At 47.1% G+C, this 121,896-nt stretch overlaps 1 protein-coding gene across 1 annotated transcript; it reads right to left on the bottom strand.

Annotated features, from left to right (window-relative positions):
* Nucleotides 1–3,173: 3,173 nt before the first annotated feature.
* Nucleotides 3,174–92,994, bottom strand: Pdia5 (protein disulfide isomerase family A member 5). Its single transcript, XM_027412770.2, has 17 exons — nt 92,822–92,994; nt 70,263–70,389; nt 67,865–67,952; nt 59,762–59,845; nt 59,402–59,447; nt 55,726–55,818; nt 51,741–51,801; nt 47,054–47,121; nt 39,623–39,714; nt 39,420–39,491; nt 31,521–31,657; nt 18,757–18,827; nt 18,087–18,247; nt 13,772–13,902; nt 9,565–9,635; nt 3,651–3,785; nt 3,174–3,399 (listed from the first exon to the last, which is right to left on the bottom strand). The coding sequence occupies exons 1-17, from the start codon at nt 92,984–92,986 to the stop codon at nt 3,319–3,321; spliced, it is 1,683 nt and encodes a 560-aa protein (XP_027268571.2). The 5' UTR covers nt 92,987–92,994; the 3' UTR covers nt 3,174–3,318.
* Between the last annotated feature and the right edge of the window lie 28,902 nt (nt 92,995–121,896).

Genomic DNA, 121,896 nt, shown 5'->3' with positions numbered 1-121,896 from the left:
AGAAGAATAGGAAACCTCACATACTAAGGATACAAATGGATAAATTTCTAAACAAAAATTTATAAGGTGATTAATTACAGACCTTACAAATAAGGTTTAATCCAGAAAGTTGCCTCTGAAAATGTGTGAAGTAATACAACCAGGAATGTCCTTCCCAGTATTATATATGACTAAAAAAAACAATGTAACACAGGGCCAGTGACATGAATTTACAAGTAAATATTTACACAGAGAGAGGCTGTTAGCATCCAGGAATGCCACTAAACATCTTATAATGGATAGAAAATGCTTAAAAGAAAATAGTCATCTGACTTACAATAAAACTATATTCAATAGCTATTGATGAGTACTGGGTCTATGCATGATTTAAAATGTTTTTATGCTTTTCTGTACTTTTCAAGGTTTCTTATGACACGTGTATTACCTTGAAAAATCAGTTAAAGAAATACATCCCATGAACATGAACTATCAGGGACTGATCTGTTCTGTAAACAGTGCCAAAAGATTTTGATGGATTTTGTTGACAGGGAGCCTATAGTCTTGTATGAGATTAATGGAGATATAACATCTGGAATGAATGACTCTGTGGGCTAGGTCCCACGTGGGCTCTCATGTCCAGGGCTCTGTGTTTAACAAGGAGGAGGAATAACATAAAGCTAAGCACGGGGTATTTACGGTAACATCTCCTGTTACTACCAGATACAGAACCATATGTGTATACACACACACACACACACACACATATCAAGTATTCAGGATATATATGTGTATGTGTGTCCTGAATATCTGACATAGAATCTTTCATATGCATTGTGAATAACTGATATAGAATCTTATATATTTGTTTTCTACACACATACCTTAGTGTATTAGTCAGGGTTCTCTGGAGTAACAAAACTTATAGAATGAATATCTATCTATGTATCTATCTATCTATCTATCTATCTATCTATCTAGTCTATCTATCCACATATACATATATATATGAGAGGAATTTATAGTAATGACTTACTGGCTGTGGTCCAGCTAATGCAACAATGGTTGTCTACGAATAGAAGGTCCAAGAATTCAGGAGTTGTTCAGTCCACGCGGCTGAATGACCCGGCTGGTCTTCAGTATATGTCAGAACCCTGAAGAAGTAGGCTCTGATGCCAGAGAAAGAATGAACTTAATAGTGAGCGCTAGAGATGCAGGCAAAGAGCAAGCCTCCTTCTTCCATGTCCTTTATGGAGGCTGCCAGCAGAAGGCGTGGTCCAGATTAAAGGTTTATCTTTCCACCTCAAAGATCTGGATTAAAGGTTTATCTTTCCACCTCAAAGATCCAGATTAAAAGTGGGTCTTTCCACTTCAAAAGACTGAATTAGGGAAAAAATCCCTCACAGGTGTGTCCAGTAATTTGGGTTTTAGTTAATGCCAGATGTAGACAAGTTGACAACCAAGAATAGCCATCACAGTTAGGAAAGTTTAATTTACAAATTAGGTATAATATGGGACTAGTAATAACATACTCATAATATACTATAATAAAAGTCATGTGAATGCCTCCATCTTTCTCACTCAATATGCCTTATTCTTACACTGTACTTACCCTTCTTGTGATAAGAGATGATAACAATGCCTGTAAGAGATGCTTGATGTAGGTAAGCATTGTAATGGACTCATAGTGTTTATGGATTTCTTGATCACAGCATGCAAAACCCAATGGCTAATCTGATAATGCTCAAGATAGTCTCTTAATTGCTGATGTTCCATCATGGAAGGAGGTAGTGGGAGGGTCACCTGAGACTCTGCTCTCTTCTGCACCTTTCTACTGGGTATATAAAATTTTACCCAATTCCAACGGCCTCATGGTCCAGAGAGGTGCTGGAGTATATATATAGTGTAGACAAAGTTAATGGAATTTGGGGGAGGAGGACTACATCTGTGCTGCTATGGGGAAGTCATCATCCAGCTGGAGGCTTTCCTGTGACATGGGTGCTTTGGAGTCACTCTTCACCTAGCAGTAAGTAACCCAACAAACTCATTGGCTCTGGAGGTTGGATTTTGGTAGAAGAGTATTTGGGTTTGTCATTGGTAGCCTTTAAGGATGGGGCAGACATCTGTTTACATCTCTCTGAGGAAAGAGTTCCCACACAATCCCTTAATAGGAAGATTGGTCAACAAACTGGCATTCCATACCAAGGAATGTTGTTTGGCAATTAAAAAAAAAAAAAAAGACCAAGCTATTTATGCATCAGCTTTGGTGGATCTCAAGGATACTATGCAGAATGATAAACCACAATCTTGATTATTACATACTATATCATTTCATTTATGTAATATTCCCCCAAGTAATAACATCACAAGGATGAAAAACATGCTAGTGGCTGCCACAGTTTTGAGGGGGAGGGGAGGTAGCAGAGAGAGACGTTTGGCAAAGGACAATTCAGTTTGTACTTTGGTAGTAGTGGGCTATGCAAATCCACACCGGTGATAAACGGCAAAAGACACAGAGTTCCAAGGCAGCCCCAATAACCACAACCATCTAAGGAAGAATAAAGTTGAAGGCCTTGTGATGTCAACATTTACAAAACGACAGTGAGACAGGGTGGTGCTGGCATAAGGAAAGCACATGGAGAGAGGGAATAGAAAAGCCAGCATACGTATACAACCAAGTGGTTGTCAACTGGGGTGTCCATACACCTGAAAAGCTCCGTATCTTCAACAACGGTCCTGGGAAAACCGCATGTCCACATGCAAAAAATAACAAAGCGGGACACTCTCAGCACATGCAAACACTAACTAAAAATGGACAAAACCCTCTCAAGATTAAAATTATAGGACTCTTAGATGAATGCTTATGGGAAAAGACACCAAAGCTGACAATGTATTTTTTATATATGACAAAGGCTCTATCAGCAAAAGAGCAAAACAAAACAAAAATAGCAAAGTAGTATATTTGTCCTCATTATGGACTATGCCACCAACAGTGCTTTGCGGTCTCTGTTTGCTCTCTAATGGCTGATGGGACTGTCATCCCGTGTCCTTTCCACCCTCCAGGACCTTTTGGTTTACAGGTGGTGCTTGGATGGACCCCACCTCTCAGAGACAATATGAAGGGTAGAGAACGTGGGTCTCCACCTCACGTGATCCTGTAAGTACAGGCCCCGTGGAAAATAAGCTCTACCACCGAATAAACAGTTTAATTTTATTTCAAAATTGTACAAAAGGCCATAAGTGGCTATAAAAAACTTTGTCTTGAGAACACATGGAAATTCAGAAAGAACATGTAGGCATCATTCACAGTGTAAAGGAAGGGCTCTCTTGGAGGAGGCGGGGTTACAGCTCCTCCCTCCTCTTCTCTAGTCTTTTGAGGTCTCCCTCCCGGAGGGTTCGAATGAAACTGGTAAATCCCAATTCCTGCAGGTTAGGGAAGGAGAAAGAAAAGACAGGACTTAAACCCCGAGTGATACACACCCTGCTGCCCTGTATATCCACCCCCACCAGCTCCTGAGCAGACCCACAGGGAGGCACTGTTCTTCCAGGTTCCCAGCACAGTGAATGTGTATCTCATGTTGTCAGCATGGAACGTCTGGCTGACTGCTGGGGCTCTGGTCCGCCTCCCTTTCCCGCCCTCCACAGTGGCTGCTTCCGGGGCTCCCTCTGCTCACCGTGCGGTCACTTTCGTACTTCTCTGCAAGTTTCCCGTAGTGGTAGTAGTGGAAAGTTGGGTAGGCCTTCACGGCCTCCTGCTGACACAGGTCCTGGTTCTTGTCCTTGACACAGTCCACGGCAGCACAGGCAATCTAAGGGGTGAGGTGAGAGGATCAGAACAGATGTCGCCAGTTGACACATCTGCTAGGGGCAGTGCTGGACTGAGAAGGGTGGCACCGTTGCAGCCCAGCTTCCTAAGGGCAAATCTTCTTGCTGGCTCATTAAGACTCATGGAGAATAACTAGCCACTTGGTGCCTCAGTTTCCTTGGAGAATGACCAAACCAAAGTTATGAGGATGTTACAAAGACTAGGAGGGTTCAAACGAGGCCCGTCAGCACATGGCCCGTGGTGAAAGCGTCAGCTGCTTCCACACTCACTCCTGACCCCATACCCATACAATGCCCCTGCCAGGAGCTGAGTGCCTGGGCAGGACATTGGACAAAGAACATTCTCGACCTTGTGTGACCTGAGCTATCATGGGCGTGGCCTGGGGTGCCAGTGACCAAAGGCACTCTGCACCATTCACCGTCTAAGTCAGGTCCTAAAGGATGGAGAATGCCAGGGGCGTACATCCCAGAAATTGTTACGGAGTTCGGCCTCACTACAGGAATTGGGTTTTGGTAAGAAAGTTCTTCAAGTGGACTCTGGCCTCTTCTTGTCACCTAACAAGCTGCGTGTGCCAGGCAGCGCTTCCTTGTTTGTTTTTCTTTCAAAGTAAGAGGGTATAGAGCAGAAGTTGTATGTGTATGGAGGTGGGGCAGGTTATTTTCCTGAAGGCCACCACACACTGGAGGAGGAGGAGACAAAGTCAGTTAGAGGCAACATAATACAAAGCAACATCTCCAGAAAGTAGGAGTGGCAGGCTCGGATGGGAGGTCAGTCTCCCTCTTATATGTCAGGCTTGCTCCAGATGCTGGGGGTGACCAGAGGCACACAGGTGACCTCAACAAAGCCCAGCCACCAGGCACCTGCTATGTAACAAATAAGATCATTTTAGAGCCTGCTGACTGCTCTGAGACAATTCAAAGACTGCTGAAGAACCAGGGTTCAGTTCTGTCTGCTGGCTCATCATACCAGGCAGGGGTCTCTTTCCAGGGAAAAGAGCTCTGTAGGCCACAGCGGTCATGGCTACTGGTCACTTACTATGTGCCTAGACAAGTGGTTACTGTCTTCAGCTAAAGTAAGCAAGGGGGCACAATCTCCCCCTCCTGACACTAGAGCACCACCCCTGTGCTCCCCCATCTCAGGCTTCCCTTTGCATCTTCAGCCTGATTGTTTTATACAACAAGACTTTTGCGGTGAAGTTTGCAAACTCGCTGAACATAATCCATAGCTGGCTCTCAGGCCTGTTCTATTTGGCCCACATAGAACTTAAAAAGAAAATAAATTTGAATTAGCTGCCAGTGTGGAAGGAGCCAGAAGATTTAATATAAAAATTTGGCTTCAAGCTTCTCTATAAACATCAGAAGATTGGATGGTACTTGCCCTGTGTTCCCACAGGCAGCGACTGGCTGAGCAGGCGAGCATCTGTCTCCTTACGGGAGGTTAACCCTACCCTTCACCAGTACCTACAATGAGCTCAATTTGCTTAGGCCAGCAGCTGGCCACAGTGGGTTCCTGAGAACCCGGGCTCATCTTCTAAATTGTGTTCTGAATTATTTAGAAACATGAGGCAGATGCTCCTGTGGTCACCGAAGTGTAGGGTTTTCTTCTTCAGGACAAACACGTCCAACTCCACACGGTCAGCAGCACAGGGGCCCTCTGCAGCCAGCCCTGGGCTAGGGGCCACCGCTCACTGCTCAGGGTTTGATGAACACTGCTCCAGGCCACTGCTCTCCCTGCATCCACTTTAAATTATGAATTCAATTTGTATACATGCCCTGGAGCTGTTGGAAATGTAGTGTATGGTTTTATAAATCTACTAAATTAAAAATGGATACTTATGAATCCTTCACACTAGCTGTCAACCATGTACACGGAATGAGGCTTCTAGATGCAAAGGGGAATCCACGCTCCGTTTCTACAGGAGACAACGGTGGCCAGCATTCTTCAAAAAGAGTCTGCTCTCAGAGCTCTCATCTCACCTGCCTCAACTCCTGTCCCATCAGGACTACTTGTGATCTTCACTGGTCATCTGCATTCCACATACCTGCAGCCTCTAGGCTTGTTCTCCTGTAGTTGGCATGGGACACATGTGTCTGTGTCCTAAAGGGTCCTCAGCCAAGGACTTGCCCTGGAACCTAAAGTTTGACCGGAAAGCTCTGCCAAGCCCTCAAGCTGCAGAACTAAGGGCAATGATGGGTAAGGGGGTCAAGGACAGCATCCTGGATTCTAGGATCTTTGAGTGAGACACCTCTATGGCTCCTGTCCTGGGAGGTCTCCTAAGGGTCAGAGCCTCAGCTACTCTCAGCCACCTGCCGTGTCATCCCTCCTGTGGCTTCTTCCCCCATTATCTCACTTTTCAACCATCTGTGGCACTTCCTGAGATCTCCTCCCAAATACATGCCCCTCACAGGATTCCTAGCCAGCACAGGACCTGCTTTCAGGAAACACCAACTGGCAATGTTTATGTTCAGATTCTGACGTGGCAAAGCAACTTGTTCAGGGACTCTCATTTAACCCACCTGGACTCTAGACTCCACCTGGTAAAATGGAGAATGTAGTAATACCTAATCCACCAAGCCTCTGCGAGGATCCCATGACTCGCTGCTCATCTGAATAAAAGCCTCCAGCACTCTCATTATCATTCTGCCATCTAGTCAACATCCATGGGGGTCTAAAGCAGCAAGACTTTTGGGCTCCTGTGCTAAGGAGTTTCTACTCCTGATGGACAGGAGTGCTAAACTTGACCTATACCACCTGTCCAGGTTATAGTGCTGATATGGGTCAGTCAGAGTGGGGCACCTGGAGCCTTGCGACCTCCCTTGGAATGACCTTCACACTTTCACTAGCCCTACCCCCACCCCCAAGTACAATGGGAGGCGAGCCCCTCCTAGTCAGTTCAGCAGTCCCTAGCTTCTGCTCTGGTCCACCTGCCTTCCACCATGGGCCCCATCCGCCAGGCCGTTCAAAAACACCATCTATTCCAACACTCACAGTCTGTATGTAGCCCTTCTTCACCAGTGTGTCAACTGATAAGGTCCCCAACTAAGCTCCTGGGAGGGGATTTAGGCTCCCTGGCTAAAACATGAGCTGCCTCACACAGCTTTATTGATTCAGTAAAATAAATCTCTGCAGGAGCTAATATTGACTTTGGCTATGAAAATGGAAGTGAAAAACCAACTGCATATTGATTGGGGAAGGAACAGAGACTGGCTGCTGGGTGGGAGACAAAATACAATTCCAATTGAGAGGAGGCAGCAAGGGTGTGAGAGGAACAGGGAGTCAGGAGACCAAGTTCTGGCTACCAGTGACCCATGGGGAATCCTTGTGCAAAGGACAAAGCTCCTTTCTGGGCCATAGTCCCTCCAAAGTAAAAGCAAATGGGATAAGCCAGTGGTCCCCAAACACCAGTGTATGGCCAGTATAAGGACCAGCTCATATAAGTCACCAACTTCTGGAAGCATCCTTCAGAGCTTCCCATATGACGGTTAAAGTTTGGTACCCTGCTTAGGGCACAGAATGGGCGTCAGGCACCTTAGTTCCCAGGCCACATGCCGGCTCTGGGAGCTGTCATTACTGCTGCTGAGCAGTCTAGGAGCCTCAGGTGGGGCAGCTTCCCAGATAGACAGATTGAGAGATGGAATAAAGGAGGTTGGAGGGAGGGGCAGAGGGAGGAGGGGAGGGTGTGAACCCAGAAGAGTTAGCATATGTCAGACAATGAAGCAGAGATGATCAGTGCTTAGGAGAGCATGAAGGAAATGAGGCCCTGTACACTAGAGTGAATGGGGAGGAGAGAGGCTGGCTATAGGTTGCCTACTGTGGATTGGGCAAGCCTGGCTTCAGAAGGCCTAGCAGTGGTCTAATAGAAAAACAGATGCCATGGTAATGTGGGCTATACCCCAAGATTTTTCTGGCCACTTTGGTCCTTTAGCAGAATACCACCCCTCTCACCTGATCCCCCCACCACACACACCATATGTACCATAATAGCCAGTTTAATCTCTGGGCATCAGTGAGGCCTCAGAATCCCTTCAAGCATCTCTTAGAGCGCTCACCTGAGCAGTCTTAGGGCAGGGAGGCCACCAACTTTATTCTCCAATCTGCCTGGAGCCCTTAGCACTCCAGCTCAGAGGTGATGGACTTGGAGTAACAATGATAACGACTGGAGTGATGTCTATTCCAGTGTTGAGGTAGGCAGTCAGGCTATAGTGGACATCACTGGAGCTCCCAGTGCAGAAGCAACCACCAGGTATGTGGTACAGAAAAAAAAAAAAAAAGTGTGTGGTCCTTATACTCCCTCCTGGAAGATCGAGGGGAAACTCAAGGGCATAGCCAGGGCTTATGGGAAACAGCGACTCTGAATACAGGGAAGGGTCCCAGGGTCTAAGTAGGAATCCTGTCCTATGGGCCCTCACTCCCCATATATGTACCTGCTCTCAGCCTGGCTTCCTGATCAGCTAAGTGCTCACCACCCTGTCTCTGCTGCTTCCTCAAAGTGAATCGAGGCATCCTAGCACCTGTATCTCTGTCTCCATCATCCTGGAGGGACCTGCAAGCCTACCTCCTATTTACATTCAGTCAAGCCCTAGGACATGGAGCTGCCTCTTCTCACATGTGCTGCCTCACCTACTATTCTGGGTCAGTTTATTTACTGTGGTAACTCTGCTTAGCTTGTGCCTGGACCAGCTGAAGGAGTTCACATGGGAAATCAGCAGCACATGTGATTCTGGGTCGTGTGTGTGTGTGTGTGTGTGTGTGTGTGTGTGTGTGTGTGTGTGTGTGTGTGTGTGTGTGTGTCTCAGCAGCACATGTGATTCTGGGTCGTGTGTGTGTGTATGTGTGTGTGTGTGTGTGTCTCCCTGGTATGTGACAGATTCCTATTACTAAGTCTGGGTCGTGTGTGTGTGTGTGTGTGTGTGTGTGTGTGTGTGTGTGTGTGTGTGTCTCCCTGGTTATGTGACAGATTCCTATTACTAAGTCCAAGGGCTGGGAACAATCTTTGCAAACATGTCTACCAACCAGTCTCCAGATCGGTAAGACTAGAAGGGAATTCAAGGACTGGGGAAGGAGCCCAGGGCTAGATTGCTTGCCTAGCAGGACTCTGGCCCCCCAATAAACAACAAACAACAACAAAAACCTTCTAGGAGAAAGGAACTTGAGAACTGGAGGTTGAGAGGATTTCCTGAGTTCTGGGGTCCAGCCCTGCTTCAAGGGCCACATACCCACTCTCACCAGTGGTGGCTCTGTCCCCCTGCTGCAGAAACAGGCCTGGCATCCACTCCCTAATCCAATCTGCAGCTCCAGCTTGTTAATTTTATGCTTCATCAGCTGGCAGTTGCAGGAGCCTTTAGCTTAGGCAGGACGAGGATCCGCTGGCATGGTCTGGTTCTCCCCCACTGCAGCCTCCTCCGTTTGACTTTGGTGGGGTTCTTATTTGTATTTTTAATTATGTAAGTAACGCATGACTACGATCCTACTGTAAAAATGTTTGAGCGCTAAAGAAAAATGAACACATGGCTCCTTTTACCGCCCCCTCCCTGGAAGCTGCTGGAATGCTTCAGTTTGTACCTCCAGTTGATTTTGCAGCAGAAATCCATTCTGTCTGCCTGGCGAAGAGAAAGAACGCCCTGCTTCTGAGAATGACCCTGCTCACAGATCTGGGCAGCACTACACATAGGGTCAGGGAATGAATGTAACCGGCAGGGAAGAGGGTATAGGGATCAGTGCAAGGCAAACTGGGGGTGGGATGAGAGAGGGAGTGTCCTTACCTTCCGGTCATCTTTGAAGGCATCAGCTGTGGCAGTGAAGTGTGGGATGGCCTTCTTACAGTGTGGGCACCCTGGGTGAGAAGGGACAGAGTGTCACACATGCCTGAAGATGGCAGAGATGGGACTACTCCCCGGAACAGAGCCCCACATCCTGCTCATCCTACCAGCGTTCATTTGTTAACCTTGCCGTCCACACATCTCCCACATCTTGTCTGTGGGCACAGGGCTTTGCAGGAGCCAATGCCATTGGGTCTGGGGACACTCCTACCCTAGAACTTCTCATCTGCCATCTGGCCTAAAGGGAGGCTTGTGATGGAGTTCCACAGAGACTGTCCTGGAGACCAGAGGCGCTGGAGCCACAGTGCAGAGGGACTTAGGAAAGGACCACATGTGTTCAGGACTCCCCAAGTCTATCACAATGCCCTAGGGATAATGGCAGGTCACCTCTCCACTTCATGGCTGAGAAAGTGGTGCTGGGAAGATGGGGTCAGAGGCAGCAGCTCTGCCCATGTTCCCAAGGCTCCTGCTTTGCTGATAGCGTCCTCCCCTTCAATACCCTCTACCCCTTCCTATAATCTTCATCTTGAAGGCAATGATGGATGCACTTGAGTGAGGCAGGGAGGAAGATGAGCTACAGCGCCATCAGCAGCCCCCAGTCCCTACCCCAGGGAAAAGGCCCATAGAGTGGAGGAAGGGCTGTGGCATTCCACTTATGTATGGTTCTTGCTTCTTGGTCTGTGCGTCACTTTGAACTTCTCCTGCTGGAAAGTAGTGAGGAACCCATTTGTGAGCCATTTTCTCCTCTGGTCACAGAAGCTGGGGAAGTCACAGGCCACACCGGCCCTTCCCTCAGGGTGAAACAATCAGAGCCCAAACCTGACCATTTTCTCATTCATTCTCCAGATATGAGTGAACAGAACTGCCATGGAGAGACAGCTCTGACCCTGACTGTGGAAATCACTTCTGATGAAAACAGGTGGGAGGGGTCACATGCCTGCTGGGAGACCTGGGTCCAGCAGCAGCTTCCTGACAAAGGCCTGTACATCCCACTCGAGAGGCAGACAGAGCTGACTCTACAGGCAATGGAAATGGCTTTGCTCTTCTGCTTTCTCCTCTTTAGAATGAGATAATAATGACTGGCATTTCAAAGGGTTTTGTGAAGCTAAATTAAGGCTAAGCTACAAATTTAATCTGAATTTAGCATTTGAGTTGGTTCCTGAGATGGGTGGGACCACCCATATGGCCAGACTTGGGGAGCAGCCAGCTGGCCCCAGAATAGAGGGGAGATGACTGGGAGGGAATCAGGGATTTCCCAACATCTGATGCAGGAACAGAAGAGGCCTGGAATGGTTATGGGTTAATTCTGAATAAATGAGCCCATGTGGCAGCTAACGGACAGATGACTTTTCAACTACCTGAAATGGCAATTATAAGTAACACCATTAATTTGCCTAACAGAGACACAGAGCTCAAATTCATGAAAATGTCATAGTGGAGAGGAGTGATGTTACATAATCTCAAAACATTTAAAGAGCACAATCTATTGGTAGACTCATCCCGTGGGCAGCTACAGGCCTTGTGAAGGGCACGGGCCTACTAATAGCACGCTTACAGGGTGGGCTGGAAATAATCTACCTCAGGCCTCACAATCCAGTTTCACTATTAATTTCCCCCTTTTAACCTCCACTTATTGGAAGCATAAAAGCCAACTGTCAGCCGAGTGCAAGCTCCTACTCTGTCATATCATATCGAGCATATCGAGGCTGCGGATGCAGGGCTTCTCACATCTCATTTTCTCATTATCTAAAGAGAGGGCGTGGCAGATGAAGAACTGGTGGGGTACCTGTGTCAGAAAGTGCATGGGATGTTTCGGGGGTGTATCAGGTAGGCCAGAGTATGCCATGGTTTCTTAAAATTTGAGGGGTGAAAAAATAAAGCATTACCTCTACGAAGTAGGAAACCCAGCAGGCCTCCCGAAATGGGAGGAGAGGTAAAGGCGGAGGACGGCTGGAAAACCTCAACCTTAGAGAATCAACGGAGATAGTTTAGGAAGGGCAGTTCCCATGAGCAGATCTTGCAGGAAGGTTTGGGTATAAAGAGAAGCGGGGAATAAAGAGATGTGTGGGGAGGCAGAGCTGGGGAGAAGAAAAGTATCACGGAGGCCGGATGTGATAGGCCAGCTTTTTCTTTTTACTTGAGAATTTTATCTGGTACTTGACATTTCCCGAGTATTTAGAATCTTTATGTATAAATAAGGTGTGCGTGTGCGTGTGTGTGTGTGCGTGTGCGTGTGTGTAGCTCACAAGTAAGTATATTACCATCAGAAAGCACAGAAAGACAGACTTCTTTGTCCTTAGATTCGGCAACCCCCTCCCCTGAAAAAAGATGTAGCTCCCAGGAGCACTGGGGCAAGCTCTGAAGACAGGAAACTAGTAAGAGATGGGGAACTCTAGGACTAGGGTCTTCACCAGTAGCTCCATCATTCCAAGGCACTCCTGTGGTCATGACCCGGCGTGGAAGAGTTCTCTCAGAGAAGACTGGGAGACCCTGAGGCTGGCAGGCTGAGGCTCCTTCCCCTATATTCTCCGTGCAGTTTGGAGAAGGCAGGCAGATTAGTCTCAACTGCCAGTTTGGGAGGATCCCTGTGGACATAGAAACCTGTCTGCTCTAGTAGCCAATAAGGACTTTGTGTCTCCCAGAGAGTCCCTTATTGATAATAAGGAGTGGCTGGGGCCAGAGGGAGGGAGCATTTCTAGGAAAGCATTTAGTCTAGTCTGTGAAGTTTACTTGGTGGCTGGTCACTGAACTGATTGTAGCCTACTGGTTGCTCACAGAGATCACACTTGATGAATTGTGCCTGTGACAGAGACAGAGTTGCCTGGGTTGCAGGAAGGGTCTGCCACTAACTTGCCCCAAGGCCTGGAGCAAGTCACAAAAATCCTGGGTCTCAGCCCTGCACCCTCTTTTGCTCTGAAAAGGCAGGCAAGGTCTTTGAGAAACTCAGTAAGGACCGTTGAAAGCAAACCCTGGAGAAGAGGCCAGGATTGAAGGGAAGGGAGGCTTCCTGGGTGTGCTGGCTGCCTGAGGAATGGGGTCTGAAGCCATGACCTACTAGGGCCTCTCAGACAGTGATAGTGACAATAAGAGACATTGCAGGCTGCTGACACTGAACAGTGGGGACAGGAGCGGTGCAAACAGGAGGGCCAGCCACAACTGAGTGGGTTTACGACTAGACTGAGTGCCTGACTTCTTTGTAGACAGGGGCTTTTATTATCCTCACTCCATTAAGCTGAGCTGTAACCTGGGGGAGAGAGGGAAGGGCAAGAGAAGAGTGGGACAAGCTAAGATGCTTTCCCTCCAAGTGTCAATTAACAACTTCAAAACAGGAATGCACAAGAACCTGAGGTCACAAACGCCACTATTAGCAGACGTGTCACTTTCTCAACTTGTACTCTGATTAAAAAGAGAATCATGGGGCTTGCAGGTGAATGTGCCTTTCCTACACCATGGTGTCAGACTCAAATAGATCAAAGCCTTTACAAAAGGTCAGTGGAGGGAGTTATGAGGCCTTGGGTAAAGGCAGTACCAGGAGGAAGAGGAGGAGGAGAGTTGAAGGAATTGTGTCTGTGTGTGGGAGGGGAAGGGGGGGAAAGGGGGAAGTACAGGCAGCATGGAAGAACCCAGAGACCTTGGGAGACCACATCAGTGCCATGGGATGACTGAGCTGCTGGTGAAGGCCCTAGTTTTCTGTCTTCAGATCTTGCTCCAGTGCTCCTGGGAGCTACATCTATTTTTTGGGGGGGTGGGGAGGGCATGAATCTAAGAACAAAGAAGACTGTCTTTCTATGCTTTCTAATGGTAATATACTTACTTGGGAGCCACACGCGCGCGTGCGCGCGCACGCGCGCGCGCACACACACACACACACACACACACACACACACACACACACACACACACAAAGAGCCTGTAGGCCTGAGAAGAGAAAGACATCCCCAGTGAGGGCAAGACCCTGATGGGGACTGACAAGAGGAAGTAATGAATTTTTAAGGCTCTCTCAGCCTCTGGTGAAATTGGGAGTCCTGCTTCAGGTATACATGGTTCCGGAGTTGACCAGGAGCTGTCCTGGTACCCGGAGTAGGGGCTCTTTTTGATGTGGTGGGGTCAAGCCCTCTCACCTCCCTCCTCATGAACACAGGCTACTTACACGGGGCATAGAACATGACCAAGGTGTGCTTCTTCTTCTTCAGGGTATCCCGGAAGTTATCCCCCATCAGATGTAATACACTTGTCTGTTGTTCTTCCCATGTGGGCTCTGGAGGTGGGGGAGCCTCAGGGCTGCAGAGATCGGGAGGAGGGGCAATCATGAGGAACTGCTGACAGACAGGTGCAAACTCCACCCCACATCCAGCCACCGTGGAACACAAATGCACACAAACACATTTCTTCTGGGATTTCATTTTAAAACCTTGGCTTAAACACCCACAGATCTGTCCCGTCCAAAAGAGGCGGGAGACCTGGCACCATCTGAACCAGGCACACCCCTGGTGTGGGTCACCATCCCTTCAGAAGGCACAGAACCTCTTCCACCTCGCTCCCTGGCCCTTCTTGCCTGCCTTCTAGGGGCCACTGAGTGACCTTCCACCATCTTCTTTGAATTGTTTGTTCTGACAGAGAGAGCACCAGCCAAGAAGTAAGGGAGGCTGGGCTCCAGTCCAGACTACTTGCAAGACCTGTGACTTTACAGAAAGTGACCAAACCCCTCTGAGTCTCCATTTGCTTTTCTGTTACATGAGACAGTGGTACCTGGGGTGGTAGCAAAGGACACAGGGAGGGTATGTGAATGAAGCTCTTGCTCGGCCCAGCCTGGAGAAGCTGAGCTTGCTAAGAAACAGCAGGCACCGGACAAGTGTTAACCATTTCCTAGTTTCTGCTTGTCTACTGGTCTCACATGCCATTCTGCCTCATACCAGGATAAAGCTTGCTGTAGTTCAGATCTGAATGTCCCCCCAAAAGCCTGTGTGTTTTCAGAGTGGCACTGCTGGGAGGTAGCAGAAACCAAGGTGGGGTATAGTGGGAAGTCTGTTTTAGGCCACTGCCAAGTAACCATAAAATGATTCTTCCCAAAGCGAAGCAAAACAAACTTTCTCTTTGTGAGTTGATTATCTCAGGTATTCATTACAGTAAAGGAAAGCTGGCTAACTCTGAGTCTTATTTATTTTTGAAACAATGTCTTGTCATGTAGCCCTGGCTGGCCTAGAACTTACAATTTTCTGGATTTAGCCTTGCCACTGCTGGGATCACAGGGCAAATGTCAACACACCCCACTCTCGGGTCTTCGAGAAGCCTGTGCCACTTTTGCATCCCCTTCTTTGCAACCCATGCCTCTTGGCAAGGAAGGTTGAACTGAGCTGCCACCTACTCCCCCCATTCCTGCTACATTTCCGCCATAACCCTGGATCGCCAACCCAGGACTCAGTTCAGAGTGGCATAGGGCCTCTCTGACCTGTCACTTTTCACAGGCACTCTAACAGCACACCCTAACTTCAGTGTCCCATTCTCCTACAGCCTTCTCTTCTTCCAGTTCTATTCTGAGCCTCTGCAGTTCTCATGAGATCTTATGTGACTCCTAGGATCTTCAGTGGCTTCCATGGCTGTGGATACCATCAACTTTTCCTCTCATCCAAGCCTGTTTCCAGCCAGATGCCCCGCTGTTACCTCAAACCCACCAAGACTTGGAACATGTTATTTTTCTCTCCAGGCACTCTTCCTCCCCCAAATTCTCCATGCTGGCCCCAACATCCCTGTGCTGGTGACCAAGACCAACCCTTCCCTTTTATTTATGCTCTAAGTCTCCCGGCTACATGGTTGACAACACCAACTTGTCCTTGCTGCTTGCCCAGTCCCTGAATGCTGTTTTGCTGGTTGTACACTGGCAGACACATCTCAGCAACCTGGGGCTTGGTGGTAAACACCATGTGACCAGTCTGGCAACGTCTGCTTGCCGTGCTTCTGGATGAGACCCCTCCACCTTCCATCCCAGAGTCATCTGCTGTCTGACAGCTGGCAGCCTTCTTCTAAATGCCTCAAAGAGCTACTGCTTGTCTCTGGGTGGTGATCCTAACCTCTCTGAACTTAAATGTCAGTGGATTTGTGGATGAAAAAAGGCACAGTCAAACAGGGTTTGTTTTGGGGTTTGGTCCAGGGGTAGAATCCTTACCTACCAGGTGTGGGCCCTGAGTCTACTGCCTTCCTGAGCGAGAAAGGGACAGCAGGTATGATTAAGCCACCTGCTTCAGAAACCAGAAGGGAACCAGACCACTCCTTCCAGCATGGAGACATGGCTTCTCAGGCTCCTCTCCTGGGAAGCAGAGGAAAAATGGGAGCAGCAGCTGAGGGTGGGACTTTGCCACTTCCTTTTCTCTTGCAAGAGGCATCTCCCAGGCCTCATGTTATCTGTGCTCCTATTCCGTACACGGGGTCTCTCCAAATGCCACGACTGGGAGACCCATTCACAGCCATGAGTCCAAGCTTGAGGAATGAGTTTCAGAATCTTATGTCTTTACATACAGTTTCCATACCTGATGTATCCTGGATGCACATCTAGGTTCAAGGAGCAATCCAGCTACTGCTATTCTGCCTGCTTTCCTTGTTGCTCTGTGACTTCCAAGCCTCACTTCACACATGAGCATCATTACCTCATGTATCAGGGACCTCTGTGAAGGCCAGAATGTAGTTTCTTTCACTTTCACTTCCCTCCTTTTGCTGAAATGAGGACACATCCTCAAATATTAAAGTTTGCATGGACACTGGAGTGCAGTAGCAATAGGCAGGGCCAGGCTGCAGCAACACTGTTCTGATAATAGCTTTTGCTTCTCTAGCATCGCTGGAGGCTTCTCCTCTTCTCAGGGCACCAATGCCACAGACCAACTTTCCCCACTCATGAAGGGGAACACTGATAACTAAGGATCAAATTCCTCTGGGTCTTGGGTCAGCAATGACAGAACCTCTCAGGCTCTCTATTTGCAGGTGGGATGGGCTAAGTTGTGTCCCCCAGATTCACAGGTGGAAGCCCTTATTCCTCAGTACCTCCAGTGACTGTATCTGGAGATATTAAGGTGAGGCCACTACAATGGGTACTTCATACAGTATGACTGGAATTCTTGTAAGTGGCAGTGAGGTCACAGTGCCATACGCAGAAGAAAGGGTATGTGAGGACAAAAGTCAAAGATGGCCACTGCAGTGGCTAGTTTTGTCAGCTTATCACAACTTAGAATCACCTGGGAAGAGTCTCAACAATCGACTGTCTATCAGGCTGGGCTGTGGGTGTGTCTGTGGGATTGTCCTGATCACCCTGGTTGATGTGGGAAGACCCAACCTGAAAATGGGCAGCACTTATTTGTTGGTGTTGGGCCCTAGACTGTACATAGTAGAGGAAGTGAGGCATGCCTGAATACTCTCTCTCTCTCTGTTCTTTACTGTGAATATGATGCATCCTGGTGATTCGGACCTTCCTGACCTTCCTACAGGGAGGGAGTGGAACCTGGGATGATAAGCTAAAGAGTAATCCAAGTTACTCTTGCTGAGATATTCTATCACAGCAACAGATACCTCTACAAGCCAAGGAAAGGCATCCAAATAACCAACCCCATCAACATCTTGAATTGCCACTTCTGGCTTCCAGGAAGCTAAAAAAATAATAAACCTCTGACATTATGCCAACTAGACTCTCGTGATTTGTTCGTGATTTGTTATGGTGGTCTAGAACACTAATGCACAGGTGAGGGGGCTCTGAGAAATCTTTGTCCCAAATCTTGGAAGATAGCACTGTGTACACTCCGAGACATGCAGCTGACTACCAATAAACCTGGGGCAAAATGCGTTCAGCTCTGTGATGACAAGCTGGTGTGCTCCTCCTGTACACACAGATGATAAAACCTGGGGCAGACAAGGCAAGCACTCACTGAAGCTGATGGAACCACCTAGAATGGTGGCTGTTGCCTTTAGACATGCACAGGAAAGTAACTTTAGATTGAGGGAGTCAAATCTCTTGGCTTCTTAGGCCCCCGATTCAAAGATAGGGGGCTCTTAAAGTTCATTTCTGTGGTGTTTTGAATGAAAATGGCCCCCACCGGCTCATAGAGAGTGGTATTACTTGAAAGGATTAGGACCTGTGGCCTTGTTGGAGGAACTATGCCATTGTGGGTGGGCTTTGGGATTTCAGAAGCTCAAGCCAGGCCCCAGTCTCTTGCTCTCTTCCTGCTGTCTGCTGATCCAGATATGTAACTCTCAGCTACCTCTCCAGCATCATGTCTGCCTGAGTGCCTCTATGCTTCCCCACTATGACAATAATGGACTAAACCCCAGAAACTGCAAACCAGCCCCTTTATAAGAGGTGCTGTGGTCATGGTGTTTCTTCACAGCAATAGAAGCCCTAAGACAACGTCTCTTCTTGAGGACCATCTCCAGGGGCTGGCGGCTAGTTAATTAGGACACATTATCAAAGCCAAAAAAAAACTTACTTGTGCATCCACTCAATAAACTTCTTCTTTGTTCTGAGTGCAGGCACTGCTTGCTGCTCGCCATTCTTAAAATACTTCAGGGTAGGAAACGCTGAGATGTGAAATCTTTCTGCCAGGCCCTCATTGATGGTGGCATCGACAGCTGCAAGGACACCAGAGCTCTGGGATGGGGGAAAGGCCAACCATGCATTACAGCCTCAGAAGTGGTGCTGCTGGAAAGAGGAGCCCCCGGTGCTGGCCCAACCCTCCCCCTGGCCTTGCCGGGATCTAACTGGAGCTCTGGGCTTACATACCACAGGGAACAATTAAACCCTGGTGCATCCCTCTCTTCTTAGTGACGGGCTAAGTTGGGGCTTCTGAACCTGCCTCAACAACCATGCTGGGCAGAATAGGGTCTTCTCCCAATAGTCAGGGTGCCAGGGAATGGAGGAAAAGAGGTAGGGATCCCCCAGTCAGCAACAGGAACACGGTCTCATAGGCTTTCTGCCCTATTCTGTCCCTGCAAGGGACACCACCTGTCTGACAGGGATGCATTTACTAGGGGACATGGAGGTACTACAGGCCTCCAGGGACAGGAAGAGCAACTTTGGGGCTTATAGAAAATCAACGGTGACTCTAGGAGCTGGTGACACTTCAGAGGGAATGGTGAGACTCAGGAAAGGGAGCTTACATCAGCATCTCCGTGGAGGACTTCAGCAGCACCCTCAAACTCTGGCTTCATTTTCTTACAGTGCCCACACCCTGTGGGGAGAGGACAAGGAAAGGTATTTCCATGGCATGGAGGCCCTGGTGTCCCCATGCTGCTTCCCAAAGACTCCAGGAATCTGGGTACCGAGAGGCAAGAAAAAGTGCCAGCTCAAATAAAAGAATGCTTCGGCTTAGTCCGCAGAGGTGGATTGAGGTCAGGGAGACCAAGGGACATGAACGCAACAACCACATAAACAACACATGCCTCACATATCCAGTCCTGGGGTGCTGGGCTCTGGAGTAGTGCTTTTGCATGTCCTTACAGGAGTCCTACAAGGGAGGAACCGACACGGCCACTATTTTACAGGTTGAGAAACTGAAGCACCAAGACGGTGGTGGATGGCTGCCCGAGACTGACCAGACAGACACGGAGGTGTGCTGCAACCCCTAGCAATCCAGTAGGAAGCCCTACTGTAGATGGCATGTATCTCCTGGTACTGTGTGACAATTGTGAATCTTCTTCTCCGGGCTACAGGGTGGGAATTAGAAACCATAGAAGCAAAAATATGGGAAAAGTTAAGTTCTGAATCCCCATGGGGCTGAAACTATAAGGCACAGGACCTAATTACGTCCAAACTAATGGCATTCCTTGGGGTAGAACCTGCTCTGCCCTTGCCTCACAAGCATACAAGTGCATCCAGATGTCACGAAGAACCAGAATTTGATACATTAAAAAGCAAACAGGGCTCAGTGGGTAAAGGTGCTTGCCGCCAAGCCTGATGACTTCAGTTGGACTCCTAGGCCTCCAATGGGAGCAGGAGAGAACCAACCTCTACAAGCTGTCCTTTGACCTCCACATAGCACACGTATGCATAGCACATACATATGCATGCATACATGCACACATATACATAAGTAATAAATGCAAAAATTAAAGACATTAAAAAAACAATAAATACCCCCCCACACACATACACACTTTGTGGATAACATTAGGGGATCAGAGAACTCTTCTATTTTCATTGAAAGAGGGTTTTCTGGCTTTGGATGCTAATGAGCCCAAGTGGTGAGGAGGCTCGGCAGCCGCAGTATGCTCTCAAAGAGAGCCCAGCTGCATGGGGACCTGACATAAATGAGGCTCAGAACCTGCTGAGATGTGATGGCGTTTTCTTGGGGGTGTGCCAATTGTGTGGGGTTCTAGTTGTTATGAAAAAAAAAAAGACAAAAAGAAAGAAAGACAGGAAGTCACTATCATCAGGAGACTTCCCACATCTTCCCTTCCCAGAAGCCACCTAAGCAACTCAACTGATTTTCCTCCTTCCATCGGAGCCTTGCCTAGGATGGGGTACGAGTCCTCCACAGCACTGCCAAGCCTAGCTCCCGGTGGTACAGTATCAGAAGACCTTTCCATCCCACTCCTGTCTTCTCCAGCCCATTGTCACCCTGTCCCTGGGGAGGGATGAGTGGCTCCAGGGTAGTCATTCTGCTTCCTGATAGAATCCTAACTCAACATTATGCTCCTAGGCAGAGCACTGGGGACAGGGCTCAGTCAAGGGAAGTGACTCTGAGGGACTCTGGCTCAGGCAGTAGCTCCCAGTTATGCCAACATGCTGGGTCTTCCCAAATGGCCTTTTGGCAGCGGTATCACAAGCCTCCACGTGGAGGCTCCAAAGTACCCCAACCAAAAGGCAAGAAGAGGACACAGGGATCTACAACTTACAACTTCTGTTTAGGGAGCTTCCCACTCCTATTGTGTTTAAAAAAAAAAAAAAAAAAAGGAAGAGAAGGTTTCAGGCATTGGTTCCCCCAGTCCGAAGATAGAGAGGAGTGGCATGGGACAATTTAGTGTTCACTGGATGCTTTGAGGAGGTGAACCAGAGGGAGAGCCTCCCTGTGGCTCCTGTTCAACACTGTATGCTGCATGTTCAACTGCACACTGCTGGACTCTAGTCTCAGAGCTTGGCTCCTCCAAGGCAGGACCTGGGAATTTTCTACCCTGTGCCTCCACATGAAGCAAAGGGACCATCATTTAATTGGCACAATGAGCCGTTATTGGACAGCAGCAAGAACAGGTCTAATCTGAAGAGAACAAGAGTGACCAGGGGCTTGGGAAGATCATTGGAGGATACAGATGAAAGGACACATATCAAATAAATAAGCAACAGGAACACAATGACCCAAACTTCAGAAGGAGGACAACCTCAGAACACAGATGTCCCCAAGTTCCACTCAGTAGTGCAGAGTTCTGCTGCAAGGCAAGAAAGGCCACTGGCCCAGACAGAGATTGTCCCCAGAGGTTCCTCTGAGACACTGAGCTCTGGTCCCCAGGGCTGCTTCTGGGTGGGGTAGGGGCCATCTGACTCTATGGGGCCTCATCTGATTAGAGCCCTATCAACTGCAGATGTGTCAAAGTCGTCATTATTTTCAATGATAAAATCATGCTTTCCAGAAATAAACACTTACAAACCATCTGTCTTTTTTCTTTTTGCTAAGAATTAGGTTTAAAAGGTGGGAGGCTGAAGGTTGGGTTGGTTGATTTTTATACATGAACATATATATGTACCTTCAGATTACAAGCAGATTCCCAGGAATGACCACAAATGTCCTTTTAACAGAGCGTACCTGAAGCACACAGGGTGGGCAGTGCTATTTCCCAGTCCCTGCACATCCCCCCAGTTAGAAATGAGCAGCCTACCATCGGCTGGGGACTCCAAGCTAACCTCTTTCCTCAGCAGTGGGAGGGAGGAGAGGCAGCCTTGGAGGCTTGGCTGCTAAAGACTCTAAGTTCTTACAGGGAGACCTCTCAGGGCTACCTCCATGCTTCTTATGCTCCTTTCAAAGTTCACCCTATTCTCCTGCCCGAGGCTGACCTCCTCTCAGCAGGCAGAGTGAGTTCACACTATACAAGAAGCCTTGGAGAGAACTAAGTCCAGAGACACTCTTGCTTGGGGGGGTGGGGTGGGGCAGGGTGGGTCTGGGTCTGTCATCCCAGAATCCAGCCCGGCCTAAAGAGAAGGCAGGGAGTGACCACTGCAGAGCCCTAACTTGTACTTCCAGAAACAAGCTGGCTCAGAAGAAGGTCCCCCAATACTCTGTCCCCTGAATGTGATGTGGGTGGTACTTCTGGACAGTGAACTGCCGCAGAGGTCAGTGGATGGAAAACAGGAAAGCCTACAAATGGAATATTACTGTTTCTTTCTAAATGTCCTAGTTGGCAGCATCCTTGAGGATGAGGGAATTTACTTGCACTACCTTCATGCCTTTATCAGGTTTCTGTCCTTTGATGCCACTGTCCTGCTGGGGTGGAAAATGGGCTCTAGACCACCTGCCAGCTTCTATCAACAGAGGGCCAGAGGCAGGTTCAGAGAGTGAGAATTGGCTCACTGGGCAGTGCGGCTGTGATCATCCACAGTGTCTGTGCTGGGCATGAAGATGGCTATCCCTCTAGAGATTCTTCTGCTCACATGGCTCTCTCCCTCTCGGGGCTGAGTAAGGAGGAGTTTGTTTTCTGTACACGACCATTTAAAACTATCCCAGCAGCCCCAGACAGAGATCAGCGGGTCCATTTTACAGTCGGAGCTTGTGGATCTAGGAGATGAAAGACGTCCCCACAGGTTTACCCTCTTCATCACAGCTCAGCCCTGGTGGATAAGACCCCATTGAGGACGGCGTCCCTCCAGACCACCCCTGTGGTCTCCCCAGGTTTGGGCCCCACTATGAGTCTTTCCAGCTCACTTCAGCTCCATTGATGGAGCTGTTTATCTTCTAGTCATAAAATACTTCTCACTCAGGTATTCCCACGGCATTTAATTTTAGGTTGCCTTGTGACGGATCAGTGCTATCTCCTGATATTTATGAGCAGCCAGGGTCTCTTTTTACAATATAAATCATATCACATCCCCTTGCTTAAAACTTTCCAAGGGCTTTCTGCCACAGGTGGCAGACTCACATCCAAGCTCGTTATTATCACCGAAAGCCCAGGACCATCTGGCTCCCACCTGCCCATCAGCCTCGGCTCAGCTCACTTCCTCCGTCCTTCATGCTGGTCTCTCTCCCATCCCATCAAGCTTACTTCTACCTCAGGCCCTTTGAAAGTGTTCCCACCCTACCTCAAATAATAATTCCCCTGCCCTCACCCCAGTTTATGTGTAACCCCTTCTTCTTATGCTTCTGCTCAAAACCCAATATTACCCTTTTTGACCCTGCAAACCAAAGACGTATCACCTTATTCTCTCTTCTAACAGCCAGCACTCTTCCTTAATTTTATTCGCTGTACCCTGAGCCATCTGTTTACCTGGGTCCTGTCTCCTCAGCTGAGCAGGAAGGGGTTCCGCTGTCCACCTGGGTGATAGGGCTGCACTGTTCAGGCTTATACCTGTGTACTGAAGTGCTATAATAGCTAGGGTAAGTGTCCCCCGAGGGCCTATGTGTTAAAGGCTTAGGCCCCAGTCCATGGCACTGTTACAAAGTGGTAAAACCTTGAAGATGTGGGGCCTAGCAGGAGGAAATTAGAAAGTAGATCTCTGGGGATATAACAATGGACTGCAGCCCATTCTTCTTCCTCTGTTTCCCAGGCAACCCTGAGGAAAGTAGCCTCCTCCACTATACACTCCAGCCACCATGCTTGGCCTCATTACAGCCTAAATGTAATCGGGCCAATGGATCATGGACAGAAACTTCTGAACTGTGAGCCAAAATACAACTCTCCTCAATTTTTAAGTGTTTTGGCCCAATGATAGAAAACTAACGCAAAGGCTTAACCAGATGAAATGTTCTATGGGCAGGGGCACAAACCATTGCTAAAGTGACTAAACACCCCTTCTTTGCAAAGTCGGTGGTCAAGGTACTCACTGTGCACACACATTCCCTCCCTGCTACCAGAGGGTACTTCCCTTGCCCCTTCCCAGTCTTGACAATTGTCTTCAGAGGTCTACAGCCTTCTAGATGCTGGTCTATCATTTCTTGTGCCGACGATAGAGCTCACTAGAAATCAAGATGTTCCATGTTAGCACCTATCCTTGTGCTTTTCGAATGAGATGCAAAGGCTAGGTGCTAAACTTCTTCAGAAAGAGTTTATAGTGAGAGGCCCATGTAGACCCAGACAGGGGAAAGGTCTGGCTGAGTAATGTCTTCTTCCTTAACAACATCTACTTGGGGCAGCTGTGGTGATCCATAGTGTCTGTGCTGACCCAAGTCCCAACCTCCTGGGCCCTGCCTTCTGGATGTCCCTGGCTATGTGAGCCGCAGGACAGTCAGGAGCCATACATGTGGGGAGTAGAGCTCTGGCCTGCTGTATCAGTGTTCACACTGTGATTTGACAGGCCATTAAGTTTTATGACCAAACTTCCTTGTTGGGGTTTTTTTTTTTTTTTTCATCACTGTTAAGTGTGCTAACTGCTAACTCTGTGATCCATGGAGGTCTGACACAAATACCTCTATCCCATTCTCCCCTGGTTCTAGGGATGTTGGCCTCCTGTCACCCCAAAACCTTCAAATGCCTCTGGATTATATTGAATTCACCTCTACTGACAATTGTATTATAGACTAGCATGGGCTTTCCTGGATGCTGAAGGCAGAATTTTCCAGGAGGTCAAATTCATCTGTAAAACTCCCTGCTAGCTCAGTTCAGTGGGTTTCCTATGAATGCCAGTAGAATCACTGACGTTTGGGTACCATCAAGGGCCAAAGCTGCCTGGCTGACCCCTTGGGACTGAGTCACACCCTGATGGACATTTCTATTTATCACAGTCCTTCATCCCACAGGAGTCTCCCCATCTTTTATGTTATTGTAAAATGTGGATAATAAGCTTTTAAAATTTTATTTGCAGGTTTCAATCCTGAGGAAATCATCTGACACTGTGGATAAATATTTATGCATGGAGGTGTTCTTGGCAGTGTGACTTATAGTGGGAAATTCAGTAAACAACTCAAAGTCTCAACATTATGTCACTGGTTAAGCAATTTGCAGTGCCACTATTTGATGTAACATCATGTGGTCACCAAAAGCATGCACAAAAGGTGTTTTTTAGTAACATAAAAAAAAATATCAAGAAGCCAATGTAAAGGAAAATGATGCATAGATTTTTTTTTCATTAAGGTACAGTTTCTTCACCTGACCAAAAATGAAATAAAAAGTATAGAAGAAGAGAGTGAAATGAAAAACCAGTGTTACAACAAAGACAGGACAGTGGTGCCATATTCTGGGGTGGATTTCCTCAGCAAAGTACAAACTGATGACAGGAAAGGCAAACTTGCAGAATGGTTTAGTGCTGAGGTGTGGCTTCCAGAACTGTTGAATTAATGTTAGTTCTGATTCTACTGGTTTGGCCCTGTGACCTTGGGCAAGTTCATTAGACTTCTGGTATCTCTTTGCTTTTTATAAAACTGAAATAATGAGCCAGGCAGTGGTGGCACATGTCTTTAATCCCAGCAGTCAGTAGGCAGAGGCAGGAGAATCTCTGTGAGATCTACAAGAGCTAGTTCCAGGATAGCCTCCAAAGCCACAGAGAAACCCTGCCTCAACACTCCCTCCCCCCCAAAAAAAAAACCCAAAAACAAAAGCAAAAAACAAAACAAAACAAAACAAACCTGGAATAATGATACAGGATTTGTGTTAAAGATGAAACCAAGTAATATATGTCTAGAATTAACATCTGATCTATAGCAATTACTCAGTAAATACTACAATGTGGCCACAGAAACATAAAGCTTTGTATAAGAAGAAGCACCCATAAGCAATGTTTAAAGCAAGCTAAGAGAGAGCATCAGAGATGTAGGGGGAAACACCCAACAGATAAAGACTAATACCCATAATGACAGAACTCTGGATAAAAAATGACAGCCCAGGGAGAAGGGGACAAAGAATATGATTCAGTGGCTTTCATGAAAGAAACTTGAAAAGCTGGAGTACTGGTTTGGCCAAAAGCTCATGTGTCCAGCCGATGGTGCTGGGAGGTGTAGAAACTTCTGGAGACTGGAGGTTTCCATTATTCCCTTTAAGGGTATAGTACCTTCCTTCCTCTGACTACCTTGGCTTCCTCCCCCATGCGCACCCTGCCATGATGTTATGCTTTGACAAAGGCCCAAAGGCAAAGGGCTAAGTGACCATGGACTAACACCACTGAAACCGTGAGTCAAAAGTAAGTCTCCCTTCATTTTAACCTGTGTTTTCTCAGGAACATTTTCAGTGATGGAAAGCTGGCTAACACAGCAGGTTACTGCACGAAAGTTAGTTCCGTTTCTTTGGTGGTAGGAATTCTGCAAGCAAAGGCTGACAGTATCTCTGTGGGTCCACTACTTTTGCAGCAATGACCTCAATTTGTGACAGAAAACAACCTAAGGGAGGGAAGATTTCTTTTGGTTCATGGTTTTCAAGAATTTTGGCCCAATGTGGCAGGGAAGGCATGGCAGAGCTGCTTCATGGAGTGCAGCAGGAATGTGGGCAGGAGGCCATTCACATCATGATGGACCAGGATGCAGAGGGTTAGGCCAGAATGAAGGGCCAGATGGTAACTTTCAAATTCTCACCCTCAGTGGCTTGTTTCTTCTGCCTGTCATACTCCAACCTCCTAAAGGTTACACAGCCTCTCCCTCCAGTCCCCACCAAAAAAAAAAACCATCAGTTGGGGAATAAGCATCAAAACATGAGGCTGTAAGGGACATCTCAGACTCAATCCATATCTTAGCTACTTCCTTCCCTATTGCTGTAATAAAACACCATGACCAAGGCAACTCACAAAAGGAAGGGTTTGGGCTTATGGTTCCAGATGGTCAGAGTCTGTCACTATCAAGGCAAGGAAGGGAGACAGAAGGCAGGTATGGCAGCTCACATAGCAGAGAGCTCAGCTTTCAGACCACAAGCAGGAAGCAAAGAGTAAACTGGGAACAGTGAGTTGCTTTTAAAATCTCAAAGCCCACCTCCAGTGACATATTTCCTCTAGCAAGGCCACACCTCCTAAACCTACCAACTGGGGACCATGCTGACCACTTCTGGACCTACAGAGAACATTCTCATTCAAGACACCATAAAACCATAACACCAAGGTTGCCAAGGTACTGACTCTGCCATACATGGAAAATTTCTGGCTGTTACTGAGAGAAGTTCCAAAACAATGAGTCCATTCATGGCAAGCAACTTCACTTTGGCAATTAATCCTAAATATTTAGACAAAGGGTCCCAATATATATCTAGAAATGTTTCCTGTATTGTTTGAATAGTGAAAAACTGAGCACAAATGTCTATCAATAGGGGATTTGTTTAAAATTTATGGCATATCCAAATCATAACACACTACGCAGTGGTTAGATTTAAATGTCAACACTTGTATCTACATGAGAACATCAGAACCTACTGGTAAGTGAAAAAAGTCAAATCATAGGAAAATGGATAAAGCATGACCCTACTTATATTAAAATAGGAGGACGACAAGGAGGAGTGAAGGATGACGAGGAAGTAGAGGAGGAGGAAGAGGAGGAAAAGGAGGAGGTGAAGCACTGCAGAAAGAAACAGAGGTGCTGACTTTGATAGTGTCCAACCCTGGGGTGGAAGAGTAGCCTAGGAACTGTTTACACTGTATTCTTACACAGCCCTTGAACTCTACACTGCCAACTACAGGCAATCTTATTATTATTAAATTATTTGTATAATTAGAAAAGAAGCAGCAGGCTTTTAGGGCATGATGATAGTTGCACAATCTATACAGATGCCGACAAAAAGTCCAGTTTTACTACATGCTAACTTAAAGACATTAAAAGCAAGGGACAGGGAAGGGGACTGGAGACAGGACTAGGTGGCAAAGAGCACTTGCTGTCTGTCCTTGTAGAGGACCTGGGTGTGGTCCCTGACATCCACATGGTGGTTCACAGTCATGTATAACTCCAGTATCAGGGGATCCAACATCCGCTTCTGGCCTCCCCAGGTTATCAGGCATGCATATCGTGCACATACATACATGCAGGCAAAACATACATACAAAATAATTCTAAAAAAATTTACTTTAAGAAGAGGGGAAAAAGCAAAGAATGAGAGAAAGAGAGAGAAAGAGAGGAAGAAAGAAAGAAAGAAAAAGAAAGGAAGGAAGGAAGGAAGGAAGGAAGGAAGGAAGGAAGGAAGGAAAGAAAGGGAAAATATTAGCAAACTGATGCCTCCAAATGGAGTGGTCCCCTCTAGAAATGGACTAGAGGTAGTTTTGCTTTTTCTTGGTCATTTATATTTCTCCATTCTGTGCAGGGACTCTCCACCAAACCAACAAAGGGGCCAGAAGATGGGGCTCTCCTGGGAGAGTGCTTGACTGGCACACATGAAGCCCTGGGTTTGGCCCCTAGAACTATAAAACTAGGCATGGTAGCATATGCCTGGAGCCTCAGCATTTAAGAGGTGGATATGGGAAGATCAGAAGTTCAAGGTCATCTTGTCTACATTGGAAGTTTGAGGCCAGTTTGGGCTAGAGACCCCATCTTAAAAAAAAAAAAAAAAAAAAAAAAAAAAAAGAGGAAAGGAAAGGAAAAAAGGGGAAGAAGGAAAGAAGAAGAAAACAAGAGAAGGGGAGTGACAGCCATCTGATTTCTCGCATAGAATGTGGCAGAAACAAAAGGCACCAGAGTGTGGCAACAGCCAATACCTGTAGACATGCTTTTTACAGACCCTGTTTTTGTCCCCTGAGGGACTGAAATGGGCCTAGAACTATAGTCTGCTGTGATGTAGCACTAATGCCAAGCCCCACATGGAGGGCCAGTGGGAGGTCAGACACAAGGCTTAGCTGATAGAAGAGCAGAGGTCATTCTAGGGCTGCAGAGAGAGTCTACATGGCTTACTGGAAGGAAGGGAAGGAAAACCACAAAAGCACCAGGCAAGCTGAGGCAAAAAGAAGGCAAAGAAGCTGGGGACCAACAGAGGTTTCAAAGTCAGTTTGACTATAGAGGATTGACAATATACAACAACCAGGGCCCATACGCCCCTCCCTCTGGGATCCCAGGACTATGCCCATAGGTACCCTGAGAAAGCTGCAGGCACCAATCATGTAAGGTGCCTCTGCAACCTACAGTTGCCAGGAGCTCCTGTCTAGGTTGGCATATGTCAGGAGGAACAGTGAAGGCCTTCTCTCCCTGGCCATTCAAAGGGAGACCAGGACAGAAGCAACAATTGTCTTAGCACTTAGCTCTTGTACAGAACAGAACATTGCAAGGAAAGACTGCAGGTCCTACGGGGAGTCAGCTGGGAATAAGCTTAACCTTCTTCCCCGTGCATTGCTATAACATTCATCTATAAAACTGCTAAAAGTCATTAAATACAAGTTTGTCTATTTTTCTAGATTAAGCCCCATTCCTTTGGCTTACTGTGCCATTTGAAACATCTTAGGGAGGAAGTCAGCTCTTTTCAGCTGGTGGTATTCTTTACTCAACTATAAACCTAGCAACTCTGATAGCCTGGATGCTTGTAACCTGCTTTTTAGTTGCTGACTACAACTAAGTATATACCTTCCAGACAGGTCCAGATAAGGTAGGATGAGGATGCTTCCCCCAGGTGGCTCCATCCTGTCCTGCTCTCCCTATCACAGGCAGAACAGCAATTCATGCTCACCCTCTGATTCGGTAACCCTGCCCAGGAGCCAAGCCGAGCATGGCCAGCAATCCTCAGCAGAGTCATGATTTGCTATGCCAACAGATTACAATTTCATTTTTCCTTAATCGTCTAGGGGGTCTGTTTTCCAGCCACTCTCTACATGGCCTAGGACTCACACATGCAATATCATGACTTTCAGGAGTCACCCTCTCTTGTTCTGCAGCCTCCAGCCTCTTGGCAGGGTTTAGGAAGCACTCTGGCTCGAAGTACAAATCCCAGCAACTAAGAGTGCTCCCTGTGGATCCTGCCCTGAGCTCTGGTTTGTTCCCCTTGACACCACGAGGCTTCAGCCCTTCTCAGGCTGAAAGGCACCTTCCCCACAAGGAAGAGGATGTAGAGAGCCACTGGCATCTAAGGAGACATCAGCAGGCAGCTCATCCAGAAGTGAACCCCATGCTGTTGCTTGAGCCCCTCACTCTGCAGGAAAGCGGAGGACAAACACATGTGCCAACCCATGGGCGGACAGGGCATGAGTGAGCACTCGTGAAGGAGAACATGCTGGGGCATCCGCCAGTATCTGCCTCTACAGCCAGATGGGATGTAGCAGGGTGACTTTGCTCTGAATCAGACATAGTAACTTCCTGCAAGACTTGCTTCCATCTACAACTCTGAGACAGGTCAGGAAAGCACATTTTAGCTTGGAGGTGGGTGGGGTGGGTATGGTGTTGCCTTGTTGTCCAGGTAGTGGGCCTCTCTAAGGTCTCACTAACCTTGGGGACACCCCTAACTAAGACACCCTGCCCCAGAATGGAGAACACCACATTCCACAGGCCCTGACGTTAATCTTCTTTGCTTTGTTTTTGAGACAGGTCTCACTCTGTAGCCTAGGCTCTCCCACCACCAGGGCTGGGATCACAGATGTCTGTCATCTTGCTTGGCTCCTCTGACACTGTCCTTAATCAAGAGGTCTTAATCAAAAGTCTAATGAGTCTTTGAAAAAAAAAAAGTATTTTTGAACTCTTTGTTTTCTAGAACTAGAAACAAAACCACAGGAAATGCTTTTCCTCTGGAGTCCCAAGAATTTGGCACTTAAAAATAAAAAAAAGTTAGGGAAATTCACGGTAGCAGCTAGCTCCCTAAGGGATCAAGCTACCCCCCCCCCCACCGCCATTCAGTGGCCACCAAAGACCAAAGCAGCATAGGACTCACAAGCAGTGGACAATCTGTGACAATCATATCTGCAATGTGGTGTTAATCACACTCACTCAGTGGCACTGAGGGTAAGATGGGAAGATGACGCTTCCAAAGCACTCTGTTATGCTGACAGAATAATCAACTGTGCATCCTCCTCCTCTTGGAGAGTGTCTCCAGGGCTCTATACCTTCTCCACAGGCTCTAACGCACTGTGACATGCAGTTCTGGTACTCATCTGGGAAGCATGGAATTCTTGCTTTTTTTTTTTTTCTTCTCATAATTACTGGGCCAAACTGGTGGCAGGAGGCTATGGGAGCAGGAGACCTCATGTGTGCATATCTTATCCCAGACCATTCAGCTCATCTCCGATTGGGAGTGGCCAGCCCTTCCCAGAAGCCCTTGCTTGGAAGCCCCACGCAGGGCTGCCACGTGACTGTACTCTTGCTCCCAGGACAGTCCTCTCCTCCTGAAGCCGCCTAATCAACCTTCTGTTCTCCACGGTGCAAAGAGGACACCAGCTCAGATTCTCAGCTATGTGCCTTTCAGCTTCTTGAGACCACCAGGGACTGTGATTCTCTGTGGTCATCTCAGGCTGAGACTGATCGGTGGTGAAGCAGCCGGGTGGTACTCTAGATGCTGGTTGGCCTCATTGCCTGCTCAGCTACCGACCAAGGGCAGGCCCTCTCCAGATGGTTCCCACCCTAGGTAAGGAGGACCAGTCCTGCTCTAACCAGAACCCAGTGTGACTCCTCAGGCCCTGCTGGCTTGGAGGACACTCGGGCCTACAGGGGATGGAGCTGCCCTGAGTTCTCCTGAGGAGCACGTGTGGCCTGATCAGGATTTTTATGCCAGTTCTGATGGAGACACAAGGCAGGCGCATGAGCTGGGGACAGGCACCATGCCAGCTCCCACTATGCCCCCTATCCAACAAGTCCCAAGGTGGCATCCTACTCTGAGGAAGGGGGAGATAGGGGCAGCAGAGTTCCACTCACATGGGGCGTGGAACATGACGAGGACAGAGGAGTGCTCCTTCACAAACTGGTCAAAGTCTTCATCGGTCAGGTGATAAACGGAGCCGCCCTCATCTGCCCAGGGAGTCTCGGGGACCTGGGGCTGTGGCGGCTGTGGACTGGAAGACCAAAAACAGGCAGAGCTCAGAGCAAGCCCTGGGGCCTGAACAGCCCTTATAGAATCCAGCCCCCTGGACACCTAGCTCCCACACCAAGGCCTTTTATACGCTGGAAACTGGACCTGGAGGAAGAGTCCTGTTTGAAAAGGATGGCCTGTTCACTGCCTCTCAAAGTAGCAGAGAAGTACTTATTAGCAGACACTAGTGCACACGATGGCTGTTCACTACTGCTTTCTAGACAGCCCAGGAAATCTTGCTTTCCTCAGCAACTGGGGGGCTTGCTAGCCTTTTCAAGGATTTATAAACTTCCAGCAAGCTGGCAAGAACAAAGAGCAATGGGGCTGAGTGCCCTCTGGGGAAGCTGAATGCCCTGCTCTGTGCCACCCACTGGCAGGACACAGGAGGATGAAGGAGTGAGGCCAGAAGGCTGGGAAAAACCAAACCTGGCTGAGCAGAGAGAAGCTGGGAAAGGTGTGTGGGGGGTGACCATTAAGCCTGAGGAAAACCAGGTTGGCGGTATACACCCTGCCAGAATCTTCAGTACTTCTAGAGCTTGAGAACAGACATGGCTGACGCCCCCAGAGCCTTCATCTACTCCATCACTCACTAGCTGCAAACCCCAGCGGCTCTGATCTTTTAGGAGCCTGTTTCCTTCATGGAGAACCACAGGCTGGTGTCTATACCTCCTGGTGCTATGTGAAGGGAAGGCTCCCAGGTACCCACTTCCTGCCCAGGACGAGATGGCTGGTGACATAAGATCCCTGCTGGTGACAGATGATCCCCGCTGCTTTACTGCCAAGCCCCTTTGCCAAAACACCTTAACTGCAGCTTTGAAAAAACCCTTTGGATGACAAATGTGAAAAGACAACCATTGTTCCCTGCCTGTAAGCGCCTACAGCAGGGAACATTTTAGTTTCCAGCAGTCTGGGCTGGAGAATTAATCAGTGAGCAAGGCGGCTCACACAGCAGGACTTGCCATCTCCCAACCCCACAGAAGCAGAAGCTGGGTTCAGAGCCAGTGAGCCCATGTTGGCTTTGTGGACTGAGATGCCCTGGTAGCCTCAGTCTCACTGGTCTTGAGAAACAAAGTGGCAAAGCCTTTGATCTCCGCTTACCCGGTGTCAGACTGGTCTGACAGGAGTGAAGATTTCTAAAGAGACACTTGAGTCTCTGCCTGACTATCAGACCTGAAACAATGGACCCTAAAGAAATAAGAACTCTGGAATCTCATCCTGAGAAAAGGAAAAGGCACCAGCTGGAGGGGGAACCAGTCTCCCTGGAAGAGATTTCACACAGTTCTACAATGGAGACTGAAGCTCAGATAACGACAGGTCAGTAGTGGGCAGGAACACACCTTGACAAATATCCATGGCTCTCTATTCAGACATCCATCTCACATCAGCACCCCAAAGATGGACTTGGGGGTTTGCTGGATCCCTTTGTCCCTCTTCCCAATGGGACCACACTGAAAGCAGGTTATCTCCCTTTTCTGCTTTCCACCTATTTATTTATTTTATTTTTTTCAAGACAGGGTCTTACTATGTAATTTTGGCTGTCCTGCAACTCACTACGTAGACCAGGCTGGCCTCAAACTCACAGGCCTGCCTCTGCCTCCTGCAGAGATCAAGGGGTGTGCAGTTGCTTTCTGCTTTTGATCTGGCTCTTCAGTTGGCTTATTGAGGATGGGAGCTTGGACCTGACTTGGGACATAGGATATGACCCCCACATTCTACAACAAGATGGTACTGGTGCCAAATTCAAGCTTTGGGAAATCACCAGCCACACATTAGTTCCATGAAATCTAGCTTCTTATATTTGGGCTCCAGCCACTAACCCTTGACACCACGAATTACATTAGAGAACTCATCTTCCCAGTATATATCTACCGCAGCTGGATGTGGTGGCACATTCCTTTAGTCCCAGCAGAGGCAGACAGATCTTTACGAATCCGAGGCCAGCCTGGTCTACATATTAAGTTCCAAGCCAGCCGAGCTTACATAGTGAGACTATTTCAAAATAATGATGATAATGAAGATGATAAGGTTAATTTTCCAAAGATACCTACAGCAGGTGATTTGCCATGCAGAGACTAGGGGTCAGCCAGGATGCACCAATAGGGGCAGGTTAGGTACACCATGCACCATCTCTATTAGTGGAGAGCTGAGCGCTGAAAACAATGGGTTTCCTTTATGCAGCAGCATGGACAGACTTCCAGGGCACACAGCAATCTATAATTCACCAGCTCTTGTATAAAAAGAGGAGACAAACGCTCTTATTTGTACCTGCTATGCAAAAGATTTTGAGACCATACAAGAAATGAGTTGAAGATGATACCTCTAGTGTGTGGCAGAGAGAACGAGAAGGGAGGAGAAAAGGCAGACATGAGGTTTTTCAATACATACTTAAGTATCTTAAATCTTTAAAAAATTATCTGAATGTAGTCTATTTAAAAATCAAAGTAAGTCAGGTGGTGGTGGCAAACACCTTTAATCCCAGCACTTGATATGGGGATGGGGGTGGGGTGGTAGAGAACAGAGGCAGGTGGATCTCTGTGAGTTTGAGGCCAGTCTGGGAACAAAGTGAGTTCCAGGACAGCCAGGGCTACACAAAGAAACCCTGTCTTGAAAAACAAAACAACAACAAAAATCAAAGTAATTTTAGAAACTCAACAGGAGCATTGACATGAGATGTAGAAGCTCAATCTTGGCAGAGTGTTAAGAAAAAGCCTGAGAAGCTTCCATTTAGAGACTACCCTAAAACCACAGGGAGGTTTCGTTCCTTTGTTCTGAATGTGTTATTCCACTGAAATGAAAACAACAGGAAAGGCAAAGAGGGGTCAAAGAAATCAGCACAATTTCAGGAGCTAGAAAAAAAAAAATCACCCTGGCTGCAGGAGCCACACACTTGAAGTGGAGCTGTGCTGGGCTGCAAATAAGGGTGTCACTGTAAACCCATGCCACCGACAACTAGGGGATTACGTTCAAGAGAGTGCTGCAGGAGGGACACATTGGTAGGAGAACGTGCTGAAAGGGAGCAAGCAGAAGGCTGTGCACAGAGCACTGGGCAGCCCTTTTCACTGTCTGCCTCCACAGGCAGCTAGCTCTCTGCAGACCGGGGCTCCCTCTTGCCTTCCTATGTCTTGCACCCAACACACACACAGCAGGCAACTAAAGCAAGCTCGCTGAGTAATTAGTAAAGAAACCTGGCTAAAGGAGACGGAGGCAAACAAGCCTGTGAGTTCCAGGCCAGCCCAGTCTACATAGTGAGTTCCAAGCTAGCCTGGTTGATTACATACCGAAACCCTGTCTCAAAAAATCAGAATAAACAAGTAAAAGTTTAAAATGGTATTTCGGACTGCTCGGGAAAGAGAAATCATAACTTATTTTCTGTGTCTCTGAGGAGAACTAATGCCAACCAGTAGAGGCTCCAGAGAAGAAACTTGAGGGCTGTGTAAGTCTATTCTGAGCAGACAACAGAACCAGGGGATGAAAGCTTCGGACCATGTCATGCCTTTGATTGCAGAAGCCCAGGTAAGCAACTTAGACTTAAAACACCTGCGGGACAACTGATGGGAGCAGATGCAGAGACCCATAGCCAAACATTAGGCGGAGCTCGGGGAACCCCATAGAAGAGAAGGAACCAGAGAGGTCAAGGACACCACAAGAAATCACACAAGAGGAGGCTGGAGAGATGGCTCAGTAGTTAAGAGCACTGACTTCTCTTCCAGAGGACCTGGGTTCAATTCCCAGCACCCACATGGCAGCTATCTGTAGTTACTATCTGTAACTACTGTTCCAGGGATCCGATACCCTCATACAGACATTCTACAAGCAAAACACCAATGTACATAAAATAAAAATAAATACATTTAAAAAAAAAAGAGAAGAAAATGCACAGAACCAACTAAACTGGACTCATAGGGCTCAGAGAGACCAAACCAACAATCAGGGGGCCTGCATGGGCCTGCCCTTGATCCTCTGCATATAAGGTTATGTAGCTTAGTGTTCTTGAGGGACTCCTAACTGTGGGAGCAGGGGGTTTCCAATTCCTTTGTCTGGTTTTAGGACCCTTTTCCTCCTACTGGGTTGCCTTGTCCAGCCTTAATACAAGGGGAGGTGCCTAGTTTTATTGCAAGCTGATATGCCATGCTTGGTTGGTATCCCTGGGAGACCTGCCCTTTCCTAAAGGGAAACAGAAGATGAAGTGAATCTGGAGGAGAGGGAAGGTGGAAGGGAAGGGCTGGGAGGAGATGAGGGAGGGAAACTGTGGCTGGGAATGATTCGAGAGAAGAATTTTAAAAAAGAATATAAATCTATATCTATCTTCTATATCTATCTTCTGGACAATGGACAACTCACTGGCCTTTTTACAACTACTTCTTGGGTTTTCCCAGACAATGAGCAGGAGATGCTCTGTAAATATACAAAGGACTAACCAGATAATCATGCATAACATGAACTCAAAATGAGGCAAAGGGCTGGGGTGGCAGTTCAGTGGATAAAAAAACCCTAGTACGCAAGTGTGAATACCTGAGTTCAAATCCCTAGAGCCCATATAAAAAGCCAGACATGGTCTCCTGTATCTAACCCCAGTACTGTGGAAGGCAGACACAGGAGGATCCCCTGAGCTTGCTAGCTGCCAGCCTAGCTCTAGGTGCATTGAGAGACCCTGCTGCAAGGGAATAAGGCAGAGGGTGATAGAGCAAGACACTCAGCACCAACTCTGGCCTCTGAATGGGTGCATGTCCATGAGTACCTGCACACTCAAGTATGGACAGACAGACCACACACTTAAAAATATACATGATTTAAAAAACAAAAACAGTAAGGTTAAGGACACCGTGGGTAATTTCTGGGGCGTGCTTACTGACTCCTCAGTACCCTTCCAGGCCTCCTGTTGATTCTATGTGCTCTGCAGGTCAGACAGTATATCTGTCCTGGGCTCTCTAGGACTGGAAAGTTCACCCATAAGCTCATCTCTAGATGTGTGAGTCAGACAGAGAAAGCCATCTTGGAGCAGTAGGGGCCAAGAACACTCAATGTCTGTTAATTTACTTTACCTCTGGTTCAGAGACACAGGCAGAGGTGTGCAGCTAAGCCAAAATGGACCCCTCTACTTGCCTACCACCCCAACTCAGCAGAGGTGATAGGAGACCCTAGAACCACAAGGGGGTGCAGCTCCTATGATGATGGTCCACTCCAGAGCCCCTGTACCCCCAGATGCCAGGGTTGGTTCTAGGGAGGGCAGGTTCCCTCCAGCGCTTTACACATGACAGGGAGAAACAGCCAGAACAGGGAAGGATGCACCCCTGTCTTTTCACATTTGGCTATACAGAGACCCTGGAGAACAGCTCAGGGCCAGGGCAGTGCTAAAATGAGGTCCTCTGCTGCCACTAGGACTGGAGGACCCGGTAAAGGCTTAAAACAAGGAGAAACCACACACGGAGCTGGGTATGCACAGTGGAAAATCTAGAAGGAAATTCAACCAAATGTCTCTGGGTAAGAGGGTATAGAAGTGCTTTTCCTCATACTTTGAAAGGTTTTCTACAAGAAACATCCTACTTGAAAATTCACAAACTCAGAAAAATACTTAAAAAGTTAAGATAGTTGACAATATGGTAACATGGCTAACTTTTGCTGGGGCATAAGGTCAGGCAGCTCACAGGACATCCTTACTTTGATGGGGGGAGCGCAGCATTGGGGGAGGAGCACAGCAGTGTGCCCCAATCCTGAATGCTCACATCTGCCTAGTGTGTGGCTGCAGGGAGCCCCAAGGTTTCTTTCCAGCAGTTCCCAGCTCCTTTCTCATGTTGGAAACTACAGGTGTACTAGGCTGACAGCAGGGGCTCCTTCTGACGCCAAGGAGGAGATGAGAAAAGAGGTGAAGAGGAAGGCCCCACCAGGACACGACTCCATAGCAAGCAGTCAAAGGCTTCAGCAGATCAGGTCAGTGGGGGAGCAGGTGGGTGCAGAGAGGCTGGGGGACGGGTGGCAAACTCCAGTGGAGAGACAGCAACCAGTCACAAATCTCCACCAAGCAAACCCCATGCTGACAGCTGGCTGCCCTGATCACATCTTCCCACTCCCACCCCCTCCCCAGACAAGACCTTATCCTTCTAGAAAGAGATGAGGGTGTTCTGAAATGAGAAAAGGTTAGCGAAGGGGGAGGGAAGCAGACAGATTTTTATGCTCTGGTGACAAATGAGATTGCTATTTGTTGAAACCTTTTCCCAAAGCGGACCGAGATATGTCAGGCTGGAGGAGAGTACATGCTTATTATCAAATGAAGAAGGGAAATAGGAAAGTGAGGGCCCAGGTTAAGACAGTGCACACACAGTAATAGGGAACAGCCTTCCCAGGCAGGGGCTGAAAATGAGGTAGCCGATGGGGACAGAGATGTGAAAATGCTTCCAAAAAATATACGTCTCTCTGCAAACGCAGGTGGACTGGTGCTTCATCTCCTGGGCCCCTGGGAGTTCAGGGAATCAGGGCTTCAACATTCAGAAATCCGTCAGTGTGTTCCTAAGAGTTTTGTTTTTTTTTTAATACAAATCCATTCTTATCACAATTTCTGAAAAACCACATCTCGAACCTCTGTATCTTTGGATAACTAATTCTTTAACCCTAGGGTTTGCACTCGGGGTCCCTAAAGTAAAGATGCCAATATATATTAATGAGCTGGCAACTGGGGAAGGGGTGAGGCTGAGGGCCTTTGCTGAACTCTGAGTGGATTCCAGGGGGCCTCCTGGGGAGCCGGGTCAGCAGTCTTGCTACCTATCAGTTCTACAGTCATAGACAAGTTGCTCTGTCCCTCTGCCTACATTAACTCAACCATAAAACAAGGATAAAAACACCTTCCTGGCAGTGCTACTGTGAATACTGGACAAGAAACTCCATCAGGTGCTTACACCAGCGTCAGCCACTAAGCAGAACCCCTGAACAGTAGCTGTTATTTCTACATGTATGTACAAGTGACCACATGTGCTAGCAGGGTGGGCACTGAGAAAGCAGTGGCCTGGGGGCTCCAGAAAAGAACACTGAGCTCTGTGAGGGCTCTGGCAAGGTTAGGCTTAGCTTAGGAAGAGTGGAATGTTCAGTGGGATAGACAAGGCACAGCAGCTGTCCTGGCTCATGTTGGCTAAGATGAGGGATGGGGCTGGCAGAACTGTGGATTTGATGTCCAGAGATCTAATCATATTTTAAAGCCGGGACTGAAGAATGCCTCGAAGCAGGGTTGGGTATGTGTGTGTCAGAATCGAAGGCATTAAAATGTTCCAGAATAGTTTCACAGCATCTAATACTGTTGTTTTTTTAAATAAGCACTCACTGACAGTCCTATTTTCAGAGAGACCTTCGTGGAACTCTCACAAACATAACATCCTGGGTGAGAGATACTTCTATCCACCACAGTTGGGTGTGTGTGTGTGTGTGTGTGTGTGTGTGTGTCGGGAGGCAGGGGAGTTCAATTTGAATGGGAAGATCTCAGAAAACCCTTGACTATGCAAAGAGAGTGGACAGGTTAGACAACCCCTTCCCAGCTCCATTCCAAGAAGGAAGAGAGGGAGAGGCAGATTCTAGAAGATCCCATCACCACCAGTTCATAGCTCCTGTACCCCCTATCACAGATCTCTGCATGGGGGAGCCAGCTATACAGGCAGTGTGACAGTCTTTTCCTTTCCTTGACCTCTTCTCCAGCACAGCCCTGTGAGTGAGAGGCTGCCCTTAGCACAGCAGATAAACCCAGACACAAACGCCTGACTTACTTCTTCAGCCACTCCACGATGTCCTCGGCCGTGGACGCATAGTTCTCATACTGGAACAGAAACCGCCCTTTCCTATGAAACGGAGAGAGACAAAGTGGCTCAGCTAGGGACACCAATACCATCAGGGGGCAGCGTACTCCAGAAGGGAATCAGGGGAATTGCTTGAAATAGCAGATGGTAGGGTAGGGAATCAGGGGACTTACTCGAAATAGCAGATGGTAGGGTAGCCACGCACATTGTACTCTTCCTTGATATTTTCAAACTCTGAGGGGTAGATGTTCATCCCAGCCAGCACCTGAAAGAATGGAGAAGACACTGGTCCACTCCCTGCACCCACCCATGCATGGCCTTGCCAGGTGTCTCACTGGAAGAAGACATGTGGGACAAATCCTTGCAAGCTGATGTGTAACTAGGGGAACAAGGCTGTCTGAACGAGCCCAGACAACAACAGAGAGCTTTGGAAAAGCCAGGCATTGGAGCTCCATGGGTGCCCTCCAGACAGCTGCTCTACAAGAAGGACCATTTGGAACAAAAACAGGGTTCTGGGGGCTGAGTTCAAGAGGGCCTGAATCAAGGGCAAGACCAAGCAAATATACAATGTGCCTTTTTCTCTGTTTATGTTCAAGTAGGGTTGATCTTTCTAAGTTGCGGAAACAGTGGCTTTTGGACACACTGAGTCTCTGTGTAAGGGGCCTTAGACATCTCATGTCCTGTCCTCAGGCTCTCCACCTAGGCTTGATATAGTAGTCTCATACTCCATTTCTCACACATGGCTAAGGAGACCATGGCTCTCATAGTACGTAAGAGTCAAGGAGTCCACAAGCTTGCTTAATCTCTCCCCATTCCTGACCTTGCCATGTGACCCCTCTCTTTCTTCCTGCTGGTGACCCTCACACTCAACCTGGTTTGACTATAATTACAAAGGTCTCCATGGTCCAAACCCATGAATTGAAAAGTGAGTAGCTGTGTCACTGCTATATGGCTAAGTACTAAGAACCACCCAGAATTCGGTGTCTCTTGAGATGGACCCTACCTACAGTGGGACCTTCTCCCATGGGAGTTACAACTTCAAGTCTGTTCTCATGAGAGGATATTGTGGAATGGCCATCACAGGAAAGCTGCTCACAGAGCAGAGTAACACAGAAGTGAGGAGGAGAACATAAAAGGTGATAGAGGAAGCTAAACACTACAGATTCTAACAGAGATGGACACAAAGAAAGAGAATAAGGAACATAGAGACTCTGGTGGGCAACGAATTTAATCCTAGTGTCTGTATCCACCTATGAGCTGTGTAGCCTTTGGAAAGTCGTCCTCCCCAAGACCCCTTGTTTGGAAGGTATAGGTGATGTAACCATCACAGGCCTCTTAAGAGAACAGAATGAGACAACCTAGGTCAAAGACTTTAAATCCCAAACTGGTGCTCTGTGACCTCAAGGTCCTTCTTTCCTACAAGCCTCGATGGTCCTGACGATGCTGCCTGTGCCTTCAGCCTCTTCAGCCCAGAAACATCTTTCCAATTGTTTTAAATACCTAGCATAGTACCTGGCATACAACAGACACATAATACGTGCTTGCTAAATCAACAGGGTTTCCCCATCCTATTTTGGGTGTTGTGAAGAATATGGGGGATAAGCCTGGAGGAAAACTGACTAGAAGTCTGGAGCCCCTAAAAGCCACTCTGTTCACTCCCCAGAGGGATTGAGTCTGCCCCAGCAATATCTGTCTACTGGAAGATTCTTTTCTCTGGTCTGATTGCTCTTCCTCATGTCAGTGCACACGTGCCACAAGATTAATTGCACGTATCTCTCCTTCCATCACATCACGTCGTTGCATCAAACTTTACAACCCTACAGAATACAGACGGAAATCCAACTCTGTCCTCAGTCCATATGCTCCCTGTCTCAATTCTGAATCCTTCTTTCTCACAAATCTCTGAATTGTACTCCTGCAAGGATCTAGATTTTCTTTTCTTTTTCTTTCTTTTTTAGTAAGGAAGGAGAAAGTCTAAGATTTCTACGCAGGAAGGAAATTGACCTGTCTGCTTCTCAGATGCCTTGCAAGGTGTGCATCATCTCCCCCCCCCCCCCCCCCGCACCACCACCAGGAGCATATGTGCTGTGAGCTCCAGACAGACACCTGGACTGCAGTCCAAACTCAGCACCTAACAGATGCAATTCTTTGACAAGGCTTAACTGCCTCTCTTGTCCCTCAGTTTCCTCATCTGCAGCAAGCAACTCCTGTGCTTTGAAGATTAAGGGACAACACGAGAAAAATCCGTTTAAACTCAAGATGAATTAGGTATTTTTGTTAATACTACAAAGTCTATAATCTGCTCATATTTCCAGAGCACACATTGTCTTTGTTTCCGGTCCCTCACTTTGGGCATTCTGGTCCCCCTGCTGAAGATGCCTATTCCCTATCATGTGGCAACCATTAAAGACTCAGTCATCCATCTAGGCAAAAACCAATCTCATCTCCAGAGTAGCCTTTTCAAAACACCTATACTTGTGTGACTTATCTCAAGATTCTGTAGTACTTCTGGGCCACTTGAGGGACAATGACTAGGTAATGGGGAAGTATGGTGTGGGTGTGCATGTGCACACACTTAGAGACAGGATTTAACTGTGTAGCTCTGGCTGTCCTACAACCGTGTAGACCAGACTGGCCTTGAACTCAAAAAGATTCTCCACCTCTGCCTCCCCAGGCCTAGTGTTAAAGATGTGTGCCCCTATGCCCAGTGAGATGTGTGTTTTTTTGAGCAACATGTAGAAATATATGCCCAACAGGCGTTTCTTCACATTTAACTCTGGGCAGGAACAATCATGGATGTTGCACAGTGGAGAGAGTTCATAAGCTACTGCTCCAAGTAGGGTCAGACTGCCAAGACATTTCAGGAAGAGAAATGAAGCAAGGTCTACAGTAGGATGAGAGCCCCTGCTACCCCCCCCCCACACACACACACAAAATGGAGTGTGTCTACCTAGCTAGACTGTGGAATACATAGAATTGGAAGAGAGAAGGCTATAAACAAGGTAGCCAAAGTCACTTTGGAAAAGAGTTTAGTTGTCAATGCATTTGGGACTGCATTCAGGTGTGGTAGAGAACTACTGAGGTCAAAGAAAACATTACAGTATCCACTGGAATTGGGAAAAAAAAAACCAGCAGGATATGGAAATCTTGAGATAATCATCTCTTCTATGAGACGGAGTAGCATTTGCATATATCCTACAGAGACTCTCTCATATGCTCCAAATTACCTTAGATTATTACCAAACAGAAGAAAGTGTAGATGCTACATAGTTGTGAGAGTTATGACTTAAAGGATAAAGTCAATCTGTTTCTATTCAATATAGAAGCAGTTCCTCCTAAATATCTTAGGTCCACTGCTGGCTGAATCCACAGATGTAGAGCTCTAGAATACACAGGGTGAATACACATGACAGGGTAGGTTGTCAGGGAAGTGCTGTAGGTCAGAGGACAAGGTAGTAGCCTTCAACAAACACCTATGTGGCCAAGCAAAGCCTGATCCAAGATGGTGGATGTAGACAAGATGGTGGGCGTGATAAGTGGTGTTTGCCAAGGAACAGGACATACTGTTGAGGAGCCAGGCAGCTCAGTAAGGGGTCTGAAGGAAGGCTACAGGTGAAGGGTACAGTCTGTCAGGTAGAGGGAAGCTGTTTTGGACAACATCCAGAATGTAATGTGTATGCTATCAGACATCTGGTACTACAGCTTAGGAAATGAGCTTGAGCAGAAGCAAGGGCACAGAGAAGATCATGAGGGGACCAGCTATGGCAAGACAAAGAAAGCACAATGCCAAGTGTGTTCTGCCCTACTGAGAGAACGCAGGATTTGGAGGCACCTCCTCCTAGTGAACCTGACAAATGTGTGCCATAGCTTACACATTTGCTCCTCACAACCCGGTGGGCCAGCATCATCATCCCCATTTCAAAGCTACAGCAATGTTGGGTCCAAGGCTCAGCATATCACTCAAGAACTCCCAGCTAGGCAGTGAGTGGGTGCCAGCACCAAGCCTGACCTTTATAAGTCTGCCACCAGGACTGTCACACTTCAGCTTTACATCCAATCGTGACTGAGGCTAACAGGAGACTGGCGATGCTCAAAGGCCAGTGTGGATAAGGGCAAGGCTGGGAAGGGGAACACATGGAGGCACATCTCTTTCTAATGCTGCTGACCCAGGGAGCAGCTTGGCTGCTGATGAGGATGCCAATTAGCTAGCAGCAGGGAGGACAGATGCCCATGACTCACCACTGGTCAATGTCAGTGCCAAAGGGGCAGCTTTGAGTTTGGAAAATGGCAAAGGCCACATATCCCTGACCTGGCCTGACTTCCAGTATGACATCATCAGGTTGGACACCTCCCAAGCTCTGGAGCAGAAGACAACTTCTGACCCTTGCCACAGGCACCAGACAAAAAAGGCACAAAGATGAAGAGGAGGCTGGATGCTCTAGGCTAGTTGAATTTTAGCAGTGGGGAGGGCAAGCTTCTGATTCCTGGGGAAAAGAGTCTATGTCTGCCCTGCTGTGCTCTGTGTGCAAAGGCAGAAAGCAATCAACACCTCTGGGTTGCCCAGTCCTCCTGTCTGTCCCTGGATTCTGGGAAGTTACCACTGCACACTGAGTACCAGATCAGAAACCAGTGCTCTTCTCCCTTTAAGAAGCTAGGGGGAGGACAGAACATTACAAAAGTCACTTTCCTAAGTGGAAATGGAACAAATCAAACCTCAAGCAAGGAAATGTGAGTTTACACAACACAGATGCCCTGGGCAGAGGTAACTCACACTGGGTCTTCACTGGGCTGTTTAATTCAAGGGCAAGCTTCCTGGCTTTTCTATAATGTCACTGGTGGAAGCAGAAGGGGCAACTTTTAGATCTCTAGATTAAGCTCAGAAAGGAAGAGCAGGTCCCCTGAATACAAGTATGCTTCAGGGCCAACTTCATGAAACAACCCGGCATATGCCCTTGGCCAAGGGCAAAGGCCCTGTCCTACCAGCCTCCTTGCCACTGTACATCTGAGCTTAATAACTAATACTCTGGATTCCTTGAGGAGGAGAGAATAGCACTCTAGACAAACGCAGAGCCTAAAATAAAACAAACCCAGGAGTGATAACCCCAAGCCAAGCTCCCCCTTAGTCAACACGGACCGGGTACCTTCTATGGCTGTGCTGAAGGAACACACTTGACTTAAACACAGCACTTGCTCCCGGGAAGCCCACAGATCGCAAGTGTATGAAATAGTGAAGTGACATGACACAAAAGCAAAGGTGGGTGGCTCTCTCTGGAAGTGTGGCAGGACAGTGGGGGACGCTGAGGTGGACAGTGTGGCAATGGCTGAGAATGATGAGAAAGTGTATGTGGCTGGGGCTGGCCAGGGTAATTCGTATTCTGATTTGACAGTTCCAGAGTTTGGAAGCTGAGCTGAGCAGTTCGAAGTGTATACAGGCACAGGCAAGGAGAACGTGGTAGGTAATTAAGTCTTTTCTCCAGGCTAAATAATCTTAAAATATGGTATCTTTTGAGGCCCCCAAAAATGAGCAGTGAAATTTCCCCAGAGTACCTCAAGACCAAACGTCTTCAGGCAAACTACTAAAAATTCACTAGTGAGAAGCAAAGCAGGACCCTGGTGTTGCCCCAGAATGAGGTCAGCAGAGAAAACGCTGGTTCCTGTAAGCGGATCGCAGGCTCTCCCCCGTCTGCGTGATGCTGCTTATGTTGACTTTGAACTAATCCTCACTTAATTTGATCCATAAAGATTGTGATGCTGTTTCAAGACTTCAGATCTCCCATAATGGGACGTGGGCCAGACTCAGAGAGATGGCTCCTCTGATAGCCTTCTGTGAGTGGTGTATGGATTTTTCCACGCTCCTAAAAGCAGCAGATGCTTTTCTGTTGCCACCAAAAATGCTTCTGCTACTTATGGGTAAGTGCAGAAATGGACAAACACACCAGAAAAGCAGTCAAAGCAGGAACCCAAGGAGACATCTGCTCACCCACGTTCCCAGCCTCTTTTGTAACAGCCAAGAGCTAGAAGCCACTTTAATGTCCGGAGAGATACATAGATAAGTGATAGGTGTATGTGTCCATGTGTGCATATTATACAGCTTTAAGAGAAAAAAGGAAATTGTGTTACATGCTACAACATGGGTAGACTGGAGGACTACAGGCGAAGCAAAATAAGTCAGTTACAAATAACAAATATTGTATGACTCCACTTTAATGAGGGAATCTAACCTCAAAATCATGGAAACAGAAAACAGAAAAGTATATATCAGGGCTAGGGGTTGGGAGCAAAGGAGAGTTTCATGCTGGGCGAGCACAAAGTTTCAGTTTCATAAGATGAAAACGAGCTGGAGATCTGTTTCAAGACAATATGCACATACTCAGAGCTGTATGTCTATATGAAGTGATCGGCATAACAAGTGTGCTCCTGACTCATTCTAGAGAATGGGCAGATCCATGGCAAAGAAGACTACTCTTGACAGGGCAGAGGGCGGGCAGCAGGCAGCCCTCCACCATGGACCTCAGCCCAGCTCCTACTCTCTGAGTATTCACCTCAGTACCATGCTATTGGTTCTGGCTTCTCCAAAGAACTGCTTCCCTGATGGTTTCTCTTTCTTGTGTCCCCTAAAAGTAGGCTTCCCTGGGACCCACTGGCTTCTTCTCTGCCTCCCTACGTGGTTATACTTCCTTCTTTTGGAGATTGTCTACAGTCTTGATTCTGCAGCTCTCCCATCTGGGTGTGCTTGCTTCTTTCTGCTCTGTCCTCCTCCACCAACACAGAGCCCAAAGACCTGGGGCAGGCATGGTGAGTCTTCTCTGAGTTTCCAGTGCACCCTTAGTACTACTAACCCCCTTCCTTGCCACTGGACCCTCTCCACCCCCACCCCCCACCCCACCCCAGCAACTGCTACATCCACTTTGAATGGTGGTGGTTTGAATAGGAATGGCCACTGTGGATTCATGCGTTTGAGTGCTTGGCCCAGACAGAGTGTGTGGCCTTGTTGGAGTAGGTGTGGCCTTGTTGGAGGAAGTGTGTCACTTTGGGCGTGGGCTTTGAGGTCTCATATATGTTCAAGCTATGTCCAGTGTGGCACACAGTCTTCTGCTGCCTGCAGATCAAGACACAGAACTCTCAGCTCCTCCTCCAGCACCATGTATGCCTGTGTGCCTCCAGGTTCCTCCCTATGATGACAATGGACTAAGCCTCTGAACTGTAAGCCAGCCCCAATTAAATGTTCTCCTTTGTAAGAGTTGCCGTAGTCATGGTGTCTCTTTACCATAGAAATAGAAACCCTATAGAATAGACAATAGAACATAATAGAAACCCTAACTAAGACAGACCCGAATACCCAAATCACTAGGCTTCAAATGCTCTGCCCTCGCTCCCTGGCCCTGGTATGTTGTTACCTCACTGTGTCATCGCTGGCCTTTGGCAAGATACACTGCTCTACAAACACAGTAGTTAGTTAGTTTTCTACCTTCAAAGAACAGGTCTCGGAAGCAATCTAGGTGCCAGGGACTGGTAGCCTCACAGTTTAGAACCTGTCCTTCCCACCTCCATCCTGGTCCCAAGTCAGAACCACCAGCCCTTCTGGTCCCAAGTGCCTTACTTACAAAGTGGCCTCGCACTTGGGTGGCAGCCTTCTGGAAATGTGGCATGATCCTCTTGCACATGCTGCACCCTGTTAGAGGCAGAAGAAAAACCATACCCAGTTTCAGTGATGAGAGACCCTGAGCACCCCTCCCAGCCCCCACACCATTGTCCAGCAGCCATCTACAAACATTGACACCATCCACACATACACTGGGAAGTTCAGGGTTGACTTGGGCTCTGGAGAACCCAAAGGGGATAGGAAGCAAAGGCCTGGACACCAAAGAATTTACAGGCACAAAATAAGACAGAGCCCCTAGTTCCTCCACGGATCTCAGATGGGATAAGCAAAGATGCCAAAGAGAGGGCAAAGCCCACAATGTTCCAGCATGGCTGGCCTGCTCCATAGCAATGTGGGGAGCCAGGACAGATGTTGAGAGCAGCCTCCTACATGCACAGCTAAAAGCTGCCCTCCTTACTTAGTCAGGGATGGCAAATGAACCAGAGTCAAATGCCACTAGAAAGGAAAATTTGTGACTATGAGTACAACGACTTTGGGGATTTTCATGCCTCCTTTCTCTCCATTTACAAGCATAATTAAGCAATAAACTAGAGGCAGCCCCAGCATGAAAGGTGCTGGCTCTTGCAGGTGGGAAGAGCACCAGGCCAGGATAAGGAGTTAGGGCACTGATCTTTACTCTGCCTGCTGATGGCCTTGGCTAGATTAACTCCTTTCTGGGCTGTCTCTCCTTCTGGCAAATGGGGAAGGAGGAAACCAGACCCCCAGCCTTCCCAGCTCTGCACAGAAGCCTGTGGCTCTGCGCTCTCAGCTTTCTGTGATCTAAATGGTCACATTCCTCTCTTGGGGTGGTAATGCCCCCACACCAGCATTGGTATATCTGTGGCAAACAAATATCCACTACTATTTCACAGTAAGCCTGATACAAGCCTGCCCCTTCATCTAAATATAATCAGAGCAAGCCACATTTCTGCACTGACCCCACTGGGCATGAGGTCCAGCTCGCTCAGTCACCAGGAATTGTAACGTGCCAAGTTGCTACCGTTTCTGACAGCTACTCTGCTGCAAAGGAAGCTTTGAGAGGTGTATCTGAGGGCCAAAGGATCCAGGGCTGCCTGCAACTAAGTCAGGCGGGTTCTGTCTCAAAGAGCAAGGTCATGTCTCAATCGGTGGCAGGCTGACACACTCACACCCTGGAAGGTAGTGAGCAAAGAACCCAAGTAGGAGGAACTCAACTTCCAAGGGCAGACAGAGGCATAGAGAATGTGTGTGTGTGTGTGTGTGTGTGTGTGTGTGTGTGTGTGTGTGTGTGTGTGTGTGTGTGTGTGTGTATCTGTCTGTCCTCTTCCTGGGACTATCCAACCCTTCCTGATAACAAGCCTACTAGGAGAGAAACTGACACAGGAAATTGTGACACAGACCACCACCAATGCCCTACAGCCTTCTCCCCAGCATCCCCGCCTGATAGATAGGTACCTAGATGCACACCTCTACCACAGGCTACCAACCCTGAGCTTATGAAATGGTGTAGCACCTGTCCTGGGAAGTCAAGTGGCTCTCTGTTGCTGTCTGTTCACCCTGGCCTGAGCACTAATTAGTGGCCAAAATGTGGGAAGATGACACTACCCTCACTGTGGAGACTCCCAGAGGAAAATGGAAACAGGACAGTGCTCTAGTGGAAATACACAAGCCGAGACCACGGCAGGGTAAGCAGTAGACTGCAGAGCAGAGACACTGTGCTCCAGGGAATAAAATCCACATCGTCATCTGTCTGCCCTTACCCCTTGAGGGATGTGGGATGCTGGGCAAGTGAACCTCAGTGTCCCTTAAGGGTTATGGGACTCTGGCTATGTGAATCACAGTGTTCCTGTCTGTGAAGACAATGCCTGCCTCATGGGTTCTGTGCAGAGCTACCCAGAGAGGAGGCAGAGCCTAACCCAGCAGGAGTCACTCAATGCCTAGGATGCATCTCAGGTCAACAAAGGTTCCCAGTCAGCTCCTCATCCACAGAGAGAGAAGTACTTCCACAGGAGGAAAGGCATGCCACACCATCCAAGAAGAAAACAAGGAGTACATATGTTGCTTCTCTCATACTTCACTGCCTTTCTCAGCCAGTTAAGTGTGTTTGCCCACCTGCCCAGTCATCCACCAGGAACAACCGGCCACCTATTCCCACAGGTATGGTTTCTCTTCCAACTTTACCCATATTTAGCCTTTGGTAAATGTACTTCCTTCTGTCCCAAGGGCAGAGGCCACTAGTTGTGCATAAAGAAGGTCCTGGGGAAATGAGAAAGAACAGGAAACCCCAGGCTAACCCCATTTCCAATCTAACTACAAAAATAGAGTTGGTGCCACGCTTCCTATCTAAACTCCTCTTTCGGGGATCCAACTGCAACATAGGGGAAGAGGTAAGACTAATTATCACTCTCACAGTCCCAAACCCAGAGCAGACAGTCTTTTTATTTTCTCATTAATTCAGTGAACAAACATTTACTGAGAAAGCAGCAGGGCCTGGGGACCCAGATGCCTCGTCACAGCTAAAGGCTCCCACTGTCTCTGGGTTTATTCATCCACAAGTAATCAGAAGATCAGAGTCCTGACAGATTGCCGGGTGAAGGGACGGCTGTGAATCCCAGGAGTAGGGCCGCAGCGGCTGGGTTGGTCTAGGCATAATAAAAGCCCGAGTTTGTTTGTTTCACTACACACACACACACACACACACACATACACACACACACACACACACACACACCAAAAAGACCCGGGGTCTCTGGGACCTTGGAGGCTGTCCAATCTCACCCTCCATGGGAAGTTTAACTTAGCGAGTCAGTTTTCTTCTTCCCTTCCCACCACTAATATGCTCTGTGACACCTCTGAGGCTCCCAACTCCTCTAGCCCCAGCTTTCTATTATTAAAGACAGTCTCTGCTGTGATGAGCAGCACAGGCCCACTGCCAGGAAGCCTGGGAGAGTGGGTGGGGCAGATGGCACAAACATCGGGCTGCAAGTGCCAGTGGATGTGCTTTTACAATGACTGATGGAGTTACAGGGAACCTTGTGTGGCTTGTACCCTGGTCCCGCCTCCCGACATGCACTGCCTACCAGCGCACACACCCAGTTCTGCAGTTTCATTTCATCCATGTGTAGAGTCCTGGAGGCTGAGACAAGCTAAAGGAGACCCTCTCCTCCAGGTTCCAGAGAGGAAGGGTGATTTCTGGGAGCACTCTGCAGCTGAATGATTAATAAGGGCCTCAGCAAAGAGAAAAAACTGCCGGGACCAGTTAGTGAGCATGAACAGAGAGGGAGCCATGGTGAAACTTCAGACATGGGCTAACTGGGCTCCTCCCATAGTCATGAACACCTTTGAGGTCAAGAGTGTTTTGGGAAAAGGCTGGAGCTAGGCAGGAATTGTTGTTATGGTAAACAAACTACAGACTCAATCAGGCAAAGCCCCCAGAACTCCAAAGTGGCATGTGACCAGAGGTGTACACCAATGCACACAGAACAGGGAAAGGGCCTCTATGTAAGGAGCTTCCAGAAAGATGGAAGTGAGGTAGGCTTTCTAGAGTTAACAGAAGTCAGGTGCCACAGACTGTGCCAGCTACCCCATCACGCAAACTCCTCGGCACAACCTCCTCCCACAGCTGACAAACCCCTCTGGTTTCTGGAAGGGCATGTACAGTCCCAGAGTCATAGTTTAGAGCCTTACCAGGTTCCAATTGTACTATGAGTAGGGACTATGAGACTGCAGGAGTGGTTAGACAGTACCTCTTGAGACTGTTTCTCTGTTACTAGTACTTAATCGGCTGTCCAGCAGCCCGACAGTATATCAATGTGCATAGCAGTGTTCCAATAAAACTTTATTACAAAAACAGTGAGCAATGGGGCCACAGTTTACTGATCTACATCAGAGGCATATGAAGCAGCAGGCATAGCAAATACTTTTCCAATAAAACAGAATATAGTATTCACCTGGTACAGGACATAGCACGTGGTGAGGGTAAGTATGGCTTTGTGACACAGAATCAGCTTATTTACACGTAATTTACATATACTCACAGTGCAGGGTGGTGATCTTTTCAAGTCTGTGAAATGCAGTTAAAAGGTGGGAAAGCCTGTTCTCTGACAAGTGTGGAAACTGAGCCCAGAGAGGTAGAGTACTTGGCTAAGCTCATCTGGCTCACTGAGAGCCAGCTGGCGTCAGACCTGGGTCTTCCCACTGCCACCTCAACTGTCCTTTTGCCATTTCCCACAGCCTCAGGCTTCATACAGCTATGGAGCCCAAATCCCAGGTCCCACTTCCCCTCATCCTGGTCCCCTGGTCCTGCCAGATGACACCAGCAGTGTTGAGGGAGCTGGTGTCCCAGAGGGACAGGCTTGGGGTGGTGAGGAGTGGCAAGCCCAAAGGCTGGTGGGCAGTAGCAATAGATCCACAGCATACACTCAGATGGAGGCCATGCTCTGGAGTCTCAGGGGCCAGAGGCATGGGAAGGCATGAGAAGACACAGCTAAGTAGAGAAGACATCCTGTAGTGGACAGGGTGGAGAGGGCAGGAGGACAGCAGGAAGATGGGAGCCAGTCAGAAAGGCCAAGAGGAAGGCCAAAAGGCAGAGAGGCCAGGGCCCCAGGCAACCCTGGCTGCCCTTCCCCAGCAAAGTTTGAATGGACTGTGGCCAAGGAGCTTTCACTTACAGGGAGCATAAAACATCATGAGGAGTGGTTTCTCTTCCTTCTTCAGGAGGCGTCTGAAGTCCTGAGGCACAAAACGAAAACACCAGGAAGTCATACACAGGGAGACAGCATGGGGGTTTTGAGCCACCTGTGCCCCAGAACCCAGTGATAGGAGGCATGGGGGGTGAATGCCTCAGAATTCATGTGAGACTCAGCCATAGCCCAACAGGAGCTGGAAGAAGCTTGGGCTGCCCTAATCTGGACAACTGTATCATTAGAGATGAGGAAACTCAGGGCCTGAGGGGACAAATGGTTTTCCCAAGTCACTGGGTGAGGTGAAGAAGCCAGGGCCAGTTACTAACTTCCAGTTCTATCTACAAAATCCAAAGACATCAAAGAGCCATTTTTTTTTTTTTTTATGAAACTATTGAAAAGACCAGCCTTCCATGTGATTTTGCAAGAGACTGTGTCTCAGTGAAGTTAAGTGTGTTCATGACTACTCTTTGTGGCCACAGGGATCTGCTGGCTGAGGTATTGGATGGTGAGCCCACACGGGCTAATCTCCTCCCAGGCTTCAACACTACTACAGGTCCCACCCTCACCTCTGGGTCCACAGTGTCCTGAAGGACAACCCAGGGCATCATAAGCAGATCATTTGTATTTGTGAAACAGTTAGATCGGCGCCTGGGACAGTATTAGGTAATATAAAATGACCTGCTAAATAAACGTGGCAGACAGAGAAAGAAAAAAGGGTTTTCACAATGCTGTAAGAACTGATCAGAATGAGAGCTGGTAAAGGATGAGGAAATCCAGCCTGCTGAGGGCTGCAGCGAAGCACTGCTACAGAGCATATTTTGATTACAATAAGTTCCTGTAGCCAGCTTTCTCAGAGGAAAATTAGAGGCTTTTTCTTTTTGAATAATAAGGAAAATAAGAGAAAATTTCAAAACGCAGCTTCCTGACAGCAACATGGCATTAAGTAAATAAATGATGGCAGAATCCGCACAACTGCAGCATTAAGACAGTGGAGAGGAATAGTTAATGTCACAGTGAGATGTGCATGTTATACTGGGGGGGGCAGTTACAAAACAACATATAAATGTAATGACGTTCTTCTGAGTAAACATATTTATGTATGCATTAGCTTAAAAGCCTGGAAGCCTCCAAAAACATCAGTAGTGAGCCATTTCTCAACGAAGAGACAGACAGGGTGATTTTACTCATAAGCTGTACTTTCTAAATATTTAACAGTTAATGGGTATTACTTAGACTTTTTTCTAAAGCGAGATAAAAGAAGATTTTAATTTTTTCGGGAATCTAAAACACTCTCTAAAAAAAAAAAAAAAAAAAAAAAAAAAAAAAAAAAAAAACCCTGAAAGGCTAACCCTTATTTACTTTCACAGAGGAGTTAGGCACTTGTTTTAAAACAGAATTGTAATCGGATGTTAACCTAAATAACAACCAAAGAGGGAAGCTTTAAGAAACCATGGTGTTTAGGCAGGGACGGAGCTCGGAGGGAGTAAGTCTGCTTGATTCTTAACACTGGGAGTAAAAATCATGGCCTTTATTTGAGAGTGGTTAGATCCTGAGTCTGCAAGCCAGGGAACGAACAGGAACGAAAGAGATGCTTTCAAAGGTAAATGAAGATTATGTAAGTTAGGTATTTGAGCTCAGTAATGAGACGTAGTCAGTACCAGGTAGACAGGCATCTCTGCAAACCATCCCTGAGTAAGGCAGAGGCAGCCTTTGTAAAATGGCTCTGGGGAGTCACTGTCAGTAGCTCTTGTTATCAGGCAAGAACACGAGAGATCCCTCCATCATAGCTTTATCTCATTTTTTTTTTTTATTTGAGAAGGGGTTAGGGCTTAAGACATGATTACATTTTGATCCTAACAACCTTCACACAGATATTTGGCCCCAACTGGGGATAAAAGATGCACTTTAAAAATTATCTTAGGATCTGAGAAGAAAAGATTTTATTATATCTAGCCTATAAAAATTTTGGTTCACAGATGGGACTTATTGGCACGTGCTTTTAACCCCAGCACTTGGGAGGCAGATCTCTGTGAGTTCAAGGCCAGCCTACTCTACTTATTGAATTTCAGGACAGCTAGAGCTACATAGTGGTAGCTGTCTTGAAAACAACAAAAATCATTAATAAAATTGCTGAAAAGTATGGAACGCTAAGCTTAAAAACTAAACCACTAATTCAACCTGAACATAGAACAAACGGTTCTCAACCTGTGGGTTCCGACCCCTCTGGAGGCTGCCTGGCGGATATTTACATTACAGCTCCTAACAGGACCAAATTACAGTTATGAAGTAGCAATGAAATAAATTTATGGTTGGGGTCACTACAACATGAAGAACTGTATTAAAGCGTCACAGCTTTAGGAAGGTTGAGAACAACTGAATCCGAGCCTTTACTGTTTGTGGGGATTCTAGCTTGAGAAGAGACTAATGAACGAGAAAACAGCACAGAGAATAACAACAGGACTATGGACAGGGGTTAAAAAAACAAACAAACAAACAAACAAAAAAAAACACTTAATATTCTTACAGTTACAGAAGACAGTAATAGGATGCTCAGGATGTGACTGTGACTCTGGGGATGAGATGGTACCAGGCAACTGCTTTCCAAAGAAGTGCGGTTTACCATTCGGTCACAGGTGGAGCAACTGGTTTGGGTGATGTTCTTTTCACAGAACTCGTGTATACTCCTGACACCTGTACCTCACTCTCCCTGCCCCCCCAATGCCAGATGCTTTCTAAAACTCTTTACCTTGTAGGTGATAAACCTGACGCTTTTTTTGCCTCAGAATGTGGACACTTAGTACTTTTAAATTGATTCTTTCCAGGCTGGAGAGAGAGTTCAGTGGCTAAAAAACATTGGCTGTTCTTCTAGAGGACCCAGGTTCACTTCCCAGTATCCACATGGTAACTCATAACCATCTGTAACTCGAGTTTCAGGGTATCTGACTGCATATATGCAGGCAAAACACATAAAGTACAAATAAAATAAATCTTAAAAAAAAAAAAGCCTGATTCATGGACAGGAGACAGGCCACAATGATCATATATGATTTCAATCCAATCCTCCAGAAAGTTAAAAAACAAACAAACAAACAAACAAACAAAACATCATTTCCTTTTGGGTTAATAAGCATTAAGAGTAGTCAATAAATTTTAGACATGCCTTTAAGCCCGGCACTTAAAAACAGAGAGACAGGATCTCTGAGTTCCAGGCCAGCCAGGGCTACATATAGAGACCCTGTCTCAAAAAAAAGAAAAGGAGAGAAGGAGAGAGAGAGAGGAGAAAGGAGGTTAATAATTTAAATGAAAGGTGAGAGGAGCCAGAGGAAAAGTTATGTTTTAATTGCGACCACGAGCAAATTCTGAGTGTGTGTGGGGGTGTGCACGTGTGCATGCATGTGTGTGCTGCCTGCCTCAGACCATGTGATATCACCCCCCATGTGAAGACACAGCTGCATAGACAGGACACCATACCAGTGAGGTCTGAGGCTACACAGAAGCACATCCGGTTGGGAAGGCTGACCGAAGCTTTGTTTAAGTCATCAAGAACTCGTGAGCATAAACAAGACTCAGCCTTCCATCCTCAAGTCCTGCCAACTCCGAGAATGCAGCTCCAGAGGGTAAAGAATTTGTTCAAAGTTACACATGACTCAAAGGAAAAACAAAAAAATAAAAAATAAAAAAATAAAACTGTCCCCAGCAACATCTGCCTTACAGTGTAAACAGAGGTAATTAAATCTACTTGGCCAAGGAACAGCTAAACATGTTAGAGCATATTAAATATGACAGTGGAGAAATATGTGTCAGGCAGTCACCCGGGAGCTCCTGTTGGCTATGGCATGGAGTCAGAGCAGCCTCCTTCGCCTGAAGGACGGTGCACATGGGCTAGTGCGCCTGGCTATCTCTCCTGGGATGAGATAGTCAGGTACAGAAGGCTCTAGTATCCATCAGAAGTTAACAGGGAATAGATTACCTTTTCATTGTCAATGTGGACAACATCTTTGGCTCCAGGATCTTCTTCCCACAGTGGGGGACCTTTAGGATCCTTCAGAAAGGCCACTAGGGACTAAAGGGGAAAAAGAAAAGGACTTTAGTCGGGAAATGGAAGGGCTGGCAGACCCAAAAACCTACTCTGTTACCTGTCTGGATATCCAGGCACACCAAGTGCCAGTCATGGGACTACAGGTGGCACCTGCTTGGAGAGGGAAATATTTCTTGTCCCTGGACATCACCACTAAGTGACCCAGCACTTCCCCCAGGCCTTTTCAATCACTTGGCACCACTGGTCAGCTGACATGGACATGCATCTCTACCTTGCACCTTAATACAATAAGCAGGCTTCTTCAGCCAGAGACACTCCAGGGCTTCAACTACAGATCTTCCCCCAGGAAGCCTTTCTACTCAACTGAACAAAGGCCGCCTTCCACATCCCTAAGCCCCTCTACTTTCAATTCCTAAGTAAGAAATCACAGCACTTATCACTTGCTGGGGAGTCCATGTTCTACACAGCTGATAGAGAGCCTTCAACCTGGTTATACTTGGTGTGAGTCAGTGGGGCCAGGGCTGGGAAGCGCCAAGCCAGGCTGCCCACCACCAATGGCCTGGTGCATGTTGTGACTTCTTTCCCTGGACACTTCTGGATCAGGACAACGAGGCTAAAAAGCCCACTGGGCTTCATTATGTGAACCATTGGTTCCACCGGAGAGGATAATGTCCAGCCTATGCCCTCCACAGCACTTTTTTGGTGTAGACAGAAAGGACATCATCATCTTTCCCCTCAGACTGGGAAGATGTTCATGGTGAGAACCAGAAAAGGTGATACCGTCTACTCCCATCCACTCACGGCTAAGGGAAACAGCCATCCCGGCTCAAAACACAAGGATCTTCAGAGTCCCGATTTGACGAAGCAAGATTGCTTATTTGGGGGAGCTGGAGAGATGGCTCGTTGATTAAGAGCACTGGCTCCCCTTCCAGAGGACCCAGGTTTGAATTCCAGCAAGCACATGAATGACAACCCTCTGTAACTCCAGTGCCAGGGGATCCAACATCTTTCTCTGACCTCTGTGGCCACTGTCTACATGTGATGCACAGATAAGACATGCAAGCAAAATACTCAAACATTAAAAAAAAAAATCTTATTTTAGTCAACTTTATCAAGTGCCAGTGAGCAAATGCCAAGCTGGGGGCTGAGGAGGAAGGTGAGAATAAGGAAAGAAAGGTGGTGGTCTGAGGGGAGAAGGGAAAACACCCCTTACAGAGGCGAAGTTTATTGTTTCTGGAACCCCCTATGTGGAAGGGGCTGCTATGGGGAGATGGGACACACATTTAGAAGGTCTGCATCCCATAGCACTTCCTGTCTGTCTAAATGAATTGTAAAGGCCCTCCTAGCAAGGGAAGGACTGCCATTTTGCCACTGCAAAAGTCAGCTCTACCCTTCCTTGATCCTTTGCAAATACTTCATCAGGGCCATGTAAGCCAAATGAAATGGATGGTTCCTTTCCAAAACCTATACTCACCACAGCTACAGAGGCATCTGCCCATCTGACAGGGGAAACCGATGCTAGCGGGTGCCCACCTGCCTGCTATTCTACAAATACCTAGTAAGGGTGTTCTCAATCTAGAGTACACAAAATCAGACGCTAGTTTGGAAAGTCAGGACCACCTTGCTATGTGCATACACTAATTCAGTAGCCCATCAGGGGGATCAAGAACCCATGACTGGTCAGGAGGTGCTTCTTCATGGGGTGTGGGGTGGAGTCCTGTCTCCAGCACAACCTCCTCACCTCATCTCTACCCAGAATCAAGAAAAAAACAAAACAAAACAAAACAAAAGAAGATGATATGGATACAGAAAGGAAACAATTGAAACAGTCATGTTGGTTGGAATCCTGCTGTTTGTGTGGGTACCGATTTCATTTAACTGATGCTCAACACCACCCACAGGTTCTTTCCACATTTTAACGAGACATCATGGGAATCCAAACCTGGGAGCCCACCCTCAATTATTGGAGCATCATTAGCTGGATCTGAGAAATCCACATCATCAGGATGAATATTATACCTCTCTCTGCCCTGGTCTCTCTTGACCCTATGGGTTTGGAGATCCTATGACTATGGCTGCCCATTCTGAATCCAAAACCTCTGAACCTACCCAATGCTCAGCCTACTTCTCTAGCCCATTGTTTGATGCAGAAAGAGATACCGCCTACATACAGGAGTGTGACAGATGACTCTACCCCCTTCACCAGATACTCTGTGACAAGTCTGTCCTTGGGCTTCTGGCTACTTCCCTGACACAGAGCTCTGGACAGCACTATTCCTGCTCTGTGACTCCAGGGCAGACCTTCTGGAGGTCCAATCACAAACCAGTCTTTCTTTTATGGATGTGTGAGCAATTCACCCATCCTGCTTCCCAATCACATTTTGCTCCTGGGGAACATACGTTCTCTCTCCAAGGACATTAGTAGATGTCACAACAGAAAAGACAGAAGGCCAAACAAATAAATCTCTAAGTGTCTACATGGGTGTTGAGAGAGTACAGAATCAGGCAGAAGGCCATAAAGCAGAACTTGTAGGTTGTAACACCTTTGGGGGTCACATACCAGATATCCTGCATATCAGATATTTACATTACAATTCATAACAGTAGCAGAATTACAGACATGAAGTAGCAACAAAAATAATTTTATGGTTGAGGGTTACCACAACGTGAGTAACTGCATTAAGGGTGGTAATATTAGGAAGGTTGAGAACCACTGCCATAGAGGGTACAGCTGTCACAACTTAAATACAGGAGTTTGGGTAGGTAAGAAATGACCCATGAGAAAGGCAGAGGGAGCTGAGCACTGACCACTATACAGATAGGTGAACAGGTAGGAACAACTGGGAAGAGATGTACGTGTAGAAAGAGAGACAGGGCAGAGTGTGTAGCACCATGGTAGATGACCTGCCTAACAGGCATGAGGCCCTAAGTTCATTCCCCTGTGTGGCAAAAAGCAAATAAATGGGGCAGGGGGAGATACAGGAGCTCGGAGAAGAACCCTGCCCTTGGACCAGAAGTAATATGATGGTGTGAGGCAGAGGATGCTGACGCTGGAAGAGAGCTGAGGGCAGCGGAAAGGCAGCTCCTCTGTGAGAGCCAGGTGGCACCTGCAGGCTCAGAGCCACACTTATCCTTATGTAGGTTTTCCACCTACTCATAGATGGGGCTTGTAGCAGGAACACTTGGTGACATCCACATCCCACCTTGTGCCAATCCAACCCCCACACTTACTGTGCTTATTCAGACACCAGGCAGTCCGTGCCCTTCAGCCTATGGATAGCCACTGTGAGTATCCTCACAGATGAGGAGGTGGTTTTGAAGCCAGAGCAAAAGGAGACCCTGATCTCTGGAGAGGAGGGTCATGATATCAGCTGCCTCGCTAATGACTCCTAGGCATTCACTGACAAGGCCTGGGTGTCCCTTGTGTCAACAGCTACAAACATGGCCAGATCCTCTGCTGACATCAGCATTAATGATAAAGACCCTCAGGTGGTGAGGAAAGGCCCCTTGTGCAACCTGCCCTTTCTCCTTTCAGGGAGACCTGCCAAGCTTCTGACGTCCACTCAGGCTCCACCCCACTGAGAGCGAGGGAGGGAGGCTAATTCACCTTCAGCGTCACAGCTCGGTCATATTCCATGTGAAAGGCACCATCCCTGTCAAATAAGGAAAATGTGTTAACTTTAACATGCTTCAGCTAACACACACACTGTCAAAACTCCCTCTCTCCCTCTCTCTCTCTCTCTCTCTCTCTCTCTCTCTCTCTCTCTCTCTCTCTGTCTCCTTGTCTCTCTGTCTGCATCCCTGTCTCTCTCTTTCCTCCTGTCTTTCTTTCTAACAAATAATGGTAAACACAGGGGGAAAAGCATTCTGAAATAAACTAATCTAACTAAAACCTGGTGTTCCCTGAGACTACCGATGAAAGCTCTCAGCACTTACTGTGAAATTGGAAATGCCTGGGTATACTTACTGGTAATGGAATAATTCAATCTTCTTGTCCTTTGGGCTGAGGTCAACTTTCATCTTCTTGCACAATTTTCTACTCTCTGTGTCACTGAAAGACAGAAATGTCGGGGCCTATTTGTTACCTGGAGTCACAGCTCATAGGTGTTGACAACAGGGTCTGCTGGAGGCCTACGAAACAAGGCAGGTGACCTGGAATTCTCGGGAGCAGATAAAGACGGTGGCTCTGGGGGAACTGGAGAGTAACCAGCAGGGTAGTCTGTAGTGGTCGGGGTGGGACAAGCAGAGAGAGAGACCTCAGGGATGAGTCCAGTCAGGGGAAGCGCTGGGGTAGTGAGGAGACGGAGCTCACTATAGGAATAAATGCAAACCTGAAGCCAGGCTCCTCAGTCCCAATTGCTCAGGAGGCTGAAGCAGGACAACTGCTTGAGCCCAGGAGTTTAAGACATCTGGGGCGAGAGGTGGTGGAGGCCCTACAACAGCGCCTGCCACCTTCTGCTTCAGAATCTGTGGAGGTGGCACCAGATCAACATTTTTTTTTTTTTAAAGGATCTGAACATGTGCCACCTTCTCCAGGCCATCTGTCTGGGAAAAGGAAATGTCCTACCATGTTGGAGAAGTGTTGAAATTGGTTAAAACCCAGGAAGAAGAGTAGCACTTTGGTTAGAGGAGCCTCTTCCTTGTCTGAGAATATACTAGGAATCCTCCTGGCACCCGCTGCCTGTCAGGTACCCCATCATTGTTCAGAAACATCAATGCAGGAGCTGATCTCACTGTGGTATCCTTGCAGAACAGACAAAAAAACCTCCAAGTGTGATGCTTAGACCAGCATTACCCAGGATCTCATTAGAAATGCAAAAGCCCCAGCCCAGACCTGCTACAACTACTCTTGGGTACTTGAGCAAATGTAACTTGATGCCACTTGTGGGCAACCCTACTATGTGCTGGAACAGTGGTTCTCAACCGTCTTAGGAGGCTTGCTGTGACCCTTTAGTACAGTTCCTTATGTGACCCCAACCCATAAGATTGTTTCCATTGCTACCTCATAACTGTGATTTTGCTACTGTTTTGAATCATAATATAAATTTATCTGACATGTAGGATGGCTGATATGCCACCCAATATCTGTGAAAGCGTCATTTGACATGAAAGGGGTTACAACCCACAGTTTGAGAACCACTGCGCTGGAGCATAGGAACTACCGAGTGAGAACACCGGCCTGCACAGGTCCATCTTCCTCTTGTCTCCCTGTCTCGGTTCCTTAGAGACCCTCTGCTCTCACCATCCTCTACTCTTAAAGTCCCCCAGAAACCAGCCAAAGGCAGTCTGCTGTTCCACTGACCCAGCACCCTGGTTGTCACTTAAGGGCCATGTCTCCAGGTCTGAATGGGATCAGGGAGAACATTCTGGCCGTAAAGAAAGCCACTAGAAACCTGACCACATAGCAGCAGTGTCCAGGGAAACTGACCTGCCAGGTATGGCAGCCACCTGTGGGAAGTTGTTTCCTCCCCCGCCTGTCTGCACACCTCACTTCCACACACAGGCACCAGAGCTGGGCAGGAGCCCCAGAACAGATGGGCTCATTCAGCCACCCAGCTCAATTCTCCAAGCAATGCCATCAACACACAAACAAAATTGCAGGCACCAGTGTAAGAGAGAGGCTTTCAGGCTACGAATACATGTCTGGCTGGTGGTCAGGTGGTGGCAGCATATGCAGGATCTCTGAGTTCCAGGTCAGCCTGGGGGGGGGGAGAGAGAAAGAGAGAGGGAGAGAGAGAGAGAGAGAGAGAGAACACATCTGGATGAAGTGGATGAAGAGGGGTACAGGCAGAAGGAAATGGCTCCTCCTCACCCAGGCCTCTAGCTTCCCTCTTCCTATAGTCCCAGATGTGTGACCACCTTTGTGGCCATGACATTACCTCTTCCAGTCACTGGACTGTGAACAGTGGGGATTCAATAAATACATGAGGAATGCCCAGGGAAGGCAGGTGACAACATCATCATGGGGTTTGGGGGGAGTAGATAAGATGGCAAAGGACTTGAAATAGTGTTAAGAGAAATGAGCTGGGTTTGGGACAAAGAGGTGAGCTGGGCAGGATGATAGGAGACACCAGCCGGCAACACACAGCTTTTAGCCTAAACCCTCTTACCCTAAAGCCCAGAGCATGCCACACACACAGCTCTCCTGACAGCAACTGTCTTGGTCTTGTGTACCCCAACCTTTGGGAAGTCTTTTTGTGAAGCTGAACTGGCAAGGCATGTGTGACAAACAGCAGCCAACAAGGCACCCTTTTCTGTCCTGAGTTAAGTCCCTGGGAGAGAGGACCATGCTCGAGGTATTTATAACTATCCCCGACACTTGCTGTGTTCTGTTCTATTCAGCCATTTCTTTGGTCACCTTCCCATCACCAAGTGCAACAACAAACAGTGCAGGAACTTAGGTTTGGCTGCCATGTGAACTCCCCAGGCCCCAGGCCCAGCCTGACAGCCAAAACCCGGGCCATAGAAGAGTCTCAGAGATGAAGCCTCAGATCCCGTGCAGCAGCCAAGCGAGCACCAAGCAATGTGGCTGGCGGCACCAGGAACACAAGAACAGCCAGTCTCTTCCTTGGGGTGGTCCTGAGGCCTAGCCTAGCTTGCAGGGAAGTAATTTGCCCACCTCTACCCCAGGATTCCTTGTTGTAGACTGTATGTCCCTCTCCCTCAGGTTATATGACACTGCCCAAAGGTTCTTCCTGTCCCCTGCTTTCTACATACTCTGTCAGAGGGAAGGAACAAGAGGTGGCTTCCTTCCTGTCCACTGCACTCTCAACCTCCCTTCCCCCACTGTCTCTCTCCACTTGTCTCTGCCTGTTCCACATCAGAAAGGCTTGCCCCTGAAGGCAAGGCCTTGCCTTCCTTCATGACTGCTCCTTAGTGTTACCAGAGCAGCTGGCACACAGTGGCATTCAAACAATAACCTGACTGGACAGGTGACTTCATGGAATGAGAGATGAATGTAAGGTGCTATCTTGGAGCTGCTAGGACAAGGCCCTGAACTTCTGGCTTCCTGGGTACCAGGAATCCTGCCAGGTGATAAATCCCAAGGGGGTTCCCTCAGCTCCCTGCCCTCTCCCCAACAATCCTGTCTCTTAGAGTGTCTAACTATGCACGTGCATGGGTACTAATTGTGCAGCTCAGACAGTAAAAGTCATAAGAGTTCAGGAAGGGAAGAAAATTACCCATGCTCCTAGGGACTTAAAAGGATCTGAGTTGAGAGATTAAGAACAATTAATTGATCCACTGCCTCCCTCCCTCCCTCCTGCAGCTCGTGACTGAGGCTCTAGGGGAAAAGGAGACAAAGGCAAAGAAATGAGCTTTGCCAGAAGTCCCAGAGAGCCAGGCTCTCCTCTGGCTGGCAGGACCCAGACATCACTCTGCAGGGAGGTGGTAAGGCCACACACCATCCCCTCTCTACCTTATTTGGCTCTCTACCTTCCCTACAAAGAATGAGGAGGCCTCTGCACATGCCCTCCCTGAGCCCATACCCGACACCCCCAAGAGACATGTACAAGTGTGTGGGGGGTGCTAGTCTATGGTGGCTGCTGCAGGTATGGGGTGCTATGTTGATTAGATAGCTTAAAACTCGAGGAGTCAGACCCAGGAGTGGCAGGTGGGATAAGAGTAAGAAAAAAGGGCAGAAGGTGCTGGAGGCTAAAAGGAAGAGCTACCGGATCTTTCCAAAACTGTGCCCTGATCCTGTCCTAGGAGATGGCTTATCGCCCAGCTGGCATGCTGGTTCCAGACCAGGCTCCACCACCAGCAGGTAGGACCTTTGATGAAGCCTGAGCGGCAAAAAGCAGGGTAGGATGAGAGTGACTGCTTGGTGCCAAACAAGGACAAGGTGTGGCTGGAGGGTACGATGAGGGGACAGCTGGAGAGCAGTCCTGAGCAGCTGAACCTTAAACTCCTGCTTCAAGAACAATCCCCAGGTGGCTAGTCTCCTCGGTACCTACAATGAGGTATGCGGTGGGTACCACAGTAAGAACCTGGGTGAGGAGTGTGGATTCTCCTCTCAGGTGCTATAGGCCCCACCTCCACCTACCTGTCCACCCGTGTCTTTCTAAAACAGTGGTTCTCACCTGTGGGTCATGACCCCTTTGCGGTCAAATGACCCTTTCACAGGATCGTATATCAGATATCCTGCATACCATATATTCACATTACAATTCATAACAGGAGCAAAATTACAGTTACGAAGTAGCAGTGAAAATAATTTTATGTTTTGGGGTCACACAACACGAGGAACTGTATTAAAGGGTTGCAGCGTTTGGAAGGTTGAGAACCACTGGTCTAGGACTTTGCTCCTCAGTTGAAACTTATTTCCCAAATGCACACCATATGCCAAAAGATACCTAAAGCCACAGAACAAGCATGACACACTACTTATGGGAATCTATTTTCTCTCATGGGAAGTAACATTTAGGCAAGAAGGAGGAAATGCAAAATTCAAATTAATTCTTAGACAAAAACATAAGACTTCAAAATACATTACACCTGCCCTGGCAGGCCCCTAATCTTGCATCTGGGGAGCCATTACTGCTTTAGGGGAATCAAGCAGATGGGAAAAGGGAAGAAAGGAAATATGGCTAGGCAGTGGCCTTGCACTCCAGGGAAAGCAAGCAGCCAGCAGCTGAAGAGACACTCTGCTCACAGAACCAGTGTACCAGGCCTAGTGCCTGCTGCGGGCTCCAGTTCAACCTCCTAGATGGCAGTACCACACAAGGCCCCCATCCCAGTGCCACAACAGGTAGCTCCCAACACCCTCACATGTAGCCCAGTGCACAGCCACCCCCAGGCTACCAAGCAACTGTGGAGGTCGGAGTTAGGAGACAGTGAGGAAAAAGGAGAACAGACACATCCATAGACAGGATCCATGTGCTCAAGTGACAGCCAGGGACTAGGAAACAGACAGACACACAAGTATCAGTAGGTGTGCATGTGGAAAAGGCTGAGAAAGAGCCAGAAAACCAAATAAAAGTTAAAGAAACATCTTTGGGAAAAGAAAAGGGGGAAGAGGCCCAAAGAATGGGAGTAGCAGAGACTCAGCTCCTCTCTGGGAGGAAACTTCAAAGGAAGAGAAAGAGGGGGGACAGAGGACAGCACCTCAGCATATCAGGGAGAAGAGGGGACGCCAGACTGGGAGGAGGTCCCACAAACAAACCACACCCTAGCACACTGGAAGGCAGATGCCCACCGGGCAGCTTTGGGAATTTCCTGAACCAGATAATTTGGGGATGAGAGCAATTTGGAAGGTCCTGTTGCACATTGCACCTGTTTCTCACGGTGGTCCAGAAAGAGGGGGTGATTAGCCAAAGGTTCTACACTACAAACTAAAGCCAGGTTCTCTACCCTGTAGTGGCACAAAAATCCACTACACTCCATGGCTGGCCTCCAATTCACACTCCCTCCTGTCTCAGCCTCCCAAGTACTGGGATTACAGGTGTGTGCCACCAGGTCGAGCTCACTTTACACTTCTGAAGATCGAGCAAAGCATGCTATGGACTGAGGCTGACCCTACTCCCGGTACATTCTACAGGGGCTCCTTCCCCAGAGGCAAGGGATTCACACACACACACACACACACACACACACACACACACACACACACACACACACACAAAGAAAAAAAAATACACCTTGCTAATGTACATTCCCCCATTTCCAGCTAGGTGAAAAATGATGGTGACATAATGGCACCTCACATTTAAAGTGTGGTTTCAATTCTAGAACTTTCATTTATCTCTTCTTCACCATAGAAACTGGGGAAAGGCACAATATTAGCTTTTTCACATTTTGCAGATGAGGAAACAGACTTGGGCTAAATGGCTCCCTTCAAGTCACAGGGCTAGGAAATGGAGTGTCCAGTCCTCCAACCAGGGCTCCTCCCAAGTCCCAGACTATGTCTATCACTCCACACACCTACAAGGATGTCTGGATACCACAGCAGCATCTTCTCTTGCTGAGGTTCCCTGTTCCTGTCACTTTCCCTTTCAAGAGGAAATGCTCTGTGGCCTGTTTGCTGACCCTCCTGGTTACCCCAACAAAGCCACAGCATCCCCATTCTGCCTGCCATGCATTGACAACATGACAGGAAGTCTAGCTGGAGAGACTGAGAACTTACTGTGTGGTGCCTAGCTGACTGTGTGTTGCTTCATAACAGCAGGTAAAAAGAGCCAACACTGGCTCCAGGCCACTTCCTCCCTCCTCAGCAGACAGTATCAGAAAGCCACCCAAAACACTTCTGCCAATAATGTAAGGGTCTCATCCCCAAGCTCATGGACATAGACAAGTTGTCTAAGGGACAAAGCTGACTTCTAGAATCCCATGCCTTTAAGATTCGCAGGACAAGTTCTGTAGACTAAGAAGAGGAATGAGTAGGCAGAGGGCAGAAGCCAGTTTATCTCTTGGGATCTCATCTACTAGTGGTCCCTGAGACCTACCACTCAGGGTGCCTTACAGGGATCAGAAGCCAAGTGCTGTCCCTTCACCACGATGGGAAAAGTCAGTCAGCAGTGTTGTGCTTTTAAACCTAAGCGCAGATATCCAGGCTTTGCCATAATCCACCTATTTGGCTAAACTGCTTTAAAGCTCTTTAACACTTGAGATTGTACTTCCTCTTACAAGGATAAATCTGATAAACTGGACCAGTCCTGCCTCTTGAACAAGGTGCCTCTTCAAAGCACTGACCTACCTCCACCTAGAGTTTAGCATATTAAATTCACAGGATTCTCCCATTGGCACTAACCCCAGACACTAAGACTACAATTTAGTCCTAATCTCTAATCTAATCTCCCTTTACCCACTCACTCTCCCCACCCCACCCCACCACGGGCCCCACTAGCTCAGGTATCCTGCGCTGGAGGATCTGTAGCCCCTCTGAAAGCAGGATGTTCACCCTGAGGGGCAGTGCTTGGGAGTCATGAGGCTGGGAGCTCTGGCAGGAAAAGCCAGGGTACAAGGAGTGCATAGTCTCCTCCTGGAACTTTACTGCCTCTCCAGGCCACGTCTACTGGCTGCCTCTTGGATATGGAGCCTGTTAGAGCACTCCTCACTTGGCAGCATCTGTCCTGGCATGTACGTCTGCTTCCTCACACACTGAGGGCACAGTTATTGATCTTTGAATCCTCACATAGTAAGTACTTAGTAATTGCTAATGGATGGACTTGGAGGGAAGGGCCACTACTTCGAAGTTCTTCTGCTCACTCCGGGCACCCATGGTCCTCATGAAGGACGCCCAACAATAAGGCTCCATCCGATTGCCACCGCTGTTGTCGTCTTTAGATATGGAAATTCCAAAGTCTCCTCTGATCCATTTTGTCATTTGCCCAGTTACATAGAACGCTGCTGGCAAAATGGAGGTGACAGAAACACCTGATAGACAGGAGTGCTGTCAACCCAACTATAAACGATAGTTAACCTACAGCTAAGACCTCAGTAGCCACCCAGTGAACAGTCTTTTCAGCTCAGCTGGGGTTGGCATGAATGTAGAGGCATGAGGCTAGACGCGCCCATCCATGTACACACTTCAATACACGACTCTCCTATACCTCTCTCTCTCCCCTCGGCAGCTTACAGATCAGTGTGTACCAACACTCTGCTTCCGTCAGTCATTAGGACTCAGACTAGGAAGATGGTTACTCAGGCGTAGGGCGCAAAAACTCACTTAACCTGCACGGCTCTGAGCCAGTCTCAGTCCAAGGCAGTCTAGTGTGGTGACCAGCTGACTACACTGGAATGAGAAGGGCCTGGATTAGAGGTAGAGCTCATGGCTCACCTCTGTTGCCAAGTATCACCTGGGCCTGGAATCAAGGCTCCCCTCTTCCAATAGGGAAGACACCATCTGCCCAATGCCCTCTGAGAAGACAAAGTAATATACAAGGACATAAGAGAAAACTCCAGAAAGAAAGAAGGGAAAAGGGGGAGGGGACAGGAGATGGGAAGACCGCCTCCCCCCTAAGTCAAATCTTCCCTCTGTAAGGCCAAAGTGACCCCTATGTCACCTCAAGGGTCTCTCCATCATACTCTCTCCTCTGCCCCGGCCAGGGTGCTTTGGGTCCCCAGTACATACCCACAGTCCACCCAGCAGATGGTGCCTTGTCCTTTCACTGCCTGGGCCACAGTGGACAGTAGCTTGAGATGACTTTCAGCTGCCGCCTCTGTGAAAGAATGAAAGATTGAACATTTGTGTCCAAGGGTCCTGGACCATGAGCAGGGTGGGGTCCGGATATCAATTCCTGGGTATCTGGACAGAGCTTCTGGGTAACTACTCTTGGACAGCAGGGTCCTGTGGACAAGCTTCTAGATCAGGACTTTAACTCTGCCAGTCGCCAATGGTCTCCTGCAGGGTGTTTACGGCTGCTGTTTGATACCTGCACCTGGCAGACTCTTAGTTACCTCCTCCTTATGATCCAATGAATGTGAGTTTCTCACAGGGCCCATCAGGCAGATCCTGGTGAAGAGCAATCTGCTGCCTTCTTGTGCCCCCAAACTCACAATAAACCCAAAGCCAAGCAGAAATGATATCTAAATTATATGCCTCTGAGGAGCACTTCTTCCAGAGTGGAAATGGGAGCTGTTTGTGAACACAAAGCAGACTGAAGCCTTTCACAGACGCCAACAATGAGCATCGCTTAAGACACGTGTTCATTCAGAGGAGGCATTCCCAGGAAACCCCAGCCAGGGCGGCAGGAGGCAGCAAACCACTGAAGCCCGGAGCCACTGCTCTAGTGTGCACACCACTGGAGAGGGGAGAGGATATAAATAAAGAGGAGCAATATAAAGTATCCCACCATGGAGAGGGGAAAGTTGTTTGGAAGGATGGGAAGAAATCCAGTTTCTAAACGCTCAAAAAACCCACTGGAGACCAGAGTCTGGAACAGTAAGCTCAGGCAAAATACAGGAGGTAAAGTCATTGCCCAGGCCCTGCCCCCAGCACACTGAGGCAGCACAGGGGCTGGACTCATGAACTGAACAGAGGTGGAGCCAGGTAAGGGGCAAAGCAATGGTTAGGTCCTGCCTCCATGACAGATCTCACTCATCTCAACTTCCAACTCTGTAAGACTTGTGTCTCAGTCCCGTGCTGGCACCAAAGCCCCAACATTGCAGAGTTAACCCACTTTGTCCCATAATCCATCTGAAGAGGTGAGGTGCAGAGATGACACATGGGACAGCTTTGCCACTAGGAGTGGCTGGCCTCAAGTGTCATGTCCTCTTATTTCTGATGACCGAACTTATAAATGGGACACTAGCCGGTGCACGTCTTTAATCCCAGTACTTGGGAGGCAGAGGCAAGTGGATCTCTATGAGTTCGAGGCCAGCCTGGTCTACAAAGAGAGTTCTAGGACAACCAGAGATGTTACACAGAAAACCAAAAATAAACCAAAAATAAACATAAAAATAAATGGGATACTACCTGTCAGGCTGCACTGCCTCTCTTGTGGCAAAGAGCAAGTGAGATGGCCTATTAATAGTCCTAGTCACAAGACCTGTCCCAGAGAAGAGCCAGCAGAACCCAGGAGTTTACAAGGGGGTTAATCCAAGCCCAAACCTCAAGAGAAACAGAGTTTCCCTTGGCCTCAGTTTCCCCACTCATGGAAAAACAGGCTCACACACCAGGCTCCCGACAGGAAACTCGGTGAGAGTACATCCAGACCCTCAGAAGTGACAAATGGCAAGGCAGCCATATGTCATGAATGCTCAGAGAGCATAGCCTTCGAGACAGACACACGGCCAAATCATCCATCAGCCCAGAGTGCCAATGAGTGTAGAGGATGAGCTGCCAAGGGGATCTGTGCCCAGAATGGGCCCAGCTACTGGCTGCTACTTCTCCAGGACACAGAAACTTGGCATCCTTAGGAGCAGCAAAAACACTTAACTCTGCTGGAACCACATTGACAGCCAGACACTTGCCCTTCCCCAAAGTCACTGCCAAGAGCCAAGCAAACTGCCCATTGTACCCTTACCAGCCCAAGGTCAGAGGAGGGGCAGGTGGCTGCCTCCCGCCCAGAGAGATTTCTGGGTCTGAACTTATGCATTCACTCCAAAGTCCATCTTGCATCTTACCCGACAACAGGGCACCGGGGGTCAGCCAAGGTCAGGACTACTGGCTCAGGTACATGTCCACAGGTCTGGGACCAGTTCAGCTGGCAACAGGCCAGCCTGGTAGTTAATCTGCAGCTCCCATGAAGCCTGTCCTGGCAGGGCTGGGCCTGTGAGTGGCAGGGAGCCAATGTGTCCATCCAGGACTCACACGTTCCTCTCAGTTGAGCTACGGAGGGTGTTCCAGAGCATTTTTTCTCATACAATGCTCAGAAGAAGGAACTGAAATGACCCTCAGGTTGCAAAAGTAACCAGTACCCTATGTAGTCTCCAAAGAAAGCTAAGAATACTAATGCCCCTCTGGTCCTCTCCCTCCCCATCCCACCTCACCCAGACAGATGACCCCAAGGTCTAGAGGGACCACTCACCAGATTTTGAGTAAAGCACCAGCACATTATTGCGGGTCCTAAGAAGTTTCTTCAAGTCCTTAGGGTCGGAGATTCTCTCAATGAGTGAAGAGACCTTTGTGGAGGACAGCCAAGCTGGCAGGACCACCTAGAGACCAAACAGCCAAGACCCATCATCAGTCCAGCTTCTGACCCTGCTCATGGTACCCACAGCTGATCCACCCAACACACAGGTTCTTGCTGGTGGATGGAGCCAAGCCACCCCTCCCCAGCACACTTTGATCTTTACCTCCAGAGATCCCACTTGGCCCACTGCAACCCCTACCTCACCCATGCTCTCCATGCTCTCTGGTAAGGCTGTCTGGAATGTATATGTACACAATATACTGCCACCTATCAATAAGAACTCTCTGAGAGACTGATATTTGCATGCAAGGGCACACAGGACAGTCTGAAAAGTCCATCCCACCTAGAGGCACTGATACACAGAACCCCAGGGAAGCATCCTCTCTCACATCCAGAATGGAATGGATGGGTGCAAGGTGAAGGTTTTCTCACTCGGCCAAACAATCGCAGAGACCTGGCCAATAGAAACAAGCCAAGTATTCCCCAAGCTCCTGGGAACTTGAAGGAGGAGCCAGGTGCCTCTGCAGACATGATGAGGAGTGAACTGGAAGCAGAGTGGGGTGGCGGGGAAATGGGAGAAAGGTAGAATCACCAAACAGATTCCCCCAGGCCAGCAACCGAATACTTCCTGAATAATGCTGACCAAAGGAATCTTCAAACAGCAGCTCCATTCATGTCAGACCAGAGGCAAAAGCCTGCTTGTTATGGGATAGTTGTACACTGTGTGAAGATGTATCGCTGTGATTGGTGTAATAAAAAGCTGAACGGCCAATAGCTAGGCGGGAGAGAATAGGCAGGACTTGCAGGCAGAGATAGGAACTGGGGAAGAAGAGAGGGAGCCACAGAAGAGACACAGAGGGAGTTGGACATATAGCACGGAGGAGAGGTATAGAACCATGTGGCAGAATGTAGATTAACAAAAACAGATTGATTAAAGTTATAAGAGCTAGTTGGGAACAAGCCTAGGCTACAAGCCAAAGTTTCATAGTTAGCAATGTCTCTGTGTCATGATTTGGGGGCTAGACAAGAAGAAAGTCCAACTACATAAACAGCAGTTCCACCCATGAGAGACCAGAGGCAAAAGCCTGATCACTGCCTTCAGAGTTCTCAGAAGTGTGCCACTGTGCACCCAGACACACTACCTGTCAATCAGGAGGGGTTACTAACACCAGCTGAAGATGTCTCGGATGTGTGAACACACTCTTTCTCAGAAAGTCATGAGAACCCATGTTCTTCCAAGACAAAAAGATAAATGAAGAATGGGTGTCAAAGAACCTAGGGAGCAAAGGATCCAGCACCACAGAGAGACAAGGGGAGTTTCCATGTTGGTGGTGAGGAGTGAGCCCAGGACCCTGTCAGCAGGTGTGGTGGTTTGAATAGGTCCCCACAGGCTTATATGTTTAAATGCTTGGTCATTAGGGAATAGCACTACTTGGGAATGACAGGGAATAGGAGGCGTGGTCTTGTTGGAGTAGGCGTGACTTTGTTGGAGGAAGTGTGTCACTGGGGGCGAGCTTTGAGGTATCAGAAACTCAAGCCAGACCCAGTGTCTCACTCTCTTCCTTCTGCTTGCCAATGTGGACGTAGAACTCTCAACTACCTCTCCAGCACCATGTCTGCCTGCATGCCACCATGCTTCCTGCCATGACAATTAATGGACTAAACTTCTGAACTGCAAGCCAGCCCCAATTAAATGTTTTCCTTTATAAGAGTTGCCATGGTCACGGTGTCTCTTCACAGTAATAGAAACCCTAATTAAGACAGCAGGCTTCAAAGCAACCAGCAACAAGGACAGAGGTCATGCAGCAAGCCATGGACACAGACAACTGGAGACCATGTGCCATCCTCTTCTGAGGATGAGAGGAATTTGAATATCTTCCAGGAACATGTAAATGAGTAATCTAAATTTCTGATGTGTCCGACACCAGTCAAGCCATCTTCTCCTTGTAGCCTAATGTCTTGAGCTGTGTCTATGCTTTGCCCCTCAAAGGCTAAGGTGCCCGGCAACAGCACTCAACCTTTCGGAGGCTCAGTGACTCACTTGTACCATGGTAATGCCTCCCTGGTTACACGTCACTGACAGATGGAATAACTTCTTGAATATGCTTTACAAATCATAAAACGCTCTAAGAGCATCCGTTAACATAACATCTAACACCCACTGCCAGCTCAACAGAGGGAAGAGAGAAACGCGCCCATACCCTAGTGACTTTCAATGGAATCTGCCACCAGAATCAGGGTTCCTTCCCCCCAGGGTAAAACCTCCCAGAAGGAGGCAGGTATTTTCTTTCCTTACCAGAGCTGCTCACAAGCCTGAGGACCCAGTGCTTAGTACAGACCATCTTCAAAGCTCACGAGAACATTCCTTCAGGGTTGACTACTAGTGTCACCCCAATGCTCCACAGGGGCTTATGCACATAGCAGTGAGCAAGGAAACAACCAGACAGTGTAGTGGAGAAATGCAGTGACTTCCCACACTCAGAACAGTCAGGAATCAACTGCCCTGTCCAGGGACCCTCGCCCCCAGATCAACCACTCCTGGCTGGCAGGCACAGCATCCATCGGTGAAACCATAGGAATCTGAATCTCCCACAAACTCTGCCTTTATATAAATCCAGATAGTTGCTCAGGTCATCCAACCAATGGCCACCTGATATTAAACAAGCTGCCTTCCACCAGCCACTAAAGCCTCTGGCCTGATGTTTGCTGACACAGTAGAGAGTTAGGCTTCTTTGGAAATACCCTGAACTTTGCCCAAATTGACTTTGCCCAAAATCCATCACACAAGGAGAAGCTAGGGCTGGCACTGGGCCTCCCTTACAGGAGGCTACACAGAAGTCTCTGGGAAGGATCTGTCTTTCCCAGACTTCCTGGGTCCTCACCCCTGCTTAAGATTAAGAGCTTTGGAGGGCAAGATGCCCTTCACTGCCCACGGGAGTGCTTAATAAACATAACAAGTCACACCCAGCCTACAGATACTACCCTGTCAGAAAGCACATCACAGAGGGAGTCCTTGGTGGCTTTAAGAGGTCCAGAAAGGACCATGAAATTCAGGGAGACCCCAGCACAATGAACATCCAGAATGGGGCTGATAAGGACGGCAGTTTGGTTCCCTGCAGGTCTAGAACTTGACAGTGGTCATCAGGGAGTATCAAGATGGACAACAGGCTCATCTTCCCAGAAGCTCAGGATTGGCAGCTGGGGTAGAGGGACCAGCTGGGTGACTGACCAGGTAAGAGAAAAGGGTCCATCCAGCCACCTCCAATGACCACTCACAGGAAGTGAGGACACAAGAAAAGTCTAAAATGGATGTTCCATCTCCAAGGATGGAACTGCAGCCAAACACAGGAGACAGAAAAGCAGTGGATTGGCAGTTTTGCTTTTTTTTTTTTTTTTTTTTCTTAAACCGAAGAAGATGGCAGTGGGCTAGAATTTCTGGGATGTAACCAATAGATATGTGAAAAAGCACCCATGAATAACACATGTCCTCCAAACTAGAAGATGAGCTGTGAGGCAACTTAAGTCTCCATGATCTGGAGCCAGAGAAGGGACACGGAAGTGCCCAGCCCAGGAAGAAGCAAAGAGTTATAAAAGCATCCTCCAGGTGAGGCAGGCAAGCATGCCAGGCTGTGTGGGGAAAGTGTGGGAAAGGTCAAAGCCTACTGGGATACCTGGGAGCATTGGGGGAATTGGGAAGGAGATGGGGGGGGGGGGTTGAAACAGACTGCAAACCAGGGTACTGAGCAATTATACCCAGTGTAGGAACTGGGTAACAAAAGATCCAGCAAACAGGGATGGTTGGTTAGAGGGTCTCCATAGAAGACAAGGAGCCTTCAGCTGTCTGTGAGCACAGAAGACTTAAGCTTTGCCAAGAGGCATTTGAAGGCCTGACAGAGGAAACTCAATCAGAATGGCCAGACCAGAGAGTGTGGCCATAGCTAAGACTATTAAAGAGAAGAGGATAAAAGGCCTATGTGAACTCCAAGACCTCACCCTCACAAGCACCCACAGAGGCAGCCAAGAAGAAAGTTCCCTCCCTACCCCGTAAGCCCCCCTTTCCTCTAGCCACTGAACATTCCATTTTCTCCTCTGCTCCCTCCATTAGCATTTCTAGCAGGCTCCTTCCTTTCCTTGACATGAAGCTACAATGAGCCTGGATAGCCTTGCCCAGAGTCACTGGCAGACTAGTCACAACCCACAAACCTGCCTAACAACAGTAACTACAGCCACAATAGCAGTATTAATGGTCCGTGGATTATCACTCCTCTGCGTGCCCCAGGGAGGAAAAGGCGGCATTGGAGTGCTCCCAGAGCCAGCTACTTCCCAGCCAGCCCTGACATAGTTCCTGTGCTTGGTGGGCCTTCACACTGGCAGTCAACCATTCTCAAAGAAGAGGGAACAAACGATGCCCTTGGCTCACCACTCACTCTGACCATCTCCATGCACTGTGGCTGCCCTGCTCCTACTGGGCTGAGACCTGTAAGCACTTCCCTGGTACCACCTGGAAGAGATCGGTGTTTCCCTTTTCTACCACAGAAGAGCCCCCCACCAACCTCACCCCAGCCCCGATACCAGATTCAGCTTGCGCCAGAAGAGTATCACCCCACCCCACCAGAGAACTACCCTGCCCTAAACACCAGTCCCCTTCCACCATCACCTACCCCCTTCATCTGAATGCAAGGCTTTCTTTCAGGGCCCTGTGAAACCTCAGCATAGCTGGGTGAGGTGCAGGAGACCAAATTCCCTCTTCCTCTGCTAAGTCTCTGAGTGGCTCCCGATTCTACATGGTTGCTACACAGTTCATCTGCTCCTGGGCTTGCCCTCCATCTCTCTCCCTTTGCCACTTTTAGACACCCTGGAAAGAGCAGTGACTCTGGGGTCAGACAGACATGGCATGAATCCAGTTGCCACCATTTACAAGACCCCAGGCTTGTTACTAGACTGTTGAGTGTCATCTCTCGACCCAGAAGGAAAGAGGATAATATCCATGCTCACCTGGTGGCTTGGCTCATGATTAAATGAGGGAGGAGGAGGACATGAACCTAATGCAATACTTGGCAGACAGAAGTGCATAACAACTGCTAATTGCCTTTGAGTACTATTAGAAAGCAAGGACAACAGCAGCTGGGGACCACCTCTTCCTCCCGGAGGCCTCGCCTGCAATCAGGCAGAGCCACAGGTCCAGGCAGGAAAGCGAGCACACGTACGCACATTCAGCACCAGAAAACCTGGCATCTTTTGCCATCTGCACAATGACCTGCTGGAAAGGTCACACAGCACACTCAGAACCTTGCCAGGCCAGTGTGTGTGGTGACTAGTTTACCGACAGGGTACACCCAGCAGGTGGGTACTTGTGTCCTTCTACAGATGAGGGAGGAGGACCAGCGGTTAGAAGACCAAGGACAGGCAGTAGATAAGCAGTAGGGCCAGGGCTTCAACTTGTTCATGACACCTTCCCAGAGTGGGTCTGCCCCTTTCACCCCTCGGGATCCGGGCCTAACCAGCCACAGAGAAAAGGAGCCACTTCCTAGCAAAGGAACTCATAGCCCGGAAGGCTGGGCAGGAGTTTGCACTGATACGGGACTGCCCAGGGCTCTCGGGACCAAGACCAAGGTTACAGACAGCCTACATGAGGTGGTAACCCTTGATTTTTTTCCAGCGGGGCCTATGTGCCAACCCTCCCTTTCCACTTCACCCTGCCTAGTGTCCACGCCTCACCTGCCCACAGCATACACAAACACCTTTCTCTCCACTGAACCATGCAGCCGTGCCACCATCCTACACACATAGAAAATAACCAGGGACAACAGTCATTGTCACCTTACACCCTCCACCTTACCAAAAAAAGAAAAAAATGCTGTCTCTGGGGCATGTGCCAGCACCCTCCCTGTTCCCTGAAACTAGCAGCAGCTGTCATTACAGATTCACTGTCCTCTGCAAGTTCCAGAGCCAGAGTCCCTCAATTATGTAAAAGTGGCTCGAAGAAGAAGGAAGATTTGGGGACAGAAGTTTAACATTTAGGAGGAAGGGTGGAGGTGGGACACAAGCCTTTTTCCTATGTCACCTGAGTAAAGATTCCCTTCTTGTGTTGGGAGCCGTGAAGAAACCAGCTTTATTTAGTTTAACCCACATTTTGCTCAAAATAGCTTTGAAATGTCAGAATCTGGAAGTCTAGACACTGAAGAAACTGGCGGTAAAGGGACGACTGAGGGGTAAAAACAGACAAGGGTCTCAACCGGATATTGGAGAAAGAGACTGGCCAAGAATTCAGAGCTCCAGATATGGGAGCAGCAGTGGAGTAACAAAGCCAAGCTAGTACCGACCTTGTCAGTTACCTGCTGAGTGACCATGGGTAAGTAGGTCACCTCTCCTCAAAGTCTGCCTCCATCTCTGCAAACAGAAGGGCTAAAGTTCTTCCCAGTGATAGCATTAGATACACCTAATCTCGAGACTACTCAGAAGGCAAGCTTTGCGGCTAGTTTCCTTGTGCTGTGGTCACGGGAATGAAAGCCTTGCCTCAAGGACTCCCCAGCACCAAATGTGGCCATTTGGCTAAATCCCAGACCATGGGATGTAAGGGTAAGTATCATGTAGTAACTATTAAGGACAGTCATTAGCAGCGTCTCTCCATAGACCAGGCTCAGGCCGGCCTCGAACTCACGCTCAGCTTTAAAGAAGTCTTCTTAAATCTCCTCTTTCTCCCCTGCCAGTTGCAGTTATATAAGATGGCTGGAACTCAAGCAGCCATGCTGAGAAGATTCCCTCATGCAACAGAGAGCTAGCCCTCTCCAGACTTCAACGTGAGTGGAATAAACGGTCTTCTGGAGGCACTACCAGTCTAGACCTCCTGCTACACACAGATAGGTCTGAGCACCCGATTAAACAGCAGCTTCAACAAGTAAATACTAACATCTGCTCTCGAAAGCCCCTGAAATACCAAACCTTGCACCCCGCTTTAGATGGAGTATTTACGAGGGAGGAGTGAGAGGGCCTGTGGAGGGATAGTGGGCCTGTGCCTTTCCTGACCACTGGCACTTTCATTGGGCATCTCTGATCCGGTCAGGTAACCACCAACTGGGACCTCTCTAGTTCCCCTCTCTGGCCCTTTACTCCTAAGGGGGCCAGCTCAACCCTTACAAGGGTCCAAACAAGATGGGTGAGACAGAAGGCAACTGTGGGAACTCACCACGTGAACACCCTCTGGCCTGCCTGTGCTTTCCTGAACGATGCTGATCAAAGGAGGTTTAAGATCCTCCCCTCCCAGGCCAGCTACAGCCATCACATGCTGAAAAATCACCATCCCCTCTAGAGACCCTAGGCTAAATACCCCAACTCTTCTCACGTGATCTCAAGTCGCCCTCATTCTGAAGGGTCTTCCAGAGAGGCGTGACGCCAGAGCTCAGCCTGATGCTGAACGCTGTGCCACCTGAGAAAAGTAATGCACTCCCCGGCACTGTGATTTATTTTTGGAAATAAGTACCCCTGCTTTCATAACTCAGAATACAGGATATTAATCATACAACTCTTTGCTGGTGGGCCACAGTTGAAAAGGAGAGAAAAAGGCTGGAGCACCATTAGCTCAGCCTTAAAATATGGAGCCTAACTGTCACAGTGCTGGCAGGAACCTAACACATCCAATTTTTCTGGCAAGCTGCTTGGCATGAGGTAGCGGGTCTCTTGAAAGTGCCTGTGCCCTTTGACTCGGTGGATCCACTTCTAAGGAGCTACCCTGAGGGGATGAGCGAGCTTTCTGGCATAGGTATGACTCACACAGCCCAATGACAAGAGTCAAATCCATGCAAACAACCCAAACACCCCACAGCAGGGGAATGGCTGCACACAATGGCAGAGGAATGATGGGACAATACAAAAACATCTGCCTAGAGGTTAAGTTTAAAAAAAAAAAAAAAAGAAGAAGAAAGAAAGAAAGAAAGGAAGGAAGGAAGAAAGAAAGAGAGAGAGAAGAAACACTCATGGCATGACCACAGCTATAAGCAAATAAAATGACACTCAGAAAAGACTGGCAGAGAATGAAATGCCCTTGGATAGCTTCATGCTTCTTTCCCTGTTTTATGACTCGACATAGAAGAATGTTTATTTTAATTTTTTTGTTGTTGTTTTTTGGGTTTTTTGTTTTGTTTTGTTTTTTGAGACAGGGTTTCTCTGCATAGCTGTGAGCCTGTCCTGGAACTCACTCTATAAACTTGGCCAGCCTTGAACTCACAGAGATCCGCCTGCCTCTGCTGGGATCAAAGGCATGTGCCACCACTGCCCAGCTGATTTCAATTTTTAAAGAAAAAAAAAAAGTCACCACCACTTGGCTACATTATGGAAAGATCTCTCAAAGTCTCCCAGTTAAGAAAAAAAAAAAAAATTCAACTTTACAGTGGCAAAACACAAACGCTCCCGAGTAAAGGAACCAATGTTAACATCACCAGCAATGGGGCAAAGTGAGACAGACTACAGCCTCCTGCTCTGTTACACTGAATGGAAACATTAAAACCCAAACTGCAGCTTGGGTATGCTGCCTCACAAATGTCTCCCGCCACTTGGGAAGCTGAGGCAGAAGGACTGAGAGAAGCGAGCCTGGACAACACAGCATGATCCTATCAAAACAAAAAGAAATAAACAGGGTCGGTGACATGGCTCAGTGGGTAAAGGAGCCTGCTGCCAAGCCTGATGATCTAAGTTCAATGTTCAGTCCCCACATGGTGGAAAAAGAGAATGGACTCCCATATGTTATCCTCTAGCCCCAACACGCACATGTGGCCCACACACAAGCTCGCATGCACGCATGCACATTTATTTTAAAATAAATGTAATTTTAAAAGTGATTTTAAAACTTAAAAACAAACGAACAAACAAAAATCTCAAGCTGTACATTACACTTCAAAAAAAATGTCAAGGTCACAAATGACAAGTGAGGAGTCATTCTAGGGCAAAGAGGGCGAATTGGGCTCACTGAATTGAGTCTGGGCCCTGATGAGCTCGGGGTTGGTCCTATGAATCTGTGGCTGACACACCTGCAGATTCCATCAACTTCAGATCGAAACTACTTCCAAGAATTGACCTGTACTGACTCATAGGGTGATTGCTCTCGTCACAACCCAATAACAGTCTGATGTGCACACGGCATTTCCATTGTACAGGCATTTCATAAGCAAGCCAGAGATGACCCAGACTACACAGAAGGATTACATATGTGTAAAACACCGAGTTAGCTGTGGGGATCTGAGCAGGGTTCCTGGACCCATTCATTCCCCAGGGGCCACTAAGGGCCATCCGCTCTCCTTTCCTGATTTTGATCATTGCATTGTGTTAGGTCAGATAATAGTCCTGTGTTTTAGGAAATACAGTCATGCATTGCTTAATGACAGGAACTAGTTAATGCTGGGAAACCAGCTCAGGAGGCCTGAAACACTGCTGTGTCACATGGCTGCTCTGAAGCATTTAGGGAGCAAGGAACATCATAATACCAAATCATTATACATGTGGAGGAAGGGTAACTAAACATGATCAAATGCATCCATAGCTCCTAAATAAAGGGTGTGTGAGAACACTTCCTATTCATTTTTTCATGCAGCTCTTCTATAAGACTGCCACTATTTCCAGTTGAGAGACAGAAAAACAAAAACAAAAACAAAAAAAACCTTGCTGGGGGCCCAGGCCGGGGGAGATTGTTCAGTGGTAAAACTCTTGTGCAACCGTGGAGGCCAGAGTTCAGATCCCTAGCTCCCATGCACATGCAGACAGGTGTGGGACTGTCTATAACTCTAGCACGCCAGAGGAGAGATTTCATCCCAGGAGTAAAATGACTAGCCAACTAGCCAAAACAGTGAGACCCTGCCTCAATATACAAAATTGAGTGAGAAAGACATTCAACACCAACCTCTGGCATTTTGGGGGGTTTGTTTGTTTGGTTGGTTTTTCCTTTACAGGTATATAGAATTAGAAAACAAAACAAAACAAAACAAAAATAACAGAACCTGGTATGTGGCTAGGTGGTAGAACACTTGCCTAGCATGCACAAGACCCTGGGTTCAATCCACAGCCACCACAAAAAGAAAAAACAAAAAATACCCTGTATGTAACACATACCTAGCAAATTCTTATAACATGGGTTCGATGAGGGGCTATACAAAATAGCCCTAATTTTAAATGTAAGTAACGTATGCTCCTTCAAGAGACAAACCCGACCACACAGCAGAGCACTGCTCTCAAACCAGAGAGGAAGGCTGAACCACAGACAAAGTCTGGGGATCTCACCACCAGTTTCTGATGTCAATGGCTATCTAGCAGGCTTTCAAATACAACTAATGTGCCATAAGTCCCTGAATGGGGGGAGAAGGGGATGACAATGATAACACATTAACAAGTCTCTAGCTGTGTATGGGTAGGTGTGTATATTAAGAAGCAGCCCTTACTGCTCTTGCAGAAGACCCAGATTCGAGTTTCAGCACTCACATAATGGCTCATAACCATCTTCACCTCCAGTTCCAGGGAATCCAATGTCTCTCCTGACCTCCATGCAGGCCTTTAGGAGGTACTCAGAACTAAGGTTATACTGCTTGCTCAGGGCTACAGGGCAAGTAAGTGATCTCTGATTCACACCCAAATCTGAATGACCCTAGCACCCAGAGTGGAACAAAGGGGAGTCAGTCACAGGCAGTCAGTCACTCCTTGTCCTGTAAACACAAAACTAGCTACATTATTAAACAGGCTGAACATCTGGAATCTGAAAATCCAAAACAAGGTCTACATAGCACAGGCTTATATTGATCCTATTTGGCCAGCCTCCCAAGCACTGGGTTTACAGATGTATGCTGCCATACTTGGGTCCAAACACAAAGCTTTCAGAGTGTCAACATGATCAGTGAACAATCCCACACCTGACAACACCTAATGTGTCCTGGTGCAAATGCAGGTATGCTAAAAATATTACATAAAATTACCTTCAGGCTACACATGTAAGATTCTTTTGAAAGAGAAATGACCTTCCGACGTGGAACCCATCACCAAGATCTCATTATGTATATGAAAATATTTTTAAAAACCTGAAATTCAAAATACTTCTGAGCCCATCATTTCTGCTAAGAATTCTTAGCCTCTGTTCTGCTCCCTTTGAGAAATCACTCCTTATACTAAGGACCACACAACACAGTTTCTCCCTGTATTCCGCACAGCACAAACGTGGCTGTCAACAAGGGACAAGTCAGGGGCAGGACAATTGATCCAGGAGCCTATAAAAACAGGTTTGCTTATCCTGAAATTGCAACTGCAGTGCATTTAACCAAGACATAAGTCCCTGAGGCTTTTAATGTTTTGGAAAACCTCTTCTAGGGCCAAGAGGGCTTTGGGTGACTGCCAGCCCAGTATGCTAGGCCTGCTAACGAGGATGAACTGGTAGAAACACTCAATCAGAGAGCAGGGAGTGGGGACGAGCAGGGAGAGGAGGAGGAGGAAGTGAATTCCCACTCTGGAAACCCACCCAATCATGCCTCAAAGCTTCGCTAATTGATAAGAAAAAAAAAAAGGCAACTCAAGTGCTCCTGACCCACAGTACACAGCCATGCTTTCATATACATTAACACATTCGAGTTTCCAGCCTTCCGGGCTCCACTCAGCAGCAGTCATAAATCAATCTAGCGGGCGACACCTGCATCTTTTTCAAATGACATGAAACAGAAACAGCAGAACATCTGATAGGTGGCAAGACTAAGCGTTCTGAGAAACAGTTATATCTGCTGCTTGTGCAGGACACAGGGTGGGGGTCCAACTGAGCACTCAACATCCAGCATGTGTCAGGCCCTGGGTTCAATCCCCAGTACTTTTACCATGACCCCAAAAGATGTGTTATGTGTTCTGGCTATAAACCACTGCTGTAGGGAGTGGAAACCCCCCCCCCACTTTAGGGACATGAAAACTGAGGTTCGAAGCAGTTAAAAGACTTGCCTCGGGCCAAGCCTAAGAGGGCACTCCAAGAGCCTGCCTAGTGTGTGAACAAAGATCCTGTATTCTCTACACCTGGCCATGGGAACACTGCCACAGATGACTCTGGCACTCTCTCCCATTCCCTATAGCTCTAAGAAAATGAGCCATGAGGTCAGCAAGTTCACTTTCCCTTCTAGTCACTGAGTGCGACAAACTGAAAAGAGCCATGACAGCCTGATCCATCTTCCCCCGTTGACCTGCATGCCTGCAATTCCCTGGAAGCCCTTCACAGAATATCGAAAACGTCATGTGCTAGGGCCAAGTGACACAGCAGGACACCGGCGGCACAGCTCAAGACAGTGGCAGAATTGCATGCCACCCCAGTCAGTGGAGAGCAGTAACCTTGCCTGCCAAAATGACTGGCTGCCACACAAATTAACGCTCCCTGCTACAGTTTGGATTTGGAATGTTCCCCAAAGGCTCAAGTGTACAAAGCTTAGTTCCCACTGCAGTATATTACTGCAAAGTCAGAGGATACTGGGACTCCTTGCCTCTGTTCCACATCAGCCGCAAGGTATACAGGCCTTTTCCACAGGCTGTCCCTGTAATGGATGGTGCTACCAAGCAATGGGGACCAGACATCATGGACTCAAACCTAGGAAACCCTGAGCCAAAATAAGGCAAAACACCACACATTTTCATAGCTGTATCCCACTCCTCCCCCTTTTTTGAGACAAGGTCTCACCACACTCCCTGGCCGGCCTGGAACTCCCTGTGTAGACTAGGCTGACCTCAAACTTACAGAGATCTGCCTGCCAGGGCCTCCTGAGAGCTAGGACTAAAAGCACGTGCTACCATACACAGCAGTACACACTGTGAAGTACATGCTTCCTGTAAGTACAGGTTTCTGGGCCTCACTGTTTTTTCTCCATTTGTTTTAAATTTTTTAATTTCATTTTACATTCCAACCACAGTTCTCCCTCCCACCCCCATGGGCCTTACTCTTAAAGAGGGTTGCCTTACAGGTCTGAACAGCCCACAAATCAGGCTTTTATGCACATATTCTTTATATATACATATGCTGGTTCAAGTTTATTGATCAGAACTTTGCTGGGGAAATCAGTGCATTCTAGCCACAGCCTGCTGGAGAGGCTGCCACCGATGCATCTCTTAAAATCACTCTCTCAGGACCTCCACATCACTCCCCTTCCCATTCGCAGTCAGAACTACCCGTAGCAGTCCTCATCCCTCTGAAATCTGGCCCCTGCCACTGAGATGGCTCAATAATGTCCCCTACCCCATAAACCCTATGGGTATCAGGTTCTCACAGCCTCCTAGGCCTCTGTGATCCTCTGGTCTCCCTTCTAACTCCCCCACCCTGTCCCTATATACATCATGCTGAGGCCTCTCTAGACTCAGTCAGATCCCCTCCTTTGCCCACCCCACACTTTCCACAGGAGCTCTCTCTGTAGCAGAGTACGCCTAAAAACTGTCTCCAGCCTAGGCCTCTGGTTCAGGGCAATACACTCATGTCCTGCTGCCCTGGTGTGCATTCTGTTTGAACTCTGGGGATTAGTATTTTTCCCTGGAGTAAGAAGGGACTTTGAGAACCCATGCCACGTCTCTCGGCCTGGACGCATGAGGGAGGGCCTCTGCCTGGCCCAGGATGATGTGGTGGAGTTTGGGGAGCCCATGTCGAGGGCCCTACCCTGCCTGGGGAGTGGAGGATGGATGGGGTGGGGGTAGGTGGGGGCTGTGGGGGAGGGTTGGGTGGAGGGGAGGGAGAGGGAGAAGGGAATGACATGTGAAGCCAGCTTGTTCCTAATTTGAACTAATAAATAAAAAAAAAAGACTATAAAAAAAGAAAAAAAAAACACTCTGACCAAAAACTTGGGGAGGAAAGGGTTTATACTTCATCTTACACTTTCAGTTCACAGTTCCCCATTGAGAAGTCTGGGCAGAAACTCAAGCAGGGCAGGAGCTTCAGAATGTTGCTGACTGGTCAGCTGCTAGGCTCATAGCCAGCTAACTTTCTTATACAGTTCAGACCCATCTGCCTAGGGATGGAACTGCCCACAGTGGGCTGGGCCCTCCTCAATCAATTAGCAACCAAGAAAATGTCCCGCTCTCCCCATTTGGCCACAGGCCAGTCTGATGAAGGCAATGCTTCCAGTTGAGATTCCCTCTTTCCAAATGTATCAAGTTGACAACTGAGATTAGTCATCACATATGCTCACTCAGCAGTTCTTACTGTGGATTCAATCATCAGTCAATTGTTTAAAAAAAAAACCTAACTCCCATACAAACCAATACTGAGATGCACTAAGATAACAAAGCTAGGCCAAAAGATGTTATAAAGAGGGAAATTCAGAAAAAATAATTTTTGTAAGAGAGGCTGTTAGAAAATATGCTTAGGACCAGATCAAATTAGATAACAGGAACAATAAGATTTATCTTCCAGTTTATATGCAGAACATTTGCAACCTCCCCCAATCCAGAATATGGGCCCTGAAGAAGAAACAGAGCTCTCTCCCCAGGGCAGCAGATGGCCTTTGGGTGGACTTAGTGCTATGCTATGACATAAAAAGTTCACAGATTGGGGGCTGGAAAGATGGCTCAGTGGTTAAGAGCACTGGCTGCCCCTCCAGAGGACCAGGGTTCAATTCCCAGCACCCACCTGGTAGCTCACAACTGTCTGTAACTCCCAGGGGACCCAGTGCCTTCTTATGGCTTTGCACATGGTGCTCAGATAATCTACAGGCAAAACACCCACACATAATACAATAAAAAATTCGAGTTCACAAATTATCTTTTACTTCCAAATCTTGGTTAATTTTTCTATGCATCTCTATGAATTTGACCTTGTTTGGTGCAGAGGATGAACCCGAGGCTTTGCTTGCACATCCCACCTCTGTTTGGGCAGTCTACCACTGAGCTACACTACCTTTCTAGCCCCTGGTATTTTGGAGCAGTGTTTCGCTATGTGGCACAGGGTGGCCTGCCACTCGTGAACCTCCTGCCTCCACCTCCCCCAGGTTGTTATATACAGTGCACACGTGGTGAGGCATGAGAGTCTATGAATTCAGGTGGAGAAAAGGTCCATCTTTACTTCTGTTAACATCAGCATACTTGTAAATGCACTGGTGCTTTCTGCAGCTTAGGAGTGGCAGTGACACATGACAGTAGTAATGACAGTCACCAACTCCACTGACAGAAATCACCTTTTTTTGCTCTTGGTGCAGACAGCTTCAAGTGCTGTTTATGATAGGACCACTGCCCTAAATAAGAGAAATTCTCAAACCTGCCATCCAGATCTTACTTGAATCACCGCAAATCCATTATCAACAAGTTACGGCCATCTTACTCAACATGTGTCCTATTTCTTACTGCTTTCCTTTTTAAATTCATGCATTCTGAGACCTTTACAAACGCTATTCTGAGACAGGGCCCTTGGGGTCTCAGGGAAGCCTTTCCTCAACTCCCTGCATCAGGTGAGGGATCCTCATGCATTCTCTTGCCACTGTGCTTCCTCTTCCAGCAGCTCACATCTCAATGACGTCACTAATATTTGACTCGGCCACTGGAGGGAGGAAGGGTGGGTGGCATTAGACTGATTTATCAGTACAGTCGAAATGCCTCAGCACAGGACCCAGTTCATAAAAGTTTTCAAGGAAATAACCATCCTAGGAAAGAAAAAAAAAAAAAAAGCCACTGTTGAATGGCCAAACTCCTGTCACAGCCTTAGGATGCTGGCACTGGTCCATTTCCTCAATGGGCACATACAATATTCTGTCCAGGATGCAGCAAGACGAGGCCCTTTGAAGAAAGGACATCCCTGGGGACCCTTGCCTATTTGGCCTAACAATGGAGGTTATCTCTGGGCTAGGATTCTGGGTCACCTGTACATTTAAACCCCAGCTTATTGCTCTCAACCTGGACCTTGTGAGCACTGCCAACAAGGAACGAAAGGATCTACTGACAACGGGATGCCAAAGGGCTAGCAGAATGGCAGCACTCTTTGGAGGAGAGGGAACTCCACCCCTGCCCCAGAAAGCTCTAATGAGCTGAAAACTGCACATACAACTGGGGCCTCCGTGTGACTTTGAGGAATAAAGAAGATGTAAAAAGGCTATTCTAACCTCACACCATCTGAGTGTCATTAACCCCCCAGTGCTCAATGGCAAAACTAATGGCTAGCAAGAAGTGCTGGAAGACGGGCATGTGGCATAGAGTGGCCAAGGGGAATGTAAAGCAGAGCTACTTGGAGACGAGGAAACCAGCTGGGACCCAGCCAGTTGCTCCTCCTGTGCTACAGCCATCAGGAAGCTACAGGGCAAGTGGCACTAACACTCCAGGAAAACAAGGCCAGCCCGGCTTCTTAAACATTCAGGGCAGCTGCTGCGCCCTCCCTTTCTGAGCCTCATACCCCCAGTTCTTATGAAACTGCACTGCTCAGCCCACAGGCTCACCCCTCCCTCTCTGGGGTCAAGGTATTTAACCAGCTTAACTCACCACATTAGTGCAGGACCTAACACCACACTGAAGAGGGACACGTGGATCAACTGGGCCAACCCTAAGTCCCTCTACAAACATGTATGATTTGTCACAACTCCAGTCACTAGAACAAACAGCCAGAGACTTAGGAGCATTCTGCAAGACAGGACCAGCAGAAGGGTCAGACCAGCCCACAGGAGAGCAGCAAGTCAGGGGGTGAAGGATAAAACATTAGCACTCCTTCTGTCCCCAACTGGGCCCAAAATATAGTAGTAAGAGGTTCAAGCAGTTTACACAGTTTAAAAGCCGGGCAGTGGTGGCCCACGCCTTTAATCCCAGCACTCGGGAGGCAGAGGCAGGCGGATCTCTGTGAGTTCGAGGCCAACCTGGTCTACAAGAGCGAGTGCCAGGACAGCCTCCAAAGCCACAGAGAAACCCTGCCTTGAAAAAAAAAAAAAAAGAAGAAGAAGAACTTATGCTCCCCTTGCAGCAGTTTCTAACCTGGGTACTTAGTTTCGAAACCAACCACACAGAACAGCCCTACAGAACAAAACCACAAAGCTGGGGTGAAACCCTCTAGAGATTAATGTGGTCTGATCGGTGTGTCTCTGCCCCAAGAGAGGATCGCCTTTCAGAAGGAAAGGGGAGAAACAGATTTAACTCCACAGCCTCTTTGTATGCACCAACCAATCCCCAGGTGTCTCCACATTAAGCAAAAGAGGGGGGAAGGTGAGGGTCAGTGCCAAGAGCCCTGGAGAACCCCAGCAGCACAGCCCCCACCACATGGCACCAGTATCACATGGTCCCCTGTTCATACTTGCCAGTCTGGCCCACCAATACATATGACCTACTCTCTACCAATGTTTTATGTGTGGAGTACTCAACAGCTTGCAGCGATGCTGCTGACGCCAAGCACTGTGCTACCTCCTTCTTTGTTTCAGCCCAGCAAAATGGATACTATTACCAACATTTACAAACAAGTGAAGCCAGCCCAAGGCCAGCCCTCTTTCTTTCCAACACATCACAATTGACTCTAACAGATAACAAGGAGGAAAGCAAAAAGAAAAGTGTTCTGGGGGAAGCAACTCAGCCTTTCCCCTCAATCCACTGTTAATAAATGTTAATAAATGGGTCACTTTCATCTGTCTCTCCATGGCCTACAGAATCCAGTCCCAGGGCTTGGCAGACATTTCTACTTTCCCATTCTTACTCCCCACCACCAGACTCTGGGTTCCGCTTCCCGCCACTGGACCTCTCTCCTGTCTTGCTCACATCTCAGTCTTGGAGGCCTCTTTCCCCTGTGTGCAGCAGCATCCACTATTTTCCACCAAATGCTCCTCCATCACCCATACGCCAGAGCCTAGGCTAAGTGCCACACAACAGCCAGACAAGGATCGAAAGGGTCACAGCGACTGAGATCTACCCTCCTTGCGAGACAACTCTTTCTCGGGGACTTCTCTGGTCACTCAGCAACCATCACAGGCCCCTGGCCCGATTCCCCAGCACCTGGCATCCACGTGGAACTCAGCCATAGCTCCATCTATGTACACCACACATCTGTTTTAAGACTTCCTCGGTAATGTGTTTATTTCTGTGGGAAAAGTGCACTCTAAGCTCCAAGCAGCATTATCAATGGCAATTAGGTCCCCAGGCCAGCCCACAAAGGCCTATTAAATATATAATGGTGGCAGAGAAAAAGAAAACCTGCCTGAGTGTACCTCAAAAGCTCTGCAGGAGAGGCCACGGGGTGAACATGCCTTCTGAGCCTGTACCCACTGTCCCCTGGGCTCCGAGCTTCCCAGCCACCATGGGGGCAAAGGCACCCGAAGCAAGCTGGAGAAGGGGGAGTGGGAGGAGCATGATTCATAATTCAGCAAGCCTGGTTCTTCTCTAGGTTCCGCTGAAGGCTGAAGGGGGTGAAGTGTAGTTCATGGGTAGAGTGCTTATCTAGCATGTGTGGGGCTCAAGGTTCAATTCCCAGGACTGCAAAATAAAGACTGTTTCTCAAATGTCACAAGCTCATTAACTATTTTTAAACTATATTTGTAAATATTGTCTATTTTTATATAAATTTTTATCAAGAATGGGCTTTTTGATGTGAAATCTCAATATACTACCATTGGGTTCAGTTTCAAAGACACAAAACATCCCATCCAAAATACAGACATGAAAAAATGTGTGTGTGTGTGTGTGTGTGTGTGTGTGTGTGTGTGTGTGTTGCTGGGGCGTGAACCCAGAGCCTCCCACATTCTACGCAAGTACTCTGCCACTGAGCCTCAGCCAAAGCCCTAAGCAATGCTTATTTATTTATTTATTTATTTATTTATTTACTTAGTTACTTATTTAAATATTTTGGTTTTTCAAGACAGGGTTTCTCTGTGTAGCCTTGGCTATCCTGGAATTCACTCTGTAGACCAGGCTAGCCTCAAACTCAGAGAGATCCACCTGCCTCTGCCTCCAGAGCTCTAGGATCAAAGGTGTGTGCCACCACCACTCCTAGGCAAGTTTTTAACTGAAAATATTTGGATTCATTAAAAAAAATCCATTCACTGACGTTATTTTGGAATCTGTATGTACACTACTGAAAATTCTGCCACAGCCCAGCAGAGTCCTTGGCCTGACATTTGAGAACCTTGAACTCGGAGACAGCTACTGAGCCCTGACAGGAGCTCTCCATCCTGTGACTGCCCAGACACTAAATAACAAAGCATGTGTGGCCCTTGGGGAAGGTCGGGCCAGGCAGGAAGCACCAGCTGGACAGCAGGAAAGCAGGCTCTTAGGTCCAGGGTCCTGGCCTCTCTAGTCTGGAAGTTTTGGGGGCTAACTTGTCCCAGGTGCCACCAGGGACATTACTAGAAGACTAAAAAAGACTGCCAAGAAAATCTTTAAATTTTTTAAACTTTTCTGATTATAAACTTATATATGTACATATATATAATCATTTCTAAAATATAAAAAATAATAATCCAAGAAGTAAACAAAAGTCGCCCACCATGTCACCTTCTAGAACAACCAGTATTTCAGTGTTCTGGTAGCTCTTCATATATAACTTCATCCATTCTGAAGTCTAGCTCTGTATCTTGGTTTTTGTACCTGAGCGTTTTTCCTCCTTAGATGGTCTTCATCCACATCTTAGCACTGAACAATAAGCATTACTTGTATTAAGCGGATTCTTTAAAACCACTTCAATGGACCAAATGTTTGGTGTACGCTAAACTTCATGTTGACATTCTAACACCCTCCACACTGTGACGGGTATAAAGAGTTGGGGCCTTGGGAAGGTTATCAGGATCTGTGATAGGATCTGGAATAGGATCTGTGCTTTTAAAGGGGGTCCATAAAGATCTCAGGTCCTCTCTCTGTCACACCGGATACAAGAAATCAGCAGTCAGCAGCCTGGAAGAGGATCTGCCCCAGAACCTGACTGAGCTAGCACCCTGGCATCAGTCATCCAGCATCTGATACAGCAACAAACAAATCTGTCATTTTAAGGACCCAGTCTATGGTGTATTTGTTATCGATGCCCAAACTAACAAAAAAACCATTACTTTCTAAAATCTTATAGAGACTGGAAGGTATTACACCATGCCACTATTATTGAGTAATTAAATTACTTCCATATTTCAATTTTATAAAAAGATGTAGTACATGTACAGCCCTGTACACGAATTTCTGTAAACCCTTTCCCATCATAGGTTCCCTTATTTGAAAGGGGTGACTCCCAAACCTCCAGTGAATGCCAGAAACTGCAGATCATACAAAACATATAGACTTTCCCTCACACATCCATACCTGTGACCAAGTTTAATTTATAAATTAGGCAGAGATTTAAAACAACTAATAATAATAATGAAATACAGAAGTTACTACTATACGGTGATAAAATGTGCGCTCTCAAAGTATCATTTTGTACAATGCTTACTTTTTTTTAAGACATGGTAGCTGGCCTGAAATTCTGAGGATGACCTTGACTTCCTGATCCAACTGCCTGACTTTACACCACACCCAATTTACTTGATGCCTGGATCAAACCCAGGGCTTCCTCTATGAAGAGCAATCACTCTACCTTCTGAGCTGTGTCTTCAGACCCCACCTTTCTTCTTACTGACCACAGATAACTTAAACTCGACAGTGAGACCACAGATACTCGGGATACTGAGTGTTTTTCTTTTATTTTATACAGTATTAAGAATTGAATCTAGCACATGCTAGGCAAGCACTCTGTCCTTGAGCTATAGACTCCCCCCTCCATTTGAGATAAGGTCTGCCCAGGCTGCCCGTAAACTTACTCAGTAGACCAAACAGAACTTTTGATCCTCCTGCCTCAACCTCCTAAGTAGTTGAGATTCCAAGCCTTTGCCATCAGACCTAGTAAGCACTTCTTCATATCCCTTGGGCCACACCCAGTGGCCTTCTGTCAATAGAGTGAACAAAGAACCCAAAATGCTCCCAAGGACCTAGGAGGCCCTCATCAGATGCACACAGCTTTTAAAATTACAGAGGCCCAACAAGCAGTCATTTACTGCTGCCGGCTTCCAGGCTCTCATTCCACTACCTCATACCTGCCAAGTCAACTCTAGGCTTAGGGGAAAGGCACATAAAATGCTTGTTTAGGACCCCCAGCTGCCAGTGCTGTTGGGCAAACCTCGGTGCCCTTCTACATTGCCTGTAGGAAAGGACCCTACAGCCCTCTACCTCGAAAGGACCTACTCCACACTATTCCTGGACTCTGCTCTGCCTACCCTGGGAAGGCCACAGGGACCCCTGCCTCTAAGATAATGTATGGCTCTCCCATGGCAAGCTACCAGCAGTAAGGGCATTAGCTCTTACTGCTCATGTTCTTCTATCATTATTTGCTCATAAGATTGACAGCTGCTCAGCCATAGGCAACACCTGATGGCAGGCACAAAGTGTAGTTTGCTCCCCACCCAAAACTCAACCCGGAGGCAAACAATGTGGTTGATAAATGTTTACAGAGTAAAAGTTCAGGCTCCCAAGCCCTTGTTTTTACTGGAGGGAGGGAAAAAGGAAGAAAGCAGAATCCTCCTCCCTCAGAGTTCAAGGGCTGACATCCTGATGGAGAGTCAGACCCACTGGCTCTAGGAAACTGATGATAAACGTGCAACGGGACCACCAGCAACAGTCTGAGGGAGCTTCCACACAACAGGGCACTGACTGGGAAGTAAGTGTTTAAAGCCACTCACCCGTCTCTCCCCCTCCATTTGCCCAGCACCCTTGCCACACCCAAAGGGCCAGGGGCAGGAAGTCTTCCTGACTTGGTGGTAGTGGTAGTGGGAGTAACGAGGCTGGACTCAACACAAGGGAGACAAGAAGTTATGGGAGAAATGTGAAAGAAGGTCACAACATCCCATCACACATCCAGTCACTCCTCAGCTCCAGAGGCACACCCATCCCCACTTCTCCGGGGCATGCCCGGGAAAGTCTCCTTTCCTCACACAGTCTGCATCCCGGTCCACCCCTCCTCCACTCCTGTATCACTCCGGTATCATTTTGCAGTCTGCGGAGCTTGTTCCTCCGACTCCTGAACCGACCCATCTGACAACCTCGTTAACGGATATCTTTACTGTCCCCATCTCATGGAAGAAACGCAGACACGTTTAAAGATCCGCGGCGCCACACAGCTCGAAAGTGGCCGGGACTGGAGCTGGAGTCCCATGGGTGTGGGAGCAGAACTCCTGGAGGTGGCGACCCCACCCAGCCCGCTACGCGCCCTTTCTCAGGGGCTCCAACCTTCGAGCTGCGCAGGTGGAAGGCAGCCTTCCACCCGGCACTCACACAGGTGCACGAGCCGCCGAGGAGTCTTGTCTTGGCTGAGGGCGTCCCAGACCTGCGCCACCTCAAAGTTGTGTGGGACCGCGAACCCGGAGAGAGGGATCGCCTGGCCCGGCACGGGCGGGGCGCAGTGGACCAGGACCCCGCTGCCAACCGGCGCGCACGCCCCCATCAGCCCCGGACCGCGCGCGCCCACGGCCATGCTGGGCGCACGTGTCGCCGGCCCGCAGCCTCACCCCGATCGCCAGTAGCAGCCCCCATGCCCGCGCCATCCCCGCTGCCTCCTGCCGTCTGCGACCGGCTCTCGTGCACGCCCGCCAGCTCCACCGCGGCCAACAGCCACGGCCACTTCGCAGCCGCTCCCCGCCTCCGAGTTCCCGGTGCCACGTCTGCCAAAGCATGCGCACCAAGCTGGGAGAGGCGGCCCGGAGAGGTGCCTGCCGGGAGTTGTAGTTCACGAACCACTGAGAGGGACTCCTGTGCATTGGACTTTACTTTGGGGACACAGGGCAGCAGCTACAGGGATTGGAGGTGGGGAGGCTGGGGACTAGAGGCAGTTGTTCACTTTAGGACCTTGCTCTGTGCCCAGAACTTCAGAACCAACAACTCACTCTGCCCCCAGAAGTTAGTTTACCCACTCTGAGGATTAGGAAGCAACCCAGAGAATTCCAGTCATTTGGCTGCAGATAACTAATTGTGAAGTCTAGCATGGCCTGTGAAGGATAGGTAAAGCCTCTGCTTCCCAAGCTCTGACCTTCCCCTTTTTTTCCTTGGCAAAGGTTTATTGAGAGGTCTAGAAACAATTTAGAGATCCCTAAAACATTAAGCATGCATTACCATATGATTCGCTTACTCCTTAGGCATAAACTCAAAAGAATTTAAATGGCTGCTCAAATAGTACTTGCGCACACCACTAACAGCGCTGTATACATGAGCTAAAACGTAGAAACAACTCAAATAACCTCGGTGGGCAAATGGAGAAAATGTGGTATACCCCCACACAAAGAAATATTATTCAGCTAACAAAAAGAAAGAGGTGCCACCATGTGAACAAATACCAAAATAGGATGCTGGTTTTTCAAAAAAAAAAAAAAAAAAAAAAAGACAGATACAAAAGGTGCTATACTGTATGGTTATATTCATATGAAATATCCAAAGTTTGTAAAGATGTGGAGTGTGAGCAGATTATTGGTTCAGCTGGGGAAAAAGGAGAATAGGAAGTGACTATTTAATAGATTCGGGGAATATATAGGGGGAAGCCGTTCAACATTGTGAATGCATTAAATGTCACCAAACTGTGTGCTTTAAAATGGCCAATGAACTGTTGGGTCCGGGGTTTTCACAATGATGGAGGACAGACCACCAAGTCTATTAAACCAGAAGCAAGCTTTATTCCAGGAAAAGAAAAGAAAAAAAAATATCTCCACAGGGCACAAAAGCTTATCAGCTATAGCCATGACCACAGCCAGAGTTCAGGCTTCTGAAACTGGCAAACTGGGTAGCTTTCAAACTCCCCTTTTTATAGTAAGAAGCAAGTATTAATCATGAATAGAAGAATTTTTGCTACTTCGAGGTAAAACCCAGTTACAAATTGCTTTTTGCAATTTTCGTTAACAGGGTTTTTCAGTTAAACTAGTGTGCGTATTTAGTCCATTGTTTCTCTTCGGCACTTTCTGCAACCCCCCACCCCCACCCACCACCACCACCATGGTGCCAGTTTTTCATAGCTGGAAAGAGTATGGAACAATGCACAACCAAAAGTCATGTCCATATCATCATTTAAAAGTTAACTTAGCTCACAACAATTTGCAGGTCATGGGGGGGGGGGCAGTTATCTAAAAAGCTGACCCTCAGTTTGCAGAGAGCCTTTTCAGCTCTTCGAGGCTGACAGAGCAAGGGAACCCATTGTTAACAGTTAATACTTAAGTTGCTGAGAAGACTGCTGACAGTCTGCTCTCATTCTCCTAGGCTTACAACTTTATATTTCTACATTCCTATTTTGGGGACCTATATTTTTATATTCTTATTCTTGGACTCTTCAGAATGTTAGCTACCTGAATTTAAAAAAAAAAAAGTAAAGTGGGGGCTGGAAAGATGGCTCTGTGTTTAAGAGCCCTTGCTGTTCTTACAGACTAGGGTTTGGTTCCCAGCATCCACATGGCAACCCACAACCTTCTGTATCATCTGATGCCCTCTTCTAACCTCCAAGGGCACTAGACATGCAGATGGTACCTATAGATACATGTAGGCAAAACACCCATACACACAAAATAATTTTTAATATTAAAAAAGTCCTTTTTGAATCTACTTTGCCATGCATGCCATCAGTTGGTCATTCCCTGAGGAATGCTCGTTGAATGCTTACTCTGTCCTGAGAATGCAGACGGACAGAACTAAAATGGACAGTGGAAGTACACAGCTGGTGGCTGAGAAATGATCCCTGAATAAACATTGCCTGCTGTCTAGAGGTTCAAGGCCACATCTAGAAGTCACCCTTGCCTCACCCCTTCTCAAGAGACCCATCTAAATCCTTGCCATGTCCTGTCGAGTCTACCTCCAAAACACAGGTATTCTGCCACCCCTGCTGTCACTGGTGTGCCCCATCTAGGCAAGGGTAGCAGCAGACTCTAGTGTGTGCCTGCTATTCCTAATGATTCCTATGGTAATGTCACTTGGGTTTTGCTAGTCACTTCCCTAAACCTCTTCAGTGGTCTCCTGTTGCCCTTAGACCAGTGGTTCTCAACCTTCCTAATGCTGTGTCCCTTTAGCACAGTTCCTCATGTTGTGGTGATCCCCAACCGTAAAATCATTTTTGTTGCTACTTCATGACTGTAATTTTGCAAGTGTTATGAATCGTACTATAAATATCTGAAAAGCAGGATAGCTAATGTACTACCCTTGTGAAAGGGTCATTCGATCTTCCCTTCAAGGGGTCTCAACCCACAGGTTAAGAACCAATGCTTCAGAATATCAAACCCTCCAGGACCTGCAGCTCTGTGTCTGCCTTCTGGACCTTATCCATACAACCATCCCTCTCTGGCCAGCTCATCACTGTCCCTCACACAGTTATTTCCTGGAACCCATCTCTGGAGCAGCTCCTACTTCCTGTTCTTTCCAGGCCTTTGTTTGACTGTCACATTCTAATCCTACTGTGTCCCCATAAAAGGCAAACCATAAAAGGCAATTCCACCCTCCCCTCCCTGAGCCTCCTAATTCCCCAGCTCTCTGTCCCTGCTTTGCCTGATGTGACCACAGTCTGTACTTTTCATGCTGTCTCTGTCCATGGGTTCCACATTCATAAATTCAACCAACTGTAGGTTTAGCACATTCTGTAAGATCTCCAACTATACTGATTCCCTAAACATTACAGGGTAACATACATAGCATTTGCATTGCATTAGGTATCATAAGTAAAGTAGAGATGATGTGAGGTAGACAAGAGGTCTATCCAGGTTACATGCAAATGGGAAGCTGTTTTATGCAAGGCTCTAGAACAACCCTGAAGTTCGTTGTCTGTGAGGACCCTGGGGTTGTTATAGGAACCAATCCCCTAGGATGCTAAGGGACAACTGTATTTAGTTGCATCTGTTGTCTTTTGCTCCACCAGGAATATAAGTTTCCCTTCCTGCTTACCATCACCCTTCCAGAGCCTGAGGCAGGACTTGAGCCACCAGTGTTTCCAGTGCAAGTGGGTGAACGGCCCCGTGAAGCCACATTGAAGGACTTCAGAAATTTCTAAAGCAGGTGGGGAACTGGCTTCCTCGACACACTGGGCACCTTCAAGCTCACGACCTATATATGGGAAAGTGAGCCATGCACCTTTTCTCATGAGTCTATTTCCCATTTGCAAAATGAAGCTTGTGAAAAAAAAAAAAACTAAACCCCTCCCTGTGTTAGTGTTGTATCCTTGTGACAAAATACAGGAGCATCTTGAGGAAGCGATTGTGTCGGCTCAGTGTTTCTGGTGAGGAGGGCACGGAGAGGAACAGCAATTCCCACCATGTTGGCCAGAGAAGCGGAACCAGAGATGCCAGTGCTAGCTGGCTTGCTTCCTTTCCCTCTATTCAGTCTGGGTCCACAGTCTATGGGACTGTGGAGCCTACATTTCCCAGACCCCCTTTCTTAACCATCCTTGGAAACATCCTCACAGATGTGCCTATGAGGGTGCTTTACTAATTACCCGCTTAGCTTTAACTATCAACTTGTCACAGCCTACAACTGTCTAGGTAGAGAATCTTTATTGAGTTTCCTAGATTATATTGGCCTATGGGCATGTCTGTGGGAGATTGTCTTCATTGTTAATTGGCATAGGAGGGCCCAGCCCACTATGGAAGACCCCATTCCTTAGGCAGATGGTCCTTGTCTTAGTTAGGGTTCCTAGTGCTGTGGAAAAACACCATGACCAAAGGCAACTTGGAGAGGAAAGAGTTTATTTCCTTTGTCAGAAGGAATAGCAACCAGGATTTCCTTCAGGTTTTCTGCCTTGACTCCCCTCAGTGATGGACTGTAACCTGCAATTGTAAGTTGTTTAGGGTTTCTATTGCTATGAACAGACACTATGACCACAGCAACTCTTATAAAGAAAACATTTAACTGAAGGCTCACTTACAGTTTCAGAGGGTCAGTCCATTATCATCATGGGTGGGAGCATGGTGGATGCAGGCAGAGGTGGTGCTGGAGATGAGAGTGCTACATTTTGCAGGCAACAGGCAGTTTACTAAGACACTTGGTGGTATCCTGAGCACAGGAAACCTGAAAGCCCACCCCCAAAGTGACACACTTCCTCTAACAAGGCCATATCCACTCCACCAAAGCCACACTCCTAATAGTGCCATTCTCTGTGAGTTCATGGAGGCCAATTACATTCAAACTACTATAAATCAAATAAACTCTTTCCTTATCTGTGTTGCTTTTTGGTAATTTATTGCAGCAACAGAAATGAAACTAGAACACTAAACTCCTAGGTACTTCTCAAGTCAATCAAGTTGACAGTCAAGATTGACCATCAAGTCTGGGAATATGGCTCTGTTATTATAGTGCTCCCCTAGCATACAGCAAGCGTTGGGTCTTGATCCCCAACACCATGGGAAACTGACCATGGCAGCAGATGCTTATAATTCCAGCCCTCAGGTGGAGGCAGGAGGATCAGAAGTTCAAGATCATCATGGCTATCTAGTGATGATGGGAATTTAAGTTGGTCCCACTGTGTATCCCAACAATGCTTTAAAGTGTTTGTTGCAGATTTATTCTTAATAGCTATCATGAGCTGAAATGTGTCACCTCTCCAATTCATATGTTGACTGCCTTTGGAGGCCTTAAAGAAATGATAAATAAAGGTTAAATGAAGTTATTGAGGTAGGCCCTGCCTATATAAATGGTATCCTTATTAAAAAGAGGCAGCTAGGGCACAAATACACATAGAGGAAAAGCCTTGGGAAGGTACTGAGAAAAGATAGTATTGAGAGAGAGAGAGAGAGAGAGAGAGAGAGAGAGAGAGAGAGAGAGAGAGAGAGACCCTTAGAAAAGCCCAACCCTACCAGCACCTTGATCTTGAACAAACTACTGTTTCATACAGTAGTTCTCAGAACTCTAAAGCTTAGGGGTTTCAGGCAGACCCAACAGAATACTCACTATTGACCTGAAGTTCAACAGGCAGGAGAGATTTGTGATGATAGATTAAAAGCAAGTGGGAGGAGCAGGGGGCGAGCAAGAGGAAACACGTGATTAAATGATGGTTGCCTGCTGACTTATTACATAAAAAGTCACTTATTAATTGAGCTGAATTAATTGCTTGGGCTGTTATAGAAGCATTTGTACAGTGACATTTTAAAAGTCTAAGCAAGGAAAGGCTTGGTGAATCTTCTAATCATTAGGACTCCTTGTAACTTAAATGTCTTCTAAGACTGGATTAAGTTCCTGATCTATGAAGCCTTGAAATTCAATTGTCAGAACTGAGAAAGGGGAGGAATAAAGGGAAAGGGAAGAGGAAGGGAGTTTTATAGCATTTTCCTTTAAACTGAAGCCCTGGGGGCAGGGGGGGGATAACTCACCAAGGCTCAGAAAGTTCTAAAGGGAAGCCCTTTAAGACTCAGGAAGTAAACTCAGAAGTATTAGTAAGTCCCTAAAACTTAGCAGTTTCACAAGGTCCGTCTTTTGCCAAGGTTACATAAGCAGTAAAGACAGCTGAGGAGAGAAAACTCCAGCCTGTGGAGTTGCCTGCAAGTTGTGCAGAGACCTTCAGGGTTCCAGATTTCATGAATCATCAACCACACTAGGGTGGGCTTTCAGTGAGATGCAGCTGTCTATAAGTGATCCCACATTCCTATAAGTAACCCCAATAAACACATGAGTTCACCAAGTTAAACTTCGACAGTATCGTTACTTTGGTTTGTTGTCAATTACCTACCTGGAGTGAGTACACATTAATATATGTTTCCCCAGGAATAGTGTCACACAACAGGGAGGGAGGATAGAGGGGAGGAATGGAGGGAGGGAGGGAGGGAGGGAGGGAGGGAGGGAGGGAGGGAGGGAGGGAGGGAGGTAGCTTTGTACCTGAGAGCTGAGAGCCAGGTAACCAGAGGGCAAGGGACTGAGAAGAAAGAATAAAAATCTCCAAGAAAACAGGCCATTTCATTCTGCAATTGAAACAAGCTAAAATGCGATTTATGGCTCTTCCGGGAATGTTTAGCAATTCTAAGCTTCACTCTCCTTGAAATGTTAGGAGGAGAACCCAGGGCAAGTGTGTCCCTCTTCCATTAGGGCCTGCAATGGGAGCCATCCATTTTTCAGCACCAGCCCCTCGAGGCCCAGTTAGAGAAACTCCCATCCTATGCTGGACTGTGAGTTTGACCTCACCTTTCGTTCATGTAGCCAACCCCCTCCATCATGTCGGCTGGCATGAGGACCAACACAGTGATCATTTTATGACAATCAGACAGATGGGAATTGACTCAGAAAAAGAAGAAGGGGGGCGGGGGTTGTGGAGAAATACTATCGAGACACAAAGGAATGTGTTCTGCTTGCTTCCATGTATATAAGGCCCAGGAACCAAAAGGAATGGACTTTTAGTGGAAGAGCTTGAGGAATCCCTTGGGATGCCGGCGAGGTTCTCTTCTGCTGTCTGGATTTAGATGCATGAATGTGCTCATACTGTGAAAATGAATCATATATGCACAGATTATGCTGAACAAACATTGTATTTCAATAAAGTTCACAATCTGAAGGAAAAAAGGAGGAATGAGATGGAGGTAGGAAAATTCAGCTCTGAGTAGAGGATGTAAAATGACACCTTGACTCAAAAGAGAAACAGCTAAGAAATCTTTTGGTAATATCTAGGCCTGGGTGAGAGAGCCAGGAAAAGGGAATTGGGCCACCCGACATTGCATATTACCCACAATTCCAGGGGCTGCCTTACAAGGCTTTGACCCTACCCATTACATCTACCCTAACTGGCTGGCAGCAGACCCTCACTCACCATTGTCTTATATCCTGCCAGTCCAGGACTCAGTTTCCCTCTCTATAATCCCACAACTTTCTGTATAGCCCATGGTCCTTAAGAACAAGGACAGTCATAAAGTCACAGAGACAGAAAGGACACTTGGTCCTGCACGTGTTGCAGGGGCTGGAGGGAAGGGCCAACAGGGATTTGTTTAATCAATTCAGAGTTTCCAAATGAACATTGTGTTACTTTTCCGGAGACAATGTGAATAATCACCTATTCACTCCAGATAGCACCAAGGACAGACCAGAGTACAATTTCAGCCACAGGTTAATGAACAATGAGGTTTGGGGGCTCAGGTTTTTGTTGTTGTTGTTGTTGTTTTTGGTTTTTGTTTGTTTGTTTGTTCTTTGGCAAGGGATTACTTATGGGAGGGGGTGTGACTCAGCTGCATCACCAAAAGTCTTATCCAGCAGGCATGATGACTCATAAAAGCTGCATGGCTGATGTCCCCGTACCCAGTCATCCCTCTACCTTGTATAGTGTAGCATTTCCCAAGATCAAGTACAGCTGGAACAGAAGTGCGGGCAGCCAGGGCTGCAGGTGTGTGGCTGGAATCTGACCAGTCCCCTGACATACACCACACACACACACACACACACACACACACACACACACACACACACACACACACTTCTATAATAGAACTCATATTGTGAGGGTTTCCTGCTGGTAACCATAGATGCTGTGATTTCAAGACATAAAGGCTATGTCAAACCTCTAGACAACAATTCCATAACAAGGGTGTCTCTGTTTCCTTCCTGAATGCTGCAGTGAAATACTTCTGACAAAAGAAATTTAAGGGAGATGTGTATTGAGCTTGCTGGAAAGAACCAGTCATATTATAGCCACAGTCAAGAGCAGAGGGCGATGGATCAGAGTGTGCCTGCTAGTGCTCGGTTCACTCACTCCATTCAGTCCATGAAATGGTGCCACCCACATTCTGGGTGGAGCTTCACACCTCAATCAACTCAATTAAGAAAATCCTTCAGAGACATGCCCTCAGGCCAACCTAAACTAGACAGCTCCTCATTGAAATGCCTTTCCCAGGTGACTCTACTTTGTGCCCACAATCAAACTAATCACCAGGACCGGATGATGGAACCCTCTGGAGATCACTAGTGGTGACGATTGCCCAACCACGTAGATATTCCTAATACCACTGAAGTGTGCACTTAGAGATGGTTGATGAAAGTAGAGAGGTACTTTCTCAACAGTTAGAAATCTGAGTATCTGTGCAAATGAATGAGACTAGACCCATATTTTATAGCATCAATGGAGATTAAGTCAAAATAGATCAAAACTTAAATAAAGGCCAGCAAGATGACTCAGCAAGCAAAGGAGCTTGCCACGAAGTCTGACAACCTGCGTTGAGTTCCTGAGACTCACATGTGGAAGGAGAGAACTGACCTCCCACACTACTGAGGAACATGTACCCCAGCACACACCACACACACTCACACACTAAACATAAATGTGATTTTTAAAAAATCTAAGGGAAAGCTTCATAACATTGAATTTAGCAATGATTTCAGAGATTCAAAGTAAAAAGTTCAAACAACAAAAGAGACATTGGACTATGTCAGAATTTGAAACTTTTGCTCATTAAAGGACTCAGCCAACAAAATGATAATCTTCATAATATGAGAAAATAATTTAAAATGATATGTTCAATAATGGGGTATTATCTAGGACATAAAAATAACCCAACCACAGATAGATAGATAGATAGATAGATAGATAGATAGATAGATAGATAGATAGATAGACAGACAGACACATACTCCAGGGGTGAGCAAGTTGGCTCAGCACATAAGGGCGCTTTTCACAAAGCCTAATGACCTGAACTAGATCTGAAACTCACATAGTGGAAAGACCACACTCCTGCAAGTTACCCTTTGACCTTTACACACACTGTGGTACAGTCTCTAAAAGTCAAGGAAAAGCAAATCAGAAAAACAGTTGCATAGTTTGATCTGGGTGTTTTGAGATCTCTCCTGCAGTTTCCTCCTCCCCTTCCTCTCATTAGACACCCACCCTAAAATAGTCAATGAAATTATATGTTACCATGTATGGGTGACAAAGAAACAAAATTCGTATAAATGCTATGTCGCTCTGTGCTTGGGAATCACTTGTTGGTTTTCTAAATGGAAGTTTGGCCAAAATTGCCAGCACCATCACAAACAGTTTTCCTGAAGCAGTCTCTGCGCTCTCTTTGTTCAGATAAATAAATAAGTAAATAAATAAATAAATAAATAAATAAATATCTGCCTTTAAAATGAATGAGGAATCTGAAATACTCATTATAAAATAAATAACAATTTTCTTGCTATTATTAATCATGGGAAAAACACAAACCAAATCACAATGAGATACTACCTCATATCTCAGGTGGCTGTTATTTAAAAAAAAGAGAGAGAGAGAAGAAAGGAAGGAAGGAAGGAAGGAAGGAAGGAAGGAAGGAAGGAAGGGGAAATTATTGGCAAAATGTGAAGAAATTGGAACCTATATACATGACTGTGGTATTATAAATGGTACAGTTGGAATCCATATACACTGCTGTAATGTAAAATGGTACAACATTTAATTACCAAGGGCTGGGGAATAGTTCAGTGGTGAAACATAAGCCAAAAACTGGGTCTAATACCCAACACTTTCCAAAAATGGAATTATTATATGGCCCAGCAAGGTTCTGAAAAGGAATGTGTACCCCATGTTCACAGCAGCATTATGTATGCCCAATATCAGAGAGGTAGAAGTAACACTGGTTCCACCTACAGATGAATGGACAAAGAAAGTCTGCTATACTGTGGTATAGCATCCAATTCTAAACAGGGAGGGAGTTCTGACATGCTCTCAACATAAATGAAACCTGAGGACAGTATGACTAAAACAAGCCAGTCTTGGGCTAGAGGGATGGTTTAGCAGTTAAGAGTATATATTCCTCTTGCAGAGAACTGGGGTTCTATCCCCAGGTCAGGCAGTTCACAGCCACCTGTAACTATAGTTCTAGAGGATCAGATACTGTGTTCTGGCTTCCACAGGTACCTTCACTCATGAGCACACACACATACACACAAACACACACTTAAAAAAATAAAACATAAAGCAAAACAAGCTAGTCTCCAAAAGACAAACACTTTGATTTACTCTCCCTACATGAGGTACCTAGAAGAGTTGAATTCAGCAGCAGAAAGCAAGGTGGTGGGTGTCAGTAGGGGAAGGAGAACTGCCATTTTTTTTATTCAGTAAGATGTTTCAGTTGTGCAAGATAAATCTGGAGATGGGTTGCACAGCAATGCGAACACAGTTAACACGACTGGGTATATACCCCAAGGTGATTAAGATGAAAAATTTGGTTTTATGTGCACAGTACTGAAACTTTTCTATCTAAGTTAAGACCACTTCCTGGTCTGGGATTCTGAGAGTCCTGTCAGCATAGCCATCTTTCACCCACCAGGCTCTGCCCACCCTCTTGGAACCAGCAGATCAGGAGACTCCTGAGAAACAGGGCTTTGGCCTTCTTCACACTAAGAAATCTATCTGCATGGAACTCTTTCCTGCACTGCGAATAAGGCCTTCATCAGCAAACAGAGAGCCTGAGGAAAAAGGTGACCCATTCCTCCCTTTCTCTCTCTGGGGGGCTGGAGGGAGAGAACTAATCTGACCTGGATACCTGACAGGCCACGCTGGGTGGACTTCTGCTGCTGGCCCCAAATGTTCAACCCAGAAGGTAGAACCCTCCAAGTCTGGATTTTTAGGCTATACATCGCAAACTTCTGGCCTGGAACTGTGGACAGGAGCTTTTCATCATGGGTCACCAGTAACACTGACAGTAAGAAACAAAAGAGAAGCCAGGCAGTGGTGGCACATGCCTTTAATCCCAGCACTTGGGAGGCAGAAGCAGTTAAATCTATGTGAGTCCCAAGACAGCCAGAGCTACAGAGTGAGCTCCAGGACAGGCTCCAAAGCTACGCAGAAAAACCCAGTCTCCAAAAACAAGAACTAAAACAAAAGAACAAAAAAGGTATTTCTAGCTGGGCATTGGTGGCACACACCTTTAATCCCAGCACTTGGGAGGCAGAGGCAAGTGGAGCTCTGTTGAGTTCCAGGCCAACCTGGTCTACAAGAGCTAGTTCCAGGACAGCCTCCAAAGCCACAGAGAAACCCTGTCTCGAAAACCAAAAAGAAAAGAAGAGAAGAGAAGAGAAAAGAGAAAAGAAAAGAAAAAAGAAAAGAAAAGAAAAGAAAAGAAAAGAAAAGAAAAGAAAAGAAGAGAAAAGAAAAGAGCACTGTGTGGATGATGTTCACCAGACAAGCAATCTGCTTAGCCCTTCTTCTTGGACTACCCAGTTTCCAGAAAGGTTAAGGAGCATCCAGAATAGGGATGAAGCAGCCTTGAAGGTGTTAGCAGACCTTTGCCTCAAGCTCCTTGATGTTAACAAACAAACAACAAATTCCCCAACAAACAAACATACTTCTTCCATTTGCCTCAGCAGAGAAGTTTGTTGTGGCTGTGCAGTCAGAAGGTGCAGGTTTGGACATTGCTCACTACAGCATCATGGAATTCCTGAAAATTTTTGAACCAGCCACTATCCAACATAGCCAAGCAGAAACCCCAGAATGCTTTGTGCCTGGCCTGAGCCAGATGGGAAGTCTTGGCAAACTTCTCACTGGGGTCTACAGGAACACACACCCCCAGAAGTGTAGGAGAGTGTGTGACCAAGTTCATTCCTCAGTTTCCCAAACTTGACTCACTCCAGAAGCTTCATATGAATGGTGTCTACTTCCTCTTGTCATCTGACCCAGCTGTTCAGGTTCCCGGGGACCCCCTGGAGACCCTCTCACTCATTCATTCTCTGCAGCTTTTACAATTAGATTTGAATTATCTGTCCCATGTCCAAGCATTCATCTGCCCAGATACCTGAACCTGAGTGCTTCTATATGATTCATTCTGTTTACATCCTAGGCTCCTCCAAGTTCTGCTAGAAAGAGTTGAGGCCACTCTGCAGAACCTAGGATTGGAGGGCTAGCAAACTGAGAACCCCAGGCCAGCACCACCCTGCTTATCTTGAGCCAATGCTCCTAGCACCTCATTTCTATGAGAAACTACGTCTTTATGTCCATCCTAAGCCACCTGCTGTACCACACTGCTAGGATGAACCTGCTGACTCTGGAGCCATACCCTGTCCTTCAAGAGAGCTGTGAGAAAATGAGCGCTGTCTTCCCATGGAAATTTGCCCAACTTTATCCTAAGATAGACTTTGTTTCAGATACACTGAGGGTTATGAGGCAGCTGGAGACTGTCTGCTTCTCCCCTGACCTTGGATGTTAAAAGTGCATCACTGTTGGCAGTAAAGGTTGCTTCTGGGTACTGGAATGCTAAGACTCAGGGCACGTGACTTCATGCATCGCTCAATGTTGGGGGGAGGGGTGATACAAGAGGTTCAGATCAGAGAGCAGAAAGTAGACACAGGAGTAAGACCACAGGAACAGGGGTCTTGTAGAATCAGAAATATAATTCTGAGAGGGGCTGGAGAGATGACTCAATAGTTAAGAGCCCTTGCTGCTCTTGCAGAGGAGCCAAGTTTCCAATACCCAGGCCAGGTGACTCACAAGCATCTGTAATTCCAACTCTAGGGGGTTTCTGAACTCTTCCGAACTCTGGGGATACACGCAAGCACATGTGTTCGTAAACAGACATACACAATTTTTAAAATATATGCATAGATTATATATAATGTAATTTTAAAAAGAAATATGATTCTGGAGGGATGAAGAGATGGCTCAGCGGTTAAGAGCAAAGACGCCTCTTGTAGAAAACCAGAATTTGGGTCCCAGCAACCATGTTGGGCATTCACAACCACCTGTAAGTCCAGCTTCAGGGTCTCAGATGCCCTCTTCTGGTCTCCATGGGTACTTATGCTCCTGTGCACATGCCCTACACAGACATATGCACATATATGTGTAATTACAATATAAAAATAAATCCCTTTTCTTCTTTTTGAGACAGGGCCTCACTGTGTAGACTTGGCTGGCCTGGGAACTTGCTTTGTAGACCAGGCTGACCTTGAACTCCGAGAGATCCACCTGCCTCTGCCTCCCAAGTGCTGGGATTAAAGGGAAGTGCCACCACACCTGGCTAAAAATAAATCTTTTATTTAAAAAAATGCATTCTGAATGTGTAAAGGTGGGTTCTGGCTCATACTCCTTGCATGGTTGTTGTGATACAGTGGTCAGGGGCTGGGAACTTCACTGCTATCTCTTTGGTTTCCTCTGTGAACCATTAACCTAGGTTCAGTTTTAAAATCAAGAAAGTTCTCCGAGGCAGAGGCAGGCGGATCTCTGTGAGTTCGAGGCCAGCCTGGTCTACAGAGCGAGGGCCAGGATAGGCTCCAAAGCTACACAGAGAAACCCTGTCTCAAAAAAACCAATAAATAAATAAATAAATAAATAAATAAATAAATAAATAAATAAAATCAGGAAAATTTTTTGACTGTAGAAAGGAAACAGCACTGGGTGCTGCTCAATGAGACTGAAGTCCAAGAACTCATGGCATCAAAGTCAACTGGAGCCATTTTAACCATTCCTTTCCATTCTTTACTCCTGTCAGGGTGTGACACATTCCCAGTGTGTGGCTGTTTAGCATGTTAATCAACACAAAGTTGTCTACTAGAAGTGAGCAATGCAGACCTGCTTGTCCAATAGGAAGAGCTCACCTGAGAATAGCAGGAGGCTGCAATCCAGGAAAGCCAGGCAATGAGGAACCACTAGTGAGTCATCAAAGAGAGCTGAGGTGAAAGCAAAGACCAAACAGCAAAGATAAATAGGCTCCAAGCCACATTCCTGTGTAGCCCTGTTCTTGGGGGCTCCCAGCCTTTTGTCTGGCTATCCATACACAAAGGCCTCCAACAGATGGACAAATGCTCTCCCAGTCTAAATCAGGGCTTCTTAAAGTTTATACACCCGTGACTCTATTTTCATCCAAGAAATTTTTACGAAGCCCAAGTATACAAATATATAAAACAGGCACGGATATCAAACACACATTGCACATTGATAATGAGTCTGTAAAAAAGAAATTTATTTCAAAACAGTTGATATATATATATATATATATACATATATATATATTGCATAATATATATATAAAATCATATATATATAATTTTACCATTTCTTAAAGATTAGTGCAACATTTCATACTAATGAGATAGACCTAATTATTTATTTTTACATAAACAAACTTTGGCTGAAAATTTGTTACTGCAAGTTATAAAGAGGCTTCAATATTTTTCAGGGTTGATCAATATTTTTATTTTAAGATCATCAATGCTGGGAAAGTTGCTTTGCATAAATACATAATATAAAATAGCAAGAGTATCTTTGGAGCCATTTCAGAAATGGTTGGAAATTCTTTCCTGATCCTAGGTCAAATGCATTTAATGATTTTATGAAATTTAAATCAATAATTCAAACAGCAATTTGAAAACAACCATTCTAACACATTATAATTCAAAGCGATATCATGCAACTTACATGCTGAGGAGAGACAGTGGGGAAAAGATTAGAAGTCTTGGCTTTCTGTAATTAAATAGTTCTGTCTCAGTAAGAGCAGAAAACTCCATATATAAAAACACTACTTCTTGCCACGCAATGGTGGCACACACTTTTAATCCCAGGACTAGAGAGGCAAATAAGTGATCTCTGTGAGTTCAAGGCCGCCTGGTCTACAGAGCAAGTTCCAGGACAGCCAGAGCTATACAGAGAAACCCTGTCTCAAACCAAACCAGAGCAAACTGACCAGGTAATCTTCCCAAAAGAGAATCCTGACAGCTCCTTCCAAAAGCCAGTGTGCATAAAGACATCTCAGGGCATCTCTGTCAGGGTCTTTTTTCTATGGCAGGCCTGAGGACAACATGGTTGGATATTTAGTAATTAGTAATTCACTATTGGGCATTGATTGGACATTCATCATAGACCATTTGCAAAGCATCCATCTGACACTCCATTAAGGAAACATCACATTACAGGGCCCAGTTATCAAGTTGGCAAATGCAGTTGAGAACTATCCTTGCTGCCCTTGACCTCCAGCTGTCCTGGCCTTGTCTTCCTCTCTACCCACTCATCCTGCCTCCCGCTAGGACAGTGGTTCTCAACCTTCCTAATGCTGCGGTCCTTTAATACAGTTCTTCCTCTGGTGGTGACCTCCCAACCATAAAACTATTTTCATGGCCTTAGGTGACCCTTGTGAAAGGGTTATTTCTCCCCCCCAAAGGGGTCAAGACTCACATGTTGAGAACCACTATGCTAGGAGGCTACTAGCTGGTGTTCCCTCCTGGGCCCATTCTTTGGCTTTAGTTAGGAAACGATCTTCCTATGTGGCTAGAGTTCTCCCAAACTACTTAGTCATCACTCTTGAGCTGGGGCTGTGAGACTATAGAAATCACCCTTGAGCTGGGGCTGTGAGACTATAGAAATCACCCTTGAGCTGGGGCTGTGAGACTATAGAAATATAGACCCCCCTGCAGGTGACAATGAGCACCTGAGGAAGTTGCCTTCCTCCTGGTTACATCTATATTGACAGCTATTTCCACAATGGGTCTGTATTCCTTCCCCTTGTCTTTTTTCAGGGTTTCCCTCTCTGATGGCTTTACCTACTGGCTCTACCTAGCTCATTAAATAAATAAATAAATAAATAAATAAATAAATAAATAAATAATAACTGTCTGGCTAAAACTAAATCCAGAATTGACCTGTTTTCTTCCTTCATAATGGCATTCACATCACTAAAGACTTTAAGGTGTGTATTTAAAATCCCATGTCAAAATCTAAGATATCTATATATCCTCCACCTGTGGGGTCACTCTTCTGTTATAGTGAAATTTAATGAGTCCAAGTCTCATCCAATATATGATAGGAAACCCCACACCTTGCCCCCACCCAATACCTCAGGAGAGTCTTGGCATTCTCAGAGATGGGCTCCTGAGGCCTTTCAGAGATGGGATGCAGTGTCTTGGCCTCTGAGTCACTGATATCTTGTTTATACCAATGCATATACATCTCACTGGCACCATCCTGTGTTTCTCTCTACCCTGTGTTGATTCAGCATAATGCAGCCTTTCAACCCACAGGGTCCACACTAACTCCCAGTGTCAAGGGAATTGAACTGATAGAGACACCCAGTTGGGAAGATAGAATAAGACAAGAGCCTCTCTGGTGTGGGGAATGTTCTTGAAGTGTGTGTATGTGAGCACGTCTGAGAGATCAGCAGGTGTGTGTGCGTGCTTGTATATATGTTTGAGCTGTGTATGTGTTGGTGTGAGTCAAGATCTTGCCTTATATTTGGAGAAGTCTCCAAGATCACATCACTGAGGTGTGGACACCATGACACAAATTCATCTAATCAGCCTCCTAGGCTGGTGACTTTGTACTTGGAACAAGGTTCACACCAGATAAGCAGGTTGCCATGTCTGGGCATCAGAGTCTCCAATATCCTGCCTTTGGTATGGAAATTCTTTGGTATGACCTTGGTTGGAGAGCTAGCCATGCAACTTCCTGCTTAATTTTTTGTTTTGTTTTTTTGTTTTTTGTTTTTTCGAGACAGGGTTTCTCTGTGTAGCTTTGGAGCCTATCCTGGCACTCGCTCTGGAGACCAGGCTGGCCTCGAACTCACAGAGACCCCACCTGCCTCTGCCTCCTGAGAGCTGGGATTAAAGGCGTGTGCCACCAACACCCAGCTTCTTTCTTTCTTTGTTTTTTCCTGCCTAATTTTTTAAGACTAGTTCTCCAACTTTCCTGTGATGCCTTTGATTTCTAGAACATGCATACAAATATGCTTCATCAGCAAGGGGTGAGACTTTACCCACCTTCCCTTCAAAGTGAGCTAGACTTAGTGACTCATTCTCATGCCTCAGAATACAGTGACACATTGAAGTGTGATTTGGGAGACTAGATCCTAGCAGGTATTGTCCTTTCTTCTCCGTTCTTCCTCTCCCTTTGAGACTATTTACTCTGGAGAAAGCCAACTGCTGTGTCACAAGAATATACCACAGGATTATAGAAATACTCATCTATAGGAGAATGGAACCTTTGCCCACTGCCAAGGGAATGATGAGGTGTCCTGCTAACTAACATCTAAGTAAATGTGAAAATACTCCTCCAGCCCCAAACTTCTGAAGGTCAAACCCATGCAACACCCTGAGAACAGCCTAATAAGAGCCCTCAAACCAGAACTATGCAGCTAGCCTGCAGAAACTGGGGTTATAAATGTGTTATATTTCCCCTTGAAATGTTGGACTAATTTGTTAGGAAGCATCAGTGGTTAATACACTTCTGGATTCTATGAACCAGTGAGAGCTTGCCTCTCTGCTGAAGTTTGCTGGGGTTAGGGTTGTTTTCTGTCCCCTTCTTTTCATTCACCTCTCTCTGCTGGTGAGGCTACTGACAGTCTCACTCCCACCCACAGTCCCCATCTCTCACCCCTAAATCAGAAGGGACACCCCAGTCTTCTTAGTATCCCTCCAGCTTTGGAGACTTCAACTACCTTCTCAAGTCTAGTTCTTCCACTGGTTGTAAAGGCATCCTCACCACTCTCTTGCAGCCTGTTCTGGCATTACATCACTTTACCCGCCCCCATCTAGAGACCTTGCCATCTGTCCTCCCCCATCACTGACTCACTGGCCCCTCCAGGGTTTCTCATAATCTCAGTGAGCTAAATCACCTTGTCCTGGTCCCCTGAGACCTGTCCTTTCTTGATCTGTCTGCCGTTCTGGTCGCCTTCTGGAAGGTCTGCCTCCTCCATCTCCCCAGTACTGCTGCAGTTCTGTCCTCCTGGAATGCTCTGTCTCTTCTCCTCAGTTAATTCATTCTCTCGCTTCCTAAATTAAGCTTCCTGCCTTCACTGTTTCTTCCCTCATGCTTTTCCAGAGAGCTGCCTTGGCCTCAGAGACTCCAGCTCTCACTCACGAGGTTTCCTGCATTTCTTGTCTTGAACACAGAGCCACGTTCCTTTCTGCTCAGCCACTCTAATTAGCTCTGTCGCTGCCGCCTTAGCTAGCTTCTCCCCCTGACTTTTCTCCATCTCCTAATGGTCTGGAAGCAAGCTCAGATTCCCAGCCATCTCTGACTTTCTGTCTCCCTCACCCCCACTCTCCTCAATTGCAGAGCCCCACCAACTCCTTATCCTCAGCACCTCCCACTTCCCTTTCCTGTCCTTTAGGCCTGTCACCTGGAATCCTGACCTCTGGGGGTACCTCTTTGTTATGGTGTCCCCCTTCTGCGCTCCCTCAACTAATCTCCCCCACATACAGGCTTCTGAGCAGCATTCTTAAGCAATAGACTCCATCCTATTTACTGCCTCCCTTAAGAACCTTCCATTATATTCAACAGTTATTGGGTTCCTACTGTGCCTGTATTATTTGTGATTCTTTGCATGCAACCTATTGAGACCAACTTGTGCCAATTTAAGCTGAAAAGGAGGAGTGGATTACATGCATGTGGGGAGGGCTCCTGGGTTTCAAGGGCAGGAAAACAGCCAAGCCTTGAAACTCGGAGCTCTCGGATTCCACAGTGAGCTATTTTGTTCTCTCTCTCTCTCTCTCTCTCTCTCTCTCTCTCTCTCTCTCTCTCTCCCTCTCTCTCTCTCCCTCTCACTCTCTCTCTCACTCTCTCTCTCCCTATCCCCCCCTCTTTCTCATTATCTCTGGTATTCCATCTCTTGCAGAGAGTTCACTCCTTACAGAGTCCAAGAGAAGTGGCCACTCAGGGGGCCACCCCAAATGAGACTAGAGTCATTCAGTCCTGGTTCTTAATGTGCACATCTGTGTTCTCATCTGGAATCTTCTATCTGTAAATGATGGGAAGCCAAGGACAGTGATGCATGGCTTCTTACAAACAAGTTTTGGGATGGGTGGGGTGGGGATAAGCCCTCCTGATGGGAAAGTGACAGGGACTGAGGTCATTCATCTAAACAGGTCTGTCCCTCCTACAGAATGCGTATAAGAGTGCCTGATAAATTCAGCCAGTCAAGAAGATTGCCTCTTCTCTCTCAAATTCATATTCTGAAATTTAGTTTTTATATTTCATTTACTTATTTGGGGGGAGCATGAGTGTGAAGGTCAGAAGCTAAGTTTCTTCCACTATGTAGGTCTTAGGGAGTGGAACTCAGGCCATTAGGCAGGGCAAATCTCCCTGGCCTCCAAATTCATACTTCAAAAGTAGCCTAGAGAGCAACTCTGTTGAAGCTTGGGACCTGCTTCAGCCCTCTGACAGGTGGGAGACTGTTAGACAGTGGTGCTTGGAGCACCATCTCCATACAGACTGTCTGGGCTCTGTTGCTCATTGGCTGTGTGACTATTGGCACCAAGTCTCCGTTTCTGTGTCTGTAAAATGGGGACAAACAGGATTTATCTCAAGGATATGGTGCCTACTATAAAGAAAGGGTCTACAAGTGTGACAATGACAGAGATAATGATAGTGGTGATGGCAACCATGGAGAGCAGGAGGGGAGAGGACAGTAGCACTTACTAGTATTATTTTATTTAATTGTATGTGTACGGTTGTTTTGCCCGCTTGTGTGCCTGTGCACCACTTGTGACACTGAGGCCTGAGGAGGTCAGAAGATGGCATCAGATCCCCTTGGAACTATAATTATACAGATGATTTTGAGCCTCCATGTGGTTGCTGGGAATTGAACCCAGGTCCTCTGGAGAAGCAGCCAGTGCTCTGAACCACTGAACCATCTCTCCAGTCCCTGAGAGTTGAGAGTTATACATCTTGCACCACAAGCTTGACAGGAGAGAAGACTTATTCATTTTCTAGGATTTCTATAGCGGAACACCACAGACTGGGTGGTTTGGGGCATAAACTGATGGTGTCACAGTGTTGAGACCTGTCATCTGAAGTCAAGAAAGACATCAGCAGGGCTAGTTCCTTCTAAGGTCTGCCTCTTTCCTAGCTTCTGGTAGTCTTGGGCATCCCTTGGCTTATAGATGTGTTTTCCTTACAATCTCACATCATCTTGTCTTGGTCTGTATCTATTTCAGTGTCTAGATGTCCCCTTTTCATAAGGACACCAGTCATATTGGATGAGAGCTCACTCTGATGACCTCATCTTAACTGGTCATCTGCAAATTCCAAATAAGGCTACAGTCACATGTGCTAAGGGCTGTGATATTATCATTGTTTGGGGGGGGGACACAATTTAGTGCAGAATGGATGGATGGGACAATATTGGTCAAATCAGTAGTAAATGTCCTCTTTCAGTTCCTGAGACTAAACAGACTGATCAGTCTAGCTCAGTTAGTTAGCTCATCCCCAGCTCTTCCAATGGTGGCTGAGAAGCACAAAATAACTGCAGATGACAGTGAGCACATGTCAGAAAGTCACTTCTGAACCGCTGTCTTAGGCACTGTCTGCTCCAGTGCAAGACTCTCCCTGGTAGGGTCTTGAAGATGAATGAGAAGGTTATGGTCACATGTTAAACAGAATGCTGCCCCCCCCCCGTGTCCCCTCTCCATAATTTACCAATGGCAAAGCAGAGTCTTTAGAACTCATACTCCAGGAGAAGCCAGCCAATGCACTTTGGAACCAGGGAGGAAGGGGAGAAGTTCCATATCAATGGGGAGGGCAGAAAAGAGCCTTTCTGAGAAAGTGACAGTTGAGCTCGGTTTAGAAAAAAAGAGGAATATTTGGATGTGTTAAGAAGATGTAGAAATGAGAAGGAGAAGATTGGGATCCATGGTCCCAGAATGGTGAGGAAGAGCCCCATGTCTCTGTAATAATGAGAAGTGACAAGAAACTGTCTGAGAGCCATTAACCCTCAAGCACTATGTTGGGAACCATGTACGTACCTTTTCTGATCTCTTTACCTCATGGCTTAGTACATAACCTTTGATAGACATGGAGAGGTTTTTGTGTTGCCTGGAGGCAAGGGACTGCAGGACACAGAGGTACGAAAGATGCATACTACCTCCCCTCACTAAGTGCTCAGGATTTATCTGGGAGAGATGACAAGGGTACACTTAGAAGCCAGGCACACAAATGACCTTTAAAGATGCCCATGTGGGCAGGAGTGTGATATGGACCTCTGAAGGAGTATGAGCTCTCCCTGCACAGCTCTGAAAAGCTCAGCTCCCTGCAAAGGAAAATTCAGAACTAGACTTAGCAATGATTGATGAGTAACCCTTTACTGCCCAGAGTCTGTGACATGGAGCTGGCCAGGAATGGATTTCAGCTTCCTAAATGCTGACCGTGCTGCCTTTGTAGCAATCAATTATTGCATTTCTTTCTCCTGCCCCCACATTTCCAGCAGTCTCAGCATAAGACTTCCTCTTCCCTCCCAGGCTGAGCCCTGGGAGGCAGGGAAGGGCCATGTTTGCTGCTTGGTGGCTCTACCGTGGGCACTTAGAATGTGAGTGATTTGCCAGTTCTTTGTCTTCTCTCCAGTGGACATCCAAGGCATCTTCTATGCTTCCCAGGCTCCAGGTGAGCAGCAGGGCAAGTGGAAACCAGTGTTTTCTGGGATCTCAGAATCCTGCTTCAAAGCATTGGGTCACTAAAAGGAGGATGATGGCTGGGGCTGCAGAGCAGAAGACCTTTTATCAGCCTGGATCCTTTTGCAATGCCTGTACCTCTTGATGCTTCAGCTACTCTGCTTGTAAAATGGTAACAACACTGGCTTGACTCACCTCAAAAGAGACAGTGCTGATACCTTTAGATCTGCAGTATGCTATACTAAGGGGGTGTGCTAGATGATTTATTCATTTATTTAGTTTTGAGATTGGATCTCACTATGTAGCCCTGGCTGGCCTGGAACTCTCTGTGTAAACCAGGCTGGCCTAGAATTTACAGAGATTGGCCTGACTCTGCCTCTGCAGTTCTGGGATTAAATATGTATGTCATCACACCCAGCATGACACAGAGAGAGCTGTGGACAGATGCTCCCCTGCTTACTGTCAGATCCTGAGCAGCTAATCATAAATTGAAATACTGGGATGGGGCTGCAGAGATTGGTACAATGAGCAAGAACACTCCCTATGCAAACCTGAGGACATGAGCTTCAATCCTTAGTACCCACATCAAAAAGCCAAGCATGACTGTGGGTACCCGCAGCATTGAGGGTAGAGACAAGACAGGTGGATCCTGGGAGCTAGTTGGCTAACTAGCCTCATCAAAACAGCAAGCTTCCCATCCAATGAGAAACCCTGTCTCATGGGGAATAAGATACCAGGTGATAGAGAAAACCATTCACCATCTTTCTCTAGCCTCTGGATGAGTGTGTGTAGGTGTCTACATCTGCGCACTCATGGGCACGACACACCCATATGCTTGTAACACACACTCAGGGGAAGAGATGCATGTAATGTACCCCCACTAATCCAACTTTGTAACTTAGCAGCACTATGGGTAGTTCCTTTCAAGATCACAAGGCTTAATGGGAGCTGCCACTGCTGAGCCCCACAAGAGAGTATGACACTACACCTTCTTCCAAAGTTTCTTGTCTTCTGAATGCATGTTGCCTTCATGTCCCAGTAAAGTTGAAAATCCACACTCGTCAAACCATCACATGTCAAAGCCATCTATCTGCACCACTCTTTGAAAAACAAAATAGTAAAAGCAGCATGAGACTGGGTGTGGTGCAACTCAAGGAGTAGAGACAAGAGAAGAGAGGGTTAACAGCCAGGCTGAGCTATGTAATGAAACCCTGTCTCAAAAACAAACTAGGGCTGGAGAGATGGGCTCAGTGGGCAAAAATAGTTGTTATTCTCGAAGAGGACCTGGATTCAGGTCCCAGCACCTACATGGTGGGTCACAACTATCCATAATTCCAGTTTCATGGGGTCTGATGTCCTCTTCTGGCCTCCATAGGCAATAGGCACACATGTGGTTAACAGACATACATGCTGGCAAGCAAACAAAACATGCTGGAGACACACGAGCCACAGAGAATCACATGGGAGTAGTATTTCAGGTCCCCTTCCTTCTTTCCAGTTGCATGCCCGCAAATCCATGCTTCTAAAGTAGTCACGGTTCTGGTTCCTTCTAGGATTTCCAGACACCTTCTATGTACAGAGAAGCAAATGTGTAATAGGGTTCTTTTCACCCAAATGTTCATTCAGCATCTTGAAGAGCTTTTCATTTTAGCATAAATAAACTCTTTTATGGCCACATGAGACACTAACTCCAAATCTATAGGTTGCGACCCCGACAAACCTCTATCTCCAAAAAATATTTACATTTCGATTCATAACAGTAGCAAAATTACACTTATGAAGTAACAACGAAAATAATTGTGTGGTTGGGGGTCACCATAACATAAGGAACTATATTAAAGGGTCGAAAGCATTAGGCAGGTTGGGTACCACCGCTCTAGGACATGGATGTGTTGGGATGGGTTTACCAGTTCACTCCATTTGAACGTGAGATTGACATTATCTTGAGTTCCAGGTAGGCTGCACAGAGGCTCCATAGGCATCCCTGATGTTAAGAGCACTTCCTTGTTTAGTCCTCTTAGGAATCCTTGGAACTCCAAACTCTGGGACCGTGGGAGCCGGATGGAGCCGGCATTTCTGGCCTCAGGATGGGCGGATCAGGGAGACTTGTTGGCACCCTCGGGCTGAGGTCTCCCAGAGCACAGGAAGCTTACAGGAAAACAAATCTAGGGAAGTCATCAAGGGTCTTTGTGTCTTGAAAGCGGCCTTGCTGACTGCCTCTCGGCCCATGCAGGAGTGTTCAACCTGTGTCCCATAGAATCACCTGGGGAACGTCTCCAATCTCAGAGCCAGACCACACTCCAGGCCCATCTAATTAAACCAGGACATCAGGGGGCAGCCCTGGGTCGTCTCGCAGTCCGACAGTATTGCAGTTATTCTCTTGCACAGCCACAAGAAACCACTGCACGGAAGATTGGAAGTAATAATAGCACGGTCAGCCTGCGGCCCTTTATTTTCTTCTTTTTTTCAACCCCATGAGAGAGAGTTCCATGTCCCCACGGCCTACACGCCAGAATGCATTTAACCACCCTTTGTACAAGACCGTGTAAACGGAGCGGTTCTTATTTAATCCCTGGCTAAGTTTTTATTTGGTCACCTTTTTTGACTCTTATTCAAAATTGTTTATGTAAATTGGTAAGAAGCTTTTAGCTGGCAATTTGGCAATCTGTTTCAAGAGCCATAAGACGTCTCAGAATTGCTGGCTTAGATATTCCATTTTTGGAAGCCAGCCTAAAGAAATAACATAAATATGGAGAAAATGCAATGTGTGTAAAATGCTCATTGCACCACTATTTATGTTAATTAAAAATTGTAGAAATCCAATGTCCAATGATAACAGGAGTGGGTAAGCTATGATACATGTATTTGGTAGAATATTAAGTAATCATCAATATTACAGCCATGAAGACAAAGTGATAATTTGGAAAATGCTTGTGGTATAAAATTAAATGAAAACACGGGACCTAAGACTGTGTGGGTTCACTATAATCTGAAGTGTGTGCAGAAGAAACAAAATATAAAGGAAAAATTAGGAGAAAGAGCTAAATGCTCACATAGATTATTCTAGGATAAGTTTTCTGCCTTACTTTTAAATTTTTTTATAGTATAATGGTACACCTATTTAGGTAGAAGTAAAGAGTGAAAAAATCGCCCTGTGTATCTCCTCATATGTCAGTGATGTTAAGACTACTGTAACAGTACTGAGGCCACTGTCCAGTTCCCAGTGTCTCAGGCTGCCCACAAATGACCTGGTAATAATGGATCCAAAGTCAGACTGTCTTTAGCCTCTATTCCACCTTTACAGCATGGCATCAAACAACTCATTCCTCCTTAACTTACTCTTCTATTTTCCTTTGATGACTCTGGGAACCGAACCCAGGGCCTTGTGTGTTTAACAGAGGTGCTCTGCCACTGACATACATCTCTGGCCCCTGTTGCCTTTTGGATGGGAGAGGAGGGGAAACGGTTCTTGGAACGCGCTCACACCGTAGCTTAGTGCTGTCCTGGAACTACTTTGTTAACCAGACCCGACCTCAAAGGCATAGCAATCCTCTGACTGAGCCTGCTGAATTCTGGGATTACAGGTATGAGCCACCAGGCCCAGGTTACCCCTCCTTTCTGAACCTCACTTTCTTCATTTGAGAGGTGGAAATGCCAGAACCTTCCAGTACTAATGAAGGAGACCATGCTATCAGTGATGACACTAGTGAACTCCCGGTATGTTCAAATCCATTGACTAGGAGACTGGCAGCCCTTCCCTGTCGGGCCATGTGTGTGGGCAGGCTGCTTTGCTCTTCATTTCTCCAACCAGGGCTGCTTCGTCTCATCCTGTAAATCCTGAAAAGCAAAGCTGAATGGGTGTGAGGCAAATCACACACCTCTGGTGAATCCTCTCCTCCTCTCTCACACGCAGTCCCAATAAGGCCTCTGAAATACGCAGGAGGGCCACTGGCAGCCAAACAGGAAACCCGGCTCCACCCCCACCCGGACTTTTCATCTTGATAAAGTGATTTTCCTCAACAGGCAGAGGATGAGGAGTCATAAATCAGTGACAACACAGCTCCTTGGGGTCTGAGCAGCCCTCTGCTAGGGAGAGGTGGCTCTTCTATGGCTGCTCCAGCCCAGAGCTGCAGAATTACAGGGGGAAAGGCCTGGGTGGTGAGAAGCGGGATAGCTCTAATGGGAAGGAAAATTGAAACCCCAGGGTTTAAAGAGAGCAATAAAGGTGATGATGAGAAGCTGCAGTCTACAGAGCCACAGTGCCGCCTCAGTCATCTGGCAGGAGGCAGGGAGCGGCTAGGATTAGTGCATTTTCCACATGGCTGAAGTTTAACTGTTGATGTGCGGGGGCCTGACCTTTTAAACCTATTAAAATGCATTTTCATCTTCATAAGTGTCTATGCGGGATGTAGTTCAGTCTTTAGGGGAAAGGAACCAAGAGGTCTCTCATTATGTATTTATTTGAGTGATTGTTTGTGAGATGCTGGTATCTTCTCTGCATCGGATGTTCAGTGAGGACAGGGTTGTTGTTCGAGCCCCTCCAATTGTCCTCGTAGGCACACGATGATTGTGGAGAGGCTTCCAGTTGTAACACGCTGGATTCGTTTGATCAGAAACAGTTTGCTAAGCTGCCCAGAAATGGAGCTGCACCCGAGGGCTGTGGTATTGAGTGTTGGGAGTCGTAGGCCTGTAGGACTGTGGCTTGACTGGCCAGGTCGGAGCTTAGGAAGCCCAGAAGGTGTCTCATCTCTGCTTTGGAGGCTTCCCTTCTTTTTCTCAGTTGTTTTGTTTTGTTTCTGTTTGTTTGTTTTTTGTTTTTGTTTTCCAAGACAGGGCTTCTCTGTATAACATCTCAGGCTGTCCAGGAGCTTTGTAGAGCAGGCTGGCCTCAAACCCAGACATTCCCCTGCCTCTGCCTCCTGGGATGAAAGGCCAGCGCCACCGATACCTGGCAGCTCTTCCCTTCTTACTGCTTCTCGTTGCTGGCCATTGCTTCCTCTCTGCAGAACAGAGCTAACTTCATCTTTCAGCCTGCTGGTCCTCCGTTTCTGCAAAAGAGGATGCCCAAAAGCCTGTCTCTGGATTTTCAAGGACCTGACTCCAGTTGGCCTAAGTTGGAAGCAATTAGATCCCTGGACACTATAGAGATGGAGTGGAAAGAGTCCCTTAGCTGTAGACACTTGTTGCCTTTACATACAATTTCCTTGAGAGGCAGATGAGCCTCTGCAGACAAAGCAGGATGAAGAAGGCAGTGTATATGGCGAAAGAAGCAGGGTGTGTGGTGGGCCTTGGTGTGGTGCAAGCACTAGCAGCTGTGTCTTGGCACTACAGTAATGGCATCAGACAGGACGGCCCATGGGACTGAGTGATCGGTGACCCCAGGAAACGCCTGTAAATTGCTCTCTTGGAAAAGCCCCAAAGTCAGCTTTGCATTTGGTTATGTGTTTCTCTCCAGCAGAGCTGGGTGAAGGTCATGGCCTGCCTGCTCTTGGGGGCAATGTTCTGCAGGTTGCCTTTCTGCAAAATTAATCAGCGAATCAAAGGTCAGAGCTGCCTTCTCCCTGGAAATTGCTGCTCCTCCAAAGAAGCTTTTTCTTCTCCACTGTGGCAACGTGGCTTAACTCTTCCACACCACATCAGTTACTGCTGCACCTCTGCCCCTGGTGACTAGACTGGGAGCTCCTGTGCCTTCAAAAACACCAGGCATGTGCTCCTTTTGCTGTTGCCAAGAGGGTGTACAGATAAATTTTGAGCCAGTTTTATTGCATCATAGACAGCCTCTCTTCCTCCACAAGGGACACGTGTCTTCATACATGCTCCCAGTCATGGTTTCCTCTGGTTCTTTTTAATGTTTGACTTTGAACAACCTCTCAGGCACAAGCAATATGAAAGCCCTATCTGTAATATTGTCACAAGACTAAAAAAAATCCTCCATAGTGTCTACATGATAGAGCAGCCTGCTCATGACATTTGTTTTGTGATAATACTTCATATTCTGAATATTCCCCTGGTCCATAGGTCAGACTAGGGAAGTAACTCAGAGCGGGCAGGGGAGGGAGGGGCCAGGAAGAGGCTGTGAGGCCACAGCCTCAGGGAGCAGTTTATAATTATCTAGTAATAAGCTAGCTCTGCTTACCTAGAGAGGTCCACAGTACTCAAATAATCATTTTGACAGCTTCAAACGAATGATAGGCCCAGTTAGGAAAAGTATCTTTACCCCCTCATGGCCAACCCTACAGATATGAAAGAGTGCCTTGGGGAAATTTCTAGAATGCATTGGGAACTACTGAATGGAAAGGGCTTTTCTAAAACAATACAAAATATCAACAATATCAAAATGGTTGAAGAAATGAATAGACTTACTACTAATTCATATAACAAGAAGCAAAGACCTAAGGCAGTTTAGGAACTGGTCAGATATTTTTGGCTTTAAATACCACCAAAGAGTAAGTTGTATCCTGTCCCGTTTTTTTTTTTTTTTTTTTTTTTTTTTTTTTTTTTTGCCATTTTCAGCTCACTAGCCTGCATTGCTCATGGTCAGCAAACAGCTGCACTATCTCCAGGCACCACACCCTCAACACATAAGCTTCCCCGTTATGGTATGGTAGTTTGAATTAGAACATCCCCTACTACAGGTTCATATGTTTGAATACTTGGTTCCCAGTTGGTGGAATTGTTTGGGAAGGATTAGAAGGTGTGGCCTTTTGGAAGATGTGTGTCCTTAGGGGTGGACTTTAAGGTTTCAAAAGCCCAAGCCATTGCCATTCCCAGTTAATATCTCTCTCTCTCTCTCTCTCTCTCTCTCTCTCTCTCTCTCTCTCTCTCTCTCTCTGGAAGCTTTAGAGATGGGCCTTAGAGGAAAGAAGTAGGTTCCAGTAGAGTACATCTTGAGGATTATAATTTACCCAGTTTCTAATTTAGCTCTCCGAGCCTGGACTGTGAGGATATGGCCAGCTCTTCAGCAAGCTGCCTCCACAGGTGGGGCCCAGCCACACAATAACTTCTTGCTATCCTGGGCTCTATCTCTTTGAACTGGTAGCCAGAGCAAACCTCTTTCCCTGAGGCTGTTTCTCTCTGATGGTTTGTCATAGTGATAAGGAAAGTTAAGTGACCTGTGTCCTTTGGAATAATCTACAATGCAAATGTCTGTTACTGCCTCACTGAACAAAAATTTAGTCAAGTGTCTTTCCCCAAACTAATTACTAACGAATTAAATAGTATTTTGAATGAGCTAAGATCGTTGATTAGATTGGGGCAATCCACCCTTAAAATATAGACTGGTGCCTGAATAGTACACAAATTCTGCTAGCAAGGAGAT

This window comes from Cricetulus griseus, chromosome 4, assembly GCF_003668045.3.
Source record: "Cricetulus griseus strain 17A/GY chromosome 4, alternate assembly CriGri-PICRH-1.0, whole genome shotgun sequence".
Taxonomy (NCBI): Eukaryota; Metazoa; Chordata; class Mammalia; order Rodentia; family Cricetidae; genus Cricetulus; species Cricetulus griseus.
This window is presented reverse-complemented; position numbering and strand designations above follow the sequence as displayed.

Excerpts from the sequence above, each read along its gene's own strand:
- Pdia5 (XM_027412770.2), bottom strand. The coding sequence starts at position 92,986 with ATGCTTTGGCAGACGTGGCACCGGGAACTCGGAGGCGGGGAGCGGCTG. Across the intron at positions 47,122-51,740 it reads CATGATGTTTTATGCTCCCT|GGTGCAGCATGTGCAAGAGG; the intron begins GTAAGTGAAAGC and ends TGCCTCTAACAG. Across the intron at positions 13,903-18,086 it reads TTTATTGAGTGGATGCACAA|CCCTGAGGCTCCCCCACCTC; the intron begins GTAAGTTTTTTT and ends CGATCTCTGCAG.